Consider the following 144,179-nt stretch of genomic DNA (forward strand, 5'->3'; position numbering starts at 1 on the left):
AAAATATTTTAAATCGACTCAACCCTATGTTTTTGCGGCGTTGCAACTTTTCCTTCTGGAAGAAACATTAGAAAAATCTTCAATTTATGATTTTTGTCATCGTCGCGAAAAGGCGTTTGTTGGCATGGCATGCGCGGGGAGATGTGTATGGCTCTGCTTTTATGAACGAAGCAACTTTGCCAAGTGAATGTGCGCCTGCGTTCATGAATGAAAATGTTTTTGTTGTGTTTACTACAATATTTGGCTACGTCGATTGGCTGCCATATTGACTTGTGATGCTGCTTATGCGTTTGAGGCGCTTGTTGTTTTTGTAGAACAATGCTTTTGATTTTTTGTGATGGTTGGCAGATTTACGTGCACGCATATGCAATTGTAAGTTTGTGTGTTTGTTCAGTACATACAAACATATGTATGTATATGCATACAGAGCAATGCGCGCACATTTGAAATGTCCTTCACTGATAAGTGATAATGAGACAATTCGAATTTTTAAAGACATATGTACCTGTATATGTACATATATATGAACATACGTAAGTTTCAGTTTATGCAAGTTTAAGTTACGAAATATGTAGTTCATTATAGTGTTATAGGAAATGTATTTAGTATAAAAATATAAACATATTTTTATGAAAGTATGTACATACATATGTATATTATTATAGAACATTACATAAATATGTGCGTCCGTTTGAATTTTTTTTTACAAATATACCTCTGAAATCGCATAATTTATTTGAAATATTTTCAATTGTGGATGCATTCATAAATATCCGCAAAAAGAATTTCATATCAGTTGTATATAGTAAGCATATAAATGCATCAACATATAAACAAAGAGCCTAACATGCGTCTATAATAGAAATGTAAACCTCTGAGCATATTTTTCAGTTAATACTCAGCTCTGTTACGAGGCACTGTTAATATTTCTCCTTCCGAGCCAGCAGTGGTGAAACTCGCTTATAGGATTTTGTTAGTTTTTGACAATTCACACGCTGGTCCGCAATTGGACCTTCTCTATATTTAACATTCTCTGACGTTATTCCCTGAATATATTAACATTCCATACAAATAAATGGCCTTGAACAGAGTTCAAAAAGCGTTTTAACTATTTCAAATAAAAATTGGGCGGGGCGAAGTTCGCCGGGTCAGCTAGTATACATATAAATAATTTATAAACAGTTTGATCGAATCATCAAGCAAAGTATAAGCTTCAGGGGATCGCAGTATGGCAGCTGCTCTACCACTTACAACATCTTGTCCGTTACCAAAGTCGTTTACAATTGATTCTAGGCATTGACATTGTATTAAATAATGTTTTCATAAGTAACTAGCGCGTCATACAGGTGATATTTCCGGCATTTGCTATGTTACAAATAACATTGGCATCACATATATCCATTGTCGTTTATAAATAAAATTTATAAACTTTAAATGGTTTAGAGAAGCCATACAATGCAATTGCCCCATATTTATCATTGCAGTCCAGCACGGATACGACCTTAGAGGCGTTCAGGCATAATCCAACGGACGTAGCATCATACCAATGTTCTCTCGAACAAGTATTGTACCATTGGTCCGTACCTGCGGTTCCTCTCGTACTACGCAGGAATGCTGTCGCAATAACAATTGTCATTAGTAGGGTAAAACTAACCTGTCTCACGACGGTCTAAACCCAGCTCACGTTCCCTTGAATGGGTGAACAATCCAACGCTTGGTGAATTTTGCTTCACAATGATAGGAAGAGCCGACATCGATGGATCAAAAAGCGACGTCGCTATGAACGCTTGGCCGCCACAAGCCAGTTATCACTGTGGTAACTTTTCTGACACCTCTTGTTAAAAACTCTTTAAACCAAAGGATCGATAGGCCGAGCTTTTGCTGTCTCTGTGTGTACTGAACACCGAGATCAAGTCAGCATTTGCCCTTTTGCTCTATGTGTGGTTTCTGTCCGCACTGAGCTGGCCTTGGGACACCTCCGTTATTATTTGAGAGATGTACCGCCCCAGTCAAACTCCCCACCTGGCAATGTTCTTGAATTGGATCATACCTGAGTGTTGGAGTTATACCAAATTTTAATTATAACAATAGATACATAAATATATCCATATAATGGCTAAGCAATGATACACGTTCCACTTAATCAAGTAAGTAAGGAAACAATAAGAGTAGTGGTATTTCATTGTTGATACATAACCGAAATTATATATCTCCCACTTATGCTACACCTCGTATATCTCCTTACACTGCCAGACTAGAGTCAAGCTCAACAGGGTCTTCTTTCCCCGCTAATTATTCTTTGGCTGTGGTTTCGCTAGATAGTAGATAGGGACAGATGTGGATTTGTTTTAACGTATGTACCCGTCTATGAAGGCCTTACCATACGTGTATTCAAAAACACAACGGATCAATACAATGCGTTGATCAGCGCCCTGTATTTGCTAGGCACCTTCCAGTACCAATTGGCGTGTGGTATGGACACACTTATGCCACCTTGGTAGGGCCGAGGCCCATTTAAAACCTCTGCCGTGCTTTGGTTCCGACACCCGGTTGGTTGCAACTCCACACCGAGGAGCCAAAGGCCCTCTGACTGCTCTTAGGTTTTAAAACCACAGCCACCACGAAACTCCCCGAAGGGCCGTAACCCAACGAGCAGTCGGAAACCGAAGCCTCCTGGGCTCCTGCTCCCCGTGGCACCATGTTTAAGTCTCTGGTAAGACTTTGTAGCCGAAGCTACTTCCAGTTGAGCCCTTCCATACTGCTCTGCACTGGTAGACAATTGTGGCTTGAACACAATTGTCCTTAATAAAAGGAGTGACGAGTTCCTTTTTGGAAAAAGCCATATTAAAAAGATAACATAATTCCGGTCAAGCCATGAAATATATCATCTAGCACGCATAGATAACAGACTGAGTATCAGCCATTAGCATCAGTCTGATTATCTATTTGTGCATGTTTGGATTTTAGTCGCCTCTTACGACAGGCATACCTTACCTCGGGCATATTCTCGATCCAAACCCGCAGGACCTAATGGGATTTTAGTCGCCTCTTACGACAGGCATACCTTACCTCGGACATATTCTTTACCCAAACCAGGGAAAGTAGATAGGGACATCTAAAGCCAATATTTACGTGAGTACCTGCCGACCTTGGTGAGGTTCGAGGCCTATCTAAAACCTCTGCCGTACTTTGGGTCCGGCACCCGGTTGCAATGCAACTCCACATTGAGTGACAAAGATCACTCTCCCCGCATTCGGGTATTAAACCACAACCACCACGATACTCCCCGAGGGGCCAGTCCGCATGAATAGGTTGGAGCGAACTCCAAGGGCTCCTACTCCCCGTGGTACCAGAATTAAGTCTCCGGTCAGACCTCGTAGCCAAGAAAGTACTACCAGTTGAACTTCCATACTGCTCTGGACTGATGACCAGGGGTTGGACCCCATTCTCTCATCCAATACACACACCATTCACACAAAGAAACTATTCTTGGTTTCCAGCTAATTGTCTTCGCCGCTTAAACACCTCACGCGCAAACACATCAAATAACTCTAACCGTTCGGCATCTCAACTAGTGGAGATCACACCACTGACATCTAACCGTCCATCAGTCCAACTAATCCCCATACCCCCAAGGTCCCTAATGTCCGAGTACATCGGGCATTCAGCAATAACATGCACCCAATCCTAAACACGCGCCCCACTCATACATTCCATTCCATCAGAGAGGTGCCTCTGAAGCAAAAAAGCATTCAAAGGCCCATGCCCCGTAAAGAGGAAACCCAGACTCAGACAGAATCTGAAATCTGGGTTTTCCCCAACAAACCCATCATCCCGAATGTACTCATAAGTCACACGACCGTTAGGACTATTATCCCAACGGTCTTGCCACCTACTTCTAACCCTGTCATCTAGAAACCTCTTGCTTCCTAGATATCCCAACCTCTCCACATCATCGTCAGAAATCCATTCATTCCGCAGCAATAACACACTCAAACCCCTCCTCAACCTGAAAGAAACAGCACGCTGTAAAACAATCACGCTGACGGACAACCGGTGGACGCCCCGGTGACAGTCTACCCTTTAAGAGCATTGTCACCGTGTTATCCATCGATATGTCAACCCCCACACCCACACCCCAATTATGAGCAATCTCCAATAATTGCCCTCCTACCCTTTCAATCTCAGACCTCGAACGACCTTTGACCAAAAGAAGTGGGTCATCCGCATACGCACAACACCTACAGAGTGTTTCGAGCTGCCCAAGCAATGAGTCCATCATGAGATTCTAAATGTATGGACCCTGCGGGCAGCCACGAACCTCTCCAATCTCCACACTCCCATTCATACCAACGATAGCGGCTTTCCTGTCCGGAAAGAAGCTCCGCCAGAGACTAATTTCCGAACAGTTAAGTTCCTCTAGCCGTTGAATCACTCGATCAAAGATTAGGTAATCAAACGCCCCCTTGAAGTCAACAAATATGCCAAAGACATATTAGTTGGTATTCTCCCTCACAGCATTCTGAACATACATCCAGCCATCTTCTACACTGCGTCCTTTCCTGAACCCATACTGCCTATTCGATCTCAAATCCAGCGTTAGCTCCTGAAGCCGTTCCACCATAACTCTTTCCAGCACTTTTCCAAGCACTGGAAGGAGACTGATGCCCAGATAAGAACGAGGATCACTCATGATCTTATCAGGAGACTTCAGGAGAGGAACAACCCTGGCACTTTTCCACTCACGTGGAAAATATCCCTCTCAAATGCACTTATCATAAATGACCTCCAAGTATTCCGGAATGAACTTCCACAAGCATTTGCACATCTCTCCTTTCAGACCATCAAAACCTGGAGACCGTTTAGGCCTAACCAGGCCAAAGGCATATCACAGCTCCCCATCATCTAATGGAGGAACAGGTACCTCATGTGCATGGGGTGCCTGAACCTCAGCCCTGGGAAAGAACGCTCCTAACAGAACCCCCGCACACTCTCTTCACGTTGATAACACAGTGTCACCAACACGAAGAGAGGTGATATCCTCCCTCTTACGACCCCTGCAGATCTTATAGACCTGACCCCAGGGGTCATCCCTATTATCATTCACAAAACTCCTCCACTCTTCTTTTTTAATTTTCACAATCATATCTTTATATTCACTCGTCGCACAACTAAAATCATACCTAATCTGGGACAGCCTATCAGAATTGAACCGCCGAACACGTTGAAACATTCGTAAAAATCACATACAATCCGTGATACTAGCGAGTCGGAGCACCTATGGGAACTGAAGGAAAAGTATAAGCTGTTATTGAGTGCAAACGAACGGACACTTGTCCTACGCTACGAAAGATGTCGCTGAAAATTCAAAGCAAATTCAAAACAAAAATCAGCTGTTATTTAAGCATTGCTTAAGCCTCCCATTTTCAGTGCTTAAGCATAACCTAAGTATGAACTGTAAAACACTATTTTCCTGTTTTATCTTAAGCACAACATAAGTATGGAGTAAAATTATAAATAAATGTCCATTTGTGGGTTTTTTTACTGTCACCCTACTCACCTTGTGATTACTAGCCGAAAATACCAAAAAAGGATTAATAACGAATTATAAGTTATAAGATTACAAATTCGGTTTATTTCACGGTGATAAATATATAAAAATAGGTAAGTATATAAATAGTAATTTTTAAGTTTACAAATTCGGTTTACACTAGGTAAGTATATAAAATTGGAAACGAGTACGTATGAAAAATCAAAGCGTATGCAGCGACCACGGACGGCACGGTGTGTCTTCGACTGAACTCGTCGACAGACTGGTATGTGAGCGGTCTGGCCTTGACCTAGTAAGGCAAAAAGGGCAATCAGCGCGATCGCTCCTCCTTCTTTTTGTTCCTTTTGGGGTGGTGTTCTTATGTGTGATGTAGGCGTGGTATACTGATCTGGAAGTTAAGTGGTGATGTGATGATGTGGGGAGTGTGGTGAATGTGCCGTGTCAGTGTTGTGTGGTTGAGTGAAAATGTGGTGTAATGGTGTATTGGTGTGTTGGGTTGAGGGTGCTAAGACTCATTTAGACATCCCGGCCCCCCTAGGCGAGTAATTAGCCTAGTAGTCGTTGCAGTTGTTGTAAAGTAGCCACCACATTGCTGAGCCCAGTGGACCGACGGGACGGCGACCTGTGTGGACGGCGGCGTGTGAATGTGCCATAGTGTGAGCGTCGATTATCTGAGTGCCGTGGTTGCCTTCGTGCAACATGGTTCGACTGCGGGCGTTGGTTCGTACCACGGTTACGGGGGGCAGGTTGCCCCTCGCGATGTAGGAGGGTGTGATGCGGCCGCATGCATATTTGGCACCCATAGCTTGAAGTACACTCCGGCGTGGAGTGGGTAGTCGCCAAGCAATTCAAGCAGTGGCCATGTGCCTGGGCGATCTGCTGTCGTAGCGGTGGTAGCATCTTCTTGAAGATGCTGTAGTGTGGCAATCGGTGTGGGCGCCGACAAAGTGGGCATCGGGTGCGCTGCGGAGCTGCTGGCACCGGCGTCGGGTTCGCGCGTGATGCACGGGCAGCGGTTGGTGGCGCTATGGCCGCAGGGGTTCGAGGAGCTGGAGCGGGCCCCGGGCGTGTCACGTGGATCGTTGACCGAACGGCTGGCGTTGGTGCTGTGGGCATATCGCTATCCATATTTACCTGTTAAAATAGTACTAATATTATATGCGTGTTGTAGATATCGATATGTTAGTTGCTGCTACGTTATATAGTATGCGTTGGTCGTCATGTGGATCGACCATTTATAATTTGTTTTCATAGTTTCATTAATTATCGTTTTATCGGTTTATTGTTTTCATTTTAGGTTATTATTTTATCGGCTGTCGGCAGAAAGCATAGTTTAACGAGCGGCCTAGTTAGTGTTCCGTTTTGCGTACGAAGATCGACTACGCGAATATGACCGTCGGAGCCGTGGTAAAGCTTTTCTATGCGGCCAAGCCGCCATTCGGTTGGGGGGAGACAATCATCATTGATTGAAACGCAATCTCCAAGCTGAGGCGCCTTTTCTGGTGTTTTCCACCGGTTTTCCACCTGTGGAGGTCCTTTAAGTAATCTTCTTTCCATCGTAGACTGAATTCATGATGGAGAATTTTAATTCTTTACCATCTGTTTAATAAGGAAAGCGACGCCACGTCTGCCTCAGGTGTGGCCAGTATGGGCGCTCCTTTAAGAAAATGCCCTGGGGTTAAGGCTGTGAAGTCGGATGGATCTTGCGAGAGGATAGCGAGAGGCCGTGAGTTGAGAACGGCTTCAATTCTGGTTAACAATGTTGAGAATTCTTCATAATTAAATTTGTAGTTGCCAGCCAGCTTCTTAAAATGAGATTTGAAGCTTTTTACAGCTGATTCCCATAGGCCACCCATATGAGGAGCGCTTGGAGGAATAAACTGCCAATTGATACCTTGTGGAGCGTATTTTTGCACAATATCGGGTGATACTTGTTTCATGAAATCCACAAATTGTCTTTCTGTCGCTCTTTGAGCTCCAATAAAAGTTTTGCCATTATCGCTCATGATTTTTGAGGGAAGCCACGTCGTCCGACGAAGCGAGCAAATGCCGCGAGAAAGGCGTCCGTCGTCAGATTAGTACATAGCTCAAGGTGGACTGCTTTTGTCGTGAAACACACAGACAGCCACATAGCCTTTCATGAGCGTGGGTGATCTTAGCATGGACGCCTTTATCTGAAAAGGCCCAGCAAAATCCACACCGGTAGTAGTGAAAGGCAGAGCGAAATTGCAGCGTTCAGGTGGAAGATGTGTATTTGCGAGATGTCATTGAGATTGTTAGCGAACTGGAACCATTTTTCTAAGCGAATAGGTTTCACTTGTTCGTCCCAGTCGGTTCCGTCTAGCCATAATTTTTGTATCAGGATTTTAGCTTGTATCATAATTGGCGAAAGCCATCCTGCGGGGTCAAACAGTTTTGCCACAGAGGATAAAATGTTTCTCTTTGTTTTGGCGGATAATGCAGATATTGAATCTCTAGTGTATGAAAACTGATCAGATATCGCATTCCATTGTATGCCTAGAGTTTTTGTTGTACTTTCCTTTTCGAATATAAAGAAATTAGTATCCAACAAATTATCTATTGGTATATTTTTTATGATATTTGGGTGATTTGCCGCGATTTTCCTTAAGGGGAACCCTGCAGTTTTGAGAGCTTTTATGACCTGTGATAGTGATTCGTATGCTTGTGGAAGGCTGTGGCTTCCAGACAGAATATCGTCAACATACATATGATTTTTTAATACATCGGTTGCCAGAGGAAATTCTGACTTTGAGTCTTCTGCCAATTCGTGGAGGGTACGAATGGCCAGATATGGAGCACAGTTGACGCCGAAGGTAACTGTTTTTAGTTTAAAGTCGCGTAGTGGACTATTGGGAGATTTTCGGAAAATAATTCGTTGAAAATCTTGATCTTTTTCATGTACGACTATTTGTCGATACATGTATTTAACGTCCCCGTTAAATACGTATCTGAATAAACGCCAATTTAGAACGAGGAGCATTAGGTCCGGCTGCAGTGTCGGTCCCGTAAATAAAATGTCATTTAGGGAATTCCCCGAACTAGTGGATCTCGATGCATTGAAAACAACTCTTACTTTTGTTGTTTTTTTGTCCGGCTTTACTACCGCATGATGTGGCAAGTAAAATGAATAGTATTTGCCGTTAATTATTTTTTCACATAGGCTTACTTCCTCCATATGATCTAAATGAAGGTATTCTTCTAAGACCTCATCATATTCTGGTTTGATTTCGCCCTTTTTAAGTAGGTTTTTTTCCATACTTAGAAACTGCTGTATTGCAGAGGTGCGAGAGTGACCTAAGGCGAGTGTGTTGGGGAATTGTTGTTTGAATGGTAGTCGTACGACGTACCGACCATTTCTTGATCTAGTAGTTGTGGCTTTGTAAAAGTCTTCACAATACTGATCTTCTGGGGTTTTAAGTGGTATAGGGGGGAGTTCTTCTAACTCCCAAAATTTTCTTAATTGTGAATTAAGGCATTCATTTGAAATTTCTTCAACTTGAGTTGTCATGGTGGAAACTGTTTCCGTAATTAGCCAACTCAGTATCCAACCGAATATTGTGTTTTGAGCTAGAAGGGTGTTTGAAATTTTTTCAACACCTTCTAGTATGATTTGCGGTATAAGGTCGCTGCCTAATAGAATATCTATTTGTGATGGAGTATTGCAGTTGGGATCTGCTAGTTTTAGGTGTAAAACTTTATCCCAATGCTTGCTCTGTATTTTGTATCTAGGAAGCATGTTTGTAAGTTGCGGTAAGATTATAGCTTCTGCTTGAATGCGCTTATCCGCTAGGGGTGAAATTAGGGTAATGGGACAGATTTTATTAGAGCTTTGGACTACTCTTCCGCCCATTCCTGAAATTTGGAAGTTGGAATGTTTGGTTGGCAATTTTATCCGATTTTGAGCTATTGCTGATATGAAGGATCTTTGAGAGCCTTGGTCTATTAGTGCTCTTAGTTTGAATATATCACCTTTATGTTCAATGGTGATGACCGCAGTGGGTAAAAGAGTTTTGCTTTCATTTTCCGAATAAAGCGCTTGAATTTTTGCTGCTTTAGAGCAACTTGGTTGTTCCTCCCTTATTTCGGGATTACCTGATGTGGTTGTAGCAACTAACCCCGTGGTTTTATGAAACTGATTTTGCTTCGTATTTTGATAATTGGTAATGTGAAACAATGAGTGATGTCTTCGTTGACAATACACACAATTAAATTTGCTTTCACAGTCTTTAGTCGTATGAGCATTCGACAGACAGTTAATACAAAGTTTATGTTGTCTGACGAGATTGTTCCTATCAGAGACGGATAGTTTTTTAAATCTCTCGCAAGATCTTATTTTATGACCCCCCTTACACATTTCACACACTGTTTGCCATTTGTTGGCACAAAGGAGTGACTTTTATTCACGTGTGTATTGTATTGGATATGTTTGCTGGCTTGAGGTTTAAGCAAGTTTTTACTCGACTCATTTTGAAGACTAGTTACATTCATATTTTGGCTGCCCTTTCGCTCAGCTATCTCGTACTGAGCAGCGAGGAATTTTTTCATTTGCTCCCATGTGGGCATCACTCTTCTATCGTCTAGTGACTGTTCCCATCGTAGTAACGCAGCATCAGGGAGTTTTTCTGCGCAAATAGTTACTATCATATGGTCCCAATATTCTACGGGAGCATTTTGTGTTTGTAATACTGATAGGCAATTTGTCACTGTCGAGTAAAACTTTTGAAATTCATGGCTTGTTTCTTGTTTGATTTTAGGGTAATGTAGTATAGTTTTAATAGGATTTTCTATCATTACTCTTTTATTTTCGTATCTTTGGACTAGTGCTTGCCAAGCCAGCTTAAAACTTTCGCCATTTAAGCCGAATTGCTTGACGATCATGCCTGCTTCCCCTTGTGTTTTATATCTTAGGTGGTATAGCTTTTGTGCATCTGCGAGCTTAGGATGATTTATAAAAAGAGCTGTGAACATGTCCCGGAAGGACGGCCATTGATCATAACATCCGTGAAATATTTCCGTATCGCATGCTGGCACTTGGAGATAAATGTCTGAATTATTTTCTTGGGGTTTTATTTGTGCCAGCTCTACTCCCGATTGGGGAGTAGGCGCGATTGACTTCAAAAGTTTTAATTGATCTGAGATCATAATTTTTGTGTCTACATACTGGTCTAAACAGTTTTCATATTTGGCGTAAGCCGAAGATTTAAAATTTTCTGGTAGATCTGAATCATCAGTTTCTACTATTAAGTCATACACCGCTTGGAGATGTGTCCAAAAATTTTCAATTGTTTGACCTTTTATTTCAAGTGCCGATTCAGAGTTGTTTTGCATCGGCGAAGATGTAAATCGAGTGCAGTATCTTATTAGACAGTCACTCTCAGAAATGAATTTAGAGTACAACATCTCTTTCCCTCTTTTCGGATTTGTAGCACCTTGCTTTGAGCGTGTAGCTTCTGCCGGTGTACATGTACTCTTATCGTCTGTAATCATTTTAGGAATTTTTAAACTCTGAGTTGATTTAGAGTCTTTTGAATCTATGTTCATTTAGAAAATGTTATTTAATAATATATATATTTTCTTTCAGTGTAAACTGAGATTTGTCGTGACCGAAAACTCTTTTAAATATAAATAAGAGTTATTTTTCCGTAAGTTATTAAATGCCGCGTTTATCGTATTTTTTTTTTTGTTACGGAATTATCCGTATGCCCTTGTATATGAGCGCGCTCGTGATTATAAGGGTCAATGCCATTTGTACATATGTGTGCACGATATGTGCTTATGTATGTGCATATAATAATGCTCTTATATGTTCTTCGTTGTCCTGCTTGTTTTTGTTTGACAAAGAACAAGGGGAACTACGTGAAATTCGCCAATAAGGACTTTGAATTTTTATGTATATAAATGTGTACAAGTGCGCATATATATATTTATTTATTTATTTTATTTTATTTTTTTATTTTTTTCGAAGTACGTGTATATATTGTTTTTCTGTTGATTTAACCGACAGCTTTGTTTGTTATATGTTTGATATATTCGCTGTTTATTGAATTTTATAATTTGTTAGTAATAATTTCGAAATAATAAATTATTTTTCCAAATTGATATTTTCTTTAATAAATAATTTTTCCCAGTGTACGTGGGGTATAATAACACTGGTGGTTTTACGCCTTATGTATGTATAAATGATTGGTAAGAGAGAAATGATGAAATATGTTAAAATCTAATTCGTTATATGCAGGTAAATTTCGTTTGCAGTTATGTGCGAATATGTATGTATGTATAAGTGGTTGGTAAGAGAGAAATTAAGGTAAATTTCGTCTGCAGTTATGCGCGAATAAGTTGGTATATTAATCGACTTGTATATTATATCAAATATTTATGCATATATATGTGTATGTAGGAATGAAGTGAGTATGTATATATGTATGTTTTTACGCTTGTATGCTTCGATTTATTTTCCTTTTGTGTGAATTTTATTATTTGCCTTTGCTCACTTTTGGTGCAATCCTGCTTGTGTTTTAAGAAACAAAAGGGGTATTGCGTGAGAAATTTGCGAGTAAATACTTGAATTTTTTTTTTGTGTGAGTGTGAGTGTTTTTACACGAAGTTGAGCATCTGTAGGCTATTAATACTTTGTCAATTTATGTATATGGAAATCTATATATTTAGAAATTGAGTGTAAAAAACTGTTTAATTTTGCTTAATATCGGTACTTGAATTTAACCGTATATTAAGCCTTGTTTTGGTACTGTTTAAACGGATTAAAATTACTGGTTTTATGTAATATAACCGTATAAGCATACATATATACATGAAAATTTAAGTCCAAAAATGAAATGGATACACTCACTTTGAATTTCCTCAGGGGTATTGGGTATTGGCTAGATAGATATGTAAGTCCGTGTGGGTGTTAATTTGGGATGTGGCGAAGTTGTTCCTAATTTCCTCTTTTCCTGATGCTCCAATTAGTTGAGTTGATTTTGCGTTTTTTGTGGTGATTATTCTGTTTGTATTAGATTTCGCGCCCGTTTTTTTTTCTTTTTTTTTTTTTTGTTTGGGTATATGTATTTATATTATGTTTTGTAGTTTTTCCTTTTCGCACAGAACTTCACCTTACACTCTCTTCATATGTATGTATTTTATGGGTCACTGACCTTCTCTATTAATTTGCACTCCACTTTATTCTTCTCTTCTTGTACTTAACACTGTACTTATCAAGGTATATTTTGTAATTTCACCACACTGTGTATATACGCACAAAAATTTTGTATTTGGCTTCTTTTTATGTTTCCTCAGAATATGCACATTTGTTTCACTGGAGCTTCACTAAACTTTTAGGTTTGTATTGTGTATTTTTTATATTGCACTTCACTTCATGTGTTGTTTTTATTTATTGGTCACTGAGTTAATGTTTTATTTTTAATTTTCATTGGTGCCTGTCTTTTAGGCTCGAAGGACCATGTCTAAAATCTTACACTCGCCTTTTTACAAATACCGAAGAAATAAAATAAGTGGTGTTGTCTTTTGCTTCTTTGCTTTTCGTTTATTTCAATTTACACTTTAACGCATTCCCTTCGAAAGGGTTTCACCAAAGGATATTTGGCTTTAATGGTATAACGTTTTGAATAGATAATTATTTTTAATTATAATTTATTAAATTTATGTATAAAAAATAGAAAAAAGATTGGCCGAGATGCTCGTTTATCGGAAATTACGAAAAAAAACTTGCGTGTTGATGATCGCTGATGATATCAAAAAAGGATTAATAACGAATTATAAGTTATAAGATTACAAATTCGGTTTATTTCACGGTGATAAATATATAAAAATAGGTAAGTATATAAATAGTAATCTTTAAGTTTATAAATTCGGTTTACACTAGGTAAGTATATAAAATTGGAAACGAGTACGTATGAAGAATCAAAGCGTATGCAGCGACCACGGACGGCACGGTGTGTCTTCGACTGAACTCGGCGACAGACTGGTGTGTGAGCGGTCTGGCCTTGACCTAGTAAGGCAAAAAGGGCAATCGGCGCGATCGCTCCTCCTTCTTTTTGTTCCTTTTGGGGTGGTGTTCTTATGTGTGGTGTAGGCGTGGTATACTGATGTGGGGAGTGTGGTGAATGTGCCGTGTCAGTGTTGTGTGGTTGAGTGAAAATGTGGTGTGATGGTGTATTGGTGTGTTGGGTTGAGGGTGCTAAGACTCATTTAGACAGTGGGTTAGATTTGGATAATGTTTTTCCCATGGGCAATTATATGTTGCATGCTCACGTGTGGGAAAACCATCAAATCTATTTGTGTTAGCTCGAGAGAGGTTAACCAAAACTATTGTGCACCAATTAGCGCTAAGTTAAATTAAAATGTTTATAATTCAAAAAAATAAATACTACTATTAAAAATTAAGAATTATCTATCCTAAGATTATAAAATTAAATGTTACATGTTATCAACTAATAATTTTGTAATTAACTTATTTATTAAAACAAATTTTATGAAAATTTGTGCTTATTATCAACTCTACGAAAATTTTCATCAATAATTTTAAAAATTTTGACCTCAAGTTCAAATCTCAATCCCGTGGATTTTTATACGAGATATGTATATACTAAGGTTTCCGTCTTTATTCATAAATAATAATTTCACTGTAGTGAATAGAAATCTAAAAGTGAGGAAATGTTCATTCTGAGAATTCGAATGATTCAAACCGATTTATCATTTAAGTTCAAAATTTTACAGTTTCATATGTACATACATAGGTATGTATGTGTCATGTTAGCGTGTTGGAGAGCCATCTTCTTTATTTGTTTACACGCTACGCAACAAAACAAAGAACGAACTTCGCCAAAAATATTTATATTGATCAGAGACGTTATTCCCTGAATATATTAACATTCCATACAAATAAATGGCCTTAAACAGAGTTCAAAAAGCGTTTTAACTATTTCAAATAAAAATTGGGCGGGGCGAAGTTCGCCGGGTCAGCTAGTCTGAATATATAAAAATCACGTGTCACGTTGTTTGTTTTCGATGGACTCCTAAACTACTGAACCGATTTTAATGAAATTTTTAACACTGTGTGCAGGTTGGTCCAACTTGAAAGATAGGATAGTTTATAACTCTCCTTATAGTCGCATTATTTATTTATTGCAAATTATTTCTTTATTATTAGCAAAGAGCTATCCACCAGTTGGTGGCGCTAAGTGCGCTATGTTACAGTAGATGGCGCTATATTTCTTTCATGGATTTAGGCTGTCATAACAAAAGCTGCCACTTGCTAAAAACATTAAATGAAAATGCGTTGTTTGAAGTTTATATTATACGAATCTATGACTTCCAATATTCTAAATTTAAGAAAAAATCACATACAATCCGTGAAATAAATAAAGTTATGTACATATGTATGGTCAGACAAATAAGCAATGCTGCCACTCTTTTCCAGTAAATCTTCCTCGAATTTGGGAGATTTCAGAGGAATTTAGGAAATCGCAGAGTTGATTTCTGCAAGTATTTCCTAAATGCAAAAAAAAAAAATTTCATTTATTTGCATTTAGGTATAGAATTTTGTATGGCTAATGCCCGGTTTCACAGTCCATACTTAAGTTGTGCCTAAATAAAATCTTAGCTAAGTATTGTTGCAAACTGAGTAGTCGTTTGCGTTTCACAGTCAATGCTTAATTTCTATAAAATTTTATTATGATATATGGCAACGTTATGGGCATTTAGGTATAGAATTTTGTATGGCTAATGCCCGGTTTCACAGTCCATACTTAAGTTGTGTCTAAATAAAATCTTAGCTAAGTATTGTTGCAAACTGAGTAGTCGTTTGCGTTTCACAGTCAATGCTTAATTTCTATAAAATTTTATTATGATATATGGCAACGTTATGGGCAACATATGTTTTACAAATGTCATTCATAAAAATATGTTTGAAATATTTAAATTACTAGCTGACCCGGCGAACTTTGTTCCGCCTTAATGGCAATAAATAAGCAGTTTTTTTTTATTTTATTCGAAAAAATACAAAATAAAATTAAATAACTACATTAATCATTCATTATTATTTCTGTATTTTAGTACATAGGTTGCTCTTCACTTAAGCACCTTGTGATACACGACATTTTTTGTTTTATTATCAGGCGCAAAAACAAACAACGCAGATGGTCTTCCGACCCGTGAACATGCCACGTATAATTGACCATGGGAAAAACATGAATGTTCTAGATTTAAACCACAAACTTTTAAGGATTGGCCTTGTGATTTGTTGATTGTCACGGCAAATGCAAGACGTATCGGAAATTGAAGTCTTTTAAATTCAAACGGCATATCGGTTGGGATCATCGGGATCCTCGGAATGAGAACTTCCTCACCTTTGAATTTTCCTATCATTATCGTAGCGTAAATTACATTGTTCATCAATTTACTAACCACCAAACGCGTACCGTTGCACAGTTTTGGTTGGTTTATGTTTCGAAGCATGATTACTACGGAGCCAACCTTTAGGCGTAAATTGTGCGGTGGTAAGCCAGGTACGTCCAAAGAGTTTAAAAATTCAATTGGATAGTTGGTGGCTTCATCTTCATTTGTGACGCAGTCAATAGATTTGAATGAATGCATTGTTCCAATGATCTTATTTTGAATTATGTAGTTCAGGTCATCTACATCTTTATTCTTAGCCGCTAAAATTGCTCGCTCACTCAACCATTCATTATTTTTGTAGTTAGAAATAATATTTGGAAATACATTGTTGATAAGTTCGTCTTTTGATGAGACAAAATTACAGAAATTATTTGGAAATGATATTAATCCGCTCGATTCATCGACAGGTACTTGACCATTACCGATAGTCAGCAATTGCTCCGAGAAATCTTCAGCAGATGTATCATTAAGCAATGTAACTCTCATATTTGTTGTCAGCTGCAGTTTCTTCACATAGCGCCATAGATTTGACGATTTGAGGCAAGCGTTTATTTCGTCGGCAGCCGTAGATCTTGGAATTACTGGCAGTATTTGGCGGAAATCGCCAGACAGTAAAATCATTGCTCCTCCAAAACATCTCGAGTCATTGCGTAAATCTTTTAATGTTCGGTTAAGTGCTTCTAATGCACGTTTATGCGCCATTGTGCATTCGTCCCAGATGATGATTTTCGATGTCGCTAAAACTTTGGCCATTGCTGAGTGTTTTGCAATATTACACATTGGTTCTTCAATAGTTTGAAGATTTAACGGTAATTTGAATGCTGAATGAGCCGTACGGCATCCTTCTAACAATGTGGCTGCTATTCCAGAAGAAGCAACTGCAACCGCTATGTTGGATCTCGCCCGAACAGTTGCTAAAACTAATGACATAAGGAATGTCTTGCCAGTTCCACCAGGGGCATCTAGGAAATATAAACCACCATTTTCATCAGCGATTACCTTCATTAAAGTATCATAAACTTCCTTTTGTTGGTAATTCAACAGGGGTACATTCCTTTGAACTACTAAATCTAATTCCTGGTGATCATATTCACGTTTCCGTTCCAATTCTCGATTAAATGCGTCATTCATTTCACGATTTGGCGCTGGCATTCCTAACCTGATTAATAAATTACCGCACATGAGGTAGCACATATCTTCGATCAAGAGTAAAGCACGATTATGTATCTCCTCATTCATCTCAATATCGTGATTTCTGGAACTGACACGACTTTGATGTAAAATATCTTCTGACATACTATCCTTGTATTTGTGCCACAGGTTACATGGGTTTGATGGAAAACATGTCGAAATTATGATAGCGAATAATGTGCGTATCTGACTTGGAGATGCAGAGATAATGGCTTCAGCGATTGTCGTATCCCAATGGGTATCGTTTTCTAATAAGTTCAATTCTTCACATGCAGCACGATATGTTGGGAATATTACACCATTAACAGTTCGTAGTGTCTCAAATGAAGTTGGCCCACGCACATTTACCAGCAACAACCGCAAATAGAAACATTCATCATTCTTTGGATGAACTGTATACATACGACCAAGAGCATCAGTAGAACGCACATCTGGATACCCAGAAACCGCATCACCTTGCTTCCGTCTTTGAAAATTCTTGGATGAAGCATTCCAAGTATAATAACGTTTCATCTCCGAGTAAAGCAAAGTTCGTGCAAACTGATCGCTTTGGCAGATTGCAAAAAAACTGGTCAATGTAGTTGCTGGAGGTGTTTCAGCACGTTGCGTAGCATTCGAAGCCGTGAAATATACTCGTTGACCATTCTCTAGATGCACCGGCAAATTTATAACAGTAGAATGACGTTCGTGAATGGGAAATGCGAACATACGCCAAATCGCTTCATTACAGTTCACATAACGACCAACTTGATAGCGTGAAATTTCATCGTTGGTATTCGAGGATTGCAATCCAAAAACCGCCATATCACTGCCTTTCGTAACATATTTGCAAATATATTTTATGGACTTAACTGAATTGCAGTATTCAACGTTGCAATGTGTCTTGAACGTTTTAGAAATAAGTGGCGAATATGGAACAATCCAACTGTTGTCGACAACGAAATCCATTCTTTTCACTTTCGTTGTGACAGTTCGACCGTTGTCATCTGGTGATCGACGCCGATACAGCGGATACCCATCGTTGTCAGTGACAGTCTCCGCCGTTAATTTCCGTGGATATCGTTTAGAGCACTTTCCATCGACCATGCAAGGTGATTGGGGGTTGATGGCACCACACGGTCCATGAATCATATTAGTAGTAACAACATCATGTAGGTCTGGATCGACTTCATGAACAGGAATCTCGGCACATATGATATCATCTATTTGGTCAGGCTGAATTCTTTCCACTAACCAAATAAGAATGTGTGCGTGCGGCGGCCTCGCTTTTGCCATTCGATTGAATACATCCAGCATCGAGTATCTCCAAAGACGCGTTGTTTAACAATAAAGTTCATCAGGGACCGAATTTTTTGCCTGAATATACGTGCTGTGATGCCGTGTCTATCATTTGATGTTTGTCCGGGAAGCAGCAATTGAGTAATTTCTATCAATTTTGGATTACAGGTAAAAGTAATAAAGATATCTGGCCGGCCGTAATGACGAACATATGTCATTGCATCTTGTGCATATTCATGCATTTGACGTGGGCTACCAATGTACGTCGCCGGCAGAATAGTTAATCGACCAATATTAGGTGCATTTCCTTCAGTACTAACTGCATCACGTAAATGGATGTACTCCTCAGAACGCAGTTTGGCTTGGTTCAACCTAATAAATGTTAAACGTTCCGTTTCTATTTTTACATACATGTCAACGCAATACTGCTGAAACAATCGACGAAACCGCACAACTCTAGTTGTCAGCATTTTGACGAATCATCAAACGATATGCATAATAATTCATTGAGCTAACTTTCTTTGTAGTTTCTTCACCTGAAATTAAAAATTTGATAATTAACCATTTCAAAGGCAAATAATACAGACATTAACCATTATTAAGATACTGATACTTTACCATTCAATGGATTTATCATTTTAATATTAAAATAATATCCATCTTCTCCTTGCCAAAACATCAGTGGGTATTGCAATGCGTCATATGATCGATGAGTTTCCGATATTTGTTGCAGTTGCCCAGTATCGCGACGTGTAAGCACAATATCGCGTTTTTCCAATTGTTCACCAACAATCAAGATGGCAACTTCGTCTACTGTTGGAGCATTAAATGTGCGTTCGTGTGTTCCAGATGGTCGTTTATCTGCTTTGATGACAACTTTATAGTCATAATTTGGCATGCGCTCTAAAGCACTCTTAAACAACCTGACCAACGCATGATGTTCATGAAGCAGACACTGCAAGTCTTGAAGAATTGCTCGCTTCATTCCTGCATTGATCCCTAGGCGTCGATCAAGTTGTTCTTCCATGTTGCCCATGAAATATATTTGTAAAAATTTATTCTGTGTATCTTCGTCCTGTCCTTGTATCTACAAAATAAAAACCAGACAGTATTAACTGGGTTATAAACACTTTTTCTGTAGGAGAGTAGTATAATACATACCAATAGATAAAGTAAGTTATTCTTTAACTACATTCTATGTAAGTACAAAAATAAATACCTTAAATGTCGGATTAAAACCTCCTTCTTCGATAATGTCTGCCCCAAATGACGTCATTTGGAAACAACTATTGTATTTTCGAGTATTTGCAAGAAAGTGGCGTGATTCTTGTGTTTCACCGCAAAGCAATGAATACAATGGCTCATGTGGCGGAGCCAACACTGGCAATTTCACTTTACCATTAACGCAGCATAATCCAGGCGTTTCTCCGGAAAACTTTAATGCACCACAATACTCGCAAACAACGTCCATTTGCCCAATGCAAACGCTAGGATGCAAGCTGTAATCATTGCTGCAATCGTATCGAAACGCAGCTCGATTCAAATCAGCTAAATATCTTGTTCTGCGTCGCAAATTATCTATTTGTTGACTTCTGTTGTTCGCTCGACGATTCTGCATTGCCAACCGAGCTGTTTCACGGGCTGCTTCACTTTGCTCTCGTGATTGAGAAGCACGAAGTCTAGCCATACTATTGCGGCGCTGTTCACGTGCAATTTCTTGTTCTTCTTCAGTCCTTTCATTTGCAGTATTTTGTATTCTTCTTGCATTACGGCTTTGTCGGGAAAGATTCGATCGTCTTGGTCGCGGCATTATTAATTAAACTTCACTTCACTTCAATCCACTTGTTAATTATTTATTTAATAGAAATAGTTTTAATATTGATTTCTTACAAATATCAAATTGTCATCCATACGTCATTACATAGCTGTCATTTTACGTCAATTACATAGCTGTCATTTGCGTTTTGTTATTCCAAGTCTGATTCTTTTTTGTTATACCACGTTTTATAGTGACTGACGTTTCATGTCAAGTCACAGAGGAACGCTGTCGAACGGGATAAAAAGTATCCTATGTCCGTCTCCTGGCTCTAAGCTACCTCTTTACCAAATTTCAGCCAAATCTGTTCTGCCGTTCTTGAGTTATAAGTGGTGTAACTAACACGACTTTCTTTTATATATATAGATAACAGACAATACATAAATTTGCGAGGAAAATTATTTCAAAAATTGATGAAAACAACAAAAGAACCCCAAATTTCAACACTAGCGAGTCGGAGCACCTATGGGAACTGAAGGAAAAGTATAAGCTGTTATTGAGTGCAAACGAACGGACACTTGCCCTACTCTACGAAAGATTTCGCTGAAAATTCAAAGCAAATTCAAAACAAAAATCAGCTGTTATTTAAGCATTGCTTAAGCCTCCCATTTTCAGTGCTTAAGCATAACCTAAGTATGAACTGTAAAACACTATTTTCCTGTTTTATCTTAAGCACAACATAAGTATGGAGTTCATTTGGAGTTAAATTTAGAGCTATATGCGCTATTGCAGTAGATGGCGCTACATGAGAATACATTTATTGACACTTATTTGTGATACTATCGGCTGACGTTGTAAGGTAATTGAATAAGTGCGCTGTATTAGACTAGATGGCGCTATAGAAGCAGATGCTGTTATATTAAAAGTCCAAACGTTTATTTTAGCTAAAATTTATTAAACGTAAAACGTGTGTTTAAAATTTACCATTTATTAAACGTAAAACGTGTGTTTAAAATTTATCAGACTCGGCCACACTTTGCTTTCTTTTTATTATTTAAAACTCTTTAAACGAATTAAATAAAAGTAAGTATTATTAGCTTGCTTTTCATTTTATTTAGTAAATCTTATTTTGAAAAAAAAAATCGAACCTCAATAATGCACAGACTACAGTTTCCTATTCGTTTAGCTTTTGCCATGTCCATTAATAAGTCTCAAGGCCAAACAATTTCCATTTGTGGGTTAGATTTGGATAATCCATGTTTTTCCCATGGGCAATTATATGTTGCATGCTCACGTGTGGGAAAACCATCAAATCTATTTGTGTTAGCTCGAGACAGGTTAACCAAAAATATTGTGCACCAATTAGTGCTAAGTTAAATTAAAATGTTTATAATTCAAAAAAATAAATACTACTATTAAAAATTAAGAATTATCTATCCTAAGATTATAAAATTAAATGTTACATGTTATCAACTAACAATTTTGTAATTAACTTATTTGTTAAAAACTTGAATATAAAATCAAAAATGAACTATATTATGAAAATTTGTGCTTATTATCAACTCTACGAAAATTTTCATCAATAATTTTAAAAATTTTGACCTCAAGTTCATACCTCAATCCCGTGGATTTTTATACCACATATGTATATACTAAGGTTTCCGTCTTTATTCATAAATAATAATTTCACTGTAGTGAATAGTTTAATTCAACACAGCAAATCTAAAAGTGAGGAAATGTTCATTCTGAGAATTCGAATGATTCAAACCAATTTATCATTTAAGTTCAAAATTTTACAGTTTCATATGTACATACATAGGTATGTATGTGTCATGTTAGCGTGTTGGAGAGCCATCTTCTTTATTTGTTTACACGCTACACAACAAAACAAAGAACGAACTTCGCCAAAAATATTTAAATTGATCAGAGACGTTATTCCTGAATATATTAACGTTCCATACAAATAAATGGCCTTGAACAGAGTTCAAAAAGCGGCTTAACTATTTCAAATAAAAATTGAGCGGGGCGAAGTTCGCCGGGTCAGCTAGTATTATATATATATACATTAAAAAAAAAATACATATATCTTAATATATAAAAATCACGTGTCACGTTGTTTGTTTTCAATGGACTCCTAAACTACTGAACCGATTTTAATGAAATTTTTAACACCGTGTGCAGTTTGGTCCAACTTGAAAGATAGGATAGTTTATAACTCTCCTTATAGTCGCATTATTTATTTATTGCAAATTATTTGTTTATTATTAGCAAAGAGCTATCCACCAGTTGGTGGCGCTAAGTGCGCTATGGTACAGTAGATGGCGCTATATTTCTTTCTAAATTTTCATGGATTTAGGCTGTCATAACAAAAGCTGCCACTTGCTAAAACATTAAATGAAGATACGTTGTTTGAAGCTTATATTATTTGTGGTAAAGTTATACGAATCTATGACTTCCAATATTCTAAATTTAAGAAAAAATCACATACAATCCGTGAAATAAATAAAGTTATGTACATATATATGGTCAGACAAATAAGCAATGCTGCCACTCTTTTCCAGTAAATCTTCCTCGAATTTGGGAGATTTCAGAGGAATTTAGGAAATCGCAGAGTTGATTTCTGCATGTATTTCCTAAATGCAAAAAAAAAAATTTCATTTATTTGCATTTAGGTATAGAATTTTGTATGGCTAATGCCCGGTTTCACAGTCCATACTTAAGTTGTGCCTAAATAAAATCTTAGCTAAGTATTGTTGCAAACTGAGTAGTCGTTTGCGTTTCACAGTCAATGCTTAATTTCTATAAAATTTTATTATGATATATGGCAACGTTATGGGCAACATATGTTTTACAAATGTCATTCATTAAAATATGTTTGAAATATTTGAATTATAACCGACAATACATAAATTTGCGAGGAAAATTATATCAAAAATTGATGAAAACAACAAAAGAACCCCAAATTTCATCACTAGCGAGTCGGAGCACCTATGAGAACTGAATGAAAAGTATAAGCTGTTATTGAGTGCAAACGAACGGACACTTGCCCTACGCTACGAAAGATGTCGCTGAAAATTCAAAGCAAATTCAAAACAAAAATCAGCTGTTATTTAAGCATTGCTTAAGCCTCCCATTTTCATTTAAGCATAACCTAAGTATTACGTGTAAAATACTATTTTCCTGTTTTATCTTAAGCACAACATAAGTATGGAGTTCATTTGGAGTTAAATTTAGAGCTATATGTGCTATTGCAGTAGATGGCGCTATATGAGAATACATTTGTTGACACTTATTTGTGATACTAACGGTTGACGTTGTAAGGTAATTGAATAAGTGCGCTGTATTAGACTAGATGGCGCTATAGAAGCAGATGCTGTTATATTAAAAGTCCAAACGTTTATTTTAGCTAAAATTTATTAAACGTAAAACGTGTGTTTAAAATTTACCATTTATTAAACGTAAAACGTGTGTTTAAAATTTATCAGACTCGGCCACACTTTGCTTTCTTTTTATTATTTAAAACTCTTTAAACGAATTAAATAAAAGTAAGTATTATTAGCTTGCTTTTCATTTTATTTAGTAAATCTTATTTTGAAAAAAAAAAATCGAACCTCAATAATGCACAGACTACAGTTTCCTATTCGTTTAGCTTTTGCCATGTCCATTAATAAGTCTCAAGGCCAAACAATTTCCATTTGTGGGTTAGATTTGGATAATCCATGTTTTTCCCATGGGCAATGGGGTCATATGTAGAAGTTCACGCAAGTGATGAAAGTTTCTGATTGCCATTCACTTGGGAGTGGCCAGGAACGATTCTTTTGCATATGACTCAAGCAGCTCACGACTTCCGGTTTTAGACCAAGTATCCCCTGGGTAGCTAACAGACATGCGTTTGGAGGCGAGCTAAAGTGAGAAGGCGAAGCCCGCTTGTGCGGTTGTGCGTAGGGCTGGAGACATACCACATAAAAAAAATCTCCCCAATGAAAACAAACACCGAGATCTCAAACTCATTGCATACCGCTGCAGCCGAAACAATTGGTCTCCGGCAACGCCAAAAAACCAGTTGGTACGATGAGAATTGTCGTTCCGCAGTGGAGAGAAAACAGACTGCCTACCTCGCAACGTTGCGATCGACCACAACACGTTCGGGGTGGGATAGATATCGAGAACTGAAGAGGGAAGCGAGACGCATTTGCAGACGTAAAAAGAAAGAGGCCGAAATGCGTGAGTATGAAAAGCTTGAAAAGTTGGCCGACATGGGTAATGCTCGAAAATTTTATGAAAAGATGAGGCGATTAACAGAAGGTTTCAAGACCGGAGCATTATCATGTAGGGACCGAGAAGGTAATCTGGTAACGGATGTCCAGGGCACACTGGGATTATGGAGGGAACACTTCTCCGACCTGCTCAATGGCAGTGAAAGTACAACACCAGGAGATGGCGAACCCGATTCCCCAATCGATGACGATGGAATAGATGTTCTATTACCCGACCATGAAGAAATTCGAATAGCAATTACCCGCTTGAAGAACAACAAAGCGGCGGGGGCCGATGGATTACCGGCCGAGCTATTCAAATACGGCGGCGAAGAACTGATAAGGTGCATGCATCAGCTTCTTTGTAGAATATGGTCGGAAGAAAGCATGCCTGACGATTGGAATCTTAGTGTGCTCTGCCCAATCCATAAGAAGGAAGACCCCACAATCTGCGCCAACTACCGTGGTATAAGTCTCCTCAATATCGCATATAAGGTTTTGTCGAGCGTATTGTGTGAAAGACTAAAGCCCACCGTCAACGAACTGATTGGACCTTATCAGTGTGGCTTTAGACCTTGAAAATCCACAATGGACCAGATATTCACCATGCACCAAATCTTGGAAAAGACCCGAGAGAGAAGAATCGATACTCACCATCTTTTTATCGATTTTAAAGCTGCCTTCGATAGCACGAAAAGGAGCTGCCTTTATCCCGCGATGTCTGAATTTGGTATCCCTGCAAAACTAATACGGCTAAGTAAGCTGATGTTGAGCAACACCAAAAGCTCCGTTAGGATCGGGAAGGACCTCTCCGAGCCGTTCGATACCAAACGAGGCTTCAGACAGGGTGACTCACTATCGTGCGACTTCTTCAATCTATTGCTGGAAAAAATAATAGGTCTGGTGGTGAATGAGGACAAGACGAAATATCTCCTGTCATCAAACAAACAGTCAGCGCACTCGCGTCAATGGCTCCCACGTCACTGTTGACAGTCATAACTTTGAAGTTGTAGATAATTTCGTTTATCTGGGAACCAGCATTAACAACACCAACAATGTCAGCCTTGAAATCCAACGCAGAATCACTCTTGCCAACAGGTGCTACTTTGGACTGAGTAGGCAATTGAAAAGTAAAGTCCTCTCTCGACGAACCAAAATCAAACTCTATAAGTCGCTCATTATCCCCGTCCTGATGTATGGCGCTGAAGCGTGGACGATGACAACATCCGATGAGACGACTCTTGGGGTCTTCGAGAGAAAGGTTTTGCGCAAGATTTATGGTCCTCTAAACATTGGCAACGGCGAATACCGCAGACGATGGAACGATGAGCTGTACGATTTATACGACGACATTGACATAGTTCAGCGAATAAAAAGACAGCGGCTACGCTGGCTAGGTCATGTTGTACGGATGGAAGAAAACACTCCAGCTCTGAAAGTATTCGATGCAGTACCCGCTGGAAGAAGCCGCGGAAGAGGACGACCTCCACTCCGGTGGAAAGACCAAGTGCAAAGTGACCTGGCTTCACTTGGTGTTTCCAGTTGGCGCCAAAAAGCAAAAAGGAGGAATGAGTGGCGCGCTCTGGTGGATTCGGCTATAATCGCTTAAAGCGGTTCCTACGCCAAAAATATATATATATTAACGTGAAACGTGTGTTTAAAATTTATCAGACTCGGCCACACTTTGCTTTCTTTTTATTATTTAAAACTCTTTAAACGAATTAAATAAAAGTAAGTATTATTAGCTTGCTTTTCATTTTATTTAGTAAATCTTATTTTGAAAAAAAAAAATCGAACCTCAATAATGCACAGACTACAGTTTCCTATTCGTTTAGCTTTTGCCATGTCCATTAATAAGTCTCAAGGCCAAACAATTTCCATTTGTGGGTTAGATTTGGATAATCCATGTTTTTCCCATGGGCAATTATATGTTGCATGCTCACGTGTGGGAAAACCATCAAATCTATTTGTGTTAGCTCGAGACAGGTTAACCAAAAATATTGTGCACCAATTAGTGCTAAGTTAAATTAAAATGTTTATAATTCAAAAAAATAAATACTACTATTAAAAATTAAGAATTATCTTTCCTAAGATTATAAAATTAAATGTTACATGTTATCAACTAATAATTTTGTAATTAACTTATTTGTTAAAACAAATTTTATGAAAATTTGTGCTTATTATCAACTCTACGAAAATTTTCATCAATAATTTTAAAAATTTTGACCTCAAGTTCAAATCTCAATCCCGTGGATTTTTATACCAGATATGTATATACTAAGGTTTCCGTCTTTATTCATAAATAATAATTTCACTGTAGTGAATAGAAATCTAAAAGTGAGGAAATGTTCATTCTGAGAATGCGAATGATTAAAACCGATTTATCATTTAAGTTTAAAATTTTACAGTTTCATATGTACATACATAGGTATGTATGTGTCATGTTAGCGTGTTGGAGAGCCATCTTCTTTATTTGTTTACACGCTACACAACAAAACAAAGAACGAACTTCGCCAAAAATATTTAAATTGATCAGAGACGTTATTCCCTGAATATATTAACATTCCATACAAATAAATGGCCTTGAACAGAGTTCAAAAAGCGTTTTAACTATTTCAAATAAAAATTGGGCGGGGCGAAGTTCGCCGGGTCAGCTAGTATACATATAAATAATTTATAAACAGTTTGATCGAATCATCAAGCAAAGTATAAGCTTCAGGGGATCGCAGTATGGCAGCTGCTCTACCACTTACAACATCTTGCCCCTTACCAAAGTCGTTTACAATTGATTCTAGGCATTGACATTGTATTAAATAATGTTTTCATAAGTAACTAGCGCGTCATACAGGTGATATTTCCGGCATTTGCTATGTTACAAATAACATTGGCATCACATATATCCATTGTCGTTTATAAATAAAATTTATAAACTTTAAATGGTTTAGAGAAGCCATACAATGCAATTGCCCCATATTTATCATTGCAGTCCAGCACGGATACGACCTTAGAGGCGTTCAGGCATAATCCAACGGACGTAGCATCATACCAATGTTCTCTCGAACAAGTATTGTACCATTGGTCCGTACCTGCGGTTCCTCTCGTACTACGCAGGAATGCTGTCGCAATAACAATTGTCATTAGTAGGGTAAAACTAACCTGTCTCACGACGGTCTAAACCCAGCTCACGTTCCCTTGAATGGGTGAACAATCCAACGCTTGGTGAATTTTGATTCACAATGATAGGAAGAGCCGACATCGATGGATCAAAAAGCGACGTCGCTATGAACGCTTGGCCGCCACAAGCCAGTTATCCCTGTGGTAACTTTTCTGACACCTCTTGTTAAAAACTCTTTAAACCAAAGGATCGATAGGCCGAGCTTTTGCTGTCTCTGTGTGTACTGAACACCGAGATCAAGTCAGCATTTGCCCTTTTGCTCTATGTGTGGTTTCTGTCCGCACTGAGCTGGCCTTGGGACACCTCCGTTATTATTTGAGAGATGTACCGCCCCAGTCAAAACCCTCCCCTTGGCAATGTTCTTGAATTGGATCATACCTGAGTGTTGGAGTTATACCAAATTTTAATTATAACAATAGATACATAAATATATCCATATAATGGCTAAGCAATGATACACGTTCCACTTAATCAAGTAAGTAAGGAAACAATAAGAGTAGTGGTATTTCATTGTTGATACATAACCGAAATTATATATCTCCCACTTATGCTACACCTCGTATATCTCCTTACACTGCCAGACTAGAGTCAAGCTCAACAGGGTCTTCTTTCCCCGCTAATTATTCTTTGGCTGTGGTTTCGCTAGATAGTAGATAGGGACAGATGTGGATTTGTTTTAACGTATGTACCCGTCTATGAAGGCCTTACCATACGTGTATTCAAAAACACAACGGATCAATACAATGCGTTGATCAGCGCCCTGTATTTGCTAGGCACCTTCCAGTACCAATTGGCGTGTGGTATGGACACACTTATGCCACCTTGGTAGGGCCGAGGCCCATTTAAAACCTCTGCCGTGCTTTGGTTCCGACACCCGGTTGGTTGCAACTCCACACCGAGGAGCCAAAGGCCCTCTGACTGCTCTTAGGTTTTAAAACCACAGCCACCACGAAACTCCCCGAAGGGCCGTAACCCAACGAGCAGTCGGAAACCGAAGCCTCCTGGGCTCCTGCTCCCCGTGGCACCATGTTTAAGTCTCTGGTAAGACTTTGTAGCCGAAGCTACTTCCAGTTGAGCCCTTCCATACTGCTCTGCACTGGTAGACAATTGTGGCTTGAACACAATTGTCCTTAATAAAAGGAGTGACGAGTTCCTTTTTGGAAAAAGCCATATTAAAAAGATAACATAATTCCGGTCAAGCCATGAAATATATCATCTAGCACGCATAGATAACAGACTGAGTATCAGCCATTAGCATCAGTCTGATTATCTATTTGTGCATGTTTGGATTTTAGTCGCCTCTTACGACAGGCATACCTTACCTCGGGCATATTCTCGATCCAAACCCGCAGGACCTAATGGGATTTTAGTCGCCTCTTACGACAGGCATACCTTACCTCGGACATATTCTTTACCCAAACCAGGGAAAGTAGATAGGGACATCTAAAGCCAATATTTACGTGAGTACCTGCCGACCTTGGTGAGGTTCGAGGCCTATCTAAAACCTCTGCCGTACTTTGGGTCCGGCACCCGGTTGCAATGCAACTCCACATTGAGTGACAAAGATCACTCTCCCCGCATTCGGGTATTAAACCACAACCACCACGATACTCCCCGAGGGGCCAGTCCGCATGAATAGGTTGGAGCGAACTCCAAGGGCTCCTACTCCCCGTGGTACCAGAATTAAGTCTCCGGTCAGACCTCGTAGCCAAGAAAGTACTACCAGTTGAACTTCCATACTGCTCTGGACTGATGACCAGGGGTTGGACCCCATTCTCTCATCCAATACACACACCATTCACACAAAGAAACTATTCTTGGTTTCCAGCTAATTGTCTTCGCCGCTTAAACACCTCACGCGCAAACACATCAAATAACTCTAACCGTTCGGCATCTCAACTAGTGGAGATCACACCACTGACATCTAACCGTCCATCAGTCCAACTAATCCCCATACCCCCAAGGTCCCTAATGTCCGAGTACATCGGGCATTCAGCAATAACATGCACCCAATCCTAAACACGCGCCCCACTCATACATTCCATTCCATCAGAGAGGTGCCTCTGAAGCAAAAAAGCATTCAAAGGCCCATGCCCCGTAAAGAGGAAACCCAGACTCAGACAGAATCTGAAATCTGGGTTTTCCCCAACAAACCCATCATCCCGAATGTACTCATAAGTCACACGACCGTTAGGACTATTATCCCAACGGTCTTGCCACCTACTTCTAACCCTGTCATCTAGAAGCCTCTTGCTTCCTAGATATCCCAACCTCTCCACATCATCGTCAGAAATCCATTCATTCCGCAGCAATAACACACTCAAACCCCTCCTCAACCTGAAAGAAACAGCACGCTGTAAAACAATCACGCTGACGGACAACCGGTGGACGCCCCGGTGACAGTCTACCCTTTAAGAGCATTGTCACCGTGTTATCCATCGATATGTCAACCCCCACACCCACACCCCAATTATGAGCAATCTCCAATAATTGCCCTCCTACCCTTTCAATCTCAGACCTCGAACGACCTTTGACCAAAAGAAGTGGGTCATCCGCATACGCACAACACCTACAGAGTGTTTCGAGCTGCCCAAGCAATGAGTCCATCATGAGATTCTAAATGTATGGACCCTGCGGGCAGCCACGAACCTCTCCAATCTCCACACTCCCATTCATACCAACGATAGCGGCTTTCCTGTCCGGAAAGAAGCTCCGCCAGAGACTAATTTCCGAACAGTTAAGTTCCTCTAGCCGTTGAATCACTCGATCAAAGATTAGGTAATCAAACGCCCCCTTGAAGTCAACAAATATGCCAAAGACATATTAGTTGGTATTCTCCCTCACAGCATTCTGAACATACATCCAGCCATCTTCTACACTGCGTCCTTTCCTGAACCCATACTGCCTATTCGATCTCAAATCCAGCGTTAGCTCCTGAAGCCGTTCCACCATAACTCTTTCCAGCACTTTTCCAAGCACTGGAAGGAGACTGATGCCCAGATAAGAACGAGGATCACTCATGATCTTATCAGGAGACTTCAGGAGAGGAACAACCCTGGCACTTTTCCACTCACGTGGAAAATATCCCTCTCAAATGCACTTATCATAAATGACCTCCAAGTATTCCGGAATGAACTTCCACAAGCATTTGCACATCTCTCCTTTCAGACCATCAAAACCTGGAGACCGTTTAGGCCTAACCAGGCCAAAGGCATATCACAGCTCCCCATCATCTAATGGAGGAACAGGTATCTCATGTGCATGGGGTGCCTGAACCTCAGCCCTGGGAAAGAACGCTCCTAACAGAACCCCCGCACACTCTCTTCACGTTGATAACACAGTGTCACCAACACGAAGAGAGGTGATATCCTCCCTCTTACGACCCCTGCAGATCTTATAGACCTGACCCCAGGGGTCATCCCTATTATCATTCACAAAACTCCTCCACTCTTCTTTTTTAATTTTCACAATCATATCTTTATATTCACTCGTCGCACAACTAAAATCATACCTAATCTGGGACAGCCTATCAGAATTGAACCGCCGAACACGTTGAAACATTCGTAAAAATCACATACAATCCGTGATACTAGCGAGTCGGAGCACCTATGGGAACTGAAGGAAAAGTATAAGCTGTTATTGAGTGCAAACGAACGGACACTTGTCCTACGCTACGAAAGATGTCGCTGAAAATTCAAAGCAAATTCAAAACAAAAATCAGCTGTTATTTAAGCATTGCTTAAGCCTCCCATTTTCAGTGCTTAAGCATAACCTAAGTATGAACTGTAAAACACTATTTTCCTGTTTTATCTTAAGCACAACATAAGTATGGAGTAAAATTATAAATAAATGTCCATTTGTGGGTTTTTTTACTGTCACCCTACTCACCTTGTGATTACTAGCCGAAAATACCAAAAAAGGATTAATAACGAATTATAAGTTATAAGATTACAAATTCGGTTTATTTCACGGTGATAAATATATAAAAATAGGTAAGTATATAAATAGTAATTTTTAAGTTTACAAATTCGGTTTACACTAGGTAAGTATATAAAATTGGAAACGAGTACGTATGAAAAATCAAAGCGTATGCAGCGACCACGGACGGCACGGTGTGTCTTCGACTGAACTCGTCGACAGACTGGTATGTGAGCGGTCTGGCCTTGACCTAGTAAGGCAAAAAGGGCAATCAGCGCGATCGCTCCTCCTTCTTTTTGTTCCTTTTGGGGTGGTGTTCTTATGTGTGATGTAGGCGTGGTATACTGATCTGGAAGTTAAGTGGTGATGTGATGATGTGGGGAGTGTGGTGAATGTGCCGTGTCAGTGTTGTGTGGTTGAGTGAAAATGTGGTGTAATGGTGTATTGGTGTGTTGGGTTGAGGGTGCTAAGACTCATTTAGACATCCCGGCCCCCCTAGGCGAGTAATTAGCCTAGTAGTCGTTGCAGTTGTTGTAAAGTAGCCACCACATTGCTGAGCCCAGTGGACCGACGGGACGGCGACCTGTGTGGACGGCGGCGTGTGAATGTGCCATAGTGTGAGCGTCGATTATCTGAGTGCCGTGGTTGCCTTCGTGCAACATGGTTCGACTGCGGGCGTTGGTTCGTACCACGGTTGCGGGGGGCAGGTTGCCCCTCGCGATGTAGGAGGGTGTGATGCGGCCGCATGCATATTTGGCACCCATAGCTTGAAGTACACTCCGGCGTGGAGTGGGTAGTCGCCAAGCAATTCAAGCAGTGGCCATGTGCCTGGGCGATCTGCTGTCGTAGCGGTGGTAGCATCTTCTTGAAGATGCTGTAGTGTGGCAATCGGTGTGGGCGCCGACAAAGTGGGCATCGGGTGCGCTGCGGAGCTGCTGGCACCGGCGTCGGGTTCGCGCGTGATGCACGGGCAGCGGTTGGTGGCGCTATGGCCGCAGGGGTTCGAGGAGCTGGAGCGGGCCCCGGGCGTGTCACGTGGATCGTTGACCGAACGGCTGGCGTTGGTGCTGTGGGCATATCGCTATCCATATTTACCTGTTAAAATAGTACTAATATTATATGCGTGTTGTAGATATCGATATGTTAGTTGCTGCTACGTTATATAGTATGCGTTGGTCGTCATGTGGATCGACCATTTATAATTTGTTTTCATAGTTTCATTAATTATCGTTTTATCGGTTTATTGTTTTCATTTTAGGTTATTATTTTATCGGCTGTCGGCAGAAAGCATAGTTTAACGAGCGGCCTAGTTAGTGTTCCGTTTTGCGTACGAAGATCGACTACGCGAATATGACCGTCGGAGCCGTGGAAAAGCTTTTCTATGCGGCCAAGCCGCCATTCGGTTGGGGGGAGACAATCATCATTGATTGAAACGCAATCTCCAAGCTGAGGCGCCTTTTCTGGTGTTTTCCACCGGTTTTCCACCTGTGGAGGTCCTTTAAGTAATCTTCTTTCCATCGTAGACTGAATTCATGATGGAGAATTTTAATTCTTTACCATCTGTTTAATAAGGAAAGCGACGCCACGTCTGCCTCAGGTGTGGCCAGTATGGGCGCTCCTTTAAGAAAATGCCCTGGGGTTAAGGCTGTGAAGTCGGATGGATCTTGCGAGAGGATAGCGAGAGGCCGTGAGTTGAGAACGGCTTCAATTCTGGTTAACAATGTTGAGAATTCTTCATAATTAAATTTGTAGTTGCCAGCCAGCTTCTTAAAATGAGATTTGAAGCTTTTTACAGCTGATTCCCATAGGCCACCCATATGAGGAGCGCTTGGAGGAATAAACTGCCAATTGATACCTTGTGGAGCGTATTTTTGCACAATATCGGGTGATACTTGTTTCATGAAATCCACAAATTGTCTTTCTGTCGCTCTTTGAGCTCCAATAAAAGTTTTGCCATTATCGCTCATGATTTTTGAGGGAAGCCACGTCGTCCGACGAAGCGAGCAAATGCCGCGAGAAAGGCGTCCGTCGTCAGATTAGTACATAGCTCAAGGTGGACTGCTTTTGTCGTGAAACACACAGACAGCCACATAGCCTTTCATGAGCGTGGGTGATCTTAGCATGGACGCCTTTATCTGAAAAGGCCCAGCAAAATCCACACCGGTAGTAGTGAAAGGCAGAGCGAAATTGCAGCGTTCAGGTGGAAGATGTGTATTTGCGAGATGTCATTGAGATTGTTAGCGAACTGGAACCATTTTTCTAAGCGAATAGGTTTCACTTGTTCGTCCCAGTCGGTTCCGTCTAGCCATAATTTTTGTATCAGGATTTTAGCTCGTATCATAATTGGCGAAAGCCATCCTGCGGGGTCAAACAGTTTTGCCACAGAGGATAAAATGTTTCTCTTTGTTTTGGCGGATAATGCAGATATTGAATCTCTAGTGTATGAAAACTGATCAGATATCGCATTCCATTGTATGCCTAGAGTTTTTGTTGTACTTTCCTTTTCGAATATAAAGAAATTAGTATCCAACAAATTATCTATTGGTATATTTTTTATGATATTTGGGTGATTTGCCGCGATTTTCCTTAAGGGGAACCCTGCAGTTTTGAGAGCTTTTATGACCTGTGATAGTGATTCGTATGCTTGTGGAAGGCTGTGGCTTCCAGACAGAATATCGTCAACATACATATGATTTTTTAATACATCGGTTGCCAGAGGAAATTCTGACTTTGAGTCTTCTGCCAATTCGTGGAGGGTACGAATGGCCAGATATGGAGCACAGTTGACGCCGAAGGTAACTGTTTTTAGTTTAAAGTCGCGTAGTGGACTATTGGGAGATTTTCGGAAAATAATTCGTTGAAAATCTTGATCTTTTTCATGTACGACTATTTGTCGATACATGTATTTAACGTCCCCGTTAAATACGTATCTGAATAAACGCCAATTTAGAACGAGGAGCATTAGGTCCGGCTGCAGTGTCGGTCCCGTAAATAAAATGTCATTTAGGGAATTCCCCGAACTAGTGGATCTCGATGCATTGAAAACAACTCTTACTTTTGTTGTTTTTTTGTCCGGCTTTACTACCGCATGATGTGGCAAGTAAAATGAATAGTATTTGCCGTTAATTATTTTTTCACATGGGCTTACTTCCTCCATATGATCTAAATGAAGGTATTCTTCTAAGACCTCATCATATTCTGGTTTGATTTCGCCCTTTTTAAGTAGGTTTTTTTCCATACTTAGAAACTGCTGTATTGCAGAGGTGCGAGAGTGACCTAAGGCGAGTGTGTTGGGGAATTGTTGTTTGAATGGTAGTCGTACGACGTACCGACCATTTCTTGATCTAGTAGTTGTGGCTTTGTAAAAGTCTTCACAATACTGATCTTCTGGGGTTTTAAGTGGTATAGGGGGGAGTTCTTCTAACTCCCAAAATTTTCTTAATTGTGAATTAAGGCATTCATTTGAAATTTCTTCAACTTGAGTTGTCATGGTGGAAACTGTTTTCGTAATTAGCCAACTCAGTATCCAACCGAATATTGTGTTTTGAGCTAGAAGGGTGTTTGAAATTTTTTCAACACCTTCTAGTATGATTTGCGGTATAAGGTCGCTGCCTAATAGAATATCTATTTGTGATGGAGTATTGCAGTTGGGATCTGCTAGTTTTAGGTGTAAAACTTTATCCCAATGCTTGCTCTGTATTTTGTATCTAGGAAGCATGTTTGTAAGTTGCGGTAAGATTATAGCTTCTGCTTGAATGCGCTTATCCGCTAGGGGTGAAATTAGGGTAATGGGACAGATTTTATTAGAGCTTTGGACTACTCTTCCGCCCATTCCTGAAATTTGGAAGTTGGAATGTTTGGTTGGCAATTTTATCCGATTTTGAGCTATTGCTGATATGAAGGATCTTTGAGAGCCTTGGTCTATTAGTGCTCTTAGTTTGAATATATCACCTTTATGTTCAATGGTGATGACCGCAGTGGGTAAAAGAGTTTTGCTTTCATTTTCCGAATAAAGCGCTTGAATTTTTGCTGCTTTAGAGCAACTTGGTTGTTCCTCCCTTATTTCGGGATTACCTGATGTGGTTGTAGCAACTAACCCCGTGGTTTTATGAAACTGATTTTGCTTCGTATTTTGATAATTGGTAATGTGAAACAATGAGTGATGTCTTCGTTGACAATACACACAATTAAATTTGCTTTCACAGTCTTTAGTCGTATGAGCATTCGACAGACAGTTAATACAAAGTTTATGTTGTCTGACGAGATTGTTCCTATCAGAGACGGATAGTTTTTTAAATCTCTCGCAAGATCTTATTTTATGACCCCCCTTACACATTTCACACACTGTTTGCCATTTGTTGGCACAAAGGAGTGACTTTTATTCACGTGTGTATTGTATTGGATATGTTTGCTGGCTTGAGGTTTAAGCAAGTTTTTACTCGACTCATTTTGAAGACTAGTTACATTCATATTTTGGCTGCCCTTTCGCTCAGCTATCTCGTACTGAGCAGCGAGGAATTTTTTCATTTGCTCCCATGTGGGCATCACTCTTCTATCGTCTAGTGACTGTTCCCATCGTAGTAACGCAGCATCAGGGAGTTTTTCTGCGCAAATAGTTACTATCATATGGTCCCAATATTCTACGGGAGCATTTTGTGTTTGTAATACTGATAGGCAATTTGTCACTGTCGAGTAAAACTTTTGAAATTCATGGCTTGTTTCTTGTTTGATTTTAGGGTAATGTAGTATAGTTTTAATAGGATTTTCTATCATTACTCTTTTATTTTCGTATCTTTGGACTAGTGCTTGCCAAGCCAGCTTAAAACTTTCGCCATTTAAGCCGAATTGCTTGACGATCATGCCTGCTTCCCCTTGTGTTTTATATCTTAGGTGGTATAGCTTTTGTGCATCTGCGAGCTTAGGATGATTTATAAAAAGAGCTGTGAACATGTCCCGGAAGGACGGCCATTGATCATAACATCCGTGAAATATTTCCGTATCGCATGCTGGCACTTGGAGATAAATGTCTGAATTATTTTCTTGGGGTTTTATTTGTGCCAGCTCTACTCCCGATTGGGGAGTAGGCGCGATTGACTTCAAAAGTTTTAATTGATCTGAGATCATAATTTTTGTGTCTACATACTGGTCTAAACAGTTTTCATATTTGGCGTAAGCCGAAGATTTAAAATTTTCTGGTAGATCTGAATCATCAGTTTCTACTATTAAGTCATACACCGCTTGGAGACGTGTCCAAAAATTTTCAATTGTTTGACCTTTTATTTCAAGTGCCGATTCAGAGTTGTTTTGCATCGGCGAAGATGTAAATCGAGTGCAGTATCTTATTAGACAGTCACTCTCAGAAATGAATTTAAAGTACAACATCTCTTTCCCTCTTTTCGGATTTGTAGCACCTTGCTTTGAGCGTGTAGCTTCTGCCGGTGTACATGGACTCTTATCGTCTGTAATCATTTTAGGAATTTTTAAACTCTGAGTTGATTTAGAGTCTTTTGAATCTATGTTCATTTAGAAAATGTTATTTAATAATATATATATTTTCTTTCAGTGTAAACTGAGATTTGTCGTGACCGAAAACTCTTTTAAATATAAATAAGAGTTATTTTTCCGTAAGTTATTAAATGCCGCGTTTATCGTATTTTTTTTTGTTACGGAATTATCCGTATGCCCTTGTATATGAGCGCGCTCGTGATTATAAGGGTCAATGCCATTTGTACATATGTGTGCACGATATGTGCTTATGTATGTGCATATAATAATGCTCTTATATGTTCTTCGTTGTCCTGCTTGTTTTTGTTTGACAAAGAACAAGGGGAACTACGTGAAATTCGCCAATAAGGACTTTGAATTTTTATGTATATAAATGTGTACAAGTGCGCATATATATATTTATTTATTTATTTTATTTTATTTTTTTATTTTTTTCGAAGTACGTGTATATATTGTTTTTCTGTTGATTTAACCGACAGCTTTGTTTGTTATATGTTTGATATATTCGCTGTTTATTGAATTTTATAATTTGTTAGTAATAATTTCGAAATAATAAATTATTTTTCCAAATTGATATGTTCTTTAATAAATAATTTTTCCCAGTGTACGTGGGGTATAATAACACTGGTGGTTTTACGCCTTATGTATGTATAAATGATTGGTAAGAGAGAAATGATGAAATATGTTAAAATCTAATTCGTTATATGCAGGTAAATTTCGTTTGCAGTTATGTGCGAATATGTATGTATGTATAAGTGGTTGGTAAGAGAGAAATTAAGGTAAATTTCGTCTGCAGTTATGCGCGAATAAGTTGGTATATTAATCGACTTGTATATTATATCAAATATTTATGCATATATATGTGTATGTAGGAATGAAGTGAGTATGTATATATGTATGTTTTTACGCTTGTATGCTTCGATTTATTTTCCTTTTGTGTGAATTTTATTATTTGCCTTTGCTCACTTTTGGTGCAATCCTGCTTGTGTTTTAAGAAACAAAAGGGGTATTGCGTGAGAAATTTGCGAGTAAATACTTGAATTTTTTTTTTGTGTGAGTGTGAGTGTTTTTACACGAAGTTGAGCATCTGTAGGCTATTAATACTTTGTCAATTTATGTATATGGAAATCTATATATTTAGAAATTGAGTGTAAAAAACTGTTTAATTTTGCTTAATATCGGTACTTGAATTTAACCGTATATTAAGCCTTGTTTTGGTACTGTTTAAACGGATTAAAATTACTGGTTTTATGTAATATAACCGTATAAGCATACATATATACATGAAAATTTAAGTCCAAAAATGAAATGGATACACTCACTTTGAATTTCCTCAGGGGTATTGGGTATTGGCTAGATAGATATGTAAGTCCGTGTGGGTGTTAATTTGGGATGTGGCGAAGTTGTTCCTAATTTCCTCTTTTCCTGATGCTCCAATTAGTTGAGTTGATTTTGCGTTTTTCGTGGTGATTATTCTGTTTGTATTAGATTTCGCGCCCGTTTTTTTTTTCTTTTTTTTTTTGTTTGGGTATATGTATTTATATTATGTTTTGTAGTTTTTCCTTTTCGCACAGAACTTCACCTTACACTCTCTTCATATGTATGTATTTTATGGGTCACTGACCTTCTCTATTAATTTGCACTCCACTTTATTCTTCTCTTCTTGTACTTAACACTGTACTTATCAAGGTATATTTTGTAATTTCACCACACTGTGTATATACGCACAAAAATTTTGTATTTGGCTTCTTTTTATGTTTCCTCAGAATATGCACATTTGTTTCACTGGAGCTTCACTAAACTTTTAGGTTTGTATTGTGTATTTTTTATATTGCACTTCACTTCATGTGTTGTTTTTATTTATTGGTCACTGAGTTAATGTTTTATTTTTAATTTTCATTGGTGCCTGTCTTTTAGGCTCGAAGGACCATGTCTAAAATCTTACACTCGCCTTTTTACAAATACCGAAGAAATAAAATAAGTGGTGTTGTGTTTTGCTTCTTTGCTTTTCGTTTATTTCAATTTACACTTTAACGCATTCCCTTCGAAAGGGTTTCACCAAAGGATATTTGGCTTTAATGGTATAACGTTTTGAATAGATAATTATTTTTAATTATAATTTATTAAATTTATGTATAAAAAATAGAAAAAAGATTGGCCGAGATGCTCGTTTATCGGAAATTACGAAAAAAAACTTGCGTGTTGATGATCGCTGATGATATCAAAAAAGGATTAATAACGAATTATAAGTTATAAGATTACAAATTCGGTTTATTTCACGGTGATAAATATATAAAAATAGGTAAGTATATAAATAGTAATCTTTAAGTTTATAAATTCGGTTTACACTAGGTAAGTATATAAAATTGGAAACGAGTACGTATGAAGAATCAAAGCGTATGCAGCGACCACGGACGGCACGGTGTGTCTTCGACTGAACTCGGCGACAGACTGGTGTGTGAGCGGTCTGGCCTTGACCTAGTAAGGCAAAAAGGGCAATCAGCGCGATCGCTCCTCCTTCTTTTTGTTCCTTTTGGGGTGGTGTTCTTATGTGTGGTGTAGGCGTGGTATACTGATGTGGGGAGTGTGGTGAATGTGCCGTGTCAGTGTTGTGTGGTTGAGTGAAAATGTGGTGTGATGGTGTATTGGTGTGTTGGGTTGAGGGTGCTAAGACTCATTTAGACAGTGGGTTAGATTTGGATAATGTTTTTCCCATGGGCAATTATATGTTGCATGCTCACGTGTGGGAAAACCATGAAATCTATTTGTGTTAGCTCGAGAGAGGTTAACCAAAAATATTGTGCACCAATTAGCGCTAAGTTAAATTAAAATGTTTATAATTCAAAAAATAAATACTACTATTAAAAATTAAGAATTATCTATCCTAAGATTATAAAATTAAATGTTACATGTTATCAACTAATAATTTTGTAATTAACTTATTTATTAAAACAAATTTTATGAAAATTTGTGCTTATTATCAACTCTACGAAAATTTTCATCAATAATTTTAAAAATTTTGACCTCAAGTTCAAATCTCAATCCCGTGGATTTTTATACGAGATATGTATATACTAAGGTTTCCGTCTTTATTCATAAATAATAATTTCACTGTAGTGAATAGAAATCTAAAAGTGAGGAAATGTTCATTCTGAGAATTCGAATGATTCAAACCGATTTATCATTTAAGTTCAAAATTTTACAGTTTCATATGTACATACATAGGTATGTATGTGTCATGTTAGCGTGTTGGAGAGCCATCTTCTTTATTTGTTTACACGCTACGCAACAAAACAAAGAACGAACTTCGCCAAAAATATTTATATTGATCAGAGACGTTATTCCCTGAATATATTAACATTCCATACAAATAAATGGCCTTAAACAGAGTTCAAAAAGCGTTTTAACTATTTCAAATAAAAATTGGGCGGGGCGAAGTTCGCCGGGTCAGCTAGTCTGAATATATAAAAATCACGTGTCACGTTGTTTGTTTTCGATGGACTCCTAAACTACTGAACCGATTTTAATGAAATTTTTAACACTGTGTGCAGGTTGGTCCAACTTGAAAGGTAGGATAGTTTATAACTCTCCTTATAGTCGCATTATTTATTTATTGCAAATTATTTCTTTATTATTAGCAAAGAGCTATCCACCAGTTGGTGGCGCTAAGTGCGCTATGTTACAGTAGATGGCGCTATATTTCTTTCATGGATTTAGGCTGTCATAACAAAAGCTGCCACTTGCTAAAAACATTAAATGAAAATGCGTTGTTTGAAGTTTATATTATACGAATCTATGACTTCCAATATTCTAAATTTAAGAAAAAATCACATACAATCCGTGAAATAAATAAAGTTATGTACATATGTATGGTCAGACAAATAAGCAATGCTGCCACTCTTTTCCAGTAAATCTTCCTCGAATTTGGGAGATTTCAGAGGAATTTAGGAAATCGCAGAGTTGATTTCTGCAAGTATTTCCTAAATGCAAAAAAAAAAATTTCATTTATTTGCATTTAGGTATAGAATTTTGTATGGCTAATGCCCGGTTTCACAGTCCATACTTAAGTTGTGCCTAAATAAAATCTTAGCTAAGTATTGTTGCAAACTGAGTAGTCGTTTGCGTTTCACAGTCAATGCTTAATTTCTATAAAATTTTATTATGATATATGGCAACGTTATGGGCATTTAGGTATAGAATTTTGTATGGCTAATGCCCGGTTTCACAGTCCATACTTAAGTTGTGTCTAAATAAAATCTTAGCTAAGTATTGTTGCAAACTGAGTAGTCGTTTGCGTTTCACAGTCAATGCTTAATTTCTATAAAATTTTATTATGATATATGGCAACGTTATGGGCAACATATGTTTTACAAATGTCATTCATAAAAATATGTTTGAAATATTTAAATTACTAGCTGACCCGGCGAACTTTGTTCCGCCTTAATGGCAATAAATAAGCAGTTTTTTTTTTATTTTATTCGAAAAAATACAAAATAAAATTAAATAACTACATTAATCATTCATTATTATTTCTGTATTTTAGTACATAGGTTGCTCTTCACTTAAGCACCTTGTGATACACGACATTTTTTGTTTTATTATCAGGCGCAAAAACAAACAACGCAGATGGTCTTCCGACCCGTGAACATGCCACGTATAATTGACCATGGGAAAAACATGAATGTTCTAGATTTAAACCACAAACTTTTAAGGATTGGCCTTGTGATTTGTTGATTGTCACGGCAAATGCAAGAAGTATCGGAAATTGAAGTCTTTTAAATTCAAACGGCATATCGGTTGGGATCATCGGGATCCTCGGAATGAGAACTTCCTCACCTTTGAATTTTCCTATCATTATCGTAGCGTAAATTACATTGTTCATCAATTTACTAACCACCAAACGCGTACCGTTGCACAGTTTTGGTTGGTTTATGTTTCGAAGCATGATTACTACGGAGCCAACCTTTAGGCGTAAATTGTGCGGTGGTAAGCCAGGTACGTCCAAAGAGTTTAAAAATTCAATTGGATAGTTGGTGGCTTCATCTTCATTTGTGACGCAGTCAATAGATTTGAATGAATGCATTGTTCCAATGATCTTATTTTGAATTATGTAGTTCAGGTCATCTACATCTTTATTCTTAGCCGCTAAAATTGCTCGCTCACTCAACCATTCATTATTTTTGTAGTTAGAAATAATATTTGGAAATACATTGTTGATAAGTTCGTCTTTTGATGAGACAAAATTACAGAAATTATTTGGAAATGATATTAATCCGCTCGATTCATCGACAGGTACTTGACCATTACCGATAGTCAGCAATTGCTCCGAGAAATCTTCAGCAGATGTATCATTAAGCAATGTAACTCTCATGTTTGTTGTCAGCTGCAGTTTCTTCACATAGCGCCATAGATTTGACGATTTGAGGCAAGCGTTTATTTCGTCGGCAGCCGTAGATCTTGGAATTACTGGCAGTATTTGGCGGAAATCGCCAGACAGTAAAATCATTGCTCCTCCAAAACATCTCGAGTCATTGCGTAAATCTTTTAATGTTCGGTTAAGTGCTTCTAATGCACGTTTATGCGCCATTGTGCATTCGTCCCAGATGATGATTTTCGATGTCGCTAAAACTTTGGCCATTGCTGAGTGTTTTGCCATATTACACATTGGTTCTTCAATAGTTTGAAGATTTAACGGTAATTTGAATGCTGAATGAGCCGTACGGCATCCTTCTAACAATGTGGCTGCTATTCCAGAAGAAGCAACTGCAACCGCTATGTTGGATCTCGCCCGAACAGTTGCTAAAACTAATGACATAAGGAATGTCTTGCCAGTTCCACCAGGGGCATCTAGGAAATATAAACCACCATTTTCATCAGCGATTGCCTTCATTAAAGTATCATAAACTTTCTTTTGTTGGTAATTCAACAGGGGTACATTCCTTTGAACTACTAAATCTAATTCCTGGTGATCATATTCACGTTCCCGTTCCAATTCTCGATTAAATGCGTCATTCATTTCACGATTTGGCGCTGGCATTCCTAACCTGATTAATAAATTACCGCACATGAGGTAACACATATCTTCGATCAAGAGTAAAGCACGATTATGTATCTCCTCATTCATCTCAATATCGTGATTTCTGGAACTGACACGACTTTGATGTAACATATCTTCTGACATACTATCCTTGTATTTGTGCCACAGGTTACATGGGTTTGATGGAAAACATGTCGAAATTATGATAGCGAATAATGTGCGTATCTGACTTGGAGATGCAGAGATAATGGCTTCAGCGATTGTCGTATCCCAATGGGTATCGTTTTCTAATAAGTTCAATTCTTCACATGCAGCACGATATGTTGGGAATATTACACCATTAACAGTTCGTAGTGTCTCAAATGAAGTTGGTCCACGCACATTTACCAGCAACAACCGCAAATAGAAACATTCATCATTCTTTGGATGAACTGTATACATACGACCAAGAGCATCAGTAGAACGCACATCTGGATACCCAGAAACCGCATCACCTTGCTTCCGTCTTTGAAAATTCTTGGATGAAGCATTCCAAGTATAATAACGTTTCATCTCCGAGTAAAGCAAAGTTCGTGCAAACTGATCGCTTTGGCAGATTGCAAAAAAACTGGTCAATGTAGTTGCTGGAGGTGTTTCAGCACGTTGCGTAGCATTCGAAGCCGTGAAATATACTCGTTGACCATTCTCTAGATGCACCGGCAAATTTATAACAGTAGAATGACGTTCGTGAATGGGAAATGCGAACATACGCCAAATCGCTTCATTACAGTTCACATAACGACCAACTTGATAGCGTGAAATTTCATCGTTGGTATTCGAGGATTGCAATCCAAAAACCGCCATATCACTGCCTTTCGTAACATATTTGCAAATATATTTTATGGACTTAACTGAATTGCAGTATTCAACGTTGCAATGTGTCTTGAACGTTTTAGAAATAAGTGGCGAATATGGAACAATGCAACTGTTGTCGACAACGAAATCCATTCTTTTCACTTTCGTTGTGACAGTTCGACCGTTGTCATCTGGTGATCGACGCCGATACAGCGGATACCCATCGTTGCCAGTGACAGTCTCCGCCGTTAATTTCCGTGGATATCGTTTAGAGCACTTTCCATCGACCATGCAAGGTGATTGGGGGTTGATGGCACCACACGGTCCATGAATCATATTAGTAGTAACAACATCATGTAGGTCTGGATCGACTTCATGAACAGGAATCTCGGCACATATGATATCATCAATTTGGTCAGGCTGAATTCTTTCCACTAACCAAATAAGAATGTGTGCGTGCGGCGCCCTCGCTTTTGCCATTCGATTGAATACATCCAGCATCGAGTATCTCCAAAGACGCGTTGTTTAACAATAAAGTTCATCAGGGACCGAATTTTTTGCCTGAATATACGTGCTGTGATGCCGTGTCTATCATTTGATGTTTGTCCGGGAAGCAGCAATTGAGTAATTTCTATCAATTTTGGATTACAGGTAAAAGTAATAAAGATATCTGGCCGGCCGTAATGACGAACATATGTCATTGCATCTTGTGCATATTCATGCATTTGACGTGGGCTACCAATGTACGTCGCCGGCAGAATAGTTAATCGACCAATATTAGGTGCATTTCCTTCAGTACTAACTGCATCACGTAAATGGATGTACTCCTCAGAACGCAGTTTGGCTTGGTTCAACCTAATAAATGTTAAACGTTCCGTTTCTATTTTTACATACATGTCAACGCAATACTGCTGAAACAATCGACGAAACCGCACAACTCTAGTTGTCAGCATTTTGACGAATCATCAAACGATATGCATAATAATTCATTGAGCTAACTTTCTTTGTAGTTTCTTCACCTGAAATTAAAAATTTGATAATTAACCATTTCAAAGGCAAATAATATAGACATTAACCATTATTAAGATACTGATACTTTACCATTCAATGGATTTATCATTTTAATATTAAAATAATATCCATCTTCTCCTTGCCAAAACATCAGTGGGTATTGCAATGCGTCATATGATCGATGAGTTTCCGATATTTGTTGCAGTTGCCCAGTATCGCGACGTGTAAGCACAATATCGCGTTTTTCCAATTGTTCACCAACAATCAAGATGGCAACTTCGTCTACTGTTGGAGCATTAAATGTGCGTTCGTGTGTTCCAGATGGTCGTTTATCTGCTTTGATGACAACTTTATAGTCATAATTTGGCATGCGCTCTAAAGCACTCTTAAACAACCTGACCAACGCATGATGTTCATGAAGCAGACACTGCAAGTCTTGAAGAATTGCTCGCTTCATTCCTGCATTGATCCCTAGGCGTCGATCAAGTTGTTCTTCCATGTTGCCCATGAAATATATTTGTAAAAATTTATTCTGTGTATCTTCGTCCTGTCCTTGTATCTACAAAATAAAAACCAGACAGTATTAACAGATCCCAATCACCCCTGAAAATTTCATTGAAATCGGGCAAGCCGTCTAGGAGGAGTATACGAACAGGAAGTTTTGCCACTTAATTTTATATATATAGATGATTTTCTATGGGACTTTATGCCGAATATATAGGTCATATTGTGTGTTATCTTAATAAAATTACATCAATAAACTGCTAGAGTGTAAAATGTTCGGTTGGACGTGATCTTAGCCTTTCCTTATTTTTTACAAATTGTTTTGGGCTATCGACTCAACCTTATACAATTGAACAATAACAAAAATATTTTAACAAAGCAACAATAACAACCTTCAAAATATTATTTTTTTGTTTTCTCTTTTTATGTTTTTCTTGTCAACTCGAATAAAATTCTCTTATTGATATCTTCCTCGCAATTTTTCCATATTTACTCACTTTCTAATCTTTTTCTGGCTTTCCGCGAATATTTCAAGACTAAAATTAGCCAGATCGGAAAGTTAAAAAAATTTAGGGGTGTACCACCCTTAACATTTAGGAGGATTAAAAATAGATGTTGTCCGATTCTCCACCCTAGCCGATATGCACGCTAAGATTCACGAAAATCGGTCGAGCGGTTTCAGAGGAGTTCAATAACGTACACCGTGACACGAGAATTTTATATATTGATAAATAAAGTTAAATAAATAAATTGCGAGAGTATAAAATGTTCGGTTACACTCGAACTTAGCCCTTCCTTACTTGTTTTTATATACGAATATTTTTTACTTTTTCTCTTAAATTTGAAATTATATTAGAGTTTCTAGTAACTTAAATGTCACTATGTATGTGAGGTTGTAGGCATGCAATTAATGTGAACAATTGTTTTTTTTATACTCTCGCAACAAAAGTTGCTAAAGAGAGTATTACAGTTTTGTTCACATAACGGTTGTTTGTAACACCCAAAACTAAACGAGTTAGATATAGGGTTATATATACCAAAGTGATCAGGGTGAAGAGTGGAGTTCAAATCCGAATGTCTGTCTGTCCGTCCGTCCGTCCGTCCGTCTGTGCAAGCTGTAACTTGAGTAAAAATTAAGATATCTTGATGAAACTTGGCACACTTATTTCTTGGCACCATGAGCAAAATCGGACCACTGCCACGCCCACAAAATGGCGAAAACCGAAAACACATAAAGTGCAATAACTAAGCCATAAATAAAGCTATGGAAATAAAATTTGGTATGAAGGATGGCACTATGAAGGGGCATATTTGGATGTAATTTTTTTGGGGAAGTGGGCATAGCCACGCCCCCAAATAGGATTTTGGTATATATCTCGCAAACCAATGAAGCTATATAAACCAAACTCTCTGCAGTCTATTTTTTTAGCCATTTCCTTATACAGTCCAAAAATGACAGAAATCGGATAATAACCACGCCCACCTCCCATACAAAAGTTAGGTTGAAAATTACTAAAAGTGGGTTAGCTCACTAACGAAAAACGTCAGAAACACTAAATTAACATAAGAAATGGCAGATGTTTGTAGTGTGGCAGCCAAAAGTCACACAAAATAGTTGAGAATTCGCAGAAATGAAACAGAAACGAAAGAAAAACAAGTAAGGAGGGGATAAGTTCGTGTGTAACATTTTATACTCTCGCAACTTATTGATGTAATTTTATAAAGATAACACAATTCGACCCATATATTCGGCATAAGGTTCAATAGAATAACGAAAATTATCATAAATAATATATGGGGACTGAGGTAATTCCTAAACCGATTTCGGTCACTTAATTTTTTATTACTTATAATTAGGTATATGGGATCTGGGGGAAGTTATGACCCCATTTTAACCATTTTTGGTACAGAGACAAACTGTTATAAGTAAACCGAGTGGGGTTGCACTCCGGGAGTGCAGGCAGAAGTGAAAACTTGAACTTATGGCGCGTTGGGCACTTTTATGGGTGACAACTGTTAGGTGCGTTCGCGACATGAGAAATTGTACATAAAAAAATCAAGTTTATCAAAGCAAAGTGGGCACTTTTTGAATGGACATGAAGTATAATAATATAGAAACTATATTCGAAGGAAGTGGTTTTATTTAAATGATTAAATATTAGTTAATAGTAAATACAAAATTTATCAATTCTCATCCATAATTTCAACAACTCTTACATCATCATTATCAGCAAGGTTTTAACATAATACGGCTAAAATAAACGACTGCAGAAAGTTTGGTTTATATAGCTTTATTGGTTTGCAAGATATATACAAAAAACCTATTTTGAGGCGTCATCTGATCATTTATATATAATAACCCCATATCTAACTATTTTATTTCCTGGTGAGACAAACAACCGTTATGTGAACACAACTATAATACACTATGCAACATGTTGCGAGAGTATAAAAATTGAATTTAATTGCCATTTAACTGTCAACTGCAGGTTCGCAGGCTTTTGCAGATATTATCGGAGAACCAGTAGAGTATAGCGAACAACCGGTACTCCTTGCAGGAGATTTCAATGTAAATTTCTCATTGCCAAAAGCTGAACCATTACTGGTATTCCTCAGAGAGAAATTTTCATTAGAAATGATCAATGGAAGAAATGATCCTACGACAAAAGGAGGTATTGATGCGGTATTCGCGAGAAATATAGATAAAATAGATGTAAGACATTTCATATCGTATTTTAGTTATCATAAACCAATTGTAAATATTATAGATGGATTGATATCAGAACCCAGAAATGATAATTGATTTGGACATTGCTTTATAAAATGTGCATAATAAATTTATAAAATGTGAATTTAAGAACGTGTTGGTTACTCCACCAAATTTTTATCCTTTCCCTCTCGCTAGTTTTCTTTCATACAAAATGATATGCATTTCTTGGAGTACACTAAGAAGTATAACTTCTTCCGCGCGTAGTGACATTGTTTCTATCTGAAACGGGTATTTTTTTGAATCTCTCGCAAGATCTTAATTTATGACCTCCCTTACAGAGTTCACGATTGCTGTTGATTATTTTGATTGAAAACGAATGTGTGACTTTAATTGACGTGTTTATTGTATTACATATTATTGCTGACTTGAGGTTTAAACAAGGTTTTATTTGACTCATTTTGATGACTTGTTAGATCTATAGTTTGTCTGTCCATTCGCTAAGCTATCTCGTACTGAGCAGTGAGGAATGTTTTCATTTGCTGCCATGTGGACATTACCCTTCTATCCACTAGTGATTGTTCCCATCGTAGTAATGCAGCATCAGGGAGTTTTTCTGCACAAATAGTTACTATCATCATACTATACAATTTTTTTCTTCTTGACTGGCGTAGACACCGCTTATGCGGTTATAGCCGAGTCCACAACAGCGCGCCATGCATCTCTTCTTTTGGCAGTTTGGCGCCAATTGGTAATACCCAGTGAAGACAGGTCCTTCTCCACCTGGTCCTTCCATCGGAGTGGAGGTCTCCCTCTTCCTCGGCTTCCACCAGCGGATACTGCATCGAAAACTTTCAGAGCATACAATCGTGGGACCATTATACAGGGGTAATTTGTGTTTTTAACACTGATAGGCAATTAGTCACTGCCGAGTAAAATTTTGGAAATTTCTGGCTGGTTTCTTGTTTAATTATCCGTGAATGCAATATAGTGTTTATCAGTTTTTCTATAAACCGATCTGGCTAATTTTAGTCTTGAAATATTCGTGCAAGGCCAGGAAAAGATTAGAAAGTGATGAAATCTGGAAATATTGTGAGGAAGATAATAATAAGAGAATTTTATTCGAGTTGACAGGAAAAAATATAAAAAGAGAAAACAAAACAATTTCTAACAAATAAGGAGACGCCAAGTTCGGGTCCAACCGAACATTTTATACTCTCGTATATGCATCACTGGTGCAATGCGCTCTTGTCCAACTGCAGCTTTGGAGGCAGTCCTGAACCTCACCGCACTTTATTTGGTGGTTGGCACTATGGCCAATAAGACTTACTGGCCCTAACAAGACTAGGTGTAGGAAACAGTAGGATGTTAAGCGCCCGACAATTGGAGATCATCGAAAGAAAGCTTCCAACGACTCTCCTCCCAAGGGACGATGTCATCAAAAGGGTACACCTTGTGAGACGATTTAAAATAGTTCTGTGCAATAAAAGGGAATGGGAGGACTCAACTCTCAAGGAACTTATACGCAGAAGCCTACAACAATGGTACACAGACGGATCAAAGATAGCAGTTGGTATAGGCGCCGGGATAACGGGGCCATGCCTCAAGCTGTCTTTATCCATGGGTCAATTCCCCAGCATCTTCCAAGCTGAAGTTTATGCTATTATCAAATGTGCAGAGGTTAATAAGACAGGAAATACCATAATGAGCGCATAGCTATTATTAGCGATAGCCAAGCAGCTCTCCAGCCAATATTATCCTTCGAAGTGGACTCGGGACTGGCATAGGCAATCTGAACAGGATTTGTAACAACAAGAGCATAACCTTGATCTGGGTTCCAGGACATAAAGGCATACAAGGAAATGAACTTGCGGACCAACCGACAAGGAAAGTTGCGGCTACCAGCCCAATAGGGCCGGAGCCCTTCATCGCGGTTGCTCGTCACGTTCTTACAAGCCATTTACAGAAGAGGAAGTAGCAAGCAGGAATCGTCACTCCAAAGTGTTGCTCGGAGGATACAACCTGATAAGATTCAAACAGTTAATTGCGTTCCCCAGGAACAAACTGAGACAATTCTATACCGGCCACTGCAGACTACGGTGTCATCTGCATAAACTGTGAATCTACTCGTGTGATCTTTGCCTCTTCTAGGTGGCCGAGACACCAGAGCACTTACTCCTTGACTGCCCGGCGATCGCGAAGAAAAGGGGACAGACAATTAGGGCTATGTATCCACAAAGAGGTAGTATCGCATGAATTAGCCCTACAACACTGTTAAGGTTTCTTAACGTGCTGTGATAACTGGAGAGGGCACAATAGACCTTAGGTCGCGGTGCAATCCTTACTAACGGGTGATTTTTTTGAGGTTAGGATTTTCATGCATTAGTATTTGACAGATCACGTGGGATTTCAGACATGGTGTCAAAGAGAAAGATGCTCAGTATGCTTTGACATTTCATCATGAATAGACTTACTAACGAGCAACGCTTGCAAATCATTGAATTTTATTACCAAAATCAGTGTTCGGTTCGAAATGTGTTTCGCGCTTTACGTCCGATTTATGGTCTACATAATCGACCAAGTGAGCAAACAATTAATGCGATTGTGACCAAGTTTCGCACTCAGTTTACTTTATTGGACATTAAACCAACCACACGAATGCGTACAGTGCGTACAGAAGAGAATATTGCGTCTGTTTCTGAGAGTGTGGCTGAAGACCGTGAAATGTCGATTCGTCGCCGTTCGCAGCAATTGGGTTTGTGTTATTCGACCACATGGAAGATTTTACGCAAAGATCTTGGTGTAAAACCGTATAAAATACAGCTCGTGCAAGAACTGAAGCCGAACGATCTGCCACAACGTCGAATTTTCAGTGAATGGGCCCTAGAAAAGTTGGCAGAAAATCCGCTTTTTTATCGACAAATTTTGTTCAGCGATGAGGCTCATTTCTGGTTGAATGGCTACGTAAATAAGCAAAATTGCCGCATTTGGGGTGAAGAGCAACCAGAAGCCGTTCAAGAACTGCCCATGCATCCCGAAAAATGCACTGTTTGGTGTGGTTTGTACGCTGGTGGAATCATTGGACCGTATTTTTTCAAAGATGCTGTTGGACGCAACGTTACGGTGAATGGCGATCGCTATCGTTCGATGCTAACAAACTTTTTGTTGCCAAAAATGGAAGAACTGAACTTGGTTGACATGTGGTTTCAACAAGATGGCGCTACATGCCACACAGCTCGCGATTCTATGGCCATTTTGAGGGAAAACTTCGGAGAACAATTCATCTCAAGAAATGGACCCGTAAGTTGGCCACCAAGATCATGCGATTTAACGCCTTTAGACTATTTTTTGTGGGGCTACGTCAAGTCTAAAGTCTACAGAAATAAGCCAGCAACTATTCCAGCTTTGGAAGACAACATTTCCGAAGAAATTCGGGCTATTCCGGCCGAAATGCTCGAAAAAGTTGCCCAAAATTGGACTTTCCGAATGGACCACCTAAGACGCAGCCGCGGTCAACATTTAAATGAAATTATCTTCAAAAAGTAAATGTCATGAACCAATCTAACGTTTCAAATAAAGAACCGATGAGATTTTGCAAATTTTATGCGTTTTTTTTTTTTTAAAGTTATCTCTTAAAAAATCACCCTTTATATAATCTAATCTAATGTATAAATGATTGGTAAGAGAAAAATGAGAATATGTAAATATGTGCGTATGGTTTGGGACCCACCACATAAAAACGAATAACCAATGAATAGGAAGCAACAGCCTCGGATGAGACACCCCCCTTTTGATGACGACCACATCAAACGTATAAAGGACTATGATTTAAGGGCATGAACCTGGAATGTCCGGACCCTTAATTGGGAAGGTGCCTCTGCCCAGCTGGTTGATGTCCTCGTAAGAGTAAAGGGTGACATCACCGCAAATGAATAAAATTACAAGAAATGCGATGGACGGGACAAGAACGGAAGAAGGTGGGTCCTTGTGACATCTACTACAGCGGCCATATAACTAGATTCCAGCTACTTGGCTGTTCCCGAATCGAATCACTCGCAACCAGATCGATCATGTTGTGATAAATGGACAACATGTCTCCAGTGTTTTTGATGTGCGAACGCTTCGTGGTCCCAATATCGACTCCGACCACTATCTTGTAGCAGCTAAGATACGCACCCGTCTCTGTGTAGAAAAGCGCACACGTCAACAAACACAAAGAAGGTTCAACATCGAGAAGCTGCAATCACAACCGACAGCCGAACGATTTTCTACTCGACTTGCACTCCTGCTCTTTGAGAGCACTCATCAGCATCTCGGTATAAGGGAACTGTGGGATGGCATATCAAACCCCTTATGTACAGCTGTAACTGAAACCATTGGCTTTCGGAAAAGTAAAAAAAAAAACAGCTGGTATGATGAGGATTGTCGTCTCGCAGTGGAGAGAAAACACAACACGACCGCAACACGAGCGGGATCGGAAAGATACCGAGAGCTGAAGAGGGAAGCGAGGCGCATTTGTAGACAAAAAAGAAAGAGGCCGAAATGCGTGAGTATGAAGAGCTTGGCAAGCTGGACGACAGGGGTAATGCTCGAAAATTTTACGAAAAGATCCGGCGACTAACTGAAGGTTTTACGACCGGATCACACTCCTGTAGGACCCCAGAGGTGATCTAGTTGTTGATGACCAAAGTATAATGTGTTTGTGAAGGGAACACTTCTCCAGCCTGCTGAATGACAGTGAAAGTACAACACCAAGAGATGGCGAACCCGATTCCCCAATCGACGACGATGGAGCAGATGTTCCATTGCCCGACCGTGAAGATATTATAATAGCAATTACCCGCTTGAAGAACAATAAGGGGGCGGGGGCCGATGGATTGCCGGCCGAGCTATTCAAATACGGCGGCGAAGAGCTGATAAAGTGCATGCATTAGCTTCTTTGCGGAATATGGTCGGAAGAAAGCATGCTCGACGATTGGAATCTCAGTGTACTCTGCCCAATCCACAAAAAGGGAGACCACAATCTGGGCCAACTATTGTGGGATAAGCCTCCTTAACATCGCTTATAAGGTTCTATGGAGCGTACTGTGTGAAAGACTAAAGCCCCCTCAACAAACTGATTGGACCTTATCAGTGTGGCTTTAGACCTGGAAAATCAACAACTGACCAGATATTCACCATGCGCCAAATCTTGGAGAAGACCCGTGAAAAGAGGATCGACACACACCATCTCTTTGTCGATTTTAAAGCTGGCTTCGACAGCACGGAAAGGAGTTGCTTCTATGCCGCGATGTCTGAATTTGGTATCCCCGCAGAACTAATACGGCTGTGTAAGCTGACGTTGAGCAACACCAAAAGCTCCGTCAGGATCGGGAAAGACCTCTCCGATGCTGGAAAAAATAGTTCAAGCCGCAGAGCTAAACAGAGAAGGTAACATTTTTTATAAGAGTGTTCAGCTACTGGCGTACGCCGATGACATCGATATCATTAGAAATAACACCCGCGCCGTTAGTTCTGCTTTTTCCCGCCTGGATAAGGAAGCGAAGCGAATGAGTCTGGTGGTGAACGAGGACAAGACGAAATATCTCCTGTCATCAAACAAACAGTCAGCGCATTCGCGTCTTGGCTACCGCATCACTGTTGACAGTCACAACTTTGACGTTGTAGATAGTTTCGTATACCTGGGCACCAGCATCATTACTGATAATAATGTCAGCTTTGAAATCCAACGCAAAATCATTCTTACCAACAGGTGCTACTATGGACTGAGTAGGCAATTGAAAAGTAAAGTCCTCTCTCGATGAACAAAAACAAAACTCTACAAGTCCCTCATCATTCCCGTCCCACTTTATGGTGCAGAAGTGTGAACGGCGTCAACATCCGATGAGATGGCACTAGGAGTTTTCGAGAGAATGGTTTTTTCGAGATAATGATTTATGGTCCCTTAAACATTGGCAACGGCGAATGCCGCAGAAGATGGAATGATGAGCTGTATGTGTTGTTCGACGACATTGACATAGTCCAGCGAATAAAAAGACAGCAGATACGTTGGCTGGGTCATGTTATTTGAATGGACGAAAGTGCCCCAGCTCTGAAAGTTTTCGATGCAGTACCCGCTGGTGGAAGCCGGGGAAGAGGGAGACCTCCAGTCCGATGGAAGGACCAGGTGGAGAAGGACCTGTCTTCACTGGGTATTACCAATTGTCGACAAACTGCCAGAAGGAGGAATGCGTGGCGCGCTGTTGTGGACTCGGCTATAATGGCGTAAGCGGTGTCTAGTCAAGAAGAAGAGATGTAAAAATGTAATTCGTTATATGCAGGTAAATTTCGTCTGCAGTTATGTGCGAATAAGTAGGTAGATTAATGTATGCATAAAGGATGGGATCATGTGTAGAAGTTCACGCAAGTGAGGAAAGTTTTTGATTGTCACTCACTTGGGAGTGGCCAGAAACGATTCTTCTCCACATGGTTCAAGCAGCTCACGACTTCCGGTTTTAGACCAAGTATCCTCTGGGTAGCCAACAGACATCCGTTTGAAGGCGAGCTAAAGTGAGAAGGCGAAGCCCGCTTATGCGGTTGTGCGTAGGGTTTGGGACCCACCACATAAAAACACCCCCCAATGAAAAATCTACGAAAGCCTCGGATGAGACACCCCCCTTTTGATGACGACCCCTGCAAACGTTTTAAGGATAATGATATAAGGGCATGCACCTGGAATGTCCGGACCCTTAATTGGGAAGGTGCCTCTGCCCAGCTGGTTGATGTCCTCATACGACTTAAGGCTGACATCACCGCCATCCAAGAAGTGCGATGGACGGGACAAGAACGGAAGAAGGTGGGTCCTTGTGACATCTACTACAGCGGCCATATAAAGGAGCGCAAATTTGGTGTTGGACTTGTGGTGGGAGAGAGACTCCGTCGCAGAGTCCTGGCATTCACCCCGGTGGATGAACGTCTAGCCATAATCCGCATCAAAGCGAGGTTCTTCAACATATCGCTGATTTGCGCCCACGCCCCAACGGAAGAGAAGGACGATGTGACCAAAGATGCTTTCTATGAGCGCCTAGAACGCACCTATGAGCGCTGCCCCCGCCACGATGTAAAAGTCGTGCTTGGTGATTTTAACGCCAGGGTGGGTAAAGAAGGTGTCTTTGGCACAACAGTCGGAAAATTCAGCCTCCATGACGAAACATCGCCAAACGGCCTGAGGCTGATCGACTTCGCTGGGGCCCGAAATATGGTCGTCTGTAGTACCAGATTCCAGCATAAGAAAATACATCAAGCTACTTGGCTGTCTCCTGATCGAAACACGCGGAACCAAATCGATCACGTTGTGATAGACGGAAGACATGTCTCCTGTGTTTTAGACGTGCGTACGCTCCGAGGACCAAATATAGACTCGGACCATTATCTGGTCGCAGCGAAGATACGCACCCGCCTCTGTGCAGCAAAGAATGCCCGTCAACAAACACAAGGAAGGTTCGACGTCGAAAAGCTGCAATCGCAACAGACAGTCACGAAATACTCTACTCGACTTGCACTCCTGCTCTCTGAGGGCACTCATCAGCATCTCGGTATAAGGGAACTGTGGAACGGCATCTCAAACTCACTGCGTACCGCTGCAGCCGAAACAATTGGTTTTCGGCAACGACAAAAAACAAGCTGGTACGATGAGGAGTGCCGTCTCGCAGCGGAGAGAAAACAGACTGCCTACCTCGCAACATTGCAAACGACCACAACACGTGCGGGATGGGATAGATACCGAGAGCTGAAGAGGGAAGCGAGACGCATTTGCAGACAAAAAAAGAAAGAGGCCGAAATGCGTGAGTACGAAGAGCTTGAGAAGCTGGCAGACAGAGGGAATGCTCGAAAATTTTATGAAAAAATGAAGCGACTTAACGAAGGTTTCAAGACCGGAGCATCCCCATGTAGAGACCAAGGTGGTAATCTGGTAACCGATGTCCAGGGCATACTGGGATTATGGAGGGAACACTTCTCCGACCTGCTGAATGGCAGTGAGAGTACAACAACAGGAGATGGCGAACCCGATCCCCCAATCGATGACGATGGAACAGATGTTCCATTACCCGACCATGAAGAAATTCGAATAGCAATTACCCGCTTGAAGAACAACAAAGCAGCGGGGGCCGATAGATTACCGGCAGAACTATTCAAATACGGCGGCGAAGAACTGATAAGGTGCATGCATCAGCTTCTTTGCATTCGCGTCTTGGCTCCCACGTCACTGTTGACAGTCATAACTTCGAGGTCGTAGATAATTTCGTATACCTGGGAACCAGCATCAACAACACGAACAATGTCAGCCTCGAAATCCAGCGCAGAATAACTCTTGCCAACAGGTGCTACTTTGGACTGAGTAGGCAATTGAACAGTAAAGTCCTCTCTCGACGAACCAAAATCAAGCTCTACAAGTCGCTTATCATTCCCGTCCTGCTTTACGGTGCAGAAGCTTGGACGATGTCAACATCAGATGAGACGACACTAGGAGTTTTCGAGAGGAAAATTTTGCGCAAGATTTATGGTCCTCAGAACATTGGCAACGGCGAATACCGCAGACGATGGAACGATGAGCTGTACGAGTTATACGACGACATTGACATAGTTCAGCGAATAAAAAGACAGCGGCTACGCTGGCTAGGTCATGTTGTCCGAATGGACGAAAACACTCCAGCCCTGAAAGTGTTCGATGCAGTACCCGCCGGAGGAAGCCGAGGAAGGGGAAGGCCTCCACTCCGTTGGAGGGACCAGGTGGAGAGCGACCTGGTTACACTTGGGATCTCCAACTGGCGCCGAACTGCGAAGGAGAGAGACAGGTGGCGCACTATCGTCGATTCGGCTGTAACCGGCTAAACGGTTGCAACGCCAATCACATACATACATATATAAATACTTTGTAACTAGCTTGTTACACCAATATAAATGTGTATGTAGTAATTAAGCGAGTATGTATATATGTATGTTTGTACGCTAGTGTGCTTTGGTTTATTTTCTTTTTGTATGAATTTTGTTATTTGCCTTTGCTCACTTTTGATGCAATCCTGCTTGTGTTTTAAGAAACAGAAGGGGTATTGCGCCAGAAATTTGCAAATAAATACATGATTTTTTATGTGTGTGCGTTTTTACACGAAGTTGGGCATATGTAGGCTATCAACACTTTGTCAATATATACATATATGCAAAACTATATATTTTGAAATTTAGTATATAAAACTGTTTATTTTCCTTAATATCGGTACTTGAATTTAACCGTATATTTAATCTTTTTTTGCTGCTTAAACGGATTTCAAATTACTGGTTTTATGTGATATAAAACCGTATAAACATACATATATACGAGGGCTGTTATATATATTTCTGGCTTAGGCAACACTAAGTGTTGCCTGGTGCAATCTGACATTTCTATTGGAAAGTTTGACATTTTTTAGCATAACATCGCTCAGAACGTTTTGTCATTTAATCGTGAGCTGTTTTATTTATTTTCGTGCGATCATTTTTCACAACTTTCGACGTGGATTATCGCGACAAGAGTGCATCGATGAACTAAAATCTTTGTATGGCTATGAAGCACCATCCTATAGCAATGTGAAAAACTGGTACAACGAATTCAATCGTGGCCGACGCTCGCTCAAAGACGAATACCGTGAAGGTCGTCCAAAAACAGCCGTTGTGCCAGAAAACATCGATGCCGTACGTGAACTGATAATGCAAGACCGTCATGTAACACACCTTGAGATAGAGGCATGCCTATGGATTTCTCCCACCAGCATACATTCGATATCGCATGAACACCTGGCCGTAAAAAAGGTTTGTTTTCGTTGGATCCCGCACAATTTGACAATCGCTCAAAAAAAGTGCTTCGAAAATTGGTTTGAGCGCATGTAAAAGTGTATAAATCTTGATGGAGAATATTTTGAAAAACAATAAAACCATTTTCGTTGATAAATATTCCTACTTTCATTATTAGGCCAGAAATATATATAGCAGCCCTCGTACATGAAAATTTAAGGCCAAAAATGAAATGGATGCACTCACTTTGAATTTCCTTAAGGGGTTTTCGTTAAGTGTATAAATAAGTCCATGTGGGAGTTTGTTTGGGATGTGGCGAAGTTGTTGCTAATTTCCTCTTCTGATGATCCAATGAGTTGAGTTGATTTTTCGTTTTTTGTGGTAATTATTTTATTTGTATTAGATTTCGCGCGGATGTCTGTCCGTCCGTCTGTCCGTGCGAACGATAACTTGAGTACAAATTAAGATATCTTAATGAAACTTGGAACTCATATTCCTTAGCCCCATTGAGGAGGTTGGTAAAATCAGACCATTGGCACGCCCACAAAATGGCGAAAACCGAAAACCTGTAAAGTGTCATAACTAAGCCATAGATACTGTTGGTATAGAGGATCGCATTTGGGAGGGGCACATTTAGATGTAATTTTTTTTAAGTGAGCGTGACCCCGCCCCAAAAAGGTTTTTTGTATATATCTTGCAAGCCAAAAAAATGTATAAACCAAACTTTCTGCAGTTGTTTCTTTTAGCCATTTTCTTTTACAGTCGTAAAATGAAAGAAATGGGATAATAACCACGCCCACCTTCCATTAGGGATAAGCGATATTTCACTACCGGTGATTTTTTCACTGTGATTGAAAAATCTAATATAGCAACTGTGATCAATTTTTGTAAATATCAGTGATTTACAATCGCAATTGCAGTTCAGTAATTTGAGTTCTATCACAGTAGCTATAGAGAAGTTCAGTGCTTTTGTTCGGGCACAATACATATAGGAGTTCAGTAATTCTAATTCGATCACTGTAGCAATAGGAGTTTGAAAAGTAACAATCACTGTGCAGTACCAATATCAGTTCGAAAGTAGTAATCACTGTTCAATAACAATATCAGTTCGAAAGTAGCAATCACTGTTCAGTGATCACAGCAGCAAATTTAGTTGCGATTCCGATAATTTTGGGTACGGTGATTACAAAAGCAGTTAAATGTACCCAAAATTTATTAATTATTTAATTCAGATTACAAAAGCAGGTAAAATTGGATATTGTTAAAATTAATAAAAATGTAAATATAAAAAAATTAAAAAAAAAAATGCGGGGTACAAATTCTCATAAATTAGTTTTTTTTTGTTGTGATCGCAATAGCAATATAAAATCACAGTGATTTAAAAATAGCAATCACTGAAATCACAGTGATTCAAAAATAGTAATATCGCTCATCACTACCTTCCATACAAAGGTTATGTTAAAAATGACTAAAAGTGCGTTAACTCACAAACGAATAACATCAGAAACACTAAATTTTTCATAAGAAATGGCAGATGGAAGCTGCACTCAGATATTTTTATAAAATGGTAAATGGCAGTGGAGTCGCCCACTTATGGGCCAGAAACCATATCTCAGGAACTATTCGACCGATTTCAATGAAATTCGGTATTAACACTTTCTTGACACCCTGATGACACGGATGGAATATAGGCGAAATCGGTAAACAACCACGCCTACTTCCCATATAACTCTATTTTGAATTCAAACTGATTCGTTCACTTTATAATATATACATTAGGAACCAATGAAGATAGCGGAATAAAACTTGTGGAAAAATTATCAAAATCGGGTGCTATTAGTTTTCCGGGATTGTGTGCTAGTGTGATATGTATTTATATAAACTATGTTGGTTGAGCGTATGGGATTGAGGCTCATTTAGCCTTAGAAAGACATTATCGATAATAGAACAAATGTATATTCTAAAATATTAAATAACATAACAATATTTACAAAAAATATTATTTGTCATAATAAGTGATTTTAATTTAAAAAAATATATTTAATTAACACCGTTTTGTGGAAATGAAAAATTATCAGAACTAATATTCAGTTCTTTTCAGAACAAAATCCATCTTATTTTAATTTTTCCAGTAAATAATATATTATACTATTTAACTATCGGAACAGCGTAGCGACTCGATTATTTCTTATGATTTTTCAATTACATTTTTATAGCTATTAAGCAAATAATTTAGAACAGTGTACCAAAGCAGTTTAATCTAGATCTCAACTTTCTGGAAATAGTTCCCAGGAGAGGGTATCAAAAAGGACTTGGTGGTGGAGAATCGCAATCTGAAACTAAAAATCGAGTACGGAGCGTGTGTAGCGGCTTGAAGTAAATATTAGAAATATACAAGCTCGCACTATGGAGTCGGAACTCCGAGCATTGTCAACGCCTTCATAATCTGAGAGAGCTTGATAAGGACCTCGAGGCACTTAACCGGGATTTATTTAATTAAGTTGCTTTCCCACTTAAGTGTCTTAAAATTCTTTCATGTTAAAAGTGTAAAAATAATTTTAGCATACAAATATGTCAACCAACAAATTTACGACGAAATATTAATAATATTTTAAGATTAGCACTCTTTATAGTTATGTACAACTGATAAAAAATTTTGCAGACCAAAACCTTCAATCTACCAACCAAACTACCAATTTTGGTCCGTTCGGAGTCTGTTCGAGTGGGAAATCGGCTGTCGGTGTGATTGCAGCTTCTCGATGTCGAACCTTCCTTGTGCTTGTTGACACTCGGACAGTCGGTGCTGGAGGCGCACGCACCGACTCAGCCGGAGCCGAGGAAACAACCGATTTCTTCAGTTGGGGAAAAGATCCCCCACAACCCCCCTTGAACGCCTCAACCTGACCGCGAAGATGGGCATTCTCGGTTACTACCGTCATCAGGAGTGCCTCATACCTCGAGGCAAGCTTCATCAGTCCCTTCGCAGTCGTAACCTCAAAGTTTTTGTCACCAAAAACAACTCCACTGAGCTCAGCTGTTACCGCCTTCATAGCAGCAACGTAGCTGACAGCACCTCCCCCAACAAAAATCTCCTCTTTCCCACCCTCCTTAACAGCGCTTACAGGACACTCTTTAGCAGAAGTTCCCTTCACACGCTTCTTCGCCTTAGTCCTCGCTACACCTCCACGCTTACTGACAACAGGGTTGACAACCAATTCTTCAGTGGTGTCACCCATATCACCGCAACTACTCACATCCCCTAACATCACCAACGATGGCGAACCTATCCTTACCTTCCTACGCGGCGGTGACCCAACCGAAGGTCCAGTACCCTCATCAGCCGACGAGGTCTCCACTGCTAACGCAAGCTCTTTCTCCTCATTCCCAGCAGGGTGTTTAGCCCTTCTCCTCCGTGAGGGAAGCATTTCTACTTCCGGCCTCTCACCAGGCAGGCTGATCCGCCGGCAAAACACTGGCACAGAAGCCACTCGACCAAACAAGACTTGGAACAGCTGCTCTCAAGACACGTGTGACTGAACGCACTGAAGGAACTAACTATAAAAGTAGAATCGCCCAGTAGCTGCTACCACCTAAGCAGTCGATTATTGCGATATCGCAAGGGCACAACCCACAACTCCAGCCAATGGTCTGGAACTGGTCACCCAATAAACCGCCGGACAGAACAAAGTCCCCGTAACGGCTCCAAGCCAACCGATGTGGAGCTGAACCGAATCGCACTGTATGTCTAAGGTTAACAGCTACGACCGCAGTCTAAACAAAAATCAGCACCTTTAACACTCGGACAGACACCGCTACCCTTTGAGCAAAACCTGCCCAATCCCCCCGGAAACAAGTGGCAACTCAGTTGACACTCAACCAAACCAAAAAGCAGAAAAACAACAACCACAGAAACACTGAGACTCTTTAAGAGTCAGCACCCACGCTAACAATGTGGGTAAACCACGTAAGCTCCAAAATACACTACCTAACAAGCGCCTACACACAAAAACACCTGTGCTCGAAAACACCTGTGCTCAAAAACACCTGTTTTTTTTTTTTTTGTTTCCGAAGGGGGAATCTTCAAAAGATACTGGTAATGTATGTTACCAGTATGCACGATTCATACTGTCCGCTAAAGATTCACCTCATTCGGGACCACGCGCAACTATGTTGGACTTGCGAAACAGTATGCCTGCGTACTAAACCCTGAACTCCGGCTCCTATAGCTTTTAATTGGACCTGCGGGACCGCCGTTAGGCACTACTTCGCAGGACCAAGCTGGGCCACTATGCCACTTCAGATACTCCCCGCAGGTTTATTCATTTTGTATTACACTTCTGCGCTGTCGTTCTTTAACCCTAAGTTCTTGGAGCGCTATAGCAGTCCACTCCTTCATTTTGGCCCACACCAGCTGCGATTGCAACATGTGACTCACTATGTTATCAGGCGTCATTTCTTCATTAATTATCTGCTCTACCGAGGTTCTCTCCTTTACATATCTCGAGCAGGAGAAAAATATATGTTCTGCATTTTCTTCTGCACTTCTGCAGAAGGAACATTCAATATTGTCATCGTGGCCGAACCTGTGGAGGTACTGCCTGAAACAGCCATGGCCAGATAGCCTCTCAATCCAGGTTGATACGTTCTTAATGAGTCTATAGGTCCATCTTCCTTTTTCTGCCGCATCCCATTGCACTTGCCACTCGTTAAGACTCACTTGTCTCTCCTCATTGCGCTCATCGTCCGTTAGGCGCCTATTCACACGTTTTGTCTTTTGATAGACTCTGCTAAGCTCCGAAGCCATTATATCCGGTGGCATAAGGCCAGCTATGATACCAACAGCTTCATGTGACACCGTTCTAAACGCGCAGGCAACTCTAATGGCGCTTAGTCTGGAAACTGTCTTTGCCTTGTTGGCACATGTTTTTTGATGTAAAGCCATCCCCCATATAGGCGCCGCGTACATCAGTACTGACTGGCTAACTTTAGCTAGTAGAGTTCTCCTACTATGGCTGGGTCCGCCAATGTTGGCCATGATTCTCGATAGGGCCGCTGTCACCCTAGCTGCTTTGCCACATGCTTTCTCGATGTGTGCCTTAAAATTCAGCCTCGCATCGATCATAACGCCGAGATACCTCAGTGCATTTTGTGTTACAACGTTGTACCCATCAATATTTAGGGTGACGGTTTCCAGTTTTTTCCTGCTCGTGATAAGAACAGCTTCAGTTTTTTCCCCAGCAACCTGTAGTTTAGTTCTGGTGAGCCAATCTTTGATTTTTGCAGTGGTCTCATTGCAAACGCTTTGAATGTGAAAAAGTTCCTTCGCAACGATCGTCACGGCGATGTCGTCCGCATAGCCAATTATTTGGGCGCCTTTTGGTAGGGGTAGGCGTAACACACCATCATACAACACATTCCATAATAACGGACCCAATACGGAGCCTTGCGGTACTCCACCTGTCACCACGTACTTTTTTGGACCTACATCGGTATCGTACAATAGCAGCCTATCAGACAGATAACTACTAATTATTCGCAGTAGATACCTCGGTGTATTTCTCGCCTCCAATGCGCTTATAATGTTCGGCCAGTATGCCGAATTTTAGCATTTTTTACGTCAAGTGTGACAACCGCACAATATTCTTTCTCACCGAACATCCATCTGGTGCCCGATATGGCTTTGGCCGCAATATCAGTCACTTTCCCTACAGCCAAAGCCTTCTGAAGCCAAATTGGTTATCAGATAGACCAGATGGCTCATCTTCTAGGTGTCGTTGCAGACGTGCACAGATCAACCTCTCCAGTATTTTACCCATGATGTCGATCATGCAAAGTGTTCAATACGCACTCGGCTCACCTGCCAGTTTATTCGGCTTCAGTAGTAGGACTAAGCGCTGTTTTTTCCACACTTTTGGAAAAACTCCTTCGTTTAAGCACCGAGTATAAAGCTCGGTGAACACTCTTTTGTTTTGATTGATGGCGATTTTCAAAAATACCTGTGCTCAAAAACAACTGTGCACAAAAACACCTGTGCTCAAAAAACAACAAACGAAAACAAATTACGTCACACAAAAAACACGTGCTCTAACAAATTTTCTTTTCACAAAAACAAATTGAAAATTTCAAAAAAATACACTCAACTACACGTATATAAACAAACACCTGCCGCAATGTAAAAATTTTCAAAAGCCAGCTATGATATGCACACACAAACCAACAAATGAGAAAATATACATACAATCGTATATATATTCAAACACCTGCAGTAATGTAAAAATATACAAAGCCAACTACAGAAAAAGTATACACGTACTGACAAACTTTATTTACACACTCAACCGAACATATATTGAAAATTGAATATTTTAATGAAAATACACACATATATACACACACGTATAAATGAATATACAAATGCGTAAATATGTATGCAAAAGCGCTAAAAAACTACGACAAAAACACAAACTAACGTACAAATACACTGATGAATGTACTTACATCCAATACTGAGGGCTCCCACACAAAATCACTAATTATCTAACTATTACAAGACACACAAAACGCACAGAAAACGTAAACACGTGTGAACACTACGAAACACTACAATCGAATGAGTAGATAGGGACATCTAAAGCCAATATTAACGTGAGTACCTGCCGACGACGGCCTTACCTCACGGTGCCCCAAAGGTCAGCGGATCAAATCAATGCGATGATCAGCGCCCCGAAATGCAATGCATTATTCGGTACCAATTGGCGTGTGGAATGGACACACTAACCACCTTGGTGGGGTTCGAGGCCTATCTAAGACCTCTGCCGTACTTTGGGTCCGGCACCCGGTTGCAATGCAACTCCACATTGAGTGACAAATATCACTCTCCCCGCATTCGGGTATTAAACCACAACCACTACGATACTCCCCGAGGGGCCAGTCCGCACGAGTAGGTTGGAGCGAACTCCAAGGGTACCAGAAATAAGTCTCCGGTCAGACCTCGTAGCCAAAAAACTACTACCAGTTGAGCTTCCATCCTGCTGTGGACCGGTGACCAGGGGTTGGACCCCATTCTCTCATCCAATACACACACAATACACACACCATTCACACAAAGAAACTATCCTTAGTTTCCAGCTAATTGTCTTCGCCGCTTAAACACCTCACGCGCAAACACACCAAATAATTCTTATCGTTCGGCATCCCAACTAGTGGAGATCACACCACTGACATCTAACCGTCCATCAGTCCAACTAATCCCCATACCCCCAAGGTCCCTAATGTCCGAGTACATCGGGCATTCAGCAATAACATGCACCCAATCCTCAACACGCGCGCCACACATACATTCCATTCCATCAGAGAGGTGCCTCTGATGCAAAAAAGCATTCAAAGGCCCATGCCCCGTAAACAGGAAACCCAGACTCAGACAGAATCTGAAATCTGGGTTTTCCCCAACAAACCCAACATCTTGAATGTACTCATAAGTCACACGACCGTTAGGACTATTATCCCAACGGTCTTGCCACCTATTTCTAACCCAGTCATCTAGAAGCCTCTTGCTTCCTAGATATCCCAACCTCTCCATATCATCGTCAGAAATCCATTCATTCCGCAGCAATAACACACTCAAACCCCTCCTCAACCTGAAAGAAACAGCGCGCTGTAAAACAATCAGGTCAATAAGAGGCACACCCAATAACACCCGCAACGCATCCGTAGAAACGGTGCGACATACAGGCAAACAGGCAAGTATCATGCAACGCTGTATGGAGAGAAGTTTTCGACGACCCGAAACCATCGTAGCCAACTTCCACCATATAGCAGATCCATAAGTGGCACAGGCCACAAATAAACCTCGATATATGGAGCGAACAGCACGACGCCCGAGACCCCAATCACTCCGTAAAACACGCCTGACACTACCAACAATCGCCTGCAGCCGCCGCTTCATATTCACTAAGTGTGGAGTAAAACACATTCTTTCACTCATGGTCAACCACAGATATTTGACTTGCGTCACATATCTGATGCTGACCCCATTCACACGGCCAATCGGTGGACGCTGCGGCGACAGTCTACCCTTTAAGAGCATTGTCACCGTTTTATCCATCGATATGTCAACCCCCACACCCACACCCCAATTATGAGCAATCTCTAACAATTGCCCTCCTACCCTTTCAATCTCAGACCTCGAACGACTTTCGACCAAAAGAAGTAGGTCATCCGCATACGCACAACACCTACAGACTGGTTCGAGCTGCCCAAGCAATGAGTCCATCATGAGGTTCCAAATGTATGGACCACAGATGGACCCCTGCGGGCAGCCACGAACCACTCCGATCTCCACACTCCCATTCATACTAACGATAGAGGCTTTTCTCTCCGAAAAGAAGCTCCGCCAGAGACTAATTTCCGAACAGTTAAGTTCCTCTAGCAGTTGAATCACTCGATCCCAGATTAGGTAATCAAACGCCCCCTTCAAACGCCGTCCTTTCCTGAACCCATACTGAATATTCGACCTCAAATCCCGCGTTAGCTCCTGAAGCCGTTCCACCAAACTTTTTCCAGCAGTTTTCCAAGCACTGCAGGAGACTGATGCCCCGATAAAAACGAGGATCACTCCTGACCTTATCAGGAGACTTCAGAATAGGAACAACCCTGGCACTTTTCCATTCACGTGGAAAATATCCCTCACAAATGCACTTATCATAAATGACCTCCAAGTATTCCGGAATGAACTTCCACAAGCATTTGCACATCTCTCCGTTCAGACCATCAAAACCTGGAGACCGTTTAGACCTAACCAGGCCAAAGGCATATCCCAGCTCCTCATCATCTAATGGAGGAACAGGTACCTCATGTGCATGGGGTGCCTGAACCTCAGCCCTGGTAAAGAACGCTCCTAACAGAACCCCAGCACACTCTCTCCACGTTGATAACACAGTGTCACCAACACGAAGAGAGGTGATATCCTCCCTCTTACGACCCCTGCAGATCTTATAGACCTGACCCCAGGGGTCATCCCTATTGTCATTCACAATACTCCTCCACTCTTCTTCTTTAATTTTCACAATCATATCTTTATATTCACTCATCAGACAACTAAAATCATACCTAATCTGGACAGTCCTCCTCTTCAAGGTTAACTCATGCGTCCACCACTTAATTTTTCTAACTCTAAAACTTTCACACTTCCTGAAAAATCTGTCATTCACACTCCACACCAACTCACACAGCCGAGAAATTTACTCATCCACCTGGGAAACGAGGAGCAACCACAATTTGGATCAAATTATGATCACTCAGACCCCACCCTCCTCTAACCTCCCACTTAAAATCAAACGCTCTACTTGCTGCCTCATTCATAAGTGTCACGTCAATATCACTCACACCCCTAGGCCCATCAAACGTTTACCACCCCGAACCACACCATTGGGGGCGTAAGGCTCCTGGAGTAAGGCAACTTACTCCCCCCCGTCAGTGTCTGGAGAGGGCACGCTCAACAACGCCACAGTATATCGGGCAGACAGCTGACGCCATAAGATGCCCAGCTGGCCTACCCTTAAATGCACAGTTGCGACAATGGGGTGCATTGCCACAACCGGCAGCTCCATGTCCTTCTTGACCGCACCGCCTACAAACATCTGATTTGGCCCTACACTCAACCACTCTATGGTCAAAACCCATACACCGGAAGCAGCCAGCAACGGATTCGAACCCTGAAGTAGAACCAGTTTATGTAGCACTTTCCCGCCTCCAAGAGGGCGGTCATTAATTTGTCCGAACCCTCAAGGACAACGTTGGTGCTACCATCAGCGGCCACCTTCCAGGGCCGACTGACCATCCGCACATCTGACTTTCGCGCCTCAGGACTGATGTCCTGAAGGTTCAACCGAAAGAGCTCCTCCATGAAGTCATCATGGGAGATTTCGGTGTGAACCCCCTGAACCACAACCCGCGGACCCAACTTCCGGTTCACAATCACATCCAACCCCACCTCCCCGAATTTAGCGAATAACCACCCCACCACCCTTAATCGGCTTCACCTCGTGTACTCGCACTCCGAGGGAAGGTCCCACCTCCTTCACGACCTTCTTAATCACCTCCTTAGACTCAGCCGGAGCCAACTCAGCCGGAGCCAAACCCACAACCGATTTCTTCAGTTGGGGAATAGATCCCCCACAACCCCCCTTGAACGCGTCAACCTGACCGCGAAGATGGTCATTCTCGGTTACTACCGTCATCAGGAGTGCCTCGTACCTCGAGGCAAGCTCCATCAGCCCCTTCGCAGTCGTAACCTCAAAGTTTTTGTCACCAAAAACAACTCCACTGAGCTCAGCTGTTACCGCCTTCATAGCAGCAACATAGCTGACAGCACCTCCCCCAACAAAAATATCCTCTTTCCCACCCTCCTTAACAGCGCTAATAGGACACTCCTTAGCAGAAGTTCCCTTCACACGCTTCTTCCCCTTAGTCCTCGCTACACCTCCACGCTTGCTAACAACAGGGTGGACAACCACTTCTTCAGTGGTGTCACCCATATCACCGCAACTACTCATATCCCCTAACATCACCAACGATGGCGAACCTATCCTTACCTTCCTATGCGGCGGAGACCCAACCGAAGGTCCAGTACCCTCATCACCACGAGGTCTCCACTGCTAACGCAAGCTCTTTCTCCTCATTCCCAGCAGGGTGTTTAGCCCTTCTCCTCCGTGAGGGAAGCATTTCTACTTCCGGCCTCTCACCAGGCATGCTGATCCGCCGGCAAAACACTGGCACAGAAGCCACTCGACCAGACAAGACTTGGAACAGCTGCTCTCAAGACACGTGTGACTGAACGCACTGAAGGAACTAACTAGAAGAGTAGACTCGCCCAGTAGCTGCTACCACCTAAGCAGTCGATTGTTGCGATATCGCAAGGGCACAACCTACAACTCCAGCCAACGGTCTGGAACTGGTCACCCAATAAACCGCCGGACAGAACAAAGTCCCCGTAACGGCTCCAAGCCAACCGATGTGGAGCTGAACCAAATCGCACTGTAGGTCTAAGGTTAACAGTCTAAACAAAAATCAGCACCTTCAACACTCGGACAGACACCGGTACCCTTCGAGCAAAACCTGCCCAATCCCCCCGGAAACAAGTGGCAACTCAGTACCAGACACCCCACACAACACTCACTGGTAGAAAAACCAAAAAGCAGAAAAACAACAACCACAGAAACACTGAGACTCTAAGAGAGTCAGCACACACGCTAACAATGTGGGTAGCCCCAAAAGGCACTAACTAACACGCGCCTACACACAAAAACACCTGTGCTCGAAAACACCTGTGCTCAAAAACACCTGTGCTCAAAAAACAACAAACGAAAACAAATTACGTCACACAAAAAACACTTGCTGTAACAAATTTTCTTTTCACAAAAACAAATTGAAAATTTCAAAAAAATACACTCAACTACACGTATATAAACAAACACCTGCCGCAATGTAAAAATTTTCAAAAGCCAGCTATGATATGCACACACAAACCAACAAATGAGAAAATATACATACAATCGTATATATATTCAAACACCTGCGGTAATGTAAGAATATACAAAGCCAACTACAGAAAAAGTATACACGTACTGACAAACTTTATTTACACACACAACCGAACATATATTGAAAATTGAATACTTTTATGAAAATACACACATATATACACACACGAATATATAAATATACTAATGCGTAAATATGTACGCAAAAGCGCTAAAAAAATTACCACAAATCACAAACTAATACACAATCACCTCACGGTGCTCAAAAACACAGCGGATCAAATCAATGATCAGCGCCCCGAATATGCAAAGCATTACGCTTGACCCTAACAAATACCTCAAAACATTACCTGAATTTAACGGAACACGACATGACCTTTACAACTTTACTACTCTTATAGATAGAATACACCCCTTACTAACGCAATATGACGAAATGTCCCAACTTCTCTTCTCTGATATAATAAAAAGTGGTTTACAAGGTAGAGCTAGGGAAATAATAGAAATAAATTTTCATGTACAGTCGTGGGCGGACATTAAAAATGTTCTTATAAATAATTTTGGAGAAAAATTGAGCGTAGAAGAACTTTATGATAATATGAGAGCAGTAGTATTCAGAACAAACACGACAGAATTCTATAACGAAATAAAAGATAAGCTACGGAGGTTAAATAATAAAAAAATTTAAAAATGGGAGAAAATCCTGGCACATCAGAAGTAGCCAGAAATAACATGAAATCAGCGCTTAACATTTTTAAAGAAAAAATTCCCGTGCCAATGAAGACTATATTGATTTGTAGAAATCCAAACACGCTGGAAGAAGCAATAGCAATGGCATATAATGGCCACAAGACCAAACAAATCGAAAATGAGCCACGAAATAGAAATTTTAATAAACAAAACTACAAAAATGATAACGAAAATAATTCTAATTCACAAAGACCAAATTCAAATTTTCAATATAGACATAATTTTAATTCTAATAATTATCACCGACAAAATATCCAATATAAACCTAATTATAATTCGCAAGAAAATTATCCTAGACAAAATTTTCATTATAGGCCTAACGATAATTCAAACCAACAAAGAAATCTTTATAGCTCTTATAATACACCCAATACAAGTCACCAGCAAAATAATCAACCAGAACCTATGGACGTAAATGTTTTCCAAAACGTCAAAAAACAACCAGCATATGAAAATTTTCAATTTCCAGCCTCACGGGAAAATTACCACATATAACAATAAAATCTAAATTAGGCTATTTAAAATTTTTAATTGATACAGGAGCTTCACATTCAATTATTAATCAAGACATATGCCACCCAAAATGGAATATACCAACGAATGAAATAACTATTAAAACTCTACAGCATATAATCAAAATAAATAAAAAAGTTCGGATACCTCTTTTTAAAGAACTAGGTAGTATGGACGTATCAATTGAATTTTTTATTTGTAACATCCATGATTTTTACTATGGATTGATAGGAAATAATATTTTAAAGCCATTAGGAGCAATAATAAATTTAAACGACGATGTAATCATTATAGGTGAACATAAAATACCTTTAATATATGGAGATCAACAAGTGGAACATCATTTTGGAAAACCAGGAATATATCAAGTTGAATTACCAGTAGAGTGCAAAGAAGGATTAGTATACAAAAACCAAGAATTTTCAAACGATAAAAGTCTAGAAATATTAGAAGGCATATATGAAGCAGATAACTTTAAAACAGTGTCGGCCAAAATGCGTTTTTCCTATGCCCGGGGCATAGGCTAGCTGCTGCGACGTCAAACACGTATACTCACACGTATACTCTTCTGCCAGCTTCAGAAAAAACGAAAGAGCCAATAAACTGCTCGTATAACATACGAATGGCTTGGTTCGGCAACAGCGTATGGCGAAGCTAATTATTTCAGTTGCGTTTCAGAATTCTGTGAGCTAGCACGTATGCGCAAGTTTAAATTTTTACACTGCCAGAAAATACCCCCTTGCGTAATTTATAAAATTTTTTAAAATTGAATGGGAGACAAATTTTTTTTTGTGGAAAATATGGAGGTAGAAGCCCATTGCCTCATTTGTAATAAAGTGATTGCACATCTTACACGTTATGCATTATATAGACATTATCAATCCTCCCACAATCAGTATGATTTAATTTTAGGTACCGAACGATCAAGTCTGTTTTTACAAAAAAAAGCAGAATACTATTTAAATTATTTCGATTCATAATAATCCCTTATATTGCACCCTTCATAACCAAGACCCTGAGGTTCAAGAAAAATTACTGCAGATGCGGAGTGATTTATCATTGGCTATTGAATCAGGGATTCATTTTTGGAAGAAAATAGATGAAACAAAAGATTATAACATAAAAACACAAATTTTTAGATTATATTCCATGTTTGAATCCACATATAGCTGTGAAGTTTCATTTTCAGCACTTAAATTGGTCCAAAATAAGTATAGAAACAATCTTTCGGATCAACATATAGCTGACCTCATTCGAATTAAGGAGTATAATTCTGAGATAAATGTGGACAAAGTAACGGAAAACGCACTGATCAACATTTGTACAAATTGAACTTAAATCATTTTCATCAACATTATAAAAAAAATTGCTCATTATTTATTCTGTGTACTTTTCTGCCAACACAGTTTGCAGCAACGCTTTACGCACACAAGTGAAAGCTACATACTATTGCATTGGACAACACTGCTTTAAAACTAACGCTACAATAGATTTTAATGGAAACACTCCAAAAATAATAAAATTTTCACCTTTTAAAATTGAAAACGCTAATACAAAAATTTTTTGCTTATATAATGTAGGAGAGGAAACCCAACAACTTCCAATTTCGGAACAAATAAGAGTTGAACACCTCAATAGCGAAGAAAATGAAAAAATATTACAGTTAATAAAGAAATTTAAAAAAATATTTTATTCAGAAAATAGCGGTTTAACTTTTACCAATGCAATAAAGCATGAAATAAGGACTGTGAATAACATTCCAATTAATACGAAAACTTATCGATACCCATGCATTCATAAGGAAGAAGTGGGTAGACAAATTAAAGAAATGTTGAATGCCGGAATAATCAGACCCAGCCATTCATCATATTCAGCTCCAGTATGGATTGTACCGAAAAAACTGGATGCAAGCGGAAAGAAAAAATGGAGGTTGGTGGTTTACTATCGTAAGCTAAACGAAGTCACCATGGATGATAAATACCCCATTCCCAACATCGACGAAATTTTGGAGAAATTGGGAAGGTGTCAATATTTCACGACCCTTGATCTTGCTAAAGGCTTCCATCAGATTGAAATAAATGAAAAAGATACGAGTTCCTTCGTTCGGACTAAAAACAGCACCAGCCACTTTTCAAAGGCTGAAAAGTATTTAATCGTTTGAAAGAAGTAAATTTAAAGATCCAGTTAGATAAAAGCGAATTTATGAAAAGAGAAACTAGTTTTTTAGGGCATATAGTAACTGAATCAGGAATAAAACCAAACCCAGATAAAATTTTATGCGTACAAAAATTTCCATTACCAACAACACAAAAACAAATTAAGCAATTCTTAGGTCTCGCAGGATATTACCGCAAATTTATTAAAGACTACTCGAAAATTGCACGACCAATCACAAAGTATTTAAAGAAAGACGCTAAAATTGATGTTAAGGATCCTGATTATAAAGAAAGTTTTGATACTCTAAAAAAATTATGAACTAATTCCCCTGTCTTGGCATATCCAGACTTCAATAAAAAGTTTGTTTTGCAAACGGATGCAAGCAACTTTGCAGTGGGAGCAGTGCTGTCCCAAGATGGACATCCTATTTGTTTTGCTAGTAGAACACTTAATGATCATTAGCAAAACTATAGTACTATAGAAAAAGAATTACTAGCAATTGTATGGGCTACTCAACAATTGAGACCATATTTGTTTCTGCAGGCGATTTCTGATAGAAACGGATCATAGACCCTTAACGTGGCTATTTTCTATTAAAGAGCCGAATTCTAAATTGGTCCGATGGAGACTTCGTTTACAAGAATATGATTATGAAATAAAATATAAGAAAGGAGTTTTAAATGGTAATGCCTTATCAAGAGTTGAAATAAATACTAATGAAGAAACCCAAAATACTGAAATGGATGAAACTGCCGAGATGACTCAGAATGAAAATATCATTTTAGAAACTAATTACCCAATAAATTTCTATCGACAGCAAATAATTTTTAATAAAACTGTATCGGGATCACTAAAAATAAAAAAACGAAAATATTTTTAAGAATAAAAGAAAAACAATAACTGCAAAAATATTCGACGAACAAACACTTATCACTATAATAAAAAAAACATTTTAATCCTAATAAGACTAATGCCATATTCATTACAGATGAATCTTTATTTAATATTTTCAATGAAACAGTCAAGAAATATTTTAACGATAATAGGCAATTCAAAATCATTAGATGTAAAAAGCTACTAGAAGATATCACAGATGAAAATCAATTAACAAAAATCGAAAAAGAACATAAACGAAATAATCACAGAGGAATAAATGAAAACTTTGCTGAATTGAAAACAATAATCTATCACCCCCAACTAAGAATACGAATAACCCAATATATAAATAACTGCGATATTTGTAACAAGGAAAAATATGACAGGCGCCCAATCAAACAGGAATATAAAATAACTGAAACTCCTGAGAAACCTGGAGAAATTATTCACGTAGATGTTTTTTATAGTTTACAGAAAACACTATTTTTAACGTTTATCGACAAATTCTCGAAATTTGCGCAGGCAATTAAAATTAAAAAAAGATCTTGGTTAGAATTTAAATTAGCCCTAACGCAGTATTTATCAATAGTAGAAAATATAAAGAAATTGGTTGTAGATAATGAACTAGGTTTTAAAGCTCTACCTCTATTGGAATTTCTTAGAGAACAAGAAATTGAGATACACTACACGTCAAATAATAATCATACATCTAACTCAGATGTAGAGAGGTTACACAACACTATAAATGAACATATTAGAATTTTAAAACGTGATCCTAATAAAGATACAGAAGAAAAAATATATAAAATAATTATGTTTTATAACAATACAAGACAATATACATAAACTTTCGGACACATATACAAATGTTACTCCTCTATTAGGAAGCGTTAACAAAAGCATGGACATATGTAGGACAAAAATTAAAAACTTAATTCCTAATTTTAGACAGAAACGAGGACTAATAAGAAATAGGGAAAGGACTTAAATTTGTAGTAGGGACAATGGATAGTGATGACGAAAAAGAAATTATGGACAAAATTCAAACTCTAGAAAAAAGTAAGACTGAGACAATGACCGCCCTAAACGAAATGAATTATCTAAAGATCTTAAAGAATTGTGAAAAACCACGAATATTTGAAAATTTAAAAACATTTTTGATAAAGTATGAAAATTGCTTTGTAGAAACTAATTTAAAAATCTATGAAAATTATAAAATAAATGTAAAAGAAATGTTTATCCTAAACAAACTAGCATTAAGAGTTAAAGAAAATAATATATCACTCCCGAATTTAAATCTTAACGAAATACATTTTAACGAAACAATAAAGGCTGTAAAACATAATCTTTTTAGAAATGCTATAATAAACACTGGGAGTAATATAGGAATACTAATGATTTTTACCTGTACTATTATTATAATCTGTATAAAAAACAACAACAGAACTTATGTAATCTCTTCGTCGGAGCCTCAGGCTAACGGTGGGGGAGTTATGATATCCACTTCACCATCACACAAAACATTATTATAAACATACATGTATGTATGTTTACATACATGTACACTTTTATTTAGTTTACATACTTACGTCATCAATACATAAATTAAAATAAACTAAGTTCTTTTATTGTTTTCCACTTAATTGTGGGCAACGTACTTTTCATAAGAGGCATTGAACTCTTTAATTTTTATATTAAGAATAATATCGAATTTCATTTGTTTATAAAATAGTTGAAATTGCATTGACAATATTTGTAACCAAAATTCTAAAGAATTTTAAGTGCATTTCCGTTTTGCTTTACGATCGAAATTCTTAAGAAGCATTGCACTTATTAATTTTGCTGATAAGAATTCTATAGAATTTTAATTGTATTTTGCTCTCTATTTTTGCTATTGATTTCGTATTTAAGATTAAGAATTTTTGTAAACCAATTTATTCATATTCTTTGATTCAATAAAGTAAGAACTACTTTAAGAAACCTAACAAATGTTTTAATTGTTACTACCCCTACTGCTGCTCTGCCGCTACCGCTGATGCCGCTGCTACTGCTACCACTGTTGCTAGCGCTCCTCTCGACAGCCAAGTGTCGCTGTACCACTCCTCCGTTATGCGGTTTGAGTACCGCAAATTTCGAACCACTTGTTGAAATTAACGCGTTTGAAATTTATCAAAAAAAATTCACTTTAAATCGCAAGTTTTTCACGCAAAATAGCACTTTAATCTTCGGACACCACTTGTGGGATGGCCGATTAACTTGACGAATAAAAACACCGCGTTTTATGCAAAATGATTAATAACAACTTTATTCAATTATTTAATAAGTATGACCGCAAAGAAATTATTGCAATGGCCAGATAAAATGGAAAAATATTAAATAGCGATCACGTCCGCTGTGATCTGCCGTGGTCTTGCGTGGTCCGTGGTTGCCGGTGGTCTGTCTGTTTGTCTGTCCTTAATTCGTCTTCGTCCCTACTGTTTCGTTGTCATTCCAGTCCGTTCGCTACTGTCACATCTGTTCCCTACACAGTGTTGAATTTCTATTTCAGTCTTATTGTCCGTTTACACAATCCTACATCTATATGAAAATTATTTACATGTATGAATTCATACAATTAGTATTTATATGAAAATTATTTACTTGTATGAATTCATAAACTTAGTATCTATATGAAAAATAATTAGTACTTATATGAAAATTATTTACTTGTACGAATTTAAACATTTAGCTTTTATATGCAAATATATCACCAACCATGTGGTTTCGGCTCTTTAAAGATAGGGACATCTAGAGCCAATATTAACGTGAGTACCTGCCGACGACGGCCTTACATCACGGTGCTCAAAAATACAGCGGAACAAATCAATGCGATGATCAGCGCCCCGAATATGCAAAGCATTATTCGGTACCAATTGGCAGTGTGGAATGAACACACTAACCACCTTGGTGAGGTTCGAGGCCTATCTAAAACCTCTGCCGTACTTTGGGTCCGGCACCCGGTTGCAATGCAACTCCACCTTGAGTGACAAAGATCACTCTCCCCGCATTCGGGTATTAAACCATAACCACAACGATGCTCCCCGAGGGGCCAGTCCGCACGAGTAGGTTGGAGCGAACTCCAAGGGCTCCTACTCCCCGTGGTACCAGAATTAAGTCTCCGGTCAGACCTCGTAGCCAAAAAGCTACTACCAGTTGAGCTTCCATACTGCTCTGGACTGGTGACCAGGGGTTGGACCCCATTCTTCCATCCAACACACACACAATACACACGCCATTCACACAAAGAAACAATTCTTGGTTTCCAGCTAATTCGCCGCTTAAACACCTCACGCGCAAACACACCAAATAACTCTAACCGTTCGGCATCCCAACTAGTGGAGATCACACCACTGACATCTAACCGTCCATCAGTCCAACTATTCCCCATACCCCCATGGTCCCTAATGTCCGAGTACATCGGGCATTCAGCAATAACATGCACCCAATCCTCAACACGCGCCCCACACATACATTCCATTCCATCAGAGAGGTGCCTCTGAAGCAAAAAAGCACTCAAAGGTCCATGCCCCGTAAATAGGAAACCCAGACTCAGACAGAATCTGAAATCTGGGTTTTCCCCAACAAACCCAACATCCCGAATGTACTCATAAGTCACACGACCGTTAGGACTATTATCCCAACGGTCTTGCCACCTACTTCTAACGCTGTCATCTAGAAGCCTCTTGCTTCCTAGATATCCCAACCTCTCCACATCATCGTCAGAAATTCATTCATTCCGCAGCAACCTGAAAGAAACAGCACGCTGTAAAACAATCAGATCAAGAGGGGGCACACCCAATAAAACCTGCAACGCATCCGTAGAAACGGTGCTACATACAGGCAAACAGGCAAGCATCATGCAACGCTGTATGGAAAGAAGTTTTCGATGACCCGAAGCCATCGTAGCCAACTTCCACCATATAGCAGATCCATAAGTGGCACAGGCCACAAATAAACCGCGATATATGGAGCGAACAGCACGACGCCCGAGACCCCAATCACTCCGTAAAACGCGCCTGACACTACCAACAATCGCCTGCAGCCGCCGCTTCACATTCACTAAGTGTGGAGTAAAACACATTCTTTCACTCATGGTCAACCCCAGATATTTGACTTGCGTCACATACCTGATGCTGACCCCATTCACACGGACAACCGGTGGACGCCCCGGTGACAGTCTACCCTTTAAGAGCATTGTCACCGTTTTATCCATCGATATGTCAACCCCCACACCCACACCCCAATTATGAGCAATCTCCAACAATTGCCCTCCTACCCTTTCAATCTCAGACCTCGAACGACCTTCGACCAAAAAAAGTAGGTCATCCGCATACGCACAACACCTACAGAGTGGTTCGAGCTGCCCAAGCAATGAGTCCATCATGAGGTTTCAAATGTATGGACCACAATATGCCAAGGACATATTTGTTGGTATTCTCCCTCACAGCATTCTGAACATACATCCTGGCATCTTCTACACTGCGTCCTTTCCTGAACCGATACTGCCTATTCGACCTCAAATCCCGCGTTAGCTCCTGAAGCCGTTCCTCCAGAACAAAGAACGAGGATCACTCCTGATCTTATCAGGAGACTTCAGGAGAGGAACAACCCTGACACTTTTCCACTCACGTGGAAAATATCCCTCACAAATGCACTTATCATAAATGACCTCCAAGTATTCCGGAATGAACTTCCACAAGCATTTGCACATCTCTCCGTTCAGACCATCAAAACCTGGAGACCGTTTAGACCTGACCAAGCCAAAGGCATATCCCAGCTCCCCATCATCTAATGGAGGAACAGGTACCTCATGTGCATGGGGTGCCTGAACCTCAGCCCTGGGAAAGAACGCTCCTAACAGAACCCCAGCACACTCTCTCCACGTTGATAACACAGTGTCACCAACACGAAGAGAGGTGATATCCTCCCTCTTACGACCCCTGCAGATCTTATAGACCTGACCCCAGGGGTCATCCCTATTGTCATTCACAAAACTCCTCCACTCTTCTTCTTAAATTTTCACAATCATATGTTTATATTCACTCATCGCACAACTAAAATCATACCTAATCTGGGACAGCCTATCAGAATTGAACCGCCGACTAATGCGTCTACCACTTAATTTTTCTAACCCTAAAACTTCCACACTTCCTGCACAATCTGTCATTCACACCCCACACCAACTCACACAGCCGAGCAATTTGCTCTTCCACCTCCAGATCATCAAACAAACACGGTATTTCTAACACCGCTTCCTTACACTCTCTCCATATCGGTTCCAGTCAATACCAGAGGTACGCCATCGCCGCAACGGACTCACACACACCAAAGGAGGGGAACGAGGAGCAACCACAATTTGGATCAAATTATGATCACTCAGACCCCACCCTCCTCTAACCTCCCACTTAAAATCAAACACTCTACATGCTGCCTCACTCATAAGCGTCACGTCAATATCGCTTACACCCCTAGGGACATCAAACGTATACCACTCACTCGGCTCATTCAGAATGTGAAGGCCCTTAGCCAACACCCATTCATTTATTACCTCGCCTCGAAAGTGGCTTTGATATCCAGACGAATGTCTGGATACCTTACTAAACCACATCGAGGACGGGGCATTCGCATCCAACCCTAGGACTAATGGGCTACCACTCGCCAGAAGTAGTAACTTATTCATATAGCCCAGGTAGGGCTCTAGGGGCTCGCTAAATTTGCAATACAAACTAGCGACAATCATTCTACCGAACTCCCCCTCTATAGACACACACACCCCCTGTTGTGACGAATCCAACACTACACAATCGTAGCCGGAATCATTCACAACTATTGCAGCATTAACCCCAAGGTCCGTAAAGACCCTAAACCTCCAGGAAGACCCCGAACCACACCATTGGTGGCGTAAGGCTCCTGGAGTAAGGCAATGCCACACCCCCCCTCAATCATACAACCCCCCAACTCACACATAACGGCATACGACCCCTGACAATTAAGCTGAAAAATCCCTCCCATTAGTGTCTGGCAAGGGCGCGCTCAACAACGCCGCAGTATATCGGGCAGATAGCTGACATCATAAGATGCCCAGCTGGCCTACCCTAAATGCACAGTTGCGACAATGGGGTGCATTGCCACAACCGGCAGCTCCATGCCCTTCTTGACCACACCGCCTACAAACATCTGATTTGGCCCTACACTCAGCCACTTTATGGTCAAAACCCATACACCGGAAGCAGCCAGCAGCCCTGAAGGAGAACCACTTTATGTAGCACCTTCCCGCCTCCAAGAGGGCGGACATTAATTTGTCCGACCCCTCAAGGACAACGTTGGTGCTACCATCAGCGGCCACCTTCCAGGGCCGACTGACCATCCGCACATCTGACTTTCGTGCCTCAGGGCTGATGTCCTGAAGGTTCAACCGAAAGAGCTCCTCCATGAAGTCATCATGGGAGATTTCGATGTGAACCCCCTGAACTAAAACCCGCGGACCCTACTTCCGGATTCGCCACCTTTTCCCTCTCTAAAACAGAGGGGGTGCGAATAACCACCCCACCACCCTTAATCGGCTTCACCTCGTGTACTCGCACTCCGAGGGAAGGTCCCACCTCCTTCACGACCTTCTTAATCACCTCCTTAGACTCAGCCGGAGCCAAACCCACAACCGACCTCTTCGGTTGGGGAATAGATCCCCCACAACCCCCCCTGAGAGCGTCAACCTGACCGCGAAGATGGGCATTCTCGGTTACTACCGTCATTAGGAGTGCCTCATACTTCGAGGCAAGCTCCATCAGCCCCTTCGCAGTCATAACCTCAAAGTTTTTGTCACCAAAAACAACTCCACTGAGCTCAGCTGTAACCGCCTTCATAGCAGCAACATAGCTGACAGCACCACCCCCAACAAAAATATCCTCTTTCTCACCCTTCTTAACAGCGCTAATAGGACACTCCTTAGCAGAAGTTCCCTTCACACGCTTCTTCCCCTTAGTCCTCGCTACTCCTCCACGCTTGCTAACAACAGGGTGGACAACCACTTCTTCAGTGGTGTCACCCATATCACCGCAACTACTCATATCCCCTAACATCACCAACGATGGCGAACCTATCCTTACCTTCCTACGCGGCGGGGACCCAACTGAAGATCCAGTACCCTCATCAGCCGACGAGGTCTCCACTGCAAACGCAAGCTCTTTCTCCTCATTCCCAGCAGGGGGTTTAGCCCTTCTCCTCCGTGAGGGAAGCATTTCTACTTCCGGCCTTTCACCAGACAGGCTGATCCGCCGGCAAAACACTGGCACAGAAGCCACTCAACCAGACAAGACTTGGAACAGCTGCTCTCAAGACACGTGTGACTGAACGCACTGAAGGAACTAACTATAAAAGTAGAATCGCCCAGTAGCTGCTACCACCTAAGCAGTCGATTATTGCGATATCGCAAGGGCACAACCCACAACTCCAGCCAATGGTCTGGAACTGGTCACCCAATAAACCGCCGGACAGAACAAAGTCCCCGTAACGGCTCCAAGCCAACCGATGTGGAGCTAAACCAAATCGCACTATAGGTCTAAGGTTAACAGCTACGAACGCAGTCTAAACAAAAATCAGCACCTTCAACACTCGGACAGACACCGGTACCATTCGAGCAAAACCTGCCCAATCCCCCCGGAAACAAGTGGCAACTCAGTACCAGACACTCAACACAACACTCACTAGTAGAAAAACCAAAAAACAGAAAAACAACAAACACAGAAAACACTGAGACTCTATGAGAGTAAGCACCCACGCTAACAATGTGGGTTAACCACGTAAGCCCCAAAAGGCACTACCTAACACGCGCCTACACACAAAAACTACTGTGCTCGAAAACACCGGTGCTCAAAAACACCGGTGCTCAAAAACACCTGCGCTCAAAAACACCTGTGCTCGAAAACACCTACGCTCGAAAACACCTGTGCTCAAAAAAAGACAAACGAAAAACAAATTACGTCACACAAAAAAATACTTGCTCAAACAAATTTTCTCTTCACAAAAACAAATTCAAATTTCCAAAAATACACTCAACTACACGTACATAAACAAACACCTGCCGCAATGTAAAAATTTTCAAAAGCCAGCTATGATACGCACACACAAAACTACAAATGAGAAAATAGACATACAATCATACATATATTCAAACACTTGCAGTAATGTAAAAATATACAAAGCCAACTACAGAAAAAGTATACACGTACTGACAAACTTTATTCATACACACAACCGAACATGTATTGAAAATTGAATATTTTTATGAAAATACACACATATATACACACACGTATAAATGAATATACACCCCTGCCAGCCAAAGGTGGTGAAAAAGCTGGTTAAACCGAAGTTTTTTAAACCTACAAAAGTGGTAAAAAATGTGGTGAGTTTGCCAAAGCCCAGTATAGCTGCTTGTGAGTTTTTAACCACTATTCCCCTCACACGTACGAATACATGTGATTTTACGTCTCTGTTGCGCTCATTATGCTGTGTCATATAATTTATATACACAAAAATATAGCTGAACTGCTCTAATATCCCTAATCGTCAGCTGATGCAGGGTTGCATTTTTTTATTCCTATATTTAAATTTTCTTAAAATTTCAAACCAAAATTTTTTAATTTTAAAATTATTTAATTAATGTTTATTTATTTATTCATATATATTTACATTTAATTTCAATATACTTAAAGTACAAAATTGTATTTATAAAAAGTAAAATAAAATATGATAAAAGTAAAATAAAGAATAATACCTGAAAGAAAAATAATAATAATATCTGAAAATAAAAAATAATTATATGATAAAAGGTTAATTAAATAAAAATTCTTATAATATCTGAAAAAGATAAGGTTGATAATAGATGAAAAATATATTAATTAAATAAAAATAGTTAACATATTATAATAATAATTATAGTTTTTATAATTGTAATTTGGTAAATATGATAAAATCGCGACGCAATCTGAAAAAAAAATTACGAAATTAATAAAAAAGTATACGGCAAAAATATATTTCTTTACACTAGATTTTTTTTAATATTGTTTTTGCACTGCGCAGGCACACAAAACCGCTTATATAATCCTTAAATTTTTGCACTGCGCAGGCCGCATGAAACACATTTCTTTTTATACAATACTAGCGTTACCCGGCGCGCTTCTCTACGCAAAAAATTTATTGCTTAAAAGATTTAATTTCTTAACACAATAATGAAGAAGAAAAGCAATGTCCAATTTAATACACTTGTATACACAACATTTTTTGTTTTATTATGTGGTGCATAAATAAACAAATTTTTCGTGGCTCCAACTCTTGAACATGCAACGTACAGTTGACCGTGAGAAAAGCAAGCTTCCTCTTATATTAACTCCACACACCTGGAGCGTTTGTCCTTGGGCTTTGTTGACGGTCATAGCAAAAGATAGCCGAACAGGAAATTGAAGACGTTGGTATTAATGGGATGCGCGGTATTAGTACAATTTCACCTTTTGCTTTGCCAGTGAGAATTGTAGCTTGAATTAAATTTGGCATCAATTTCTTCACTGAAAGTCTCGTCCCATTACAAAGTTTCGGTGCATTAAGATTTCGAAGAAGTATAATCGATGAACCAACTTTCAAATTCAAATTATGCGGTGGCATGCCTGGTGGTTCCAAAGAATTTAAAAATTCAACCGGATAATTGACTGCGTCTTCATCATTCATAGCAGTATCAATGGATTTATACGTTTCCGAATTACCTGGCAATTTTTCCTGGATGTGGAAATTGATTTCATTGACATTGACATTTTTTGGTGCTAAAATTGCATGTTCTCGTAACCAATCATGGTTCTTATAATTTTGAGCAATATTTGGAAAAACGCGATCAATGAGTTATTCTTTTGATGATACAATTATTGAAAAATTATTCGGTAACGTGATAAACCCATTTTGATCACTTGCCATTTTTCCATCGCCAATCTTCAGCAATTGCTTTGAAAACTCACGTGCTGAAGAATCATTTTGAAGACGCACACGCATATTGGTCGTCAACGAAAGCATTTGTACGTGTGCCCACAAAAATAAACTTTTCAAACATGCATTAATTTCATCAGCTGGTGTTGATCTCGGAATAACATGCAACGTTTGACGAAAATCAAAAGATAACAATATTCCACCAGTGTTGTCATTGACAGCTTGAATCACTGTGTCATATACATATTTTTGTTGATCATTTAATTGTGGAGTATACGTTTGTACGAACGCACGCAATTCATTACGATCGAATTGCAGTTCGCGTTGCAATTCTCGTTCAAATAAATCATGCATTGGACGATTTGGTGGAGTCAATCCTAATTGCCCTAATGCCTTATTTGCAATCGTAAGGCACAAATCTTCGATCATTACCAAGGCTTCATTATACATTTCCAATGTCAGCAGCAATGCAGGATCATTGGAACGATGTCGAAGTCGAATCAAAATGTCTTCAGCCATGAAATCTTTGTATTTATTCCACAATTCCCCTGGATTTGATGGAAAACATGTTGATATTATGATCGCAAATGATACGAAACATACGAAATGATACGAAACAAATGACATGAAACATACGAATTTGAATTGGTGGAGAAACAATTGATGCATCACGAAGCGTAGCATCCCAATGCGTATCATCTTCCAGCAAATGCAAGTATTGACATGCTTCACGGTATGTTGCGCACAATTGACCATTAACAGTTCGTAAATGTTGGAATGATTGAGGTCCATGTACAGTGGCGTGCACAAATGAGTACATAATTCATTTCTTTACTTTTTTGAACGATAAAATAAGTAATAACAAAGAAAATAAAACCAAATTTTTTTTCGTGTATTCGTTGTTCCATTCTAAATAATACAAAAAAAAATTTAAAACATAAAGCAACAAATTCAGAGAGAAAAAAAACCATAACAAAAATAACTCGCATGTACTCAATTTTGCACTTTTGTATGTAGTCAGCATAAAACCAGTTTATACCATTAGTTTTGAATTGTTTGCTATCGTCTTCGACCAGTAATGCAAATTTATGAGTAAAAACGTGTGATTAGTAATAAATAAAGTGTTATATCAAGTGTACCGCTATAATATTCTGTATTAAAAAAAAATGAAAAAGTTATCGCGTGATGTGGAGAATAATGTAGTTTCCTTAACAAATAATGGTGCTTCACCTGGGGAAATAGTCAAGGAGTTAAATATTAGTCAATCTGTGGTCATTCGCGTTCAAAAATGACGACATATTGCTCCCAAGGAGCAAACCAGAGGCCGCCGCAAACTGTTGACCGGCGCGGATGCACGTCTTATGATGGCAGAAATGAGGAAGAAGAAGACCATTACACCGAAAAATACTTTAGTTGCCAAAAATAAGCACGTTAGTAAATGGACAGCACGACGAGCGCTCCACAACATTGGCTATATTTCAGCCGTTAAAAAAAATAAACCTGCATTGTCCAAAAAGGACCAAAAGGCGCGAATGAAATTTGCAAGAGAGCGTAAAAATTGGACTATAAATGATTGGCAACGAGTTATTTGGTCAGATGAATCAAAATTTAATCTGTTCTGTTCGAAAAATACGACGTTGAAATTTTTTTGTTGTTTTACTACTCTTTGTTCGGCATTCGCAGCAGTGTAGTAAACACGTTGGCCGTTTTCAAGATGAACTGCCAAATGTACAACAACCGGATGTCTGTCATGAATTGGAAACAATAAAATACGCCATACAGCTTCATTCGTACTAATATAGCGCCCCATTTGGTACTGCAAAATTTCGTCATGATTATTCTCAGGAGCCACTCCAAAAACAGCCATATAGCTGCCCTTATTCACATACTTGCAAATATATTTGATTGATTTTACCGAATTGCAATATTCTACATTGATGTGAGCGTTGAACATTTTTGACAGCATCGGTGAGTACGGAACTATACACCGGTTATCGATTTCAACATCTTGATTTTTAATTTTAATTACAGTTGATTTACCGTTGTCTTCAGTTGATCGTCGACGATACTGTGGATATCCATCATCTCCTGTAATTGTTTCAGCAATCAATTGCTTTGGAAAACGTTTCGAACATATACCATCAATCATACAAAGTGAATTTCGATTAATATCACCACAGGGACCGTGAATCATTTTTTTCGTGACAACTTCGAATAATCCTTGGTCGATGGTTTGATCTGGAATTTCGGCCGATATGACGGTATCAATCATATTAGGGGTTATTTTGTTTACGCACCAAATCAAAATATGTGCGTGAGGTAAGTCTCTTTTTTGCCACTCTATGGTATACATAAAGCTCCGCACTTCTCCAAATACACGGAGGTTTACAATCAGATCCATTAATTTTTTCAATTTTTGTTGGAATACATGGGCAGTTATGTCATGCCGATCTTTTGGCACCTGACCATCAAGTAAACAATCAGACACATCGACCCACTTCGGGTTGCACGTAATTGTTATGAATAGATCCAGTCGTCCATAATTTCGTACATATGTCATCGCATCTTGCGTATATTCATGCATATGACGTGGGCTACCAACATATGACGATGGTAAAATTGTTAAACGGCCGATATCATTCACATTTACATCATTGATTATTGCGTCACGCAAATGTATGTATTCCTCTGATCTTAATCGGGCTTGATTGTATCGGATGAAATTTAATCGCTCACTTTCAATTTTGGCGTACATATCGACGATATATTGATGCGAAAGTTGATTGCATCGCAAAATAAAATTTGTTTCTTGAGGGCGAATCATCAATCGGTGCGAATAAAAATTCATCGCACTGACTTTTTTGTTGATTCTTGACCTGTATTGCAAAAATTAATTAGCGAATGAAAATGATTTATAAATCATATTTAGCACATTCGCGTAAATTGCGGGAATTCCCGTCATTCATGTTTCCTTCAATAAAACAATTGCGGGAATTCCCGCGCTATTTGAATAGGACTTTTCTACCGTCAAAAATGGTTCACTTCTTATCACTGCACATTTTTAGTGTTGGTAAAGTCGTGAACTACCATCCCTGACAGGCCAACCGCAATTCAAACAAATTTAATTTGGGGAATCCCCATTCAAAATTAACGTGCCAGTCATTTGTGCTTTGTTGAGGGGAAGTTTCAATAAAACAAAATGCGGGAAATCCCGACAAAAGTGCATAGGAAATTCATGTGGTAATGGCGAGAATTCCCTAATTTGTTCAGACTGTTTAAAAAAATTAACCTGTAGAAAAAAAGCGGGAATTCATGCTCTTCAATTTTGTATAGAAAAATTAAGTGATTATCTGGCAGCCACCCGCTAAATTCAAATGAACGCGAACGTGTTAAACAAAATAAAATGTATATGTACCAGTTGTTGGATTTATCATTGGTATGTTGATGTGATAGCCATCGTCCCCTCTCCAAAACAAAATGGGGTATTGCAATGCATCATAACAGCGATGGAGTTCTGAAATACGTTGTAAATTCTCATTTCTACGATACAAAACAATATCTCGTGACTGAAACTGTTCGCCAACTACAACAATGGCTACTTCATCAATCGTCGGTGGATTGAATCGTCTGGTGTGCTCCCCAATTGGTGTTTTATCGGCTTTTATTATGATTTTGTGGCCATCGGAGGGCATCCGTTCGAGTGCCACTTTAAACAATTTCACCAATTCATTGTGTTGATGAAAAAATGTTTGCAATTCATTCATGATTGATCTTCTCGTATTCGTCGAAATTGCATAGCGCTTATTTAATTCACGATTCTCACCATCAATGAAATATATTTGCAAAAATGTATGATCACCATCTGGTAATGGTAGCAAAGACCCAGCTCTATGGTATATTTGACCAATTCATTGTGTTGATGAAAAAATGTTTGCAATTCATTCATGATTGATCTTCTCGTATTCGTCGAAATTGCACAGCGCTTATTTAGTTCACGATTCTCACCATCAATGAAATATATTTGCAAAAATGTATGATCACCATGTGGTAATTGTAGCAAAGATCCAGCTCTATGGTATATTTGACCTTGAATCTGTAACGGTCGAGAAATATATATAGATGATAACGGATCTTAATTTCTAAAAACATCGAACACAGGGACACATTAAATTAAAAATGATATTGCTAATTCCACACGAAGAAATCACCTTAAACGTCGGCATAATTCCATCTTTTATAATATTTGTAGCTCCAAAAGATGTCATTTGAAAGCATGAATTGTATTTTTGAATATTTAAAAGGAAATGCTTTTTCGAATTATCCAAGTGAGTTCTCTGTCTGTGTCGTTGTGTTTCCATTTCATTTCGTCGAACACAATCTTCTTCACTTTGTGATCTTCGATTTAACGCTGTAGCATTTGATTGACGTGAACGTCTGCCAATGTTTGGTCGTCTTGAACGTGGCATTCTTTCAGTAGAGTGTATGACTAATTGAATGTAAAAGCAATACATTGAAAATTATTTCTAATTCATTTAATTCAAACTTCAATGTGTGTGCGTGGAAATATGAATTCACATTCACTCACACTGGACATAACCTCAATTGTACAAATAAAGAAAACACTCACCGGAAAATGAGATCAAATTAAAATTGTGAAAATTAAGTAACGCTTGGCAATTGAACTATATATATAAAAATGAAGCAATTAAAATACAATTAAAAAAGAAACACATGGTTAACACTCACCAAAAGTATGTTTGTTCAAAATGAGAGCAAGATATAAAAGAACTCAAAGCACATAAGAAAACTGTCAACTGAATTCCAATGACAGCAAATTAATATTCTGTTCGCAAAAAGAGTACGATGTAAAATTGATAAATCGTATTGAAAATACTTGATTTTGGTACAGTGTATTTACTCACAAAAAATGTCAAGCTCAGGAAAGGCTGCACCGATTCCAAACAAACTTCACACAAACCACCTCCATATAGGTAGGAACGAACTCTAAAATTTTTGTGTCAATCGATTCGGCGGTTCTTGAGTTATAAGATTACCAAGGAAATGTAACTTCTTTTTATATATATAGATTAGCACTACGCAGGCACACAAAACCGAAACAGGCACTAATACAATACACATAATAAATTAAATACTAAAACTTACAATTTTTTGGTTTGCTGCTCTTGAAATATATGTTGATGTTGAAATGTTGCCGCTGACTATTGCTGGATGCTAATGTACTCTACAATGTTAATAAAATAATTAAATAAATATAAATCAAAATAACAATAAAATCATTCGACTTACCTTTATGTTTTATGAACGCAAATGACGCGCGTTTTTCAATAATTTTTCATTTCCCTTTATGGGATATTTTTTGGCACCAATGACAATTACGTTTTCTCTTTCACACTCATTTAATAAGAACAAGAAATGAGATAACTAGTTTTGTTCTGTTTGGGAAATTCGAAATGTATTAACCCTAGTATGATTAATTCGACTTTTGAGAAACATATTTCTAAGCATTTTAGAGGAATTATTTTTTCATCGCATTAGGGTTAAAAAACAAAACAAGCCAAACGTGTGCGTTGATGTTAGTAATTAAAGAAACATGAGGGGAAAGTGGTTAGGCCTGGCTGGCAGGGAAAATGCGTAAATATGTATGTAAAAACGCTAAAAAAGCTACCACAAATCACAAACTAATACACAAATACTCTGATGAATGTACTTACATCCAATGCTGAGGGCTCCCATACAAAAAACACCAATTCACACAAAATTCAAGACACAGAAAACGCACAGAAACGAAAACACCAAAAAACAGAAAAACAACAAACACAGAAAACACTGAGACTCTATGAGAGTCAGCACCCACGCTAACAATGTGGGTAAACCACGTAAGCCCCAAAAACACTACCTAACACACGCCTACACACAAAAACTACTGTGCTCGAAAACACCGGTGCTCAAAAACACCTGCGCTCAAAAACACCTATGCTCGAAAACACCTATGCTCGAAAACACCTGTGCTAAAAAAAAAAAACAAACGAAAAACAAATTACGTCACACAAAAAAACACTTGCTCAAACAAATTTTCTCTTCACAAAAACAAATTCAAATTTCTAAAAATACACTCAACTATACGTACATAAACAAACACCTACCGCAATGTAAAAATTTTCAAAAGCCAGCTATGATACGCACACACAAAACTACAAATGAGAAAATATACATACAATCATACATATATTCAAACACTTGCAGTAATGTAAAAATATACAAAGCCAACTACAGAAAAAGTATACACGTACTGACAAACTTTATTCATACACACAACCGAACATGTATTGAAAATTGCATATTTTTATGAAAATACACACATATATACACACACGTATAAATGAATATTCACCCTGCCAGCCAGAAGTGCCGCAAAAACTGGTTAAACCGAAACTTTTGAAACCCTCTAAACACGTCAAAAAAGTGGTGAGTTTTCCATAGGCTAGCATAGCTGGTGGTGTATTTTTTACCACTTTCCCCCCACACGTACGTATACATGTGATCATACGTCTCAGTTGCGCTCATTCAGCAGCGTCATATAAATTATACACATAAAAATATAGCTGAACTGCTCTAATATCCCTAATCGTCAGCTGATGCAGGGTTGCATTTTTTTATTCCTATATTTAAATTTTCTTAAAATTTCAAACCAAAATTTTTTTAATTTTAAAATTATTTAATTAATGTTTATTTATTTATTCATATATATTTACATTTAATTTCAATATACTTAAAGTACAAAATAGTATTTATAAAAAGTAAAATAAAATAAGATATCTGAAAATAGGTAAATAAAAGAAACAGATTATTAATATCTGAAAAAAATATTAGGGAAAAATATTATTAATACCTGAAAATTAATTAATTAAAGAAAAATAATAATAATATCTGAAAATAAAAAATAATTATATGATAAAAGGTTAATTAAATAAAAAATCTTATAATATCTGAAAAAGAGAAGGTTGATAATAGATGAAGAATATATTAATTAAATAAAAATAGTTAACATATTATAATAATAATTATAGTTTTTATAATTGTAATTTGGTGAATATGATAAAATCACGACGCAATCTGAAAAAAGAAATTACGAAATTAATAAAAAAGTATACAGCAAAAATATATTTCTTTACACTAGATTTCTTTTAATATTGTTTTTGCACTGCGCAGGCACACAAAACCGCTTATATATTCCTTTAATTTTTGCACTGCGCAGGCCGCATGAAACACATTTCTTTTTATACAATATTAGCACTGCGCAGTCACACAAAACCGAAACAGGCACTAATACAATACACATAATAAATTAAATACTAAATTTTTTGGTTTGCTGCTCTTGAAATATATGTTGATGTTGAAATGTTGCCGCTGACTATTGCTGGATGCTAATGTACTCTACAATGTTAATAAAATAATTAAATAAATATAAATCAAAATAACAATAAAATCATTCGACTTACCTTTATGTTTTATGAACGCAAATGACGCGCGTTTTTCAATAATTTTTTATTTCCCTTTATGGGATATTTTTTGGCACCAATGACAATTACGTTTTCTCTTTCACACTCATTTATTAAGAACAAGAAATGAGATAACTAGTTTTGTTCTGTTTGGGAAATTCGAAATGTATTAACCCTAGTATGATTAATTCGACTTTTGAGAAACATATTTCTAAGCATTTTAGAGGAATTATTTTTTCATCGCATTAGGGTTAAAAAACAAAACAACCCAAACGTGTGCGTTGGTGTTAGTAATTAAAGAAACATGAGGGGAAAGTGGTTAGGCCTGGCTGGCAGGGCAAATGCGTAAATATGTATGTAAAAACGCTAAAAAAACTACCACGAATCACAAACTAATACACAAATACTCTGATGAATGTACTTACATCCAATGCTGAGGGCTCCCATACAAAAAAAAAACCAATTCGCAAAAAATTCAAGACACAGAAAACGCACAGACACGAAAACACGTCTGAACACTCTGAAATTCTACAATCAGCATTAACCCCAGGGTCCGTAAAGACCCTTAAACCTCCAGGAAGACCCCGAACCACACCATTGGTGGCGTAAGGCTCCTGGAGTAAGGTAATGCCACACCCCCCTCAATCATACAACCCCCCAACTCACACATAACGGCATACGACCCCTGACAATTAAGCTGAAAAATCCCTCCCATCAGTGTCTGGCAAGGGCGCGCTCAACAACGCCGCAGTATATCGGGCAGATAGCTGACATCATAAGATGCCCAGCTGGCCTACCCTTAAATGCACAGTTGCGACAATGGGGTGCATTGCCACAACCGGCAGCTCCATGTCCTTCTTGACCGCACCGCCTACAAACATCTGATTTGGCCCTACACTCAGCCACTCTATGGTCAAAACCCATACACCGGAAGCAGCCAGCAACTGGGCTATCCGGTCGAACCCTGAAGGAGAACCACTTTATGTAGCACCTTCCCGCCTCCAACAGGGCGGACATTAATTTGTCCGACCCCTCAATGACAACGTTGGTGCTACCATCAGCGGCCACCTTCCAGGGCCGACTGACCATCCGCACATCTGACTTTCGTGCCTCAGGGAGGACATCAGCCCTCCCTCAAGGTTCAACCGAAAGAGCTCCTCCATGAAGTCATCATGGGAGATTTCGGTGTGAACCCCCTGAACCACAACCCGCGGACCCTACTTCCGGATTCGCCACCTTTTCCCTCTCTAAAACAGAGGGGGTGCGAATAACCACCCCACCACCCTTAATCGGCTTCACCTCGTGTACTCGCACTCCGAGGGAAGTTCCCACCTCCTTCACGACCTTCTTAATCACCTCCTTAGACTCAGCCGGAGCCAACTCAGCCGGAGCCAAACCCACTACCGACCTCTTCGTTTGGGGAATAGATCCCCCACAACCCCCCCTGAGAGCGTCAACCTGACCGCGAAAATGAGCATTCTCGGTTACTACCGTCATCAGGAGTGCCTCATACCTCGAGGCAAGCTCCATCAGCCCCTTCGCAGTCGTAACCTCAAAGTTTTTGTCACCAAAAACAACTCCACTGAGCTCAGCTGTTACCGCCTTCATAGCAGCAACATAGCTGACAGCACCTCCCCCAACAAAAATATCCTCTTTCCCACCCTCCTTAACAGCGCTAACAGGACACTCCTTAGCAGAAGTTCCCTTCACAAGGTTCTTCCCCTTAGTCCTTGCTACACCTCCACGCTTGCTAACAACAGGGTGGACAACCACTTCTTCAGTGGTGTCACCCATATCACCGCAACTACTCATATCCCCTAACATCACCAACGATGGCGAACCTATCCTTACCTTCCTATGCGGCGGAGACCCAACCGAAGGTCCAGTACCCTCATCACCACGAGGTCTCCACTGCTAACGCAAGCTCTTTCTCCTCATTCCCAGCAGGGTGTTTAGCCCTTCTCCTCCGTGAGGGAAGCATTTCTACTTCCGGCCTTTCACCAGGCAGGCTGATCCGCCGGCAAAACACTGGCCCAGAAGCCACTCAACCAGATAAGACTTGGAACAGCTGCTCTCAAGACACGGAACTGGTCACCCAATAAACCGCCGGACAGAACAAAGTCCCCGAACGGCTCCAAGCCAACCGATGTGGAGCTGAACCATATCGCACTGTAGGTCTAAGGTTAACAGCTACGAACGCAGTCTAAACAAAAATCAGCACCTTCAACACTCGGACAGACACCGGTACCCTTTGAGCAAAACCTGCCCAATCCCCCCGGAAACAAGTGGCAACTCAGTACCAGACACTCAACACAACACTCACTGGTAGAAAAACCAAAAAACAGAAAAACAACAAACACAGAAAACACTGAGACTCTATGAGAGTCAGCACCCACGCTAACAATGTGGGTAAACCACGTAAGCCCCAAAAGGCATTACCTAACACACGCCTACACACAAAAACTACTGTGCTCGAAAACACCTGTGCTCAAAAACACCTGCGCTCAAAAACACCTGTGCTCGAAAACACCTATGCTCGAAAACACCTGTGCTCAAAAACACCTGTGTTCAAAAAAAAAAAACGAAAAACAAATTACGTCACACAAAAAAACACTTGCTCAAACAAATTTTCTCTTCACAAAAACAAATTCAAATTCCCAAAAATACACTCAACTACACGTACATAAACAAACACCTGCCGCAATGTAAAAATTTTCAAAAGCCAGCTATGATACGCACACACAAAACTACAAATGAGAAAATAGACATACAATCATACATATATTCAAACACTTGCAGTAATGTAAAAATATACAAAGCCAACTACAGAAAAAGTGTACACGTACTGACAAACTTTATTCATACACAGAACCGAACATGTATTGAAAATTGAATATTTTTATGAAAATACACACATATATACACACACGTATAAATGAATATACACCCTGCCAGCCAGAAGTGCCGCAAAAACTGGTTAAACCGAAGCTTTTGAAACCCTCTAAACACGTCAAAAAAGTGGTGAGTTTTCCATAGGCTAGCATAGCTGGTGGTGTATTTTTTTACCACTTTCCGCCCACACGTACGTATACATGTGATCATACGTCTCAGTTGCGCTCTTTCAGCAGCGTCATATAAATTATACACATAAAAATATAGCTGAACTGCTCTAATATCCCTAATCGTCAGCTGATGCAGGGTTGCATTTTTTTATTCCTATATTTAAATTTTCTTAAAATTTCAAACCAAAATGGTTTTAATTTTAAAATTATTTAATTAATGTTTATTTATTTATCGATACTAATATTATAAAGCTGAAGAGTTTGTTTGTTTGAACGCGCTAATCTCCGGAACTACTGGTTCAAATTGAATAATTCTTTTTGTGTTGGATAGTCCATTTATCGAGGAATGCTATAGGCTATATAGCTGCGACCAAAAGGTAAATGTGTAAAAAACGGGGAAATTATTTATCTTTGAGGGTTTCTGTTCCTTGCGCTGCGAAAGCGGTTCAAGATACACAAAAGTTATGTATGAAAGAATTATTTCTCTTTTAATGATCTAAAAGAAAGTCCGTGAGTACCGTTTTTGTGATAACTAATTTGGTCGAAATTATTTGTTAGAGTTGTATTAACATAATAATATTAATCTTTATCCAATATAGTATAATTGTGAAATTGCTAGAATTTATATTTTATATTCCTGTTGTTAACTGCCGCCCAGTACCTGAAAAATGGACAGAATCTGTATCAGAAATAGAAGATGAACCCTCTGCGAGGACTTTCTAAAAAGATGAAATATGACAAATATGACAAGTGCTCTGGGAGAGTGAAGATGGGCTAGATTTTGATGATGGTAATAGTCTATCTGAGTCAGATTATGCTAAACATGGAAGATATTTGGTCTTAGCTGGATATTATGATATTTTATATACAGTTATTATACATTTTATGATGATATAATATATATATATATATATATATATATATATATATATATATATATATATATCAGCTAGTATATATATATATATATATATATACTAGCTGACCCGGCGAACTTCGCCCCGCCCAATTTTTATTTGAAATAGTTAAAACGCTTTTTGAACTCTGTTCAAGGCCATTTATTTGTATGGAATGTTAATATATTCAGGGAATAACGTCTCTGATCAATTTAAATATTTTTGGCGAAGTTCGTTCTTTGTTTTGTTGTGTAGTGTGTAAACAAATAAAGAAGATGGCTCTCCAACACGCTAACATGACACATACATACCTATGTATGTACATATGAAACTGTAAAATTTTGAACTTAAACGATAAATCGGTTTGAATCATTCGAATTCTTAGAATGAACATTTCCTCACTTTTAGATTTGCTTTGTTGTAGTAAACTATTCACTACAGTGAAATTATTATTTATGAATAAAGACTTTATATTTAATAAATTTTAGCTAAAAGAAACGTTTGGACTTTTAATACAACAGCATCTGCTTCTATAGCGCCATCTAGCCTAATACAGCGCACTTATTTAATTACCTTACAACGTCAGACGTTAGTATCACAAATAAGTGTCAATAAATGTATTCTGATGTAGCGCCATCTGCTGCAATAGCACATATTGCTCTAAATTTAACTCCAAATGTACTCCATACTTATGTTGTGCTTAAGATAAAACAGGAAAATAGTGTTTTACAGTTCATACTTAGGTTATGCTTAAGCACTGAAAATGAGAGGCTTAAGCAATGCTTAAATAACAGCTGAATTTTGTTTTGAATTTGCTTTGAATTTTCAGCGACATCTTTCAATAACAGCTTATACTTTTCCTTCAGTACCCATAGGTGCTCCGACTCGCTAGTGATGAAATTTGGGGTTCTTTTGTTGTTTTCATCAATTTTTGATATATGTCCAGGATACGGACATATGATACTTTTTATCCCGTTCGACAGCGTTCCTCTGTGACTTGACATGAGACGTTAGTCACTATAAAACGTGGTATAACAAAAAAGAATCAGACTTGGAATAACAAAACGCAAATGACAGCTATGTAATTGACGTAAAATGACAGCTATGTAATGACGTATGGATGGCAATTTGATATTTGTAAGAAATCAATATTAAAACTATTTCTATTAAATAAATAATTAACAAGTGGATTGAAGTGAAGTGAAGTTTAATTAATAATGCCGCGACCAAGACGATCGAATCTTTCCCGACAAAGCCGTAATGCAAGAAGAATACAAAATACTGCAAATGAAAGGACTGAAGAAGAACAAGAAATTGCACGTGAACAGCGCCGCAATAGTATGGCTCGACTTCGTGCTTCTCAATCACGAGAGCAAAGTGAAGCAGCCCGTGAAACAGCTCGGTTGGCAATGCAGAATCGTCGAGCGAACAACAGAAGTCAACAAATAGATAATTTGCGACGCAGAACAAGATATTTAGCTGATTTGAATCGAGCTGCGTTTCGATACGATTGCAACAATGATTACAGCTTGCATCCTAGCGTTTGCATTGGGCAAATGGACGTTGTTTGCGAGTATTGTGGTGCATTAAAGTTTTCCGGAGAAACGCCTGGATTATGCTGCGTTAATGGTAAAGTGAAATTGCCAGTGTTGACTCCGCCACATGAGCCATTGTATTCATTGCTTTGCGGCGAAACACAAGAATCACGCTACTTTCTTGCAAATACTCGAAAATACAATAGTTGTTTCCAAATGACGTCATTTGGGGCAGACATTATCGAAGAAGGAGGTTTTAATCCGACATTTAAGGTATTTATTTTTGTACTTACATAGAATGTAGTTAAAGAATAACTTAGTTTATCTATTGGTATGTATTATACTACTCTCCTACAGAAAAAGTGTTTATAACCCAGTTAATACTGTCTGGTTTTTATTTTGTAGATACAAGGACAGATTCACCATCGAATTGGAACATTACTACCTTTCGACGATACACAAAATAAATTTTTACAAATATATTTCATGGGCAACATGGAAGAACAACTTGATCGACGCCTAGGGATCAATGCAGGAATGAAGCGAGCAATTCTTCAAGACTTGCAGTGTCTGCTTCATGAACATCATGCGTTGGTCAGGTTGTTTAAGAGTGCTTTAGAGCGCATGCCAAATGATGACTATAAAGTTGTCATCAAAGCAGATAAACGACCATCTGGAACACACGAACGCACATTTAATGCTCCAACAGTAGACGAAGTTGCCATCCTGATTGTTGGTGAACAATTGGAAAAACGCGATATTGTGCTTACACGTCGCGATACTGGGCAACTGCAACAAATATCGGAAACTCATCGATCATATGACGCATTGCAATACCCACTGATGTTTTGGCAAGGAGAAGATGGATATTATTTTAATATTAAAATGATAAATCCATTGAATGGTAAAGTATCAGTATCTTAATAATGGTTAATGTCTGTATTATTTGCCTTTGAAATGGTTAATTATCAAATTTTTAATTTCAGGTGAAGAAACTACAAAGAAAGTTAGCTCAATGAATTATTATGCATATCGTTTGATGATTCGTCAAAATGCTGACAACTATTTGCTGCGATTTCGTCGATTGTTTCAGCAGTATTGCGTTGACATGTATGTAAAAATAGAAACGGAACGTTTAACATTTATTAGGTTGAACCAAGCCAAACTGCGTTCTGAGGAGTACATCCATTTACGTGGTGCAGTTAGTACTGAAGGAAATGCAGCTAATATTGGTCGATTAACTATTCTGCCGGCGACGTACATTGGTAGCCCACGTCATATGCATGAATATGCACAAGATGCAATGACATATGTTCGTCATTACGGCCGGCCAGATCTCTTTATTACTTTTACCTGTAATCCAAAATTGATAGAAATTACTCAATTGCTGCTTCCCGGACAAACATCAAATGATAGACACGACATCACAGCACGTATATTCAGGCAAAAAATTCGGTCCCTGATGAACTTTATTGTTAAACAACGCGTCTTTGGAGATACTCGATGCTGGATGTATTCAATCGAATGGCAAAAGCGAGGCCGGCCGCACGCACACATTCTTATTTGGTTAGTGGAAAGAATTCAGCCTGACCAAATAGATGATATCATATGTGCCGAGATTCCTGATCATGAAGTCGATCCAGACCTACATGATGTTGTTACTACTAATATGATTCATGGACCGTGTGGTGCCATCAACCCCCAATCACCTTGCATGGTCGATGGAAAGTGCTCTAAACGATATCCACGGAAATTAACGGCGGAGACTGTCACTGGCAACGATGGGTATCCGCTGTATCGGCGTCGATCACCAGATGACAACGGTCGAACTGTCACAACGAAAGTGAAAAGAATGGATTTCGTTGTCGACAACAGTTGGATTGTTCCATATTCGCCACTTATTTCTAAAACGTTCAAGACACATTGAACGAAAGGCAGTGATATGGCGGTTTTTGGATTGCAATCCTCGAATACCAACGATGAAATTTCACGCTATCAAGTTGGTCGTTATGTGAACTGTAATGAAGCGATTTGGCGTATATTCGCATTTCCCATTCACGAACGTCATCCTACTGTTATACATTTGGCGGTGCATCTAGAGAATGGTCAACGAGTATATTTCACGGCTTCGAATGCTACGCAACGTGCTGAAACACCTCCAGCAACTACATTGACCAGTTTTTTTTGCAATCTGCCAAAGCGATCAGTTTGCACGAACTTTGATTTACTCGGAGATGCCACGTTATTATACTTGGAATGCTTCATCCAAGAATTTTCAAAGACGGAAGCAAGGTGATGCGGTTTCTGGGTATCCAGATGTGCGTTCTACTGATGCTCTTGGTCGTATGTATACAGTTCATCCAAAGAATGATGAATGTTTCTATTTGCGGTTGTTGCTGGTAAATGTGCGTGGACCAACTTCATTTGAGACACTACGAACTGTTAATGGTGTAATATTCCCAACATATCGTGCTGCATGTGAAGAATTGAACTTATTAGAAAACGATACCCATTGGGATACGACAATCGCTGAAGCCATTATCTCTGCATCTCCAAGTCAGATACGCACATTATTCGCTATCATAATTTCGACATGTTTTCCATCAAACCCATGTAACCTGTGGCACAAATACAAGGATAGTATGTCAGAAGATATGTTACATCAAAGTCGTGTCAGTTCCAGAAATCACGATATTGAGATGAATGAGGAGATACATAATCGTGCTTTACTCTTGATCGAAGATATGTGTTACCTCATGTGCGGTAATTTATTAATCAGGTTAGGAATGCCAGCGCCAAATCGTGAAATGAATGACGCATTTAATCGAGAATTGGAACGGGAACGTGAATATGATCACCAGGAATTAGATTTAGTAGTTCAAAGGAATGTACCCCTGTTGAATTACCAACAAAAGAAAGTTTATGATACTTTAATGAAGGCAATCGCTGATGAAAATGGTGGTTTATATTTCCTAGATGCCCCTGGTGGAACTGGCAAGACATTCCTTATGTCATTAGTTTTAGCAACTGTTCGGGCGAGATCCAACATAGCGGTTGCAGTTGCTTCTTCTGGAATAGCAGCCACATTGTTAGAAGGATGCCGTACGGCTCATTCAGCATTCAAATTACCGTTAAATCTTCAAACTATTGAAGAACCAATGTGTAATATGGCAAAACACTCAGCAATGGCCAAAGTTTTAGCGACATCGAAAATCATCATCTGGGACGAATGCACAATGGCGCATAAACGTGCATTAGAAGCACTTAACCGAACATTAAAAGATTTACGCAATGACTCGAGATGTTTTGGAGGAGCAATGATTTTACTGTCTGGCGATTTCCGCCAAATACTGCCAGTAATTCCAAGATCTACGGCTGCCGACGAAATAAACGCTTGCCTCAAATCGTCAAATCTATGGCGCTATGTGAAGAAACTGCAGCTGACAACAAACATGAGAGTTACATTGCTTAATGATACATCTGCTGAAGATTTCTCGGAGCAATTGCTGACTATCGGTAATGGTCAAGTACCTGTCGATGAATCGAGCGGATTAATATCATTTCCAAATAATTTCTGTAATTTTGTCTCATCAAAAGACGAACTTATCAACAATGTATTTCCAAATATTATTTCTAACTACAAAAATAATGAATGGTTGAGTGAGCGAGCAATTTTAGCGGCTAAGAATAAAGATGTAGATGACCTGAACTACATAATTCAAAATAAGATCATTGGAACAATGCATTCATTCAAATCTATTGACTGCGTCACAAATGAAGATGAAGCCACCAACTATCCAATTGAATTTTTAAACTCTTTGGACGTGCCTGGCTTACCACCGCACAATTTACGCCTAAACGTTGGCTCCGTAGTAATCATGCTTCGAAACATAAACCAACCAAAACTGTGCAACGGTACGCGTTTGGTGGTTAGTAAATTGATGAACAATGTAATTTACGCTACGATAATGATAGGAAAATTCAAAGGTGAGGAAGTTCTCATTCCGAGGATCCCGATGATCCCAACCGATATGCCGTTTGAATTTAAAAGACTTCAATTTCCGATACTTCTTGCATTTGCCGTGACAATCAACAAATCACAAGGCCAATCCTTAAAAGTTTGTGGTTTAAATCTAGAACATTCATGTTTTTCCCATGGTCAATTATACGTGGCATGTTCACGGGTCGGAAGACCATCTGCGTTGTTTGTTTTTGCGCCTGATAATAAAACAAAAAATGTCGTGTATCACAAGGTGCTTAAGTGAAGAGCAACCTATGTACTAAAATACAGAAATAATAATGAATGATTAATGTAGTTATTTAATTTTATTTTGTATTTTTTCGAATAAAATAAAAAAAAACTGCTTATTTATTGCCATTAAGGCGGAACAAAGTTCGCCGGGTCAGCTAGTAATTTAAATATTTCAAACATATTTTTATGAATGATATTTGTAAAACATATGTTGCCCATAACGTTGCCATATATCATAATAAAATTTTATAGAAATTAAGCATTGACTGTGAAACGCAAACGACTACTCAGTTTGCAACAATACTTAGCTAAGATTTTATTTAGACACAACTTAAGTATGGACTGTGAAACCGGGCATTAGCCATACAAAATTCTATACCTAAATGCCCATAACGATGCCATATATCATAATAAAATTTTATAGAAATTAAGCATTGACTGTGAAACGCAAACGACTACTCAGTTTGCAACAATACTTAGCAAAGTTTTTATTTAGGCACAACTTAAGTATGTACTGTGAAACCGGGCATTAGCCATACAAAATTCTATACCTAAATGCAAATAAATGAAATTTTTTTTTGCATTTAGGAAATACATGCAGAAATCAACTCTGCGATTTCCTAAATTCCTCTGAAATCTCCCAAATTCGAGGAAGATTTACTGGAAAAGAGTGGCAGCATTGCTTATTTGTCTGACCATACATATGTACATAACTTTATTTATTTCACGGATTGTATGTGATTTTTTCTTAAATTTAGAATATTGGAAGTCATAGATTCGTATAATATAAACTTCAAACAACGCATTTTCATTTAATGTTTTTAGCAAGTGGCAGCTTTTGTTATGACAGCCTAAATCCATGAAAATTTAGAAAGAAATATAGCGCCATCTACTGTAACATAGCGCACTTAGCGCCACCAACTGGTGGATAGCTCTTTGCTAATAATAAAGAAATAATTTGCAATAAATAAATAATGCGACTATAAGGAGAGTTATAAACTATCCTATCTTTCAAGTTGGACCAACCTGCACACAGTGTTAAAAATTTCATTAAAATCGGTTCAGTAGTTTAGGAGTCCATCGAAAACAAACAACGTGACACGTGATTTTTATATATTCAGACTAGCTGACCCGGCGAACTTCGCCCCGCCCAATTTTTATTTGAAATAGTTAAAACGCTTTTTGAACTCTGTTTAAGGCCATTTATTTGTATGGAATGTTAATATATTCAGGGAATAACGTCTCTGATCAATATAAATATTTTTGGCGAAGTTCGTTCTTTGTTTTGTTGCGTAGCGTGTAAACAAATAAAGAAGATGGCTCTCCAACACGCTAACATGACACATACATACCTATGTATGTACATATGAAACTGTAAAATTTTGAACTTAAACGATAAATCGGTTTGAATCAATCGAATTCTCAGAATGAACATTTCCTCACTTTTAGATTTGCTATGTTGTAGTAAACTATTCACTACAGTGAAATTATTATTTATGAATAAAGACGGAAACCTTAGTATATACATATGTGGTATAAAAATCCACGGGATTGAGATTTGAACTTGAGGTCAAAATTTTTAAAATTATTGATGAAAATTTTCGTAGAGTTGATAATAAGCACAAATTTTCATAAAATTTGTTTTAACAAATAAGTTAATTACAAAATTATTAGTTGATAACATGTAACATTTAATTTTATAATCTTAGGAAAGATAATTCTTAATTTTTAATAGTAGTATTTATTTTTTTGAATTATAAACATTTTAATTTAACTTAGCACTAATTGGTGCACAATATTTTTGGTTAACCTGTCTCGAGCTAACACAAATAGATTTGATGGTTTTCCCACACGTGAGCATGCAACATATAATTGCCCATGGGAAAAACATGGATTATCCAAATCTAACCCACAAATGGACATTGTTTGGCCTTGAGACTTATTAATGGATATGGCAAAAGCTAAACGAATAGGAAACTGTAGTCTTCTTAATGGTATCGTAGATTCTGACGGTATCATTGGAATACGGAGCAACAGGACCACTTCTCCTTTAAACTTTCCAGTCAAAATGGTTGCTTCAAGAATATTCCCTGTTAACTTTTTGATGACCAAACGTGTACCGTTACATAACCGAGGGGGATTCAAATTACGCAGAAGGATAATAATTGAACCAATCTTCAACCGAAGAATATGTGGTGGCATTCCGGGTATATCTTGAGAGTTTAAAAATTCAGTTGGAAAATTTACACTTTCATTTTCATCGACAACAGTATCGATTGATTTAAAAGACATCAGATCGATTCAATTTTTGTGTGAACAACAGTGCAGAAATTATCTGGCAGTTTAATGCATTGCGTGTTTGGTTGCCGTTCTATTGTACCGTTCCCAATATCTAGCAATTGTTCCGAAAATATATGTGCTAATGGATCATTAAGTAAATGTACGCGCATGTTTATAGTCAATCGAAGTGTTTTAACATTTCTCCATAAAAATGATTTTTTTAAACATGCGTTAATCTCATCGGCGAAAGTAGAGCGAGGTATGACCGGCAACGTCTGTCGGAAATCACCAGATAGCAATATGACAGCACCTCCAAAAAGTTTATTATTGCCGTTCAAATCTTGCATAGTTCGGTGCAATGCCTCGAGTGAAATTTGTGAGCCATTGTGCACTCATCACAAATAATGATAGAACTTCTTTGCAACACTGCAGCTATTGCGCTATTTTTTTTTTATGTTACATATTGCGTTTGGGTTGCTATGAATTTGTAATGGCAACTTAAATGCTGAATGTGCCGTTCGCCCACCATCTAGCATAGTAGCCGCAATGCCTGATGATGTAACTGCCAATGCGATTTTCAGTTGTGACCGTATCTTGGCAAGAATCAACGATATTAAAAATGTCTTACCGGTTCCACCTGGTGCGTCCAAGAAGAAAAAGCCGCCTTGTTTAGCAGCAACAGTCAGCATAATCTGATTATAAATAATTTTTTGTTCAGCTGTCAATAATGGCTCACTGTTCGCGATAATTGTAGCTAAACTACCATGGTCATATTGTTTTTCTCGTTGTAAATCGGTGTTAATTAAGTCGGTGGTCGGACGATCAGGTGATGGCATACCATAATAATTTAGTGGTGAATTTGAAATTAAAATACATAAATCCTCGATCAACACTAACGTTTCATTATACATCACTGGCGTGTAATCTATGTTTGGGCATTGCTCTGTTTGTCTAATTCGGTGCAATATGTCTTCCGTCATACAATTTTTATATTTCTCCCACAAAGTGGTTGCTTGTGATGGATAACACGTCGTCAAAATAATTGCAAACAGGTGACGAATGTTATTTGGCGTTGATGTGAACGCAGCATCGGCAAGTGTTACGTCCCAATGGTTATCGTCTTCTAGCAATTGCAGTTCGCGACATGCATCTTGATATGTATTAAATACTCGGGCATTAACTGTTCGCAAAAATTTGAAAGACGTTGGTCCGGGAACATTCACCAATAACAAACGTAAATAGAAGCATTCACTTTGTTTTGGATGTACAGTGTAAAGTCGTCCCAATGTCTTAGCTTTGAATATGCCTGTAATAGAAGGATGTGGTTTTCCTTGTTTCCGTGGACCCATCTTTTACCTGATTTGTTCCATGGAAAATAGCGTGGAACATCAGTGTATAGTAGCGTCTTTGCGAATTGGCCTAAAATACCAAGTTTTTGACACAATGTAAAAACTTCAGTTAGTGTCGTTTTTGGAGCCTCAACCTCTCTTTGGAGAACATTTTCTTCAGTGAAGTATACACTCTGACCGTTTTCAAGATGCACTGCTAAATGCTGGACTGAAGGGTATCTTTCATATATGGGAAAGCTAAGAGTATGCCAAATTGCTTCGTTGCTGCTGATGTATCTACCCATTTGGTATCGTGTTATTTCATCATTCTTATTTAGGTTTTATAATTCAATTACGGCCAAGTCACTACCTTTGTTGACATATTTACATATGTACTTAATTGATTTTACGGAACTGCAAAGCTCGACATTGATATGAGCCTTAAACGTTTTTGAAAGTAATGGTGAATATGGTCCACCCACTGATTGCCAATTTCTACTTGATTTGTATTATTTGATTGCCGGATTGTGAATGTATGGCCACCATTCGCAACATTTCTGCGGCGATACATAGGATAACCGTCAGTATCCGTGATTGTATCATTCGTATAATTCTTTGGGAAATGCTTCTTACATTTTCCATGCATGGCGATGCCATGTTAAAAGTACCGCACGGTCCGTGGATCATTTGATTGGTAACAACATCAAACAATTCTCGATCAATTGATGGGTCTGAAATTTCGGCTAAAATTATTTGATCAATTTCTTCTGGACGGATTTTATCTTTAAGCCAAACTAAAATGTGGGCATGAGGCAAACCTCGCTTTTGTCACTCAATAGAATAAAGCCAACAACGTGTGTTGCCGAAAACTGAATATTTAACAAAGAAATCAATTAAGGATTTCAGTTTTTGTTTGAACACACGCGCAGTTATATCATGTCGATGTATTGCTTGTTGTCCTGGTAATAATAACGTTTGTATATCCTCCCAATTCGGATTACATGTAAAAGTTATAAACAAATCTGGACGACCGTAATTACGTACGTAAGTCATCGCATCCTGTATGTATTCCTGCATGTTCCGTGGACTACCGATGTAGCTTGAAGGTAAAATGAAAGCATTACCGATGTCATTGGGGTTTAAATTTCCATCGATGTTTCCGACAATAGCATCTCGTAAGTGAATATATTCTTCTGATCGTAATTTCTGCTGGTTTTATCGAATGAATCGCAAGCGTTCGCTTTCGGTCTTAGCATACATATCCACAATGTATTGATGGAATAGCTGACGATATCGAAGAATATAGTTATCCTGATTATTCCTAATCATTAATCGGCTTGCGTAGTAGTTCATTAAACTTACTTTTTTATCTCTTGTATTACCTAAACAGAATAATAAAGAAATTAAATAAGAAATTAAAAGCAATACATACATATATAAGAAATTAAATAGTTAATTGTCAAATTTACCAGTATTTGGATCACATTGTTTGATGTTAAGGTGATATTCATCCTGTCCTTGCCAAAATATTAATGGATATTGGAGTGCGTCTTATGAACAGTGCAGATCCGAAATCGTACTAATAGTGTTGTCCCGCCGTGTAATTTTTATAGCTCTACTAGCTGACCCGGCGAACTTTGTTCCGCCTTAATGGCAATAAATAAGCAGTTTTTTTTTATTTTATTCGAAAAAATACAAAATAAAATTAAATAACTACATTAATCATTCATTATTATTTCTGTATTTTAGTACATAGGTTGCTCTTCACTTAAGCACCTTGTGATACACGACATTTTTATACTCTCGCAACCTGTTGCACAGAGTATCATAGTTTTGTTCACATAACGGTTGTTTGTGTCACAAAGAAATATAAGAGTTAGATATGGGGTTATATATACATAAATGATCAGGATGACGAGTAGATTTGAAATCCGGATGTCTGTCCGTCCGTCTGTCCGTCTGTCCGTCTGTCCGTGCAAGCGATAACTTGAGTAAAAATTAAGATATCTTAATGAAACTTGGAACACATGTTCCTTGGCACCCTGAGGAGGTTGCTTTCGAAAATGGCCAAAATCGGTCCACTGCCACGCCCACAAAATGGAGGAAACCGAAAACCTATACAGTGTCATAACTAAGCCATAAATAAAGTTATGAAAATGAAATTTGGAACATAGGGTCCCATTAGGGAGGGGCACATTTGGATGTAATTTTTTTGGAAAAGTGGGCGTGACCCCGCCCTCAAATAAGTTTTTTTGTATATAACTCGCAAACCAATAAAGCTATATAAGCCAAACTTTCTGCAGTCGTTTCTTTTAGCCATTTCCTTATACAGTCCAAAAATGAAAGAAATCGGATAATAACCACGCCCACCTCCCATACAAAGGTTAGGTTGAAAATTACGAAAAGTGGGTTAACTCCCTAACGAAAAACGTCAGAAACACCAAATTTTACATAAGAAATGGCAGAAGAAAGCTGCACTGAGATTTTTTTACAAAATGGAAAATGGGCGTGGCGTCGCCCACTTATGGGTCAAAAACCATATCTCAAGAACTATTCGACCGATTTCAATGAAATTCGGTATATAACACTTTCTTGACACCCTGATGACACGGGTGGAATATGGGCGAAATCGGTTCACAACTACGTCTACTTCCCATATAACCCAATTTTGAATTCCATCTGATTCGTTCACTTTATAATGTATTCATAAGGAACCAATGAAGCTAGCGGAATAAAACTTTACACAAATACTGTATTTGAGCTGTGACATCACTTGTGGAAAAATTGTCAAAATCGGACCATGACTTTTCAAGGCCCCTGATATCAAACATGAAGAACTCAGTGCTAAGGTTAATTTTTCACCGAAAATATAGGTAAATCCCTCAGATATTTTAATGTAATTCATTCCCTCTGAATTTTTTTCTTATAACAGTTTCTCTCTGTACCTGAAATGGTAAAAATCGAGTCATAACTTCCCCCAGATCCTATATACCTAATTATAAGTAATATTAAATTAAGTGATCGTATAGTCTTCGATACATTGTATCTTGGTGGTGAAAACGAGTGAAATCGGTTTAGGAATTACCTCAGTCCCCATATACTATTTATGATGATTTTCGTTATTCTATTGAACTTTATGCCGAATATATGGGTCGAATTGTGTTGTCTTTATAAAATTACATTAATAAATTGCGAGAGTATAAAATGTTCGGTTACACCCGAACTTAGCCCTTCCTTACTTGTTTGTTTTATTATCAGGCGCAAAAACAAACAACGCAGATGGTCTTCCGACCCGTGAACATGCCACGTATAATTGACCATGGGAAAAACATGAATGTTCTAGATTTAAACCACAAACTTTTAAGTATTGGCCTTGTGATTTGTTGATTGAAATTGAAGTCTTTTAAATTCAAACGGCATATCGGTTGGGATCATCGGGATCCTCGGAATGAGAACTTCCTCACCTTTGAATTTTCCTATCATTATCGTAGCGTAAATTACATTGTTCATCAATTTACTAACCACCAAACGCGTACCGTTGCACAGTTTTGGTTGGTTTATGTTTCGAAGCATGATTACTACGGAGCCAACCTTTAGGCGTAAATTGTGCGGTGGTAAGCCAGGCACGTCCAAAGAGTTTAAAAATTCAATTGGATAGTTGGTGGCTTCATCTTCATTTGTGACGCAGTCAATAGATTTGAATGAATGCATTGTTCCAATGATCTTATTTTGAATTATGTAGTTCAGGTCATCTACATCTTTATTCTTAGCCGCTAAAATTGCTCGCTCACTCAACCATTCATTATTTTTGTAGTTAGAAATAATATTTGGAAATACATTGTTGATAAGTTCGTCTTTTGATGAGACAAAATTACAGAAATTATTTGGAAATGATATTAATCCGCTCGATTCATCGACAGGTACTTGACCATTACCGATAGTCAGCAATTGCTCCGAGAAATCTTCAGCAGATGTATCATTAAGCAATGTAACTCTCATGTTTGTTGTCAGCTGCAGTTTCTTCACATAGCGCCATAGATTTGACGATTTGAGGCAAGCGTTTATTTCGTCGGCAGCCGTAGATCTTGGAATTAGTGGCAGTATTTGGCGGAAATCGCCAGACAGTAAAATCATTGCTCCTCCAAAACATCGCGAGTCATTGCGTAAATCTTTTAATGTTCGGTTAAGTGTCTAATGCACGTTTATGCGCCATTGTGCATTCGTCCCAGACGATGATTTTCGATGTCGCTAAAACTTTGGCCATTGCTGAGTGTTTTGCCATATTACACATTGGTTCTTCAATAGTTTGAAGATTTAACGATAATTTGAATGCTGAATGAGCCGTACGGCATCCTTCTAACAATGTGGCTGCTATTCCAGAAGAAGCAACTGCAACCGCTATGTTGGATCTCGCCCGAACAGTTGCTAAAACTAATGACATAAGGAATGTCTTGCCAGTTCCACCAGGGGCATCTAGGAAATATAAACCACCATTTTCATCAGCGATTGCCTTCATTAAAGTATCATAAACTTTCTTTTGTTGGTAATTCAACAGGGGTACATTCCTTTGAACTACTAAATCTAATTCCTGGTGATCATATTCACGTTCCCGTTCCAATTCTCGATTAAATGCGTCATTCATTTCACGATTTGGCGCTGGCATTCCTAACCTGATTAATAAATTACCGCACATGAGGTAACACATATCTTCGATCAAGAGTAAAGCACGATTATGTATCTCCTCATTCATCTCAATATCGTGATTTCTGGAACTGACACGACTTTGATGTAACATATCTTCTGACATACTATCCTTGTATTTGTGCCACAGGTTACATGGGTTTGATGGAAAACATGTCGAAATTATGATAGCGAATAATGTGCGTATCTGACTTGGAGATGCAGAGATAATGGCTTCAGCGATTGTCGTATCCCAATGGGTATCGTTTTCTAATAAGTTCAATTCTTCACATGCAGCACGATATGTTGGGAATATTACACCATTAACAGTTCGTAGTGTCTCAAATGAAGTTGGCCCACGCACATTTACCAGCAACAACCGCAAATAGAAACATTCATCATTCTTTGGATGAACTGTATACATACGACCAAGAGCATCAGTAGAACGCACATCTGGATACCCAGAAACCGCATCACCTTGCTTCCGTCTTTGAAAATTCTTGGATGAAGCATTCCAAGTATAATAACGTGGCATCTCCGAGTAAATCAAAGTTCGTGCAAACTGATCGCTTTGGCAGATTGCAAAAAAAACTGGTCAATGTAGTTGCTGGAGGTGTTTCAGCACGTTGCGTAGCATTCGAAGCCGTGAAATATACTCGTTGACCATTCTCTAGATGCACCGCCAAATGTATAACAGTAGGATGACGTTCGTGAATGGGAAATGCGAATATACGCCAAATCGCTTCATTACAGTTCACATAACGACCAACTTGATAGCGTGAAATTTCATCGTTGGTATTCGAGGATTGCAATCCAAAAACCGCCATATCACTGCCTTTCGTTCAATGTGTCTTGAACGTTTTAGAAATAAGTGGCGAATATGGAACAATCCAACTGTTGTCGACAACGAAATCCATTCTTTTCACTTTCGTTGTGACAGTTCGACCGTTGTCATCTGGTGATCGACGCCGATACAGCGGATACCCATCGTTGCCAGTGACAGTCTCCGCCGTTAATTTCCGTGGATATCGTTTAGAGCACTTTCCATCGACCATGCAAGGTGATTGGGGGTTGATGGCACCACACGGTCCATGAATCATATTAGTAGTAACAACATCATGTAGGTCTGGATCGACTTCATGATCAGGAATCTCGGCACATATGATATCATCTATTTGGTCAGGCTGAATTCTTTCCACTAACCAAATAAGAATGTGTGCGTGCGGCAGGCCTCGCTTTTGCCATTCGATTGAATACATCCAGCATCGAGTATCTCCAAAGACGCGTTGTTTAACAATAAAGTTCATCAGGGACCGAATTTTTTGCCTGAATATACGTGCTGTGATGTCGTGTCTATCATTTGATGTTTGTCCGGGAAGCAGCAATTGAGTAATTTCTATCAATTTTGGATTACAGGTAAAAGTAATAAAGAGATCTGGCCGGCCGTAATGACGAACATATGTCATTGCATCTTGTGCATATTCATGCATATGACGTGGGCTACCAATGTACGTCGCCGGCAGAATAGTTAATCGACCAATATTAGCTGCATTTCCTTCAGTACTAACTGCATCACGTAAATGGATGTACTCCTCAGAACGCAGTTTGGCTTGGTTCAACCTAATAAATGTTAAACGTTCCGTTTCTATTTTTACATACATGTCAACGCAATACTGCTGAAACAATCGACGAAATCGCAGCAAATAGTTGTCAGCATTTTGACGAATCATCAAACGATATGCATAATAATTCATTGAGCTAACTTTCTTTGTAGTTTCTTCACCTGAAATTAAAAATTTGATAATTAACCATTTCAAAGGCAAATAATACAGACATTAACCATTATTAAGATACTGATACTTTACCATTCAATGGATTTATCATTTTAATATTAAAATAATATCCATCTTCTCCTTGCCAAAACATCAGTGGGTATTGCAATGCGTCATATGATCGATGAGTTTCCGATATTTGTTGCAGTTGCCCAGTATCGCGACGTGTAAGCACAATATCGCGTTTTTCCAATTGTTCACCAACAATCAGGATGGCAACTTCGTCTACTGTTGGAGCATTAAATGTGCGTTCCTGTGTTCCAGATGGTCGTTTATCTGCTTTGATGACAACTTTATAGTCATCATTTGGCATGCGCTCTAAAGCACTCTTAAACAACCTGACCAACGCATGATGTTCATGAAGCAGACACTGCAAGTCTTGAAGAATTGCTCGCTTCATTCCTGCATTGATCCCTAGGTGTCGATCAAGTTGTTCTTCCATGTTGCCCATGAAATATATTTGTAAAAATTTATTCTGTGTATCTTCGAAAGGTAGTAATGTTCCAATTCGACGGTGAATCTGTCCTTGTATCTACAAAATAAAAACCAGACAGTATTAACTGGGTTATAAACACTTTTTCTGTAGGAGAGTAGTATAATACATACCAATAGATAAACTAAGTTATTCTTTAACTACATTCTATGTAAGTACAAAAATAAATACCTTAAATGTCGGATTAAAACCTCCTTCTTCGATAATGTCTGCCCCAAATGACGTCATTTGGAAACAACTATTGTATTTTCGAGTATTTGCAAGAAAGTAGCGTGATTCTTGTGTTTCGCCGCAAAGCAATGAATACAATGGCTCATGTGGCGGAGTCAACACTGGCAATTTCACTTTACCATTAACGCAGCATAATCCAGGCGTTTCTCCGGAAAACTTTAATGCACCACAATACTCGCAAACAACGTCCATTTGCCCAATGCAAACGCTAGGATGCAAGCTGTAATCATTGCTGCAATCGTATCGAAACGCAGCTCGATTCAAATCAGCTAAATATCTTGTTCTGTGTCGCAAATTATCTATTTGTTGAATTCTGTTGTTCGCTCGACGATTCTGCATTGCCAACCGAGCTGTTTCACGGGCTGCTTCACTTTGCTCTCGTGATTGAGAAGCACGAAGTCGAGCCATACTATTGCGGCGCTGTTCACGTGCAATTTCTTGTTCTTCTTCAGTCCTTTCATTTGCAGTATTTTGTATTCTTCTTGCATTACGGCTTTGTCGGGAAAGATTCGATCGTCTTGGTCGCGGCATTATTAATTAAACTTCACTTCACTTCAATCCACTTGTTAATTATTTATTTAATAGAAATAGTTTTAATATTGATTTCTTACAAATATCAAATTGTCATCCATACGTCATTACATAGCTGTCATTTTACGTCAATTACATAGCTGTCATTTGCGTTTTGTTATTCCAAGTCTGATTCTTTTTTGTTATACCACGTTTTATAGTGACTAACGTTTCATGTCAAGTCACAGAGGAACGCTGTCGAACGGGATAAAAAGTATCCTATGTCCGTCTCCTGGCTCTAAGCTACCTCCCTATTTCAGCCAAATCTGTTCTGCCGTTCTTGAGTTATAAGTGGTGTAACTAGCACGACTTTCTTTTATATATATAGATGATTAATGTAGTTATTTAATTTTATTTTGTATTTTTTCGAATAAAATAAAAAAAAACTGCTTATTTATTGCCATTAAGGCGGAACAAAGTTCGCCGGGTCAGCTAGTATATATGTATATATAAATGAAGGCCATTTTTCGTTGTGACTTTATAACTGAAGAACGGGGTCACCTATCCAAACCAAATTTTTAGGCTTTGTTTGGACTATTCAGTAGATGGTTTGTGTTTTGAAATTTTAAGAATCGGATACCAGGGTCTCGAGAAATATGCTAAAACTTGGACCCGGGTAACCCTAGGATGTGTTTGTACAATATGGGTAGCAAATGGAAGCTGATTTCTATAGTATAGAGTATTTTTAATGCCGCTCCGTGACTAGGGTTTCGAAATATCGGCCAAAATGTTTCAAAAATTTTACCCACATATGTTACATTTTTTTTATTTAACTCGTACCTACTTGGAAAGCTGAAAAGTGCTCAATGTATGGTGGAATTATTTTTAACACACCAAAAACCCATTTGTTTGGTCAGATTCATCCCACTTAGCCAGCGGATTATACGTTTTCATATTAACATACATACTTCAATAATAGTTTAATCATTTACTAAACGATTTGCTACGCTCTTTCGCTCTCAAAATTTATGAACTTCCATCTTAACAGCAATGAACTTCCAAATTTATGAACTTCCACCTACAAACTTACTTGCATTATATTTATATCAACATGTAGGTATGTATGTAGCAGGCAGATCGACAAACAAAGTAGTCTTTAAAAAGACATCGAACTATATTACGGTGCATTTATTTTGCAGAGAGAAATACATGAATATTTTTTTTTTTGTAGGTATATAGATCTTTGACTCTTAGCATTAAGAAAATTCAAATTAGGAGAATATATGACATTGGAGTGTAAACATTGCTGGAGCGTTTTCTTTGGCCCCATACGTTCAGTAGTGTCCGGAATTACCGCGGTGCAAAATTATTAGTTATTATATTTTTTTTTAATAATTATTGAAGTTCGTGTGAATTTGTGAAAAAAATAAATATAACACAAAGCGAATTTCCGAGCAAAAAACGGTAAGTTTTGAACTGTTGAAGTGAATTACACGAATGTATGTGTTTCCTTATTTGAAAAAAAACATATGTAATGTAGGCATTTTTTTTTAATTTAATTTATTCTTTTTTAATTGAAAGAAAAATGCAACGACCCACACGAAGAAATATAGGTCGGCGAACGTGTCATGCAAATGCTACGGCATTACAAAGGCGATCACTGACTCCAGATGAACGAGCACAAGCTAATGCAACGCAGCGTGAACGTAATGCAGGAAATAGATCTGTTGTACCTGAAATTATGCGTGCTGCTTTTAATTACAACAGTCAGATTAATTACAGTATGTACGGATATATTGGAATAACGCACGCAATATGTCCACATTGTGATGCGGCTAAATTTCCAGGTGAAACGCCCGTCATGTGTTGTGCTAATGGCAAAGTAAGATTCCCACCATTAGAAACTCCACCCGAACCATAGTCTTCATTAATTTTTGGGACTTCTGAAAATTCGAAGCACTTTTTAAGTCATATTCAACAATACAATTCGGCATTTCAAATGACTTCTTTTGGTGCTACTAACATTATTATACTCTCGCAACCTGTTGCACAGAGTATCATAGTTTTGTTCACATAACGGTTGTTTGTGTCACCAAGAAATATAAGAGTTAGATATGGGGTTATATATACATAAATGATCAGGATGACGAGTAGATTTGAAATCCGGATGTCTGTCCGTCCGTCTGTCCGTCTGTCCGTGCAAGCGATAACTTGAGTAAAAATTAAGATATCTTAATGAAACTTGGAACACATGTTCCTTGGCACCCTGAGGAGGTTGCTTTCGAAAATGGCCAAAATCGGTCCACTGCCACGCCCACAAAATGGAGGAAACCGAAAACCTATACAGTGTCATAACTAAGCCATAAATAAAGTTATGAAAATGAAATTTGGAACATAGGGTCCCATTAGGGAGGGGCACATTTGGATGTAATTTTTTTTGGAAAAGTGGGCGTGACCCCGCCCTCAAATAAGTTTTTTTGTATATAACTCGCAAACCAATAAAGCTATATAAGCCAAACTTTCTGCAGTCGTTTCTTTTAGCCATTTCCTTATACAGTCCAAAATCGAAAGAAATCGGATAATAACCACGCCCACCTCCCATACAAAAGTTAGGTTGAAAATTACGAAAAGTGGGTTAACTCCCTAACGAAAAACGTCAGAAACACCAAATTTTACATAAGAAATGGCAGAAGAAAGCTGCACTGAGATTTTTTTACAAAATGGAAAATGGGCGTGGCGTCGCCCACTTATGGGTCAAAAACCGTATCTCAAGAACTATTCGACCGATTTCAATGAAATTCGGTATATAACACTTTCTTGACACCCTGATGACACGGGTGGAATATGGGCGAAATCGGTTCACAACTACGTCTACTTCCCATATAACCCAATTTTGAATTCCATCTGATTCGTTCACTTTATAATGTATTCATAAGGAACCAATGAAGCTAGCGGAATAAAACTTTACACAAACTGGTAAATCAAAAGGAGAAGTTTGTTTAATACCGCGTATCCCTATGATTCCAAACGATTACAATATTCAAACGATTACAATATCATGTGCGTTTATCATTTGCGATGTCCATCAACAAAGCTCAAGGGCAAACAATTAACGTTTGTGGTGTGAATTTGGAGGAATCATGTTTTTCACATGTCCAACTTTATGTTGCCTGTTCCAGAGTCGGTACCCCCAGCCGTTTGTTTATTCATGCACAAAATGGAAAAACAAAAAATATTGTTTATCCAAATGTTTTGGATAGCTAGCAAATAATTAAATATATATTTTTTTTATAAATGAGTTTGATTTAATATTTCACTTTATACGTAGCGAAGCACGTACCGGGCCGCTATAAATATTATATGTATTCATTGTATTGCTTTCAAAAAATCATAAAGTTAATCTGGCAACACGTCAAACTGTGAAGTTTAATTTTTCCTCGGTTCTTGAATTTGTGCTTAAATTTATTAATATAATTGAAGAAAGTTTTACTTTTAATAAGTGTAATCTAAAGCTAAGTATTTGTGCTAATTTGCTTTTGTGTTATATTTAAATTTTAATTGTATTTTAACTATTTTCTTAAATTCTGGTGCCGAGTCTTTTAAATCATTTGTTGTTGTTATCAATTATCAATTTTATTTCCTACTTTGCAATTGTTTGTGCGATTGCATATTGTTTTTGTTTTAATTTGCTCTTTCTCTTTTGATTCGTCTTTTTTCTTTCACTTTTGCTCACAGCTGTTTGCGTGTTATTTTTAAGTGGCTCAGTGCTTCTCAAACTGCTCACTATTATATTGGTTGTGATCTCGGCTAATTCAGTATAACTATTATTGTTTTTCTATTTACTATTATATTATATTTTAATTTTATTATTATTTACTATTCTGTTTTTTCCTTCAATTTAAATTTTTTTTTTTTTTCATAATGACTTGCAATTTTCCGAATTGTACTATTAAAGGCGATTCTGATTGTTTTGTTTCTTGTTGGCTTTGTGACGGGCTTGCCCATCTTAAATGTGCTGGATTGACAGGTAGAATCTTAGATTCCATTCTCGATGGAAAGGGTCTGCGCTGGTCGTGCTTAAAGTGTAGACCGACAGATATTGAATTATTTAAAGTTTTTAAACAGGCGCGCAATAATTTTAAAGAAATCGGTCGAGAACTTCAAAACCTTACAGAAAAATTTAAGCATTATGAAGTGTTGTTTCAATCATTTAAATGCCTAAATGATCAAGATGATAATGCTAAGCCTTCATCAAAACGTAAACGTCCGTCTAATGAAGAACCTGCCACTTTGTCCGTAAAAAGTATGTCACCGGTGAAATTAGACCTTATTAATCTCTCATCTCCATGCCCTCAAGGAGAGAAGCCTTCCTCTTCAAAAGTGCTTAATCCTCCGAAAACAAATAACGATAACCTTAAGCGGAAAACTATTCAGGATCCGCCTCCTATTAACTCTGAGTTTGTGGCAAAAAATTTGGTAGTAATACCTCAACGAAAATCAATTTTCGTTTCGAGATTCGCTTCGGATACCACAATCGAAGATATAAAGTTTTACATCTCGTCGAAATTAAAAATTAACGATATTGATATTGATGTCAGAAAATTTAACTTTAAATACGAAAGAAACATATCTTCTTTCAAGATTGGCGTTTCAGCTGTTAATTTTCAATTGCTACTTGATGAATCATTTTGGCCACCTGGTGCTTTCGTGCGCGAATTCGAGCAAAAGCAACAAAAACAAACTGTAATACTGTACTATTTGCTGTGCATTCTTCAATTCCATCTGAAGAAGTAGAAGTTCCTCATGCGGACTTTATTGAATTTAAGTGCATACGAATTTGTATTAATAAATGTTCTATTTATCTAACTTTATCTTATATTCCGCCTCAATCGGACTTATCTGTATATATGCAGCATGCTTCTTTAATAAATAATGTTTTTTCAATTGCTAAGAATACTGATTACATAATTGTTCTAGGCGATTTCAATTTACCGTGTGTATCTTGGAAATCTGTTGACGATTGCATTACCCCTTTTTGCACTCGTTTAAGCTTTAATGAGTTTTTGGAAGAAATGTCTGGGATGGGTCTTAACCAAATTAACTTAATTCCGAACAAGTTTGGTAAATTCTTAGATTTGGTCTATGTTGATAATTCTTCAACAGTTTCTGTGGTCCGATCTGATCCTTTAGTTTTGCCAGAGGACTCTTATCACCCTGCCTTGGAAATTAATATCGAAATCATAGACGAATTACTTGTATGCAACAAACAGGACCTTTGTTCTCGGTTCAACTTTGCGAAAGCTAACTTCAAAAAGATTAATTGTGAACTTTCTAAATTGACTTGGCCTGATTATAGTGGTAATATTGAATTAAATGTATCACATTTTAATGAAACAATTTATAATATTTTTGAAAGATTTGTTCCGAAATGTTTTATTATCAAAAGAAAAAGTTCAAATTTGTGGTATTCGAATGAGCTATGTAAATTAAAAAATAAAAAAGCTCGTGCTTTTAAACTTTCTTGTTGACTATTTAAAATATTCTAAATTGCGTCGTCAGTTTGAGGAACTTAACAAAAAAATGTTATAAAAACTACATAATCAAAGTAAAAAATAATATTATTCGTAATCCGAAATTGTTTTATGGTTTCGTTAACTCCAAACGCAGGATTTCAAATTTTCCGTCCGCGATGAAATATAAATCAACAATGTCATGTGACAATTATATTATTTCTAATATGTTTGCAGAATTCTTCAAATCCAATTATTGTTCAAACTACCCTATGAATGTGCCATATCATCAAGTGTTATGTCCGAGTACTGTAATTAATACACCAATTATTTCTGAAACAGATGTCTTAAATTATTTAGTTACGTTAAAAAATTCGTTTAAATATGGCCCTGATATGATTCCCTCAAGCTTTCTTAAAAATTGCGCAAAATATATCTATCTGCCCTTAACTAAGCTTTTTAACCTATCTCTTAAACAAGGTATTTTTCCGTCAATGTGGAAAAACTCTTTTATATTACCTTTGCATAAAAGTGGAGTTAGATCATCTGTTGAGAACTATAGGGGGATAGCTAAAATGTCAGCTATACCCAAACTTTATGAAGCTATTGTCACTGACCAAATAACTTTCTTAATCTCTCCTTTAATTTCATTCTCTCAGCATGGATTTTGTAAAGGGAAATCTACAGTAACTAACTTGCTTGAATTTGTAAACCATGTGTCAATGGGTTTTAGGGATAATAAGAATACTGATGTTATATATACAGACTTCAGTAAAGCATTCGATAGAGTAAACCACTCAATTCTTTTGCAAAAACTGAATCTTCTTGGTTTTCAACCAAGACTTCTTGAATGGGTATCCTCTTATCTTACTAACAGAAAACAACAAGTTTTATTTAATAATACATTATCCGATTCAATTAGTGTCACTTCAGGGGTTCCACAGGGTAGTCATCTCGGCCCGATTCTGTTCTTGTTGTTCATCAATGATATACCTTCAGTAATTAAGTTTTCAGAAATTTTATTATATGCGGATGATGTAAAACTTTTTAAATCATATACTTCTCATAACGAAAGGACTGAGTTGCAATCGGATTTAAATAATTTAGTTACTTGGTGTCACAAAAATGATATGCCACTGAATCTTAAAAAATGTAAACGATGTGCTTTTTTTAATATGGACCCTAAACTAAATTTTAATTCTCATGTAAATTCAATTGTCTTAAAAGCTAAAGGTGCTCTTAGCTTTGTTAAACGTTGGTCTAAAGAATTTAGTGATCCGTATATTACTAAAATTCTTTTTACAACATTGGTAAGGCCTATATTGGAGTATGGTTTTGTGGTATGGAATCCTAGCTATCAATCCCATTCTGATAAGCTTGAGTCCGTTCAAAAACAATTTTTACTTTTTGCTTTAGGCCACTTACATTGGGATTCAAGATTGAATCTTCCCCCGTATACTAGTCGTTTAAAACTTATAAGTCTTCCTACACTCACTAGTCGCAGAGAAATGCTAGGTATAATTTTTCTAGTAAAACTTCTGAATGGTTTAGTTTGTAGTTCATTCCTTTTGTCTGATATTAAGTTTAATGTCCCATTGCGTTCATCCAGGCAGTTTAGACCATTATTTCTAAAATCTTCTAGAACAAATTTTGAGTTAAATGAACCATTCTGCCGAATATGTCATGATTTTAATTCGCATTCCAGCACATTTGATCCATCTGACTCAATATTTAGCATCAAAAAAACTATTTTGTCTTCTCTTAATAAATAATATTCAGAAATTTTTAACTTTTTGTTTTTATATATTTTTAAATCTCAGCTGTTGAAATGTTTCTTTCTGTAGCTGAGCAGTTTGAGAACCGGACGCTTAAAAATCTCTTGCCTTTCTAGACTCGGCAAATTCCGCTCGTATGCGGACTGCGCCCCACGCGTCGGTTGGGCGGGAGGAGGGTAATCGTTTGGGTTAATAATAATTAAGCTTATCTGTAACACCACATTCATTGACTGTTAGGTGGTACAAATTTCCCCGGTTCAGCTAGTTCATATATATTTACATTTAATTTCAATATACTTAAAGTACAAAATAGTATTTATAACAAGTAAGGAAGGGCTAAGTTCGGGTGTAACCGAACATTTTATACTCTCGCAATTTATTGATGTAATTTTATAAAGACAACACAATTCGACCCATATATTCGGCATAAAGTTCAATAGAATAACGAAAATCATCATAAATAGTATATGGGGACTGAGGTAATTCCTAAACCGATTTCACTCGTTTTCACCACCAAGATACAATGTATCGAAGACTATACGATCACTTAATTCAATATTACTTATAATTAGGTATATAGGATCTGGGGGAAGTTATGACCCGATTTTTACCATTTCAGGTACAGAGAGAAACTGTTATAAGAAAAAAATTCAGAGGGAATGAATTACATTAAAATATCTGAGGGATTTACCTATATTTTCGGTGAAAAATTAACCTTAGGCACTGAGTTCTTCATGTTTGATATCAGGGGCTTTGAAAAGTCATGGTCCGATTTTGACAATTTTTCCACAAGTGATGTCACAGCTCAAATACAGTATTTGTGTAAAGTTTTATTCCGCTAGCTTCATTGGTTCCTTATGAATACATTATAAAGTGAACGAATCAGATGGAATTCAAAATTGGGTTATATGGGAAGTAGACGTAGATGTGAACCGATTTCGCCCATATTCCACCCGTGTCATCAGGGTGTCAAGAAAGTGTTATATACCGAATTTCATTGAAATCGGTCGAATAGTTCTTGAGATACGGTTTTTGACCCATAAGTGGGCGACGCCACGCCCATTTTCCATTTTGTAAAAAAATCTCAGTGCAGCTTTCTTCTGCCATTTCTTATGTAAAATTTGGTGTTTCTGGCGTTTTTCGTTAGGGAGTTAACCCACTTTTCGTAATTTTCAACCTAACTTTTGTATAGGAGGTGGGCGTGGTTATTATCCGATTTCTTTCGATTTTGGACTGTATAAGGAAATGGCTAAAAGAAACGACTGCAGAAAGTTTGGCTTATATAGCTTTATTGGTTTGCGAGTTATATACAAAAAAACTTATTTGAGGGCGGGGTCACGCCCACTTTTCCAAAAAAATTACATCCAAATGTGCCCCTCCCTAATGGGACCCTATGTTCCAAATTTCATTTTCATAACTTTATTTATGGCTTAGTTATGACACTGTATAGGTTTTCGGTTTCCTCCATTTTGTGGGCGTGGCAGTGGACCGATTTTGGCCATTTTCGAAAGCAACCTCCTCAGGGTGCCAAGGAACATGTGTTCCAAGTTTCATTAAGATATCTTAATTTTTACTCAAGTTATCGCTTGCACGGACAGACGGACAGACGGACAGACGGACAGACGGACGGACAGACATCCGGATTTCAAATCTACTCGTCATCCTGATCATTTATGTATATATAACCCCATATCTAACTCTTATATTTCTTGGTGACACAAACAACCGTTATGTGAACAAAACTATGATACTCTGTGCAACAGGTTGCGAGAGTATAAAAAGTAAAATAAAATATGATATCTGAAAATAGGTAAATAAAAGAAACAGATTATTAATATCTGAAAAAAATATTAGGGAAAAATATTATTAATACCTGAAAATTAATTAATTAAAGAAAAATAATAATAATATCTGAAAATAAAAAATAATTATATGATAAAAGGTTAATTAAATAAAAAATCTTATAATATCTGAAAAAGAGAAGGTTGATAATAGATGAAGAATATATTAATTAAATAAAAATAGTTAACATATTATAATAATAATTATAGTTTTTATAATTGTAATTTGGTGAATATGATAAAATCACGACGCAATCTGAAAAAAGAAATTACGAAATTAATAAAAAAGTATACAGCAAAAATATATTTCTTTACACTAGATTTCTTTTAATATTGTTTTTGCACTGCGCAGGCACACAAAACCGCTTATATATTCCTTTAATTTTTGCACTGCGCAGGCCGCATGAAACACATTTCTTTTTATACAATATTAGCACTGCGCAGGCACACAAAACCGAAACAGGCACTAATACAATACACATAATAAATTAAATACTAAATTTTTTGGTTTGCTGCTCTTGAAATATATGTTGCTGTTGAAATGTTGCCGCTGACTATTGCAGGATGCTAATGTACTCTACAATGTTAATAAAATAATTAAATAAATATAAATCAAAATAACAATAAAATCATTCGACTTACCTTTATGTTTTATGAACGCAAATGACGCGCGTTTTTCAATAATTTTTTATTTCCCTTTATGGGATATTTTTTGGCACCAATGACAATTACGTTTTCTCTTTCACACTCATTTAATAAGAACAAGAAATGAGATAACTAGTTTTGTTCTGTTTGGGAAATTCGAAATGTATTAACCCTAGTATGATTAATTCGACTTTTGAGAAACATATTTCTAAGCATTTTAGAGGAATTATTTTTGCATCGCATTAGGGTTAAAAAAACAAAACAACCGTGCGTTGATGTTAGTAATTAAAGAAACATGAGGGGAAAGTGGTTAGGCCTGGCTGGCAGGGCAAATGCGTAAATATGTATGTAAAAACGCTAAAAAAAACTACCACAAATCACAAACTAATACACAAATACTCTGATGAATGTACTAACATCCAATGCTGAGGGCTCCCATACAAAAAAAAAACACCAATTCACAAAAAATTCAAGACACAGAAAACGCACAGAAACGAAAACACGTCTGAACACTCTGAAATTCTACAATCAGCATTAACCCCAGGGTCCGTAAAGACCCTTAAACCTCCAGGAAGACCCCGAACCACACCATTGGTGGCGTAAGGCTCCTGGAGTAAGGTAATGCCACACCCCCCCTCAATCATACAACCCCCCAACTCACACATAACGGCTTACGACCCCTGACAATTAAGCTGAAAAATCCCTCCCATCAGTGTCTGGCAAGGGCGCGCTCAACAACGCCGCAGTATATCGGGCAGATAGCTGACATCATAAGATGCCCAGCTGGCCTACCCTTAAATGCACAGTTGCGACAATGGGGTGCATTGCCACAACCGGCAGATTCATGTCCTTCTTGACCGCACCGCCTACAAATATCTGATTTGGCCCTACACTCAGCCACTCTATGGTCAAAACCCATACACCGGAAGCAGCCAGCAGCCCTGAAGGAGAACCACTTTATGTAGCACCTTCCCGCCTCCAAGAGGGCGGACATTAATTTGTCCGACCCCTCAAGGAGAACGTTGGTGCTACCATCAGCGGCCACCTTCCAGGGCCGACTGACCATCCGCACATCTGACTTTCGTGCCTCAGGGCTGATGTCCTGAAGGTTCAACCGAAAGAGCTCCTCCATGAAGTCATCATGGGAGATTTCGGTGTGAACCCCCTGAACCAAAACCCGCGGACCCTACTTCCGGATTCGCCACCTTTTCCCTCTCTAAAACAGAGGGGGTGCGAATAATTACCCCACCACCCTTAATCGGCTTCACCTCGTGTACTCGCACTCCGAGGGAAGGTCCCACCTCCTTCGCGACCTTCTTAATCACCTCCTTAGACTCAGCCGGAGCCAACTCAGCCGGAGCCAAACCTACAACCGACCTCTTCGGTTGGGGAATAGATCCCCCACAACCCCCCTGAGAGCGTCAACCTGACCGCGAAGATGGGCATTCTCGGTTACTACCGTCATCAGGAGTGCCTCATACCTCGAGGCAAGCGCCATCAGCCCCTTCGCAGTCGTAACCTCAAAGTTTTTGTCACCAAAAACAACTCCACTGAGCTCAGCTGTTACCGCCTTCATAGCAGCAACATAGCTGACAGCACCTCCCCCAACAAAAATATCCTCTTTCCCACCCTCCTTAACAGCGCTAACAGAACACTCCTTAGCAGAAGTTCCCTTCACACGCTTCTTCCCCTTAGTCCTCGCTACACCTCCACGCTTGCTAACAACAGGGTGGACAACCACTTCTTCAGTGGTGTCACCCATATCACCGCAACTACTCATATCCCCTAACATCACCAACGATGGCGAACCTACCCTTACCTTCCTACGAGGCGGTGACCCAACCGAAGGTCCAGTACCCTCATCAGCCGACGAGGTCTCCACTGCTAACGCAAGCTCTTTCTCCTCATTCCCAGCAGGGTGTTTAGCCCTTCTCCTCCGTAAGGGAAGCATTTCTACTTCCGGCCTTTCACCAAACAGGCTGATCCGCCGGCAAAACACTGGCACAGAAGCCACTCAACCAGACAAGACTTGGAACAGCTGCTCTCAAGACACGTGTGACTGAACGCACTGAAGGAACTAACTATAAAAGTAGAATCGCCCAGTAGCTGCTACCACCTAAGCAGTCGATTATTGCGATATCGCAAGGGCACAACCCACAACTCCAGCCAATGGTCTGGATCTGGTCACCCAATAAACCGCCGGACAGAACAAAGTCCCCGTAACGGCTCCAAGCCAACCGATGTGGAGCTGAACCAAATCGCACTGTAGGTCTAAGGTTAACAGTCTAAACAAAAATCAGCACCTTCAACACTCGGACAGACACCGGTACCCTTCGAGCAAAACCTGCCCAATCCCCCCGGAAACAAGTGGCAACTCAGTACCAGACACTCAACACAACACTCACTGGTAGAAAACCCAAAAAACAGAAGAACAACAAACACAGAAAACACTGAGACTCTATGAGAGTCAGCACCCACGCTAACAATGTGGGTAAACCACGTAAGCCCCAAAAGGCACTACCTAACACGCGCCTACACACAAAAACTACTGTGCTCGAAAACACCTGTGCTCAAAAAAAGACAAACGAAAAACAAATTATGTCACACAAAAAAACACTTGCTCAAACAAATTTTCTTTTCACAAAAACAAATTCAAATTTCCTAAAATACACTCAACTACACGTACATAAACAAACACCTGCCGCAATGTAAAAATTTTCAAAAGCCAGCTATGATACGCACACACAAAACTACAAATGAGAAAATAGACATATAATCATACATATATTCAAACACTTGCAGTAATGTAAAAATATACAAAGCCAACTACAGAAAAAGTATACACGTACTGACAAACTTTATTCATACACACAACCGAACATGTATTGAAAATTGAATATTTTTATGAAAATACACACATATATACACACCCTGCCAGCCAAAGGTGGTGAAAAAGCTGGTTAAGCTGAAGTTTTTTAAACCCACAAAAGTGGTAAAAAATGTGGTGAGTTTGCCACAGCGCAGCATAGCTGCTTGTGAGTTTTTAACCACTATTCCCCTCACACGTACGAATACATGTGATCTTACATCTCTGTTGCGCTCATTATGCTGTGTCATATAATTTATATACACAAAAATATAGCTGAACTGCTCTAATATCCCTAAACGTCAGCTGATGCAGGGTTGGATTTTTTTATTCCTAAATTTAAATTTTCTTAAAATTTCAACCCAAAATTTTTTAATTTTAAAATTATTTAATTAATGTTTATTTATTTATTCATATATATTTACATTTAATTTCAATATACTTAAAGTACAAAATAGTATTTATAACAAGTAAGGAAGGGCTAAGTTCGGGTGTAACCGAACATTTTATACTCTCGCAATTTATTTATTTAACTTTATTAATATTATATAATACACTCGAGGCAAGCGCCATCAGCCCCTTCGCAGTCGTAACCTCAAAGTTTTTGTCACCAAAAACAACTCCACTGAGCTCAGCTGTTACCGCCTTCATAGCAGCAACATAGCTGACAGCACCTCCCCCAACAAAAATATCCTCTTTCCCACCCTCCTTAACAGCGCTAACAGAACACTCCTTAGCAGAAGTTCCCTTCACACGCTTCTTCCCCTTAGTCCTCGCTACACCTCCACGCTTGCTAACAACAGGGTGGAAAACCACTTCTTCAGTGGTGTCACCCATATCACCGCAACTACTCATATCCCCTAACATCACCAACGATGGCGAACCTACCCTTACCTTCCTACGAGGCGGTGACCCAACCGAAGGTCCAGTACCCTCATCAGCCGACGAGGTCTCCACTGCTAACGCAAGCTCTTTCTCCTCATTCCCAGCAGGGTGTTTAGCCCTTCTCCTCCGTAAGGGAAGCATTTCTACTTCCGGCCTTTCACCAGACAGGCTGATCCGCCGGCAAAACACTGGCACAGAAGCCACTCAACCAGACAAGACTTGGAACAGCTGCTCTCAAGACACGTGTGACTGAACGCACTGAAGGAACTAACTATAAAAGTAGAATCGCCCAGTAGCTGCTACCACCTAAGCAGTCGATTATTGCGATATCGCAAGGGCACAACCCACAACTCCAGCCAATGGTCTGGATCTGGTCACCCAATAAACCGCCGGACAGAACAAAGTCCCCGTAACGGCTCCAAGCCAACCGATGTGGAGCTGAACCAAATCGCACTGTAGGTCTAAGGTTAACAGTCTAAACAAAAATCAGCACCTTCAACACTCGGACAGACACCGGTACCCTTCGAGCAAAACCTGCCCAATCCCCCCGGAAACAAGTGGCAACTCAGTACCAGACACTCAACACAACACTCACTGGTAGAAAACCCAAAAAACAGAAGAACAACAAACACAGAAAACACTGAGACTCTATGAGAGTCAGCACCCACGCTAACAATGTGGGTAAACCACGTAAGCCCCAAAAGGCACTACCTAACACGCGCCTACACACAAAAACTACTGTGCTCGAAAACACCTGTGCTCAAAAAAAGACAAACGAAAAACAAATTATGTCACACAAAAAAACACTTGCTCAAACAAATTTTCTTTTCACAAAAACAAATTCAAATTTCCTAAAATACACTCAACTACACGTACATAAACAAACACCTGCCGCAATGTAAAAATTTTCAAAAGCCAGCTATGATACGCACACACAAAACTACAAATGAGAAAATAGACATATAATCATACATATATTCAAACACTTGCAGTAATGTAAAAATATACAAAGCCAACTACAGAAAAAGTATACACGTACTGACAAACTTTATTCATACACACAACCGAACATGTATTGAAAATTGAATATTTTTATGAAAATACACACATATATACACACCCTGCCAGCCAAAGGTGGTGAAAAAGCTGGTTAAGCTGAAGTTTTTTAAACCCACAAAAGTGGTAAAAAATGTGGTGAGTTTGCCACAGCGCAGCATAGCTGCTTGTGAGTTTTTAACCACTATTCCCCTCACACGTACGAATACATGTGATCTTACATCTCTGTTGCGCTCATTATGCTGTGTCATATAATTTATATACACAAAAATATAGCTGAACTGCTCTAATATCCCTAAACGTCAGCTGATGCAGGGTTGGATTTTTTTATTCCTAAATTTAAATTTTCTTAAAATTTCAACCCAAAATTTTTTAATTTTAAAATTATTTAATTAATGTTTATTTATTTATTCATATATATTTACATTTAATTTCAATATACTTAAAGTACAAAATAGTATTTATAACAAGTAAGGAAGGGCTAAGTTCGGGTGTAACCGAACATTTTATACTCTCGCAATTTATTTATTTAACTTTATTAATATTATATAATACACAATTTGACCCACATATTCGCCATATATATTGTATAAAGTCCATTGAAAGTTGGAAACTCTAATATTAGGTTAGAAGTACCGAGGTCCTCATGTTCGATATATGGGGCCTTAACAACCTATGGTCCGATTTCGGTGATTTTTAGAATGGGGCTACCACACTATAAAGGTAGTATTTGTGCAAAGTTCTGCATCGATATCTTTACTAGTGCTTACTTTATATATTGTAAAGTAAACGATTCAGATCATCTTAAAATTCTGGTATATAGGAAGTAGGCGTGGTTGTGAAGTGATTTGGCCTATTTTTACAACATATCATTGGGATGTAAAGAAACTGTTACAAACCAAGTTTCATTGAAATCGGTCGAATAGTTCTTGAGATATGGTTTTTGACCCATAAGTGGGCGACGCCACGCCCTTTTTCCATTTTGTAAAAAAATCTCAGTGCAGCTTCCTTCTGTTATTTCTTATGTAAAATTTGGTGTTTCTGACGTTTTTCGTTAGGGAGTTAACCTACTTTTCGTAATTTTCAACCTAACCTTTGTATGGGAGGTGGGCGTGGTTATTATCCGATTTCTTTCATTTTTGGACTGTATAAGGAAATGGCTAAAAGAAACGACTGCAGAAAGTTTGGCTTATATAGCTTTATTGGTTTGCGAGTTATATACAAAAAAACTTATTTGAGGGCGGGGTCACGCCCACTTTTCCAAAAAAATTACATCCAAATGTGCCCCTCCCTAATGGGATCCTATGTTCCAAATTTCATTTTCATAACTTTATTTATGGCTTAGTTATGACACTGTATAGGTTTTCGGTTTCCTCCATTTTGTGGGCGTGGCAGTGGACCGATTTTGGCCATTTTCGAAAGCAACCTCCTCAGGGTGCCAAGGAACATGTGTTCCAAGTTTCATTAAGATATCTTAATTTTTACTCAAGTTATCGCTTGCACGGACAGACGGACAGACGGACAGACGGACGGACAGACATCCGGATTTCAAATCCACTCGTCATCCTGATCATTTATGTATATATAACCCCATATCTAACTCTTATATTTCTTGGTGACACAAACAACCGTTATGTGAACAAAACTATGATACTCTGTGCAACAGGTTGCGAGAGTATAAAAAGTAAAATAAAATGTGATATCTGAAAATAGGTAAATAAAAGAAAAAGATTATTAATATCTGAAAAAAATATTAGGGAAAATTATTATTAATACCTGAAAATTAATTAATTAAAGAAAAATAATAATAATATCTGAAAAAGAGAAGGTTGATAATAGATGAAAAATATATTAATTAAATAAAAATAGTTAACATATTATATTAAAACAAAGACAAATATCTATAAAAAAAAAATTAAATAAAAATAGTTATAACATTTGGAAAAAAGATTAATAAAGCTGAAAAAAAGATTAATTAAGTAAAAATAGTTATATTATCTGAGCTTCCTAACTCAAATCACCATAATCCACAAAAAACTTTAAATTTTTGCAGGAAACACATTTCTTTTTATACAATATTAGCACTGCGCAGGCACACAAAACCGCTTATATATTCCTTAAATTTTTGCACTGCGCAGGCCGCATGAAACACATTTCTTTTTATACAATATTAGCACTGCGCAGGCACACAAAACCGAAACAGGCACTAATACAATACACATAATAAATTAAATACTAAATTTTTTGGTTTGCTGCTCTTGAAATATATGTTGCTGTTGAAATGTTGCCGCTGACTATTGCTGGATGCTAATGTACTCTACAATGTTAATAAAATAATTAAATAAATATAAATCAAAATAACAATAAAATCATTCGACTTACCTTTATGTTTTATGAACGCAAATGACGCGCGTTTTTCAATAATTTTTTATTTCCCTTTATGGGATATTTTTTGGCACCAATGACAATTACGTTTTCTCTTTCACACTCATTTATTAAGAACAAGAAATGAGATAACTAGTTTTGTTCTGTTTGGGAAATTCGAAATGTATTAACCCTAGTATGATTAATTCGACTTTTGAGAAACATATTTCTAAGCATTTTAGAGGAATTATTTTTTCATGTGGTGAGTTTGCCACAGCGCAGCATAGCTGCTTGTGAGTTTTTAACCACTATTCCCCTCACACGTACGAATACATGTGATCTTACATCTCTGTTGCGCTCATTATGCTGTGTCATATAATTTATATACACAAAAATATAGCTGAACTGCTCTAATATCCCTAAACGTCAGCTGATGCAGGGTTGGATTTTTTTATTCCTAAATTTAAATTTTCTTAAAATTTCAACCCAAAATTTTTTAATTTTAAAATTATTTAATTAATGTTTATTTATTTATTCATATATATTTACATTTAATTTCAATATACTTAAAGTACAAAATAGTATTTATAACAAGTAAGGAAGGGCTAAGTTCGGGTGTAACCGAACATTTTATACTCTCGCAATTTATTTATTTAACTTTATTAATATTATATAATACACAATTTGACCCACATATTCGCCATATATATTGTATAAAGTCCATTGAAAGTTGGAAACTCTAATATTAGGTTAGAAGTACCGAGGTCCTCATGTTCGATATATGGGGCCTTAACAACCTATGGTCCGATTTCGGTGATTTTTAGAATGGGGCTACCACACTATAAACGTAGTATTTGTGCAAAGTTCTGCATCGATATCTTTACTAGTGCTTACTTTATATATTGTAAAGTAAACGATTCAGATCATCTTAAAATTCTGGTATATAGGAAGTAGGCGTGGTTGTGAAGTGATTTGGCCTATTTTTACAACATATCATTGGGATGTAAAGAAACTGTTACAAACCAAGTTTCATTGAAATCGGTCGAATAGTTCTTGAGATATGGTTTTTGACCCATAAGTGGGCGACGCCACGCCCTTTTTCCATTTTGTAAAAAAATCTCAGTGCAGCTTCCTTCTGTTATTTCTTATGTAAAATTTGGTGTTTCTGACGTTTTTCGTTAGGGAGTTAACCTACTTTTCGTAATTTTCAACCTAACCTTTGTATGGGAGGTGGGCGTGGTTATTATCCGATTTCTTTCATTTTTGGACTGTATAAGGAAATGGCTAAAAGAAACGACTGCAGAAAGTTTGGCTTATATAGCTTTATTGGTTTGCGAGTTATATACAAAAAAACTTATTTGAGGGCGGGGTCACGCCCACTTTTCCAAAAAAATTACATCCAAATGTGCCCCTCCCTAATGGGATCCTATGTTCCAAATTTCATTTTCATAACTTTATTTATGGCTTAGTTATGACACTGTATAGGTTTTCGGTTTCCTCCATTTTGTGGGCGTGGCAGTGGACCGATTTTGGCCATTTTCGAAAGCAACCTCCTCAGGGTGCCAAGGAACATGTGTTCCAAGTTTCATTAAGATATCTTAATTTTTACTCAAGTTATCGCTTGCACGGACAGACGGACAGACGGACAGACGGACGGACAGACATCCGGATTTCAAATCCACTCGTCATCCTGATCATTTATGTATATATAACCCCATATCTAACTCTTATATTTCTTGGTGACACAAACAACCGTTATGTGAACAAAACTATGATACTCTGTGCAACAGGTTGCGAGAGTATAAAAAGTAAAATAAAATGTGATATCTGAAAATAGGTAAATAAAAGAAAAAGATTATTAATATCTGAAAAAAATATTAGGGAAAATTATTATTAATACCTGAAAATTAATTAATTAAAGAAAAATAATAATAATATCTGAAAAAGAGAAGGTTGATAATAGATGAAAAATATATTAATTAAATAAAAATAGTTAACATATTATATTAAAACAAAGACAAATATCTATAAAAAAAAAATTAAATAAAAATAGTTATAACATTTGGAAAAAAGATTAATAAAGCTGAAAAAAAGATTAATTAAGTAAAAATAGTTATATTATCTGAGCTGAGCTTTCCTAACTCAAATCACCATAATCCACAAAAAACTTTAAATTTTTGCAGGAAACACATTTCTTTTTATACAATATTAGCACTGCGCACGCACACAAAACCGCTTATATATTCCTTAAATTTTTGCACTGCGCAGGCCGCATGAAACACATTTCTTTTTATACAATATTAGCACTGCGCAGGCACACAAAACCGAAACAGGCACTAATACAATACACATAATAAATTAAATACTAAATTTTTTGGTTTGCTGCTCTTGAAATATATGTTGCTGTTGAAATGTTGCCGCTGACTATTGCTGGATGCTAATGTACTCTACAATGTTAATAAAATAATTAAATAAATATAAATCAAAATAACAATAAAATCATTCGACTTACCTTTATGTTTTATGAACGCAAATGACGCGCGTTTTTCAATAATTTTTTATTTCCCTTTATGGGATATTTTTTGGCACCAATGACAATTACGTTTTCTCTTTCACACTCATTTATTAAGAACAAGAAATGAGATAACTAGTTTTGTTCTGTTTGGGAAATTCGAAATGTATTAACCCTAGTATGATTAATTCGACTTTTGAGAAACATATTTCTAAGCATTTTAGAGGAATTATTTTTTCATCGCATTAGGGTTAAAAAGCAAAACAACCCAAACGTGTGCGTTGGTGTTAGTAATTAAAGAAACATGAGGGGAAAGTGGTTAGGCCTGGCTGGCAGAGCAAATGCGTAAATATGTATGTAAAAACGCTAAAAAAACTACCACAAATCACAAACTAATACACAAATACTCTGATGAATGTACTTACATCCAATGCTGAGGGCTCCCATACAAAAAACACCAATTCACAAAAAATTCAAGACACAGAAAACGCACAGAAACGAAAACACGTCTGAACACTCTGAAATTCTACAATCAGCATTAACCCCATGGTCCGTAACGACCCTAAAACCTCCAGGAAGACCCCGAACCACACCATTGGTGGCGTAAGGCTCCTGGAGTAAGGCAATGCCACAGCCCCCCTCAATCATACAACCCCCCAACTCACACATAACGGCATACGACCCCTGACAATTAAGCTGAAAAATCCCTCCCATCAGTGTCTGGCAAGGGCGCGCTCAACAACGCCGCAGTATATCGGGCAGACAGCTGACATCATAAGATGCCCAGCTGGCCTACCCTTAAATGCACAGTTGCGACAATGGGGTGCATTGCCACAACCGGCAGCTCCATGTCCTTCTTGACCGCACCGCCTACAAACATCTGATTTGGCCCTACACTCAGCCACTCTATGGTCCAAATCCATACACCGGAAGCAGCCAGCAGCCCTGAAGGAGAACCACTTTATGTAGCAAATTCCGACCCCTCAAGGACAACGTTGGTGCTACCATCAGCGGCCACCTTCCAGGGCCGACTGACCATGCGCACATCTGACTTTCGTGCCTCAGGGCTGATGTCCTGAAGGTTCAACCGAAAGAGCTCCTCCATGAAGTCATCATGGGAGATTTCGGTGTGAACCCCCTGAACCACAACCCGCGGACCCTACTTCCGGATTCGCCACATTTTCCCTCTCTAAAACAGAGGGGGTGCGAATAACCACCCCACCACCCTTAATCGGCTTCCCCTCGTGTACTCGCACTCCGAGGGAAGGTCCCACCTCCTTCACGACCTTCTTAATCACCTCCTTAGACTCAGCCGGAGCCAAACCCACAACCGACCTCTTCGGTTGGGGAATAGATCCCCCACAACCCCCCCTGAGAGCGTCAACCTGACCGCGAAGATGGGCATTCTCGGTTACTACCGTCATCAGGAGTGCCTCATACCTCGAGGCAAGCGCCATCAGCCCCTTCGCAGTCGTAACCTCAAAGTTTTTGTCACCAAAAACAACTCCACTGAGCTCAGCTGTTACCGCCTTCATAGCAGCAACATAGCTGACAGCACCTCCCCCAACAAAAATATCCTCTTTCCCACCCTCCTTAACAGCGCTAACAGAACACTCCTTAGCAGAAGTTCCCTTCACACGCTCTTCCCCTTAGTCCTCGCTACACCTCCACGCTTGCTAACAACAGGGTGGACAACCACTTCTTCAGTGGTGTCACCCATATCACCGCAACTACTCATATCCCCTAACATCACCAACGATGGCGAACCTATCCTTACCTTCCTACGCGGCGGTGACCCAACCGAAGGTCCAGTACCCTCATCAGCCGACGAGGTCTCCACTTCTAACGCAAGCTCTTTCTCCTCATTCCCAGCAGGGTGTTTAGCCCTTCTCCTCCGTGAGGGAAGCATTTCTACTTCCGGCCTTTCACCAGGCAGGCTGATCCGCCGGCAAAACACTGGCACAGAAGCCACTCAACCAGACAAGACTTGGAACAGCTGCTCTCAAGACACGTGTGACTGAACGCACTGAAGGAACTAACTATAAAAGTAGAATCGCCCAGTAGCTGCTACCACCTAAGCAGTCGATTATTGCGATATCGCAAGGGCACAACCCACAACTCCAGCCAATGGTCTGGATCTGGTCACCCAATAAACCGCCGGACAGAACAAAGTCCCCGTAACGGCTCCAAGCCAACCGATGTGGAGCTGAACCAAATCGCACTGTAGGTCTAAGGTTAACAGTCTAAACAAAAATCAGCACCTTCAACACTCGGACAGACACCGGTACCCTTCGAGCAAAACCTGCCCAATCCCCCCGGAAACAAGTGGCAACTCAGTACCAGACACTCAACACAACACTCACTGGTAGAAAACCCAAAAAACAGAAGAACAACAAACACAGAAAACACTGAGACTCTATGAGAGTCAGCACCCACGCTAACAATGTGGGTAAACCACGTAAGCCCCAAAAGGCACTACCTAACACGCGCCTACACACAAAAACTACTGTGCTCGAAAACACCTGTGCTCAAAAAAAGACAAACGAAAAACAAATTATGTCACACAAAAAAACACTTGCTCAAACAAATTTTCTTTTCACAAAAACAAATTCAAATTTCCTAAAATACACTCAACTACACGTACATAAACAAACACCTGCCGCAATGTAAAAATTTTCAAAAGCCAGCTATGATACGCACACACAAAACTACAAATGAGAAAATAGACATATAATCATACATATATTCAAACACTTGCAGTAATGTAAAAATATACAAAGCCAACTACAGAAAAAGTATACACGTACTGACAAACTTTATTCATACACACAACCGAACATGTATTGAAAATTGAATATTTTTATGAAAATACACACATATATACACACCCTGCCAGCCAAAGGTGGTGAAAAAGCTGGTTAAGCTGAAGTTTTTTAAACCCACAAAAGTGGTAAAAAATGTGGTGAGTTTGCCACAGCGCAGCATTGCTGCTTGTGAGTTTTTAACCACTATTCCCCTCACACGTACGAATACATGTGATCTTACATCTCTGTTGCGCTCATTATGCTGTGTCATATAATTTATATACACAAAAATATAGCTGAACTGCTCTAATATCCCTAAACGTCAGCTGATGCAGGGTTGGATTTTTTTATTCCTAAATTTAAATTTTCTTAAAATTTCAGCCCAAAATTTTTTAATTTTAAAATTATTTAATTAATGTTTATTTATTTATTCATATATATTTACATTTAATTTCAATATACTTAAAGTACAAAATAGTATTTATAACAAGTAAGGAAGGGCTAAGTTCGGGTGTAACCGAACATTTTATACTCTCGCAATTTATTTATTTAACTTTATTAATATTATATAATACACAATTTGACCCACATATTCGCCATATATATTGTATAAAGTCCATTGAAAGTTGGAAACTCTAATATTAGGTTAGAAGTACCGAGGTCCTCATGTTCGATATATGGGGCCTTAACAACCTATGGTCCGATTTCGGTGATTTTTAGAATGGGGCTACCACACTATAAAGGTAGTATTTGTGCAAAGTTCTGCATCGATATCTTTACTAGTGCTTACTTTATATATTGTAAAGTAAACGATTCAGATCATCTTAAAATTCTGGTATATAGGAAGTAGGCGTGGTTGTGAAGTGATTTGTCCTATTTTTACAACATATCATTGGGATGTAAAGAAACTGTTACAAACCAAGTTTCATTGAAATCGGTCGAATAGTTCTTGAGATATGGTTTTTGACCCATAAGTGGGCGACGCCACGCCCTTTTTCCATTTTGTAAAAAAATCTCAGTGCAGCTTCCTTCTGTTATTTCTTATGTAAAATTTGGTGTTTCTGACGTTTTTCGTTAGGGAGTTAACCTACTTTTCGTAATTTTCAACCTAACCTTTGTATGGGAGGTGGGCGTGGTTATTATCCGATTTCTTTCATTTTTGGACTGTATAAGGAAATGGCTAAAAGAAACGACTGCAGAAAGTTTGGCTTATATAGCTTTATTGGTTTGCGAGTTATATACAAAAAAACTTATTTGAGGGCGGGGTCACGCCCACTTTTCCAAAAAAATTACATCCAAATGTGCCCCTCCCTAATGGGATCCTATGTTCCAAATTTCATTTTCATAACTTTATTTATGGCTTAGTTATGACACTGTATAGGTTTTCGGTTTCCTCCATTTTGTGGGCGTGGCAGTGGACCGATTTTGGCCATTTTCGAAAGCAACCTCCTCAGGGTGCCAAGGAACATGTGTTCCAAGTTTCATTAAGATATCTTAATTTTTACTCAAGTTATCGCTTGCACGGACAGACGGACAGACGGACAGACGGACGGACAGACATCCGGATTTCAAATCCACTCGTCATCCTGATCATTTATGTATATATAACCCCATATCTAACTCTTATATTTCTTGGTGACACAAACAACCGTTATGTGAACAAAACTATGATACTCTGTGCAACAGGTTGCGAGAGTATAAAAAGTAAAATAAAATGTGATATCTGAAAATAGGTAAATAAAAGAAAAAGATTATTAATATCTGAAAAAAATATTAGGGAAAATTATTATTAATACCTGAAAATTAATTAATTAAAGAAAAATAATAATAATATCTGAAAAAGAGAAGGTTGATAATAGATGAAAAATATATTAATTAAATAAAAATAGTTAACATATTATATTAAAACAAAGACAAATATCTATAAAAAAAAAAATTAAATAAAAATAGTTATAACATTTGGAAAAAAGATTAATAAAGCTGAAAAAAAGATTAATTAAGTAAAAATAGTTATATTATCTGAGCTGAGCTTTCCTAACTCAAATCACCATAATCCACAAAAAACTTTAAATTTTTGCAGGAAACATTTCTTTTTATACAATATTAGCACTGCGCAGGCACACAAAACCGCTTATATATTCCTTAAATTTTTGCACTGCGCAGGCCGCATGAAACACATTTCTTTTTATACAATATTAGCACTGCGCAGGCACACAAAACCGAAACAGGCACTAATACAATACACATAATAAATTAAATACTAAATTTTTTGGTTTGCTGCTCTTGAAATATATGTTGCTGTTGAAATGTTGCCGCTGACTATTGCTGGATGCTAATGTACTCTACAATGTTAATAAAATAATTAAATAAATATAAATCAAAATAACAATAAAATCATTCGACTTACCTTTATGTTTTATGAACGCAAATGACGCGCGTTTTTCAATAATTTTTTATTTCCCTTTATGGGATATTTTTTGGCACCAATGACAATTACGTTTTCTCTTTCACACTCATTTATTAAGAACAAGAAATGAGATAACTAGTTTTGTTCTGTTTGGGAAATTCGAAATGTATTAACCCTAGTATGATTAATTCGACTTTTGAGAAACATATTTCTAAGCATTTTAGAGGAATTATTTTTTCATCGCATTAGGGTTAAAAAGCAAAACAACCCAAACGTGTGCGTTGGTGTTAGTAATTAAAGAAACATGAGGGGAAAGTGGTTAGGCCTGGCTGGCAGAGCAAATGCGTAAATATGTATGTAAAAACGCTAAAAAAACTACCACAAATCACAAACTAATACACAAATACTCTGATGAATGTAAATACTTATATCCAATGCTGAGGGCTCCCATACAAAAAACACCAATTCACAAAAAATTCAAGACACAGAAAACGCACAGAAACGAAAACACGTCTGAACACTCTGAAATTCTACAATCAGCATTAACCCCATGGTCCGTAACGACCCTAAAACCTCCAGGAAGACCCCGAACCACACCATTGGTGGCGTAAGGCTCCTGGAGTAAGGCAATGCCACAGCCCCCCTCAATCATACAACCCCCCAACTCACACATAACGGCATACGACCCCTGACAATTAAGCTGAAAAATCCCTCCCATCAGTGTCTGGCAAGGGCGCGCTCAACAACGCCGCAGTATATCGGGCAGATAGCTGACATCATAAGATGCCCAGCTGGCCTACCCTTAAATGCACAGTTGCGACAATGGGGTGCATTGCCACAACCGGCAGCTCCATGTCCTTCTTGACCGCACCGCCTACAAACATCTGATTTGGCCCTACACTCAGCCACTCTATGGTCCAAATCCATACACCGGAAGCAGCCAGCAGCCCTGAAGGAGAACCACTTTATGTAGCAAATTCCGACCCCTCAAGGACAACGTTGGTGCTACCATCAGCGGCCACCTTCCAGGGCCGACTGACCATGCGCACATCTGACTTTCGTGCCTCAGGGCTGATGTCCTGAAGGTTCAACCGAAAGAGCTCCTCCATGAAGTCATCATGGGAGATTTCGGTGTGAACCCCCTGAACCACAACCCGCGGACCCTACTTCCGGATTCGCCACATTTTCCCTCTCTAAAACAGAGGGGGTGCGAATAACCACCCCACCACCCTTAATCGGCTTCCCCTCGTGTACTCGCACTCCGAGGGAAGGTCCCACCTCCTTCACGACCTTCTTAATCACCTCCTTAGACTCAGCCGGAGCCAAACCCACAACCGACCTCTTCGGTTGGGGAATAGATCCCCCACAACCCCCCCTGAGAGCGTCAACCTGACCGCGAAGATGGGCATTCTCGGTTACTACCGTCATCAGGAGTGCCTCATACCTCGAGGCAAGCGCCATCAGCCCCTTCGCAGTCGTAACCTCAAAGTTTTTGTCACCAAAAACAACTCCACTGAGCTCAGCTGTTACCGCCTTCATAGCAGCAACATAGCTGACAGCACCTCCCCCAACAAAAATATCCTCTTTCCCACCCTCCTTAACAGCGCTAACAGAACACTCCTTAGCAGAAGTCCCCTTCACACGCTATTCCCCTTAGTCCTCGCTACACCTCCACGCTTGCTAACAACAGGGTGGACAACCACTTCTTCAGTGGTGTCACCCATATCACCGCAACTACTCATATCCCCTAACATCACCAACGATGGCGAACCTATCCTTACCTTCCTACGCGGCGGTGACCCAACCGAAGGTCCAGTACCCTCATCAGCCGACGAGGTCTCCACTTCTAACGCAAGCTCTTTCTCCTCATTCCCAGCAGGGTGTTTAGCCCTTCTCCTCCGTGAGGGAAGCATTTCTACTTCCGGCCTTTCACCAGGCAGGCTGATCCGCCGGCAAAACACTGGCACAGAAGCCACTCAACCAGACAAGACTTGGAACAGCTGCTCTCAAGACACGTGCGACTGAACGCACTGAAGGAACTAACTATAAAAGTAGAATCGCCCAGTAGCTGCTACCACCTAAGCAGTCGATTATTGCGATATCGCAAGGGCACAACCCAAAACTCCAGCCAATGGTCTGGAACTGGTCACCCAATAAACCGCCGGACAGAACAAAGTCCCCGTAACGGCTCCAAGCCAACCGATGTGGAGCTGAACCAAATCGCACTGTAGGTCTAAGGTTAACAGCTACGAACGCAGTCTAAACAAAAATCAGCACCTTCAACACTCGGACAGACACCGGTACCCTTTGAGCAAAACCTGCCCAATCCCCCCGGAAACAAGTGGCAACTCAGTACCAGACACTCAACACAACACTCACTGGTAGAAAAACCAAAAAAACAGAAAAACAACAAACACAGAAAACACTGAGACTCTATGAGAGTCAGCACCCACGCTAACAATGTGGGTAAACCACGTAAGCCCCAAAAGGCACTACCTAACACGCGCCTACACACAAAAACTACTGTGCTCGAAAACACCTGTGCTCAAAAACACTTGCGCTCAAAAACACCTGTGCTCGAAAACACCTATGCTCGAAAACACCTGTATGTATGTGATTGGCGTTGCAACCGTTTAGCCGGTTATAGCCGAATCGACGATAGTGCGCCACCTCTCTCTCTCCTTCGCAGTTCGGCGCCAGTTGGAGATCCCAAGTGTAACCAGGTCGCTCTCCACCTGGTCCCTCCAACGGAGTGGAGGCCTTCCCCTTCCTCGGCTTCCTCCGGCGGGTACTGCATCGAACACTTTCAGGGCTGGAGTGTTTTCGTCCATTCGGACAACATGACCTAGCCAGCGTAGCCGCTGTCTTTTTATTCGCTGAACTATGTCAATGTCGTCGTATAACTCGTACAGCTCATCGTTCCATCGTCTGCGGTATTCGCCGTTGCCAATGTTCTGAGGACCATAAATCTTGCGCAAAATTTTCCTCTCGAAAACTCCTAGTGTCGTCTCATCTGATGTTGACATCGTCCAAGCTTCTGCACCGTAAAGCAGGACGGGAATGATAAGCGACTTGTAGAGCTTGATTTTGGTTCGTCGAGAGAGGACTTTACTGTTCAATTGCCTACTCAGTCCAAAGTAGCACCTGTTGGCAAGAGTTATTCTGCGCTGGATTTCGAGGCTGACATTGTTCGTGTTGTTGATGCTGGTTCCCAGGTATACGAAATTATCTACGACCTCGAAGTTATGACTGTCAACAGTGACGTGGGAGCCAAGACGCAAATGCAAAGAAGCTGATGCATGCACCTTATCAGTTCTTCGCCGCCGTATTTGAATAGTTCTGCCGGTAATCTATCGGCCCCCGCTGCTTTGTTGTTCTTCAAGCGGGTAATTGCTATTCGAATTTCTTCATGGTCGGGTAATGGAACATCTGTTCCATCGTCATCGATTTGGGGATCGGGTTCGCCATCTCCTGGTGTTGTACTCTCACTGCCATTCAGCAGGTCGGAGAAGTGTTCCCTCCATAATCCCAGTATGCCCTGGACATCGGTTACCAGATTACCACCTTGGTCTCTACATGAGGATGCTCCGGTCTTGAAACCTTCGTTAAGTCGCTTCATTTTTTCATAAAATTTTCGAGCATTCCCTCTGTCTGCCAGCTTCTCAAGCTCTTCGTACTCACGCATTTCGGCCTCTTTCTTTTTTTGTCTGCAGATGCGTCTCGCTTCCCTCTTCAGCTCTCGGTATCTATCCCATCCCGCACGTGTTGTGGTCGTTTGCAACGTTGCGAGGTAGGCAGTCTGTTTTCTCTCCGCTGCGAGACGGCACTCCTCATCGTACCAGCTTGTTTTTTGTCGTTGCCGAAAACCAATTGTTTCGGCTGCAGCGGTACGCAGTGAGTTTGAGATGCCGTTCCACAGTTCCCTTATACCGAGATGCTGATGCAGAGAGCAGGAGTGCAAGTCGAGTAGAGTATTTCGTGGCTGTCTGTTGCGATTGCAGCTTTTCGACGTCGAACCTTCCTTGTGTTTGTAGACGGGCGTTCTTTGCTGCACAGAGGCGGGTGCGTATCTTCGCTGCGACCAGATAATGGTCCGAGTCTATATTTGGTCCTCGGAGCGTACGCACGTCTAAAACACAGGAGACATGTCTTCCGTCTATCACAACGTGATCGATTTGGTTCCGCGTGTTTCGATCAGGAGACAGCCAAGTAGCTTGATGTATTTTCTTATGCTGGAATCTGGTACTACAGACGACCATATTTCGGGCCCCAGCGAAGTCGATCAGCCTCAGGCCGTTTGGCGATGTTTCGTCATGGAGGCTGAATTTTCCGACTGTTGTGCCAAAGACACCTTCTTTACCCACCCTGGCGTTAAATCACCAAGCACGACTTTTACATCGTGGCGGGGGCAGCGCTCATAGGTGCGTTCTAGGCGCTCATAGAAAGCATCTTTGGTCACATCGTCCTTCTCTTCCGTTGGGGCGTGGGCGCAAATCAGCGATATGTTGAAGAACCTCGCTTTGATGCGGATTGTGGCTAGACGTTCATCCACCGGGGTGAATGCCAGGACTCTGCGACGGAGTCTCTCTCCCACCACAAATCCAACACCAAATTTGCGCTCCTTTATATGGCCGCTGTAGTAGATGTCACAAGGACCCACCTTCTTCCGTCCTTGTCCCGTCCATCGCACTTCTTGGATGGCGGTGATGTCAGCCTTAAGTCGTATGAGGACATCAACCAGCTGGGCAGAGGCACCTTCCCAATTAAGGGTCCGGACATTCCAGGTGCATGCCCTTATATCATTATCCTTAAAACGTTTGCAGGGGTCGTCATCAAAAGGGGGGTGTCTCATCCGAGGCTTTCGTAGATTTTTCATTGGGGGGTGTTTTTATGTGGTGGGTCCCAAACCCTACGCACAACCGCATAAGCGGGCTTCGCCTTCTCACTTTAGCTCGCCTTCAAACGGATGTCTGTTGGCTACCCAGAGGATACTTGGTCTAAAACCGGAAGTCGTGAGCTGCTTGAACCATGTGGAGAAGAATCGTTTCTGGCCACTCCCAAGTGAGTGACAATCAAAAACTTTCCTCACTTGCGTGAACTTCTACACATGATCCCATCCTCTAACCTGTGCTCAAAAAAAAAACAAACGAAAAACAAATTACGTCATACAAAAAAACACTTGCTCAAACAAGTTTTCTCTTCACAAAAACAAATTCAAATTTCCAAAAATACACTCAACTACACGTACATAAACAAACACCTGCCGCAATGTAAAAATTTTCAAAAGCCAGCTATGATACGCACACACAAAACTACAAATGAGAAAATAGACATACAATCATACATATATTCAAACACTTGCAGTAATGTAAAAATATACAAAGCCAACTACAGAAAAAGTATACACGTACTGACAAACTTTATTCATACACACAACCGAACATGTATTGAAAATTTAATATTTTTATGAAAATACACACATATGTATATACACACACGTATAAATGAATATACACCCTGCCAGCCAGAAGTGCCGCAAAAACTGGTTAAACCGAAGCTTTTGAAACCCTCTAAACACGTCAAAAAAGTGGTGAGTTCTCCATAGGCTAGCAAAGCTGGTGGTGTATTTTTTTACCACTTTCCCCCCACACGTACGTATACATGTTATCTTACGTCTCAGTTGCGCTCATTCAGCAGCGTCATATAAATTATACACATAAAAATATAGCTGAACTGCTCTAATATCCCTAATCGTCAGCTGATGCAGGGTTGCATTTTTTATTCCTATATTTAAATTTTCTTAAAATTTCAAACCAAAATTTTTTTAATTTTAAAATTATTTAATTAATGTTTATTTATTTATTCATATATATTTACATTTAATTTCAATATACTTAAAGTACAAAATAGTATTTATAAAAAGTAAAATAAAATATGATATCTGAAAATAGGTAAATAAAAGAAAAAGATTATTAATATCTGAAAAAAATATTAAGGAAAAATATTATTAATACCTGAAAATTAATTAATTAAAGAAAAATAATAATAATATCAGAAAATAAAAAATAATTATATGATAAAAGGTTAATTAAATAAAAATTCTTATAATATCTGAAAAAGAGAAGGTTGATAATAGATGAAGAATATATTAATTAAATAAAAATAGTTAACATATTATAATAATAATTATAGTTTTTATAATTGTAATTTGGTGAATATGATAAAATCGCGACGCAATCTGAAAAAAAAATTACGAAATTAATAAAAAATTATACAGCAAAAATATATTTCTTTCTAATATTGTTTTTGCACTGCGCAGGCACACAAAACCGCTTATATATTCCTTAAATTTTTGCACTGCGCAGGCCGCATGAAAGACATTTCTTTTTATACAATATTAGCACTGCGCAGGCACACAAAACCGAAACAGGCACTAATACAATACACATAATAAATTAAATACTAAAACTTACAATTTTTTGGTTTGTTGCTCTTGAAATATATGTTGCTGTTGAAATGTTGCCGCTGACTATTGCTGGATGCTAATGTACTCTACAATGTTAATAAAATAATTAAATAAATATAAATCAAAATAACAATAAAATCATTCGACTTACCTTTATGTTTTATGAACGCAAATGACGCGCGTTTTTCAATAATTTTTTATTTCCCTTTATGGGATATTTTTTGGCGCCAATGACAATTACGTTTTCTCTTTCACACTCATTTAATAAGAACAAGAAATGAGATAACTAGTTTTGTTCTGTTTGGGAAATTCGAAATGTATTAACCCTAGTATGATTAATTCGACTTTTGAGAAACATATTTCTAAGCATTTTAGAGGAATTATTTTTTCATCGAATTAGGGTTAAAAAACAAAACAACCCAAACGTGTGCGTTGGTGTTAGTAATTAAAGAAACATGAGGCGAAAGTGGTTAGGCCTGGCTGGCAGGGCAAATGCGTAAATATGTATGTAAAAACGCTAAAAAACTACCACAAATCACAAACTAATACACAAACACTCTGATGAATGTACTTACATCCAATGCTGAGGGCTCCCATACAAAAAAAACCAATTCACAA

At 38.9% G+C, this 144,179-nt stretch overlaps 6 protein-coding genes across 9 annotated transcripts; 1 reads left to right on the forward strand and 5 right to left on the reverse strand.

Moving 5' to 3' along the window:
- Positions 1–15,509: 15,509 nt before the first annotated feature.
- LOC128923457 (uncharacterized) lies at positions 15,510–18,472 on the reverse strand. Its single transcript, XM_054235728.1, has one exon. The coding sequence runs from the start codon at positions 18,470–18,472 to the stop codon at positions 15,659–15,661; it is 2,814 nt and encodes a 937-aa protein (XP_054091703.1). The 3' UTR covers positions 15,510–15,658.
- Positions 18,473–41,215: 22,743 nt separating this feature from the next.
- On the reverse strand, positions 41,216–44,271 carry LOC128923503 (uncharacterized). The gene has a single exon (XM_054235761.1). It carries the CDS (start codon positions 44,269–44,271, stop codon positions 41,623–41,625), a length of 2,649 nt encoding a protein of 882 aa, XP_054091736.1. The 3' UTR covers positions 41,216–41,622.
- Positions 44,272–44,874: 603 nt separating this feature from the next.
- LOC128923504 (uncharacterized) lies at positions 44,875–62,999 on the reverse strand. Its single transcript, XM_054235763.1, has 3 exons — positions 62,682–62,999; positions 45,037–45,505; positions 44,875–44,954 (listed from the first exon to the last, which is right to left on the reverse strand). Exons 1-3 carry the CDS (start codon positions 62,997–62,999, stop codon positions 44,875–44,877), a joined length of 867 nt encoding a protein of 288 aa, XP_054091738.1.
- Positions 63,000–84,682: 21,683 nt separating this feature from the next.
- LOC128923514 (uncharacterized) lies at positions 84,683–89,073 on the reverse strand. 4 transcript variants are annotated; one of them, XM_054235774.1, is made up of 5 exons: positions 88,734–88,922; positions 88,558–88,654; positions 88,439–88,493; positions 88,020–88,297; positions 84,683–87,904 (listed from the first exon to the last, which is right to left on the reverse strand). In XM_054235774.1, the coding sequence occupies exon 5, from the start codon at positions 86,657–86,659 to the stop codon at positions 85,283–85,285; it is 1,377 nt and encodes a 458-aa protein (XP_054091749.1). In that variant the 5' UTR covers positions 86,660–87,904; positions 88,020–88,297; positions 88,439–88,493; positions 88,558–88,654; positions 88,734–88,922; the 3' UTR covers positions 84,683–85,282. The 4 variants fall into 4 exon arrangements, with proteins under 4 accessions (XP_054091749.1, XP_054091752.1, XP_054091750.1 ...); XM_054235777.1 differs by having other exon boundaries at positions 84,683–86,687; positions 87,227–88,297; XM_054235775.1 differs by having other exon boundaries at positions 84,683–88,297.
- Positions 89,074–95,432: 6,359 nt separating this feature from the next.
- On the forward strand, positions 95,433–101,597 carry LOC128923535 (ATP-dependent DNA helicase pif1-like). The gene is made up of 2 exons (XM_054235803.1): positions 95,433–97,097; positions 97,230–101,597. The coding sequence occupies exon 2, from the start codon at positions 99,059–99,061 to the stop codon at positions 101,087–101,089; it is 2,031 nt and encodes a 676-aa protein (XP_054091778.1). The 5' UTR covers positions 95,433–97,097; positions 97,230–99,058; the 3' UTR covers positions 101,090–101,597.
- A 4,445-nt stretch (positions 101,598–106,042) lies between these two features.
- Positions 106,043–108,818, reverse strand: LOC128923505 (uncharacterized). The gene is made up of 2 exons (XM_054235764.1): positions 108,207–108,818; positions 106,043–106,066 (listed from the first exon to the last, which is right to left on the reverse strand). The coding sequence occupies exons 1-2, from the start codon at positions 108,816–108,818 to the stop codon at positions 106,043–106,045; spliced, it is 636 nt and encodes a 211-aa protein (XP_054091739.1).
- Positions 108,819–144,179: the final 35,361 nt, after the last annotated feature.

The sequence above is a fragment of the Zeugodacus cucurbitae genome, chromosome Y (assembly GCF_028554725.1).
Source record: "Zeugodacus cucurbitae isolate PBARC_wt_2022May chromosome Y, idZeuCucr1.2, whole genome shotgun sequence".
NCBI classification, from domain to species: domain Eukaryota; kingdom Metazoa; phylum Arthropoda; class Insecta; order Diptera; family Tephritidae; genus Zeugodacus; species Zeugodacus cucurbitae.

Excerpts from the sequence above, each read along its gene's own strand:
- LOC128923514 (XM_054235776.1), bottom strand. The coding sequence starts at position 86,659 with ATGAATTTTTATTCGCACCGATTGATGATTCGCCCTCAAGAAACAAAT.
- LOC128923503 (XM_054235761.1), bottom strand. The coding sequence starts at position 44,271 with ATGATTCATGGACCGTGTGGTGCCATCAACCCCCAATCACCTTGCATG.
- LOC128923457 (XM_054235728.1), bottom strand. The coding sequence starts at position 18,472 with ATGCTGGATGTATTCAATCGAATGGCAAAAGCGAGGCCGCCGCACGCA.
- LOC128923505 (XM_054235764.1), bottom strand. The coding sequence starts at position 108,818 with ATGATTTTACTGTCTGGCGATTTCCGCCAAATACTGCCACTAATTCCA. Across the intron at positions 106,067-108,206 it reads GCAACGGTACGCGTTTGGTG|GTAATACAAGAGATAAAAAA; the intron begins GTTAGTAAATTG and ends TATTCTGTTTAG.
- LOC128923504 (XM_054235763.1), bottom strand. The coding sequence starts at position 62,999 with ATGGCCAACATTGGCGGACCCAGCCATAGTAGGAGAACTCTACTAGCT. Across the intron at positions 45,506-62,681 it reads AGCGCAATGAGGAGAGACAA|ATACAAGGACAGGACGAAGA; the intron begins GTGAGTCTTAAC and ends TTTATTTTGTAG. Across the intron at positions 44,955-45,036 it reads AATGATAAATCCATTGAATG|GTGAAGAAACTACAAAGAAA; the intron begins GTAAAGTATCAG and ends TTTTAATTTCAG.
- LOC128923535 (XM_054235803.1), top strand. The coding sequence starts at position 99,059 with ATGCCACGTTATTATACTTGGAATGCTTCATCCAAGAATTTTCAAAGA.